The following is a 144,179-nucleotide window of genomic DNA, read 5'->3' as shown; positions in this document are numbered from 1 at the left end:
AAATAAAACAAACTAAATTTATATTATTAAAATTTTCTTTTAATAGATAATTTTTTTAAGATATAAAAATTTGTTAAATCTAAAGGTATATATTTTTTGTTCAACAAACATTTTGTAAATTTTCATAAATACTAAACATATATGTAGTTTATAAATAGTTTATTGAACAAAAAAAATAAAAAAAATTGTCCAAAAATATTTTAATTCAATGACCTGGATACGCAAAAAGACCTCTCTCGGTCATCGAGTTGCACACCCAAACTTAATCAAAATTGTAATCAGCTAAAAATGAAAAAGAAGAAAAAAATAAACTCTAAAACAAAAAACTCTATGAAAAATGAGACTATTAAACTTTATAACACTAAATGTTTTTCTAAAAAAAAAAAAAAAATAAATATCTAAAAAATTTAAGAATTTTTATACAACCATGCATCTAACATTATACACACATAAAATATATATCTAACTGTACCTTAAAAGTTTAAGCTTTTATCTGAAATTATAATTTTAGCAAATAAATAAACCTTTTATATGGTTTAAAAAAGAAAAAAAAATCAATTAAAATATTTGAAGTTTTTTTTTTTTTAAAGTATGTTTAAGAATTTTGACTCTCCTACCAACTTATTTTAACTTATTAAAAAATAAGTAACAGTAAATTACAGCTATAAAATTGAAAAAAAAAGGTAAAATAAAGCTGTATTTATAAAAAAAATGCTTAAACTAAATAAAAGTATAAAATAAATATATCCTTTTAATTAAAACTATCATTTTTTACAAACTTGAATAAATTTCTAAATATAGGAGTTTAACTATACCAAAGTAATAATGCAAACAACCACAAAAAACACTGAAAATTGTAAATAAGTTTTTTTATATTTGAAAAAAAGAAAAATAAAAGATAAAAAAACACTAATAATCATAAAATAAGTCAACCTTTTACAAGTTTTAAATTTTATCAGTGATTTCAGCTCATGGTTTAAAACTTTTAACTTTCTTTGTTTTCTGGCAAAAATATATTTAGAGACTAATAATTTTATTTACACTTATAATATGTAGACTATGAAATGTAGTTATTTACTAATACACTAACAAACTAAAAACAGAAAAAAATATATATTACAACTTTCTACAAACTAGACTGGACCAATGCTATTGAAACCCGGTTAATAAACCAGTTGATAAACATAAGTGTTCTGTGAATTTTGTTTTGTTTAAACTCAGTAAACTTTCCCAGAAAACGTTTATCATTGCAAGGAGTAGAGTTTAAGACTGATGTTTTTACCATAAAAAAAAAATTAAGAAATATTTAGCAGACTTTTAAGAGTTCTGATTTTTATTAAAAGTGAAAATTCTAAATACCAAAGTTGTAAAAAAAATATTAATACTCTTATCTTTATTTTTTTGTAGACTATTATTAGAACTAGAACTATTAAATAGTTGAAAATGCAAATTAAAAGTTCTGCTGCTAAAAAGGGTGATTCATGGCCCAAATATTTGGCTAGCCAGACCTTCAGATGGTCATGGATTCCAATTATTATTTATTTTGGAATAAAACAAGGTGGAGATCCAGGAATGCCTAAACCTACAATTCAAGGAGTTTTTTGGGGATAGATAGGAAGAAAAAAATTAAATGAAAACTTCATAAATTCTTTTGGTTTTTAGTTTGATTTTGAAATTATAGAAATTATTATTTATATGCAATTTTTTTAAAATAGTTGTATATGTGCTAAACTTAGTTTTTTATCAATTAACAGTTATAAAAAAAAATAGGAAAATGTGCCTACGGTTAACTTATTTAAAATGTTTAATATTAAGTTTGCTGTATATTGATAAGTTTTAAAGTGTTTAAAATAATTGACAACTTAACTGTATTTCACGTTTTAATATTGTTTTTTATAAATGAATTTTATTGTTTTTGAAGCAAAGTTACATACAAATAACTACTTACAAAAATTAAGTTGATATTAACAAAAATTTTTACAAAAATATGCTGTTGTTATACTATATACTCTGAAATTATTTTTAAACTTTTATGCGTCAAGTTTTCAAGCTTTAAAAAGAAATTATTCTTATTTACTAAAATTATCTTAAAAAAATCTTAATTTAAATTGAGAATAAATTTTGTTGTTAAATTATTTTAGTTAATTTGTTAGTTCTTGACAGTTAGTAATATAAAAGTTTTGTCAAAGAAAAATCATAACTTAATAGAGGTAGTTTACAAATAAGTTATGCAATCAAAACTTCTTGTGTTATTTTTTTAGTAACCAAACATGTATAACTTGTACAACTTTTGTTATTTTGTATCAAACATATTTTGTTATAGTGATAAGTTTTTATTTAGTAAAATTTGTTATTATTTAAATTAAATAAAGGTGTAAACTTAAAATAAGTTATTGGGTGACAAGACCATGTATAAAAGCCATGATAGGTATGTACGTACTTCTCAAGATGAAATTGACAGAAGTTACAATGCTAGTTATTTAGGCAAAAGTAGAAGTGTTAAACACGGTGTGAGTTTTTTTTGCTCTATGTTTAAAATATTATTAAAAAAAAACTATTTATTATTTTTTATCACTACAAAATAAGTTTAAAAATTTTTTAAATTTTGTAACCTATTCTAATTTACACATATTCTTTATTTGTAACTGGATTGCCACACACTCAGGATAATTCAAGATATCTCTAAATTCTAAAAAGTATCGGGATGATTCAGGATATTTTGACTTTTTTTTCAAACTCAAAATGACTAAAGACCGTTTTGATTTTTTATTAGAATCTCAGGATAGTTTTAAGATTTTAAGATTGAAATAACTTAAAGTTATTAGTGTTTTTTGTTTGCTCCAATTATTAAAATCATTTTATGATCTTAAAAACTAAACAAAACTAGATTTTGCTCTTATTAAAGCTTTATTCAGTTTAGTAATGACTTTTTTAAATCAAAATTGTGATAAAATAAATAATAGTAAATGACAAATAAGTACAAAAATTTGAACTAAGGTTAATTATAGGTTTCTCTACTAATTTTTTTTATATAAATATTTTTAAAATGTAAGATTAAGTAGAAAAGAACATCAAAGGTTGCATATTTTTGATTTACAGGCCACATTTGGCCTGCAAGTTGCATTTTTTTAACCGCTGATCTAGGTTCATAAATTACAACAGCTTTTAGTTGTTTAGCCTGTCTTTTTTTAATATCTTATAAAAGTATGGTTGCTACAAAGTCAGGAAAATCAGAAAAAATCAGCAAAAAGAAAAATCTGGAAAAAATGGGGTTCTCCAGAAAAAGTCAGGAAGTTTGACATAAACATGCTTTTAATAGAAAAGTTTATCATTAATAAAATATAAATTTTGCTTTCACTACTTATCTTTTTCAGGGTCTAATTGAACATAAGAATAAGTTAAAATATTTTAAGTCTTTAGTTATGTATTTTTAAATGGATTTTGTTAAGAATTTGATTTAGAAAAGTCAGGATTTTTTTTGTTCAATCTTTGGCAACCTTGAACCACAAAATTTGTAAAATTTTAGTCATGGAATGTAGAAGATACGGTTGGAATGGATGAACTTGAAAGAAACATGTAAGTAAATTTTAATTACTAAGCTGAAGTGCTTTTATTAAATATTACTGTTTTTAAAGGATTCATCATGAACAAAATCAGCCTGAAGTTAGAACAAAGCCTAAACTAATTGCTCAGTCCAGTGTAAGTTATTTAAATAAAAAACATAGCTTATTACATTTACATTATTAAAAGTTTATGAAATTTTAGTAAACATTGAAAAATTACAGTACACATTTGTATTTTATTTTATTTAAAAAATCACTTAGCTGTTGATATTATGTTATTTTTTATGCTTTCTGTATATGTAAACAAAGATCTTAATTTTACTTATATTAAATATAAACTCCTAGTTTAGTGTACTAACTATTTCTGTATATGTTATTTTTCAGCAGACTTTAGGTTTGTACTTTGTTAATAATATATTTTGGTTTACAAGTTTAATTGAATTAAAAAAAAAACTACTCAAGTTTCAATAAACTGTATTCAGGGTTCTTGCGCGTCAGGCTAAATCAGGCTAAGTCAGGCTAAATCAGTTTTTTTGAAAAAAGTTGAAAAACGTCAGGCTAAATCAGTTTTTATGTTTAAAAATTTGAGAATCTCAGTTTTTGTCAGTTCAAATGCATGAAAATTTTTTAATTAAGATCAAATTGAGATGTGAATTTATTTCTAAATAAAGATTTAGTTATTAAAGACAAAATCAGTCAGTATTTGTAAAAATAAGTGCTTAAAACATTTTGCTGAATCTCTAAAATAATTTTAAGAATCTTCATTATTTTGTTTTTAGTAGATTATATACGTCATAATTATAAAAATTCATAAAAAAGTACAGTTTAAACATTACAGTTTAGTTCAACAACTTAGCTGTTTGTCTGAATTTGTTTACATGAGCTTTGTTTTTCAGAGCTTAGTTGGTTAAACTGTTTTAATTTCTAATATAAAGGCTTTATACAAAATACTTTTTAGATTAATACTCTTAGCAGTTTGTTAAGTCACATTTCTGTTTTAATAAAAGCTTCTGGTCCAGTCATGTAACTTATAATTGACAAATTCAAGTACTAATTGACACGAACCCTGTATATGGGTGATAAGTGGTGGATGTAACTAAGCCGAAAAATTTAATAAAGGTATGAATTCATTGAAGCAGAAATTATAATGACCAGTTAAAAATATTCAAGTTGCTGGGCAAGCAATTGATAGATGTTGAAAAATAATTCATTTAAATTTTTATTTTTCTTAAAAGTAGTTTTGTGAATACTTTTATTGCGTTAGTTTGCTAATTAAGACTCCCCAATACCCAAAATGCCTTCTGAAGGTGATTTTTTCTACTTTGAAAAAATGTCAGGCTAAATAGGTCTCTGTCAGGCTAAATGAAAAGGAATTTCGCGCACGAACCCTGGTATTGAGTTTTTTAATGGTTAACTTATAGTTTAAATATTTTTTTTTGTCAAACTATTAGATTTTTTTTTGTAAACTAATACAATGTTGTTAATCACACTTCTTCATGTCATGTAATGTATACTTAGCAAATTGTAACATTTATTCTTGGATAGTGTTAAAATTAAAGGCCATAGTTTTTTTTTGTTGTTTTTATAACAGATAATAACAAAGTTTTGTTTTTGTTACCAAAAGTAACAATTGAAATTATAAGTTATGTAGTTTACCCTACAAATTCAGAATTATTATATTTCTTTACTTGATGGAATCCAATTAAACTTATATGTGATTTCGTTTCTTTTTTGTTTTTAAGCGTAATTCAGCTCATGACATAGTGTTATAAATGTAATCATGAAAAATTACAGAAAATATAGTTACTTGATTTTAGTTGTTTACTTTGCTTGTTTATATTGTAACTAATTTTGTTTTTATTATTGCCTTTATTTTATATAAAACTTCATTATAAACGTCTTTAAATATCTAAAAGTATTTAAAAGTTTTAGAGACTCATTTAAAATTAATAAACTAGTAAAAAGTTCGAACACTAAGTTATGATACTTTCAGACCTTGAAAACAATTTAAATTTTTACAAAAAAAATACAACTAATTTTTGACATATAACTAAGAGAATAATGATTTTGTTAAAGTTAATTTTTTTTTGAGCAGAAGAACAGAGGAGCATTATTTGGTGTTGTTTCTAAGTCCCAACCATCTAGTTTGTCACCCATTAAAGAAGTAAACTCTTCTCCTAAAATTAGTTACTATGTGAGTTACATTTTGTTTGATTAATAAACAATAAGTCAATAAGTTTTTTTTTTTTTTTTTTGTTTTAAAGTTTGTAGTACAAGTTTAACTTATTTTGGCTGTTATTAAAGGGACATTTTAGCAATTGCTGCCTTAAATATTTTAAAGTCTATATTTAATTTTTTTTTATTGTTGTTAAAACTTTAAAAGATTAAAGCTATTGTAGTAAATATTTGCATAACCTTAGAAAGAACTTATGCTCATACATTTAGTTATGTTAATATAAAAATAGATAATTTAAGATAATTTTTAAGTGTTATTTTAAACTAAGTATAATTCTTTTTACTAATAATTTGCAAACTTTTAGCATTATCATAGCATGTGAAAAAGATAAAGTAAAAAAAAATCATTGTATTAGCATTAATTAAAAAAAAACCCAAACTTCAAAATAAATTTAGTGCAATATTTTACAATTTGATTTAATTTGTAGAGTTTTGTCATAGTTGTCGGACACATTTTGCTGATTTATTTTGAAAGTAACTTTTGAATTAAAGGTGATTAAATTTCTGAGAGTTTTATAGATTTCTTATGGATGGGGCAAACTAAAAAGCAAAACAAAAAGTTTCACTATAAATCTTCATCACGGTATTAATCTGATATTTATTTATATAAATAAATAAAAATTATTTTAAATTAAGTGTATAAAATAACCAGTTTTAGAGTGCATTTTACAAAAATAAACATACATAATCTGAAGTTTATTTTGAAAAGAAAAAAAAAAGCCCTATGTATTTTTGAGTGGAGATTTGTAACTTACCCTAAATATCCTGGAGTTTATGATGTTAGCAAAAGAATAAAAAGGTTTCAGGCACTTTTAACAGTGTTTTGAAATTTACACTACATATCATAGGAAAAACTTGAAAAGAGCTACTGCACTTTTGGGGAGTAAAGAGCTTTAGGGGCACATATATTTTTTTAGTTTAGTGTGCACAAATTTTAATCCCTGTGAAAACCATTGATATAAAGTATGAATAAGTTTTTTTACAATATAAAAATTTAAGTTAATTATTGATGTATAGTCATTTTTGTAAAAATTTTCATTAAAGTGTATGGACCACAGTTTAATTATTATCAATTTTCCAGGAATTTTAGAAGTTCACTAAAAATCTATGTACTTTTTATTCTATGACCTAGAGACTTAAAATATTCTAAAATGTTCCCTAAATATTAAAGGTTTAATTAATTTATATGTTAGGTAGCAAAATAATTTGTATTATTAAAGTTGAAAATATTTAAAAACTAGTTTTATATAAAAAAGGAAAAAAAAAGCGGTCTTTCTTTGTTAACTTTGTCTCCAATTATTTAAATTGTCGAGACCTCTTGTGCCCAAGGAATAATCCTTGCATATATCAGTAAGCTCTTCATTAGCGAATTGAGCGCTCTTTATTCTAAAAGCACTGACGATGGACAATTTAGAGAAGATCACATTTGATTAAGAAAGATTTTAGTGAAGTAGTCAATTTTTGGCATTTTTGGTTAGTGCTTTTTATAAGGAATCTATTGAACTCATTAACTTTGATCTCTTACATCTCGAAAGTTACTTTAAAATCGTTATACAGTAAAATGTGTCTGATAACTAAGACACAACTCTAGAAATTAAATTTTTGTTTTCTAAATATAGGCGTCTTTATTGACTTTAATATAAACTAACTTGATATAAACTTTTAAACTAAATTTTGGTAAATGTATTTTTCCCTACTACTATTTTATTAAAAGATTTTTTTTAAACAGAACTTCTCTTTTGAAAGGTACTAATTGAATTTTATACAATTTTGAATACATTTAATTAGTTGACCAGGACTTAAAAAAAATCTTTTAATGCTACTAGTTTTAATGCTGACTAAACTCGTTAATAAGTTTTTAGTGATATTTTAAACAAACGAAAGAATTAAATACTTTTTCTTGATAATCTCTACAAATATTTTCTGATCTTTTCTTTCACTTTGAAATAAACATTAAATAATGCAATTAAAGTTATCAATTTATTTAATAAATTTAAAAAATACTTCTATTAAAATAGTAAATTTCTGAAACTGAATTCTATGATTATTTTGCTTAGATTTGTGTCTGATTATCTGATTTTTACATTAACTTATATACCCGTATATCTAATCTATTAAGGTTACTTTCTTATAGTATATCTTAAAAATAAACATAAATTAAACTTTATTAGTGTTTTTTATAATTTGATACAACTAAATGCTTGAAATTAAATTTGCGTTTTCTATTACTTAATTAAATTCAGAAACTTCCAGCTACATCTAGAGAAAATCTTGTTTCTGAAGAGTACAGAAATCCTTATAGTCAGAATGAAAGGTATGATAGTGATTGCTATTTATAAAATTGAAATCTATTTTCTCTTCAGTTTAAAATATTAAGTTTAATTTTTGTCTTTCTTGAGATTTTGTTATAAGTAAAATTTCATATTTAAGTTTTAACACATTGAATGCTTGTGTATATAAGGAGATAATTTATTAAAACTGACTACTAAGTAAAACTTGGTTAGTTGAATTAAAAGTTTATAAATTTTTTGTAGGTTAGAAGCTTAAGGAAGTTTTTTTCTAAATTAGCAGATTAAACTAATTACAAAATAAAAAAATTGATGAAGTAATCCTAAGTTCCAAATATTGTTAAGCATTGAGTTTTTTTTTCATAACATTATTAATCACTGGCTAACAAATTTATTAGATATGATAAAACAATTATTTGTAATATTAAGCTTGACTTAAGATTAAATTATGATATTGGGAATTACGTTTTTTATTGTAAAAACTGTACTAATGTGTGAAAAGAAAAAGTTAAGTATACTTATATTTGTTTTTTTAAAACGTTTATATTATATAGGAAATATAGGAGAGATTAGTTTAATTTCATATTTCATTTAGTTTTGTATGTAATTATTAGCTTATAATTTTTCTACTCTGTAGTACTGTTTTAAGAGTTTAACAATAAACGGTTGATTTTTTATTTAATTTGTTAGAAGTACGTACATAAATCTTTAACTAATTAACAACCTTTGATCATTATTAATGACATTTTGAGGCTGCGTATTCTGTAGTACTAGTAAATTTATAACTAGTAAGTTAAGTTTTGATTATTTCTTTAGTTTTTATGATATTAAAGTAGTATCAAAGTTTTACTATGCTTTAAAAATGTTCTAGTCTAAATTTTAAACTGTTTTATGTTGATTACATATTCTAGATAAGTAGTTAAAGTAAGAACTTCATATATAAGCAACTAGCGATATAATAGTATTATAAAACTAAACCACTGACTTTATCTTTAAATCCAACCTTGAGAATATAGTTATGACGTAACAATTAATACGTCATAATTAATTGCAAGTTTATGTTGCATGCTGCATAAAACTATTGTAAGTTTTTGATGAAGTTAGTTTACCCTTAATTTCAACTGTACTTGTTTTAAGTATTAAGCACTTAAAATATATAATTAAAAATATTTAATTCGGGAATACTAATAATTTTACGTGTTGCTGTATATCCCTGAAAAAAACAATTATTAATAACTATGAGTTGGAGAAAAAAAACCGCTAAAGGTTCTAATCTTTAGCATAACAATAGTTATGGACTTTTAGCACGTCAAATATATTTTGAAAGCTTTGAAAGCACACTTAAATAGAGTATTTTTGAAAAACTTGAGCCATTATAATCAATTACAAAACTACTTTAACACTGACATATAGTTTTATGTTAAATAATAAAACTAGCTCTTTTAATAAAAAACTATATCAAAAAATAGGTAATTCCTTCAAAAGCTTGTATAGTTTATAAGTCAAAGTTTCTAATGTTTTTAACAAAGTATATATTAATAGCTCACTTGAAGCTCACTGAACACTTACTAGAATATTCATGAACTGTACTGTGAAGTTGTTAATTTTATAGTCAATTTAAAGAAAAAGCAAAGTTTAATTGGATACAGTTTTGTTTTTATTTCAGAGAGCCCTCACCACACAGGTATGTAGAAGATAGGTACAACGAACCACAGGAACTAGCAAATCATGACTTCATACAGAATGATTCTCCAAGAAACAATTATCATCAAGAAGAAGTCTTTTACAGAAATAGACGTGAGGAAAACATAAGCCACAAAAACAAGTTTACACACCAAACAGACGAATCTAGTAGAAGTTACAGTAAGCAAGGCCAATACGAAGACTTGAGAAATCAGCCTAAAAATGAGTTTTTTCATCAAAAAAGAAATTCTAGAGACTACCCGTATAAAAATGAATTCAGAAAAAGCGACAATTACGTCCGACCTGACAGCAGTAATTATCATAAAGAAGAGTTTGAAAGCAGTGGGTATGGTTCTTCTGCTACCCAAGTATCATACGAACAAAAAAGATACATCGACAATAGGGCTGCTTTAACCAGGGATGGCTACAACAATAATACAAATCTGCAACGGGGGTACAGGTTAGTTTATTAACAGAACCTAAACTAAAGGTGTTAAAAAATGTACTTCCGTTTGAAAATAAATTTCACTGTTGAAGAATAAGTTGTTTTTGTTTCTCATTTTTAATTGCTTAAAAAAGCTTTTTATTGTTTTTAAACTGTTACATATTGAACTTATTGAAAGAAAAATTTAGTGACTTTTACAGCAATAACTTTCAACATTTTTCTTTGTTTTTTCAGATGGGTAAGACAGCCTCTATCCCCAAAGACTCCACCAACGGTTTCGCCAAGGCAATCTTTTAGAAACACGGAAAGGTTTAATTTTGATGATGAAAATGTTGAACCAAGAATTGACCAGAGTCATATTGAAGTTTTTATACTGTTTTAGTTATTTATATTTTACTGAAAAATTTTATAGAGTTTTAATTAGAAAAAACTTATATGTTTAAAACAAATAAAAGCTTATAAATACTGTAAGCTTCGTTTAACTTAATTGTGCTAGAATTTAACTAATCAATTTTAAGGGTTAGATAATTTTTTTAAAGTATTTGTTTAATACAATTTTTTTATAAAACTTTAAAATCAAAATATAATTGTTCTAACTACAGTGGCTGCATTGCCAGAAAAAAAAATTACAAAGATACTTTTTATTATTTGCTCATAGTTCTTTTAGAATTAAGTCGAAAAATAGTCATAAAACTCTATTTATTTTATTATATATATATATATATATATATAAGTTTATTTAAAGATGCAAAACTCAAAGGACTCGAGTTTCGTGCCTATGCACTCATCAGCTTCAAAACAAGTTTAAAATAAAGCACAAAACAAAACCACAAATGAAAGTTAAAAAGTTTTTGCATAAATAGATTATGACGTAATTTTGAAACTATCAAAATCATGCAAAACGGCTTGTGCAAAAATTAATTTACCAATCGACAATAGACTGGCAAAAATTCATACAACTTCAGTGAGTAACTATATATTAGGACAGATAATTGAAAGATATAAAGATAAAATTAAGATACATGTTTTGAAGCTGATGTTGATTTAAATGTTTTGAAGCTGATGAGTGCATAGGCACGAAACTCGAGTCCGTTGAGTTTTGCATCTTTAAATAAACTTTTTTATTAATAAAGCCCTCAAGGTGGGCTCAGTGTGAAAAAATTTAATTTATTAAGTTAAATAACTTAATTCTGTATATATATATATATATGTATATAATATATTTATATAAAATAAGTATTTTCGTTCTGAAGATACGTGTTAAACGTTGAAACTTAATAAACGATACGAAAATTAGGGTTTTTTGTATTATAAATATGTATGTATATATATAATTTGTTTAATAATTATTTAAATTCTATTATTTATATTTTTACAGGGTGTATCACGTGTGAAAGAAATGTTTGAAAGATCACCAGCTTCCGAAAATAAGTCAGTCTATGAACGTCATCAACAACGGCCAAAAAATGAATATGACAATGTTAATGTTTACAAGTATCAAAATTCAAAGAGACCTGCAAGTGCTTTACAAAGAAACAATAGATATAGTGTTAACGAGCAGAGACCTATGAGTTCTATAAATGATAGAAGTATATACTATGACGATTACAACCATCCTAATGAAGAAAGAAATACACAAAATAGTTTGTTTTACAGAAGGTCCCCTTCACCAAGAAGTAGAAATTATGTTCAACAAGACAGAATGACACCGGCGGACATGTATCATCCAAAAAGAGACAGAGGTAATCTTGATAGGCCAATAGAAATATTTGACAAGAGAAGGCAATACCCCGTAAATAAAAATAGACCTTCAAGTGCAGCCCATGAAAAAAGACACTATATGAGACCTCCTTCTACACCACCAGAAAGGAGAGGCGAGCCATACATGCGGAACAGAAATTATGATCAGAGATCCCAATCAAGCGAGCCCATGGGCAGAGTTCCAACTGATGATAATCATCAGCAACCAGCTGATTATAGAGCGCATATGCATCATGACTATGGAGACTTTACTGATAAACAGCCATACAGAGGAGATATAAAAAGAAGTGATGATTTTGTGAGACAACAACATCTTTCTTACGATGGTCATGATAGTCTCGGTAAATTTTTTTATGATTACTATTAATCGTTAATTATGATAATAAGTTTGCAAAACTCGAAGTTTAAACATTATGTATGTATACGTTTAAAGATGTTTAATCCTAAAAGTCTAGACAAGCAGGACCCGGTTTGAAAATTAAATAAACTTTTGTGTATGCTAAACTTCAATGTACTGACGCATTTCTATTTAAGTTTTTAATTGATAGCTTTCTACTGAAGTTTATAGAATTTAGAATATTAATTTTCATAGCAAGATTTTGTAAAACTGTTGGTTTGTTAACTTTACGGAGAAAGAAGCACGTTAAGTAAATTAAGCCACATACAGCAAAAATGATTGTTTATGTATTTATTTAATAGTATAGTTACACATATTGATTCGTAGTTTTCAATATTCGAAATAGAATTCAAAAATAGATTTTAAAATGTACTGTATTTTAACTATAAAGTATATTTTACTTATACTATTTGTAATACTTTGAATAAATATTTTAAACTAATCCATCTATTAAGAAAAAAACAATATATTTTAAATTGAATATTAACAAATAAAACTTTTAAATATCTTCATAATTTTTGTAATTTTTATTCAGAATATCAACGAGATGAAAGAATTCACAACAGAGAACAGTATAGAAGGTCTGCTCTAGATAATGGACAACCAGTTGATAGTTATTTTGAAAACGAGCGTCCTTATTCTTCATATGATGTTTCACAGAATCAATATTCACAGAATGATGATTGTCAACGACGTTTAAGTAAACCTTTCAACAATAACTTTCCACATCAGCCTAATAACGGTGAGTACTCAAAACCCTTCTCAAATCAAAGTTTACACCAACAAAATGGGGCAAGAAAACAGCCTGTTCTATACCAAAAACCACATCCGAACTTTGAAAGTGAACGAGCAGAAACAGTGCCTATTGAAACACAAGCTTACGAGAGTTACGACCTTCCTGACCAACCGGTTGAGGAGGAAAAACCGATGGTTGTTGGTGTGAAATTGGTAAAAAGTCGCTCGTCAAGTCCCCAAAATAAAGTATACTCTCCACAAAAAATAAGGTCGCCTAAAAGAGACAAAGTGAGAAAGCCACAACAGCAACAACGACTGTATAGTGAGTTTTTTACTAGTTAGTTTTTTTAATTTGAAACAATAAAAAAAGTTAAGCTTCGGAAGAAGATAGTGTATGTTTAAATATTTTTAAATATTTTAATCTTGTTTTAAGAAGGGTGAAGTAGAAATAGTCATGTTTTTAAAGTATATAAGTCTTAACTTTGATATATTTTGAGTTATAGAATAACTATTGTTATCATTTTCAAAAGTGTTTATTTTAGTTAAAAAAATTAAAAAATTAAAACCTATCTTAAAACGAAAATTATAGTTTTCTAATGATTTTTATACACCTAAACTTTACGTTTAAAAAACTGTTTATGTTTTTTTTTTACATTTTGATATTTTAAAAATTAGTACAAATTATATAATAAAAAAAAATCATAGCACAAAAATTACAAAATTAATATTTTGAACACTCGTAATGCTTAAGACCATTAATCAGTAAAGTAGTTATATTCTTTGATTTTTTTAAACTGAAAAGCTGTTTGTGTCTACTTTTTTAGCTCATTGTAACTAATATGTTTTTAGTGAATAATTTTACGCGTTGTTTACTTTTATGCCTAAATGTTAACTATCGTTTACTTTGTAAGTTTGTTAATGTATATATAAATAAAAAAAGTTATAAATAACTCATTTCTAACTAACTTAAAGCATATATCCAAACATGTTTAGTTAGATTTACTCAAGTTAAGACTCTTAAAGTTTGAAAGCATCATTTTGTTATTATACTTTAATAAACTAGCAATAATTGTTTTCATTTTATGTTGTTAATTTTATATGTATACCCTTGAAATGTCATTAAATAATTGCATTGTTTAATTTTTTTTGTGGTTTTATATTAAAATTTGTCTTTAGCATTGGTTGGTGAATATCGTTCGCTTATTTCATAAATCACTTGCACTTTATTATGTGATGGAATTAATTTTTTTGATAGTTTACTTAACTACATTTGAAATAGGAAACTCACAACACGACGTAACAAAAAGAAACATTCAAGTATTGCCTCAACAAACAAACGTGGAAGATGAACTGCCACCCAGGGAAACACTTCAACAGAATAGAAAAACTGCAAACATGAAGCCTTCATACCACAGACCTCCTACTAACAACTTCGCCTCACAAGACACTGCAACAAGTAGACAACGGATTTTAAAAGAGGTTTATATTGTCTTAGTTGATAAAAGTTGTTATGCTTAAATAAATTAGATGTTGAAAGTAAGTTAGTTTTGAAGATATGAAAGAGTTTTAACATAGTAAAATTTTAAGTTTAAGTCATTTAACAACCTTAGTATAATATTAGTTTTCTTTTCATCTTGCAGGCTAACCAAAGAGCTCAGCAATCTCTTGCTTATAGTGAGGAAAAACAATTGGAAATTAAAATAAATACCAATAATGATGCAGATGATCTTGCAATAAATGATGACACTTATTGTGATAACTTGACTAGAGAAGTTGAAGAAAAATTCGCACAGCTAGGTAAATATAACTCTAACAATTAAGTTATAATTTGATAGTGAACTTTATTGTAACTTAAACTTTGAAGAAAACTAAAATATTTGCGTAATTTAATTGCGTTTGTTGAATCTAGCAATTAAGTCGAACATTAGTACTTACAGAATTACGTTCTAAAGTATTTTCTTGTATAAACGAATAAAGTTTTATAACCCTGATGACAGTCGATAGCTTAGAAGGTGACTAAATTAAAATACTTCAATGTTTTTGTGCGAATTCTATGCAAAATTATTTAAAAAGATGTTTAGACTTAATCTCAAAATAAAGTTTTCAATAAATAAATTTTGTATATGTTATTTTCTACTTACTTTCAATAAGAATGATTACCTTTAAGTATGTTTGTAGCTAGTTGTTTTATGTTAAAAGCAAAGAGACTATGTTTAAACGTTTCGCTTACCAAGATAAATAAAACAATCTACTATCAATTTTAAAGACTGATTATATGTTAATGAAAAAATAACTTTTTTAGGACGGTCACAAATGAATTTACAAAAATTAAAAGCAGAATACAAAAAACCAACTGGTAACAATCACGACAGTGACAGTGATTCAAATTACGTGCCGTCAATAGTCTCTCGCAGTTATCAAAAGTATGTACTTTTTTTATTCTTTTTTATTATAGCAGTTTAAGTTATTAATTTAATATGAATTTTAACTCTGTGTACCCAAATAACAATAAAAACTCTAAAAAAATTACAAACAAAATTTTAATAAAACTTTTATTTTAAGAAGCTCTAAACATAGGTTTCAGCATCCCTTCGACCCACCGATTGACAGTGACACCTCGGAAGGCATCGATGTTGACGCGGTTCCGACTCCTCCCTCTAACAAGTTCTACTCACATATCAATCCTCCTCTAAAGTTTATTTAAAAAAAAATTGTTTGATGGTTACATTTGTTTTTAATACTCGATAAAAATGACGTGTTTTCTCGAGTTGTTGTTATATTTAAGTTAGAGTTTTTTTCCATTATGTTTATTTATAATAATTTTAAAAATATATTTTATTATCTTAGAAACTTACGAAGTCAAGACGGCAAACCATTCATTCAACCGAAAAAAGTAAAAGTTTACGAATTTTTAAATAATTTTAATTAATAATTTCTCCAAAGCAAATATTCTCAAGTTGTTCTAACTAAATTGCTGAAGTTAAGTTTTCTGTAAATTAAACAGTATAAGCCTTGTAAATTTCATTTACCAAGTTAGAAGCAAAACTTGATGTGTTTTGAAATTATTCTAAAGTTTTGTTTTAAGTTAATCAACTTTTTTCATGCGTAAAATTACCAAGTTAATGTAAAATTTAAAGTAACTGCTACTAAAAAACTGTTTATACTCACTACTGTGAATTAGGTCATTGTTGACGATTTAGTTTAACTACATTTCTTGTGTTCAGATAGTTCACAAAACATTGATAGTAAAAAAATTATTAAATAAAGCTTTACTAGCATATAAACAAGTACATTTTTCTAAAGCTTTTTAAATTTCAAATACTATGTAAATATACATTGAATTACAAGTTCTCATAATCTAAAAGCTAAATGCACAGTAGTAGTTAAAAAATATTTTTATCAGTTTTGTAAGTTTTATTTCTAAAGCAGTAGTTAGTTAAGTAGCTCTTAGCATTAGCTAGAAGTAGCAACTTAACTTTGAAATATTTACAGCTGCTTCCCACTTCTAAAAATACAAGAAAACTTAAGCATGACATGCAAAAAGACAAACTTCGGACTGCAGCTATGGGACCTGTTAGAAGGAGGCCTTCTAGAAGTAATAGTTTAGAAGATTTAGCTGATGGTTGGTAGTTTGGTGACAAATACTTGATTTATGTTCACACAATAAATCAATGGATTTCTTTTTAATATTAGCTAGTCATTATAATTTAGCTTGTATACGTATAACCTACTGTTCATACTTACATACTTGTTAGTTTACAGATTATTTAGCTTGCACTTATAGTTATACATATTTTTTTAAAATCCAAACCTAGTCAGGGTGGCCATTTTACCTGGAAACGTTTGAAAAACTGGAACAACATGGTTTATTTAATTTTAGGTAAAAAATCTTTGGATTTGATATATAAAAAAACCTGGAAAAATCCAGAAACTAAAACAAAAATCATTAACAAATTTTGGAAAATTTTTTACATGTTAATTAATAAAATTAAGTTAGATAAAAAATAACTGTTATGTATAATAAAAAGATACATTATTTAAAGTTTTATTTATTATAAAACACTTTTAAAGTACAGTATCACTTTAGTAATGTTATACTATTGAAAACATTTTTTACCCCTAAGGCCTAAAATTAATTTTCAACTCAAAACGAACAAGAAAACTTGTACTTTGAATAACCTGGAAGAAAATCAAATTACCGAAAATTTATCGAAACCAGTGGCCACTTTGTTTATACATTTATTTGCAGTTTTCAAACAAATAAATTACAAATTACGAATAGCAAATTAGTTTAGATGTGTAAATATTAAATTATTATATTTTTTGATAATAAACTAGATTTTTTACTGTTTACACCTAATTAAAGTAGTTTATAAATGTTCGAAGCGTTTGTAAGTTTATATTTTTAGAATTTTACCAGACTTTTTGTTAACATGTTAATTTTAAGATGTTGAACATTCTTTACTACGTTTAGTTATTACTTTTTAAACAGAAACTGTAATGCCTTTATAATCAGAGAACCAAAAATAATATATATAATATAATATGTATAAAAAAAAACATCTTAAATATTTTCAAAATTATATCCGAAACAAAAATATTTCATTAACGTACATAGAACATTCTAGTTATTTTTGCCGCTTTTCGCTGCTATTTTAAGTTTAAAAAGTGTTACACCAATGATATTTGTGTTTACCAATTAAATTTTACTTATTAGCTCCGCGGACAAGTTAGGGATTAAATTTTTATATTATGATATTTTTTTCGATCGTTGTTATTCTAGAATAAGTAAGTTTACCTATATGAAATAAGTTTAAGTAATATCGTTTAGTTTAAAAGCTATAATCACTATTTATTAGAAATGTACTGTATTATAATCAAACAAATATACATGCGTTATCAAATGGGACACGTTCAAAATCCACCCGTGTTCAAAATCCATCCGATCAAAATCCACCCTGTCAAATTCGAGAACCGGATACCGATCGAGGGTAAGGGTTAGGGGTAACAGTAATAGTGAAAAATAAATAAAACATAAATGAAAAAAATGAAAAATATATATAAAATAAATTAGGAATATATAAAGGAAAAAAAATCGGGTGAATTTTGAATGTGGGTGGATTTTGATAGTATACATATCAAATATACTGTTCACTTATAAAACGTTTACATATTGTTTTTAAAAGTATTCTGTATATAAAACTAAAATATTTTATCTAGATCTTATGATAAAAGCAGCAAATAGTTTTATGTATTTATAATAAATTTGTATATGTAGTACTTCTGAAATTTAAATATGTTATATATTTGATTTCGTTATTCAATGAATTATTTGATTTTTGAAGCTTAATAGTATTAAGTAGACTAGTTAGACTAATTTTATTTTAATAGAACACTTACATTCAGAAAAAAGAACGAAATCACCACTGGTTGTCTTAACAGCAGCTCCTAGTGAGCAAAATGTAAGTTTAAAAACGAATAAAGCCATTTTTTTGTCTTTAAAGTTTTGTAAGGTTTACAACGAACACAAACAAAATACCAATTTTCAGTAAAAAGTTCAATTTAGTATTGAAACAAAGTTTAAGTACCTTGGTTTACTGCTAGTATATAAATTTTACTTATTAAAAAAATAAATTAATAAACATAATAGAATTTAAAAAATCTGAATAAACAATTAATTTTTTTTTCAATTTTCTGGTTTCTAATTTTTGAATATCATAAACAAATAAGTCAGTACATATATTAGTTTGTACTTGCTGAAACTAATGAACAATTTTTTTATTTTGATATTTGCATCAGTTTTAGTTTAATTTAGATTTTCTTGATAAAATTTATTATGAACAAATAGTAATAAATACTATAAAATGTATTAAAAATAACAGTTAAAAGGGAAATGTTACCGTTTTAAAAGTTAAGTATAGGTTTTTAAACGCATTTGTATCTTCAAAAACCTTTAAATGTACTTATGACTTTAAATTCAACAGCTTGCAGAAAATAATGATGAAGATGGGATCACCATTTCCCAAGTCAACAGTATGTGTTTGTTTGATTACTAAATTTATTGGGACTAACAAATATTTTAATTATAATTTTGACAGTAGAAGTCCAAAGCAATCAAGCCAAAGAACAAGGTTCAAAAAGCAAAATTTATTTCAAGAAGGTTCAGTTGCCGCCAGCTGAGGATAAAAGCAGTAAAATTAAGTCCAAACCAGATTCGAAAAACGAACAAATAAAACAAAAATACGAAGAAAATCCCGTGTATAAGAGCTACAACGAGCGAAATAAAATTGCTTCGAACAAAAAAGCTGATCCTAACCAACTAAAAAATAAAGGCGTTGAGTATTCAGGTAGAGTTCTTTAAATAAATTTTTAAAAAAGTGTTCTTTATGTAAAACTTTATAAATATTTTTAGATAGGTGTAATTTGTTTTTTGATATAATGTTCACTATTAAAGATATCAGAAAATAAACACTGTTGGTACTTCCTAAGTACGGGTATACGTTTAAAACACTGAATTTCATACTATTCTTCTTTTATAATTTTCCTAATCATACGGAATAACTAATATGAAATGTGTTGTATAGTTCAAGTAAATATCTTTATTAGTATATACTTTCATTATTGCATAATAATTGCTTTAAGTACTGACTAAGTATTTTAATGACAAAGGATTTTTATCTGAAATGTGATCCTCTTGAAAGCTAGTATATTTTTATATATAAAAACTGTCTATATAAAACACAGTAAGTAAATTTCTAGGTCTGTAAACTAGGTACTAAAAAAACCTCACTAAAATAAAAATAGTTTTATAAATGTACCTTGTTTAATTTAAAGTAAACAAAAATCGATAAGAACATACTATAAGATAAAAACTTTAAAAAAAAGTAAAAATGGAATAGCAGTTTGAGTTGCAAAATACAAACTGATTTAACAATTTTTTAACCAATTATAATCTATTTAAATAAATACAGTGCTGTCTAGCTTAAACACATTTTATATAACAAAGTTGTTTTATCTAGAAATCATTGAAAAACGAATTTTTGTTTTATATAAATCGTGTAATTACGGGAGTTTGTTTTAATCATTTTATTTTTAAAATTAAGTTTAAAGTAAACTTATTTTTAAGTTTCGTTATCTATTGAGTATACGGAAAAACCTTTTAAATAAATTATTTTATAAAAAGCTATTTAAAAAAAAACTTATTGTTTGTAAGTCTAAAACGAAAGCTAACAGGCCATTTTTAACTTTTTTTTGGTAAGAAAATGGTAGTATGTTGACTGTATAGACTCAACAAATAGGAAAAAAAATTAACAGAATTACTGAAAAAATTCAAATCATCTGTAAAAAAAGAAGCAAAAAAACCACTCGAAATGATTGGTAATGCTGCAAAGAGAAGTCTTTCGCCTCACAAGCAACAAAAAGTAGCAAATAAAAATGGTGAAAAAGTTGTTAATTGTGTAAGAGAAGATGAAAACAGTCAAAAAGTCGACCCAGTTAATCCTAAGTAGTTTTTTTGTTTTATGAAATTTGTTGAATGACATTTAGTTCACTGGATTTACATTTGAAAACGTAAGAACGAATTAAACATACTTAAACACAAGTTTTTTGTATGTGTAATACGTTTGTAAATAAAATTAGTACCTTACTTCAAAATTGTGTTGTGATGTGAAAAAGTTATAAATTAAACTTTTATATTTAATGTTTACACAGAAATGTGAAAAAAATATATCAAAGTACTCGCAACAAAAACAATGGATCTCGCTCAAGATCGAAGGAAAGAGTCTTGAGTCCGGGAAAACGGAGAGGTAGGAGCAAGGAAAGAGGGCTGAGTAGAGACGAGTCTGTTGAAAGAAGCCCATATAGAAGAAAGTCAAGAGAACGTGTAATCGACAATAACCGGTTTGTTGATACTTTATAAATATTTAACTTTTGTTATGTTAAAATGCTTTTGTTATCGTTGTAAGTTTTTTGATTAAAGTTAAAGAGGATAGAATAAAACTGTATTTCAAAACGATACAAATATTCATTTGTAAAAATTTTCATTTAGGTATAAATTATTTTTATTCTTAAATATTTTATTAAAAAAAATAACCGGCCTCAAGTCAGCAAATATTAAACTTTGTTTGTAAATTAATTTAATAGTATTTTCTGTACAGTTGTTTCACATATATGTCAAATTTTAATTTAATTAATTATTTCAGTATTTATTACAATTTGAAATGTTTATTTTAAACTTGATAAAATCCATAAATTTATTAAATCCTACGCACAAACATATTTACAACTGACAGAAGAGGCCGATCAAAGGAAAGAGGTCTGAGAGATGAAAGTGATTACATAAAAAATGAAAGAGATAGAGATCGTGATAGAGATGAACATAGGTAAGCTATTTTTCAATGAATACAAAAGCAAAATAAAGGTAATAAAAACTTTTTAATTTTTGTAGTAATATTTTCCGTTCTGAAATGTATACTTAAATTGGTTAAATGTAGTTTATTTTACTAATTATTTAGAGCACTTTTAATACCGAATTCTAAGTTATTAATATTTAATAGTATATGAACTTATAAATTTCTAATGAATTTTATAACTATTCTAATGTTTTTTAATGTATGTATTTAATTAAAAGCTCTTGAAGTATAAAAAGTATTATTTAGTAAACTATTACAAAACTTATCTTTATAGCAGACTTTAAATTTTATTTGTGTAGATAACAATTGAATAACTAAGCTATATGATAAGTTAAATAACTTTTATTTAAATGTGATAGTGGTTTTAGTTTTGGCCGTAAAGTTTAAACAAGTTAAGTTAATAAGGTTTTTTTTATAATGCATATACAATGGACCCAGATCAATTGAAATGGAAATAGTAAATGAAATTTTGTATAAACTTGATACAGTAGACTACCGCTAAAGTACGCACTTATCCAGAAAGACAACATCGAGAATCCATTCTCATTTCAGCATAGAAAATCCTACGAAGTTCCCTCATATTATCACGGTAGACACATGTTGGCTTTGGTGGTGCAACTTTACCTTTATCCTTAGACTTGTTCCATAGAGTCATTTTCTGACGCTTTCCATCCATTTTTATAAATTTCTCTAAATTTTTATTTTTTTTTTATTCAAAAATTTTCAGAATATCTGCAAAAGAAAGGCTAATTTTAATGTGACATAGTATAAAACTAGTTACAAATTTTATAAAGTCAAAATAAACATATAAAAAGAAACAACAACAACAAAAAACTAAAGTTAAAAAAAAATAATGAGCATATTATCATTGTGCACTTATACTATAAATGTTTCTACTGATATAAACTTTCTTACAAAAACGGTCCTGAAACGTTTTTCTTTCAAATAAAAAAAAAATCAAACACTTTTTAGCTAATGGAAAATTACAATAAGTGTATTACTTTTTAAATTAAATGTTAGTAAAAATATCAGCTATAAAAAACAAAACTAGGTTTATAATAAAACTGAAACAATTTAGCAAATAACAGAAAAATGGTTTTAGTTAATAAATAAAACTAAAATTAGCTTGACTAGCTTTTTTATATCATTGACTGACATTGACTTTCTATATTAAATGCATGTATTAATTATGTAGAAACTTTTTATAGAAAAAATAAATCATTTTCAAATCTATTAAAAAATTTTGCAGATTAGAATTATGTATTAAATATTATTTAAAAAAAAGACTTGTTTATTTGGCTTAATTATTTGGAGGCTAGTTGTAAGAAAGAAAACAAACAACTAAATTTCATATTATACTATGTCGTCAAAAAGTATGCACTACTCGTGCTAAGTACGCACTTTTTGGTCGGGTTCAATTTGCGTACTTAAGCGGTAGTCTACTGTACTTGTAAAAATTAAAAGTTATATCAAAAAAGTTTTTTAAACGAAAAAAAAAACTTCTAGAACAAAAGTTGTAAGACTTTTAATAGTAGCTTTCTTTTTTTTTCGCTTTGTGCTTTTTTTTGTCGAAATAGGTTTATTTTAAACTTAGAAAAGAGGCACGCTAACTCATGTTTTAATAGGTTTTGTTTATGTTGTAATAGCTTGAAGTTGTGAAATATATATTTTTTTAAGTTAATCTATTAGATAAAAGTTAATTAATAAGTTGTATAGGGTATTTTGTACGATAATTGCAATTGAAATTGTCAAAAACCTTTACTTTCCGCAGTTCTCGGTAATTGTTGTTTAAAGTGTAAAAAATCTTAAGAAGTTTATAAGTATATACATATGTATTACCGAAGAAACAAAAATACATAATTTTTATGTCTTTTAATTTTTTTGTGAAAAAAAAAACTTTTTTTTTGCTAAAACTACTAGTTAAACTTATTAAACAAAAGTTTTTAATATGAATTCTAAGATGATATAAATATGATTAAAAAAAATTGTGAAAATGTTTGTAGAATGGTACTTCTTTCGCGGTAAAATTTCTTTTTTCTAAAGATATATATATATTTGATCTATGCAAAAACCCTTTAAATAATTCTCGCCAACTGGCATAAATTTTGTTACAGACAGATAATTTATACTTAAAAATCTAAATTTGTTAGAACATTGGCTTTTACTGTTTATCAACACAAATTTTAAGTGCAATACTTTGTACTACTGATTAAGGCATATAATGTAATAAAAAGTAAAACTGTTTAAGTTTATTAGAAAGCAGAAAAAGTTTGAAGAAAAATTAAATATAGCGTCATAAATAAACTAATGATTTGAGTGCTAAATAGTTCAACAAAATTTTATTAATAGTTACAAGTTTTAGTTTATTTGTCCGCTAAGTGGAGCTCTTTGAATGCTCTCTAAGTTTGTTTACTACAATTCAAATGAGAAAAGTCACATGCTTTACGCTATATTTTAACGCTATAATTTCATGTGCATTATCCTTTCTTAAATTATGATAATCAGTAAATTTTACATAACACTTTTGATAAAACTTTCCTTAAATCTTGTTTTTATAAAATAAATTGTTTAATGAAATATTTACAATGTTGGTAATCATTATTTTGAGTTTAATATGAATTTATAAATATTAATTGCTTTATGTTTTTAAATTTCTTTAGTTCAATCATAACACTACGCCTTTCTATATATCTCTAATTTCAAAAAAAGCTTGTGAAAGTGCATCTCAGTACAATTGTTAAAAGCTTATAAAATTTAGTACACCATGTTGAGTTATGTTTGGGCTATGAATAATTCATTTTTGCTTATGATTCATTTCAAAAAAAGTTATATTAGTCTCATTAAAAAAAAAAAAACTAAAACTTATGACCAGCTTAATGAGAATTTTATAAATAAAGCATTATATTTCTACGCAAAACACAATTAAAATAAAAGTGTTATTTAATATTCAAAAATAAGCAATTATTTGTGGTAGTTGTTATAAACCTTTATTTTAATTTTAAAAGAATGAAAAGTGTGCAAAAAAAAAAGAATTATATTTTATGTTAACGATTCAGAAGTGTTTAAAGTATCAAAAAGTTATCAACAACTTTTAAATTTTAATGATAATATCGGTTAATTTTTAAAGTTTATAGATATAAGAGGTATACTTTTAAGTTTTAAAAAAGATGCATGTAACAAATTGATTTTAAAATTAAGTTTGTCAAAAAAAAAGGTAACGAGTAGTTTGATGAAACTATACATAGTTTTCAACTGATTTATAGAAAAGTATTTGGAAAACAAATAGTTGTACAAAAAGTAAAAAAAAACGACTGTATTTTACAACCGTTTACCAAATTAAGGCCATAGGGGGGGGTCCAACATTTTTTTTTACAAAAATTAACTTTGGCTTTTATATGAAAGCTTTAAGTACAAACTACAAGCCAGTTTTTATAGAATTCAAAAATATCATTTAACTTTTGAGATATTTAATTTTTTGTAAAATTTTTCTCATATAAACGTATGGACCGCAAATTTTTTGGGGTCAATTTTCTCGGAAATTTAAAAATTTACTAAAAATCTATTTCCTCCTTCATTTTTTGACCTAGAGACTTCAAATTTTCAGGAAATGTTCCTTTTAATATTTTGAAAAATCTGAATGTTGGAATTTTTGAAATTTTGAAAAATAAAAATTTTATCCACAAAAAACTAAAAAAAAGGGTAGTATTTTGACAATAATTTTTTTTTACTCAAAATTAAAAAAATCCTACAATAGATCTCTTTAAAGTTTAATGATACACATTCTGTAAAAATTTGAGAAAGATTACTCAAAAAATGAAGGAGGAAATAGATTTTTAGTGGAATAGTCTTTTTTCGCATTTTTAGTTTTCGCCTTCCATAAGGAACCTATTGAACGCCCTTTCTTTGATCGCTTATATCTCAAAAGTTACTTTGAGTTTTTTTAAGCGGTTAAAAGTGTCTGATAGCTCAGATTAAATTCTACAAAATAAGATCAAGTTGTAAAAAACAAAGTGGACCCCCCCTTATGGCCTTAATTTTAAAGAACATTAAGTTTCAATGTTATTTTAGTATATCTTTAAACGATTTTTTTTTTCATAATTTTTTCTATTTTTCTTAAAAGATTTTTTTTGTAATGAAAACAAATATTGTTATACTTGTTTTCGATTATTAAAGTTAAAATAAGTTTATTTAAATGCAATTCATAAGCTTACTAAAAAAAAACCTTTATGACTAAAAACCACTTTAGCTAAACATATTTATTCATAAATATTTTTTTAAGGAATTCAAACTAATCTATTAATTTTTCACAAAACTCTTTAAACATTTAGTAATATATAGAAGTAAATAATTTGAAACTTACACTTTTATGATTTTGAAAGAAAAATAAAAGACTAATTAAAATAGATTAAAATCTTTAAGATACCATCGAGAAGTGGCTGCCTACAGAGATCCGGAAAGACTTTACAGAAATCCATACAACGATCCGTCTAGGAGGTACAGAGATGAGGCGTCTTACTTGGATGAGATGAGACGCCGTCGTCATCAGGAACACAACAACAGTGTTACGTCACAAACCAGTTCGCAAGTGGAGAGGGGATGGGTGAATGACCCTAGATACAAGCGCAAGTTTGTTTGGTTCAAGTTTATAACTGGCTTAGTTTAGAGTTCTAACTACTGATTTATTTAATGCTTCTTAAATAACAATAAATACCTGTATTGACTTCTAATAATTATTTAATAAGGTTTGTTCATTGCTATTTTACAACGTATGATCATTGATTTACTAATAAAATACTATCCATTTTTATTTTTAGTGTTGTAAAGGCTGTTACTTATAACGTAACAAACATTAATTAAATTTCACAGTAAGAACAAAGATTTGAGTTTTGATGAATTCAGGCGGGGAGTTACTGAGACTTCTAGCAATCGGGTAATTAAACTTTTATAAACACTTCTACTTTTACATTATGATAATCTAGATATTCTAAAGTAATAAAAAAATTAAGTTTTATATCTACTTATATTTTGCAAAAAAAAAATCAACATTCTTTTTAAATAAAAAATCTATACGAAGTGTAAATACAATTTTTAAAGTTGAAAATTTGAAACTATTTTAAAGTTCTATTGAATAAAACAAATAACTAATCATATATATATTTTTCAATTTGTGTTTTATAAATTAGGTTATAAACTATATAAAACAGAATAAGTATTGCTTTATTGTAAGCTTTTTTTTACCTTATGTTTATATGAACAACTAAAGTCATTTAAGTTAATTATTTTACAGTTAAAAGTTTAAATCAGAAAATATATTGTATTTAGACCAGTGAAGGCTTGAAAATAAACATTTTAGATCGAAATACCTTTGTGATTCCTTGCCCCAAGATCAAGTATTAGCTTTTCTAAGGACTCTTCTGACTTTAGTAAAATAATACTAAAGTGTATACATGTGTTTTAAAGATTTAAAAAGTTAGTTTATGCAGTTTGTAATCACATTGTAAATTTTACAGCCTCCTCAACAGCAGATGTTTCCAGCGAAACTAATGGTGAAAGCTCCAACTAGAAAATTCAGAAGGTATTTTGTTTTTTTATATAAAAAGCCTTATTTTACTTCTTACTTCTTACATAATATTTTACAAGAATTGAATAATATTATTCCATCAGCTTTTTGAAAATAAACATGCGTTGAATTTTTTTGTAAATAATTTGAGTGGTTTTACTTTGTTTATTTAGATAACAAAACTAAACCGATGTGTTTTAAATTATGCCCAAGTTTAACAAAATAAATTTAAGCTATTGTAGTTTTTATAATTAATTAATAAACAATGACTGAATTGTTTTTGTTTCACTTTTGTAAATAGAATACTAGCAAATGCTTGAAAGTGCTGCAAAGCTATAGTACTTGTCAAGTGTTGCCAAGCCAAGCTCTTGTACTTATTGTGATCAACTTAAATTTTCTTGTAAATTATTCAATGGGTGCAGTATTTGTTTCGTTTTTTATACTTAAGTATCGATTTTCCTATATTTTTCTTTTGAACAAAATTGTTAATATACCTTAAAAAATTAACAACATTCTCTTTTTTATAAAACTAATGAAAGCTAGATATAACTTTTACTTTTTCGTATTTAAATATAAAATATGTTAAAAATATAAAAATAATTAAGAACTAGTAAGTAGCTTCTTAAGTACACCTTATAATCTGGAACATCCTTTTATACTTAAATAAAATGTTAGTTGTTAAAGTATTTTTTCTTATACATAACTTTTTCGTAATAAAATGTTTAAAGTTTTAATTAAATAAAATTTTAAAGTTTGTTTACTTGAAAACATTTGAGATTTAAAACAAAGTTTTAAATAAATAAATTTATTATATAAACTTACATTTAAAACAATTGTTCTTATATACAAATATTTTTATAAACATTATGTCATAAATATATATATTTTTAAATATTAGTGCAAGGCTCTTTAATAAAAAAATTACCAGAAAATATTTATTTTTTACTTGATTGATTAACTAATTTATAAACAGTTACATATTTACCAAAAAATTGTTTTAGTTTTTAAATGTAAGTGTTTAGATGAATTTTCTGATAGCATTGATCTTTAAAATAAATTTTATGATTGTAATATTTTAACAAAAGTATACTTTGATTACATAAACATTTTATTAAAACAAGACAAACTATTGTAATACTCCTCTAAAAGTATGTGTAATTATAATAATATTAAACTAGTTTTTTACATGTTTAAATTTAGGATTAAAAAAGTACTTCTTTTCAGATAAAAGCAAGCGAAAAATCAAATACACAACAGTTTGTCTATACGTATTTTAGAATCTGTTTCAGTTTTTACAAGTTCATCATGGTACATTATTAGCGCTGCTTAACTAAATCAAGTGACTTTTTTAATATAAAGCATTGTTTTTACTTTTTCAATATGTATTTAAATATATTTATTTTTTAATTTATTGTAAAAATTTTTCAATCAATAAATGTTGAAATTGCATTTTAAAATTGAGTTGTACATATTTTAGAGGTGCTATTAGTTGTTTTAAATTTTGTAAAAAAGTGCCTTTTGTTTTAAACTTTTTCGCTATTTATATTACACTTAATAAATGATATTAAAAAATTGTAATTATATGTACTCTATAAATTTTGACCTGACTTGAAAATATTTTTATAGATTAAACATATTATAAATATGTAGATAAACTAAAAGTATTTATTTTCTTATTTACAACTATCTAAATAATTTAACGTATAAAATATTTGTTAGAAGTTGTCTTTTAAAAAAACTTGTCCTTTGAATATTGACTGTTGCGAAGTTTCTCAATAGTAAACTAATTCAAGCGTGTTAAAAGCAGTTGAACATGTGCTACAAAACCGTTACAAACTTTTCTTTATAAAAAATTGCTGTTGCAGTTGCCGAGTAGCGAAGCAAATTGTAAAACAGCTTATTAAACCTTAAATTATTTATGTAGTTCCGTACATGCTAAATATTAGGAAACAGTACAGTGTTTCGAAGAAAGTACTTTTAATTTATATAAAAAATATCATAAGCTTATGAGGACCAAAATACTTAACTTATTGCAAGCTGCTTTAACAAATACGACTATTTAAAACAGACTTCATACGTCATGATATTATGACATACTTATTACTTTTATAGTGTTACGTCAACGCCTAAGTTCAAGTGGAGAATTTTTAAGTATATATTTTTCGATGCAGCTATTTTTAATTGCAATATTACTGTTTTTATTTATAAATAACTTTCAAAATCATCAAAGTTTAGCTTATTTACATTTAAAATTAGAATTGTCATTAAAGTTTTTTTTTAAGTATGTCATAATTAATAATACTTAAAATATGTAATTAAAAAGTTTTTTAAGAGCTTTATATTAAAGGAGTACACAGCTTAGTTTCAGTTGAAATCAGTTACAAGTATAACGTTTAAATATAACTAAACTATATATAGATTAGTAACACGAAAATAAACTTTTGCCTTGGACAGCCATTTCAGCGTCTAAACGCTTTCTCAGCCAGGTGTATAATTTAACTGAAAGCAAAACAAGTATAACTATATATTTAAATATATATTTTAGATAGTAAAGCAAGAAATGCAATTAATATAGAAAAAATATTGCGTTTAATAAAGCTGGTGCAAACAAATAATAGATTACATGGCAATTCTATTTCTTGTGAGACTTTCAAAGAGCCATATGTCATAAAAAGTGAAACAGAAGGTCCAGTTAGTATAATTGTGATGTCAAAAATTATATTACAAAAAGTTTATACATAATTCCAAAAATCATCCACACTGTAGTAGTTTAGAAATTAATTTAGTCCATATTTCAAAAAGAAAAAACAAAAAAATATAACAGAAAGTCCAATTAATAAAGACTATGGTGCTTAAAGCTAACATATTAGGTAATTCACAACTACTGACAAATTTTTAAATGTAGTGCACAGTAATTGGTAACAGTTTAATGTAAAATGATGAGCTTCTGTGCAAACTTATTTTCAAATAAAAATTAAGTCTTTGTTTTATAATTGTGCTGCTTAGTTTGAAAGTTATTTGAAGAAAGTCTTTTATTTAACGGCAAAGAATAAATACACTTTGTTGAAGTTTTTAATTGAAAAAACTGTATCTTAACATACTGTTTTTTACTATTCTAAACTAAAAACTTTCTTTGAAATACTTTCACTAATCACGAGATTTAATGTGACAAAATATTTTCCACGTGCTACTTGGGAAATTCTCGTTTAGTTTACAAGCTATAATGTTTTGATAAACAAATTTTCAAGCTCTAATATATAGATTTAACAACTTATAATCACTATACCAAAATTTAGTAGCAAACGACTATTGATATATAACTTTTAGAAAATTTCGTTTTAAAAGTCTTTTTACTAAAGTCTTTTTTAATATTTTGACTAATGTTATATAACTTAAAGACTTAAATTAAATTTATTTTATAAGTTTTTTATTAAAAGACCTTATTTTGAAAAGAACAAATTGTTGTGTTTACCTATAAGAATTGGTCATTTACAGCTTTTTGTTTTCTTTCAACTATGTTTGATAAATTTATTTAAACACCTTAATTGTGAATCAAAACAATATAAAGTGTAGCTAATTTATTGTGTACAGAAACAGTTGTAAATATTTCTACTGTGCAAAATAAAAGAACAGTTAACAAAATTATATGTACTAAAATTTAAAGTGCTGTAGGTATATTTAGAACTAAAAGTAATATATAAGTAAAATAAGCTGCACAAACACCAACGTTTATATTAAATACATATTTTTTGACTAAAAATTAAAAATAGTCAAAAAGTAAAAAAAAAACTAAAGTCTTTTATACAGCTTAAAATAATTTATATTGCTAAGTTACATATTTTTCACTTGTTGAAAATTTAAAATCTATATATATGTTAAATTTATGTTAAAATAGATTGATTCGTTCAAAAATATGATATGAAAATTATCCACAAGTTTCTTTCAACTTTAAGAAAAAAAAAGTGTACACGAGACTACTGAAAGATTTTAAATAGTATTGGTCATAAATTGATTTGAAACTTTATCAAACAGTTATTTGCGTTGGGAAAATTTTTTTTAAATCACAGTAAAATTATTAAAAAGTTTAAAACAGTGGCATAACGTAAAAACACTCATAACAACTTATGTTACAAAAGATCAAAGTTTTAGATGAGGTTGATTTGTTAAAAGTTAAAACATAGATTACAAATTAAATTTGATTATGATAAATAAAAAAAAACAGAAATTCAGATAGGGCAGATTTGATTTTGGAATCACTAGAGTTTTTAAAATAAGTTTGATAAAAGGAACAAGTGAGTTAGAATTTTATAAAAGTCAATGTATGAATCTGAAATTAAGAAAAAAAAAACAATAATACACTAGTATTTACATCAAACAACTTCTAATATGCAAATTTATATCAGTAACATACTTTAGTACCAAAAATACCTTACTTATTTTTATTACCTTTTTTTTTTGTTTTTAGTTACCCTAAAATACTTTGGGATTTCAAAAGAAAAATACTTATGTAATACATTTATTATAAAAAATTAGTATACAGTCCATGTTAATTGTTTTGCATTTCTCATAAAGTTGTCTAAGATAGCTCTTGAGTTAGAAGTCATTTTTTTACAACCATGGAATATAAGTGTTGAAAGTTCATGACAACTAGATGTTAAAGTTTGCACTGAAGCATCTGTTAGGTTATTACATTCACTCATGTCCACATCAATTAGTGACCTATGACAATAACCTTTGACTAAGTCATCTACCCCATTGTCTGTAACAGACGTGCAAGCAAAATTAATGCTCTCAAGTTTATTAAGAGTAGAAAGATATTTCAAGCTGCTGTCAGTAATTTTACAACCACTGATGTTAAACTTTTTCAGCTGAAAGCAGTTTAAAGCAACAGCTTTTATTGATAAGTCTTCAACATTTATACAATTTTTAAGAAAGAGAGTTTCAAGCTCTTTGCAGTTTAAAGCAATATTTTTAATTCCGTTCGATGATACATCTATTCTCTTATGTCGTACAGCGTTGAAGTTAATATACTTCAGCCTGCGACAAGTTTTTGCAACAGTGCACAGAGTTATATCATCAACATTGCAGCTAGTTAGGTCAAGCACACAGATGTTAGGAGAAATGCACAAAATAAGAAGATTTTTGTTTAAATTCATTCTCCTTGTCATTAATTTTATTAACTGGTTCTTCAATAAAATAGGAAGTTTTTCCATTTGATCTACATATCTTAAAGGGTCTTTGGTAACTTCTTTTAAGGCTGAAGTTTGAAGAGAGAATATTCTTTTGTTCATTTAATTTTTTAACTTTATAAGAACTGTGAGTAATTTATTGCAACAACTTACAAAATTTTCAAATTTAAAATTGTTGCTAAAAGCTTTTTAAAACTTGTTACAGGTTTTCTGAGTTTCTTCCATGTTTTTGAAAATACAGTTATTTTGTCTCTTATTAGTAAAAAAAAATAAAGATCAAAAATTGCATTAGATAGCATAATACTACTAAAAAATACTGTAATGCTGTTTATGTTTTATAGTAAATACATTCTAAAAACTGTAGGTTTTTTTTCTGTATATTAGTTGTTTCTTATCTAATCTAAACTTTTTGTTTTACAAGTAAAATTGTTTTAACATTGACGGTTTTTTAACAATTTTTGCTCAAATTCTAGATTTTTTTCAAAGAGTTCACTTTAAAATGGCACCCTCATGTAAAGCTCTTTAAATTAGCTTATAATTATAATAAACTTTAAACACAATGTGATGCTAATTGACATAACAAAATTTTGAAAGCTTATTTAAATACCAATAATATATAACTATAACTCTTAAAATTAAAATAAAATATTTTTATAAAAAAAAAATATCTGATATGTTCAAGTTTAATCTATCTAAAGATCAATGGAAGGCATAATCTATTTAAACAATTATCATGGGATTATAGAAAAATTCTTTAGTTATGAACTATAAGTTACTTTTTATTTAGCATAAAATTTTCTTTAAACTTCTAAAACATGATCACTTAAGTTTTATAAAAACACAGCTTTTATTTATTAACTTCCCAAAAAACTAAGTAAAAATTTATCCTAACCTAGATTTTTAATACTAGAATAACTTTTAGGCAAAGCATGATTATAAAAACTTTAAAAATTGTTAAACATGAAACTAAACAAAAAGTCTGTTAAAATATTATTATATATATCTTTTTTAATTTACCAACATTTAACCAAAAATACTCTATAACTACTCCTTCAAATTTGTATCAAAATATAAGTTACTAGTAAAAATTTTGTTATTTTTATTTTCAAGTTTTTATAAGAAATCTTATGCTAAAAGCTCTTTGTAATAATATTAAAAACTAGATTTAAAAAAAAAAGAATTATATGTAGTTTGCACAACTATAAACTAACAAATAAAGTTTTTTTTTTTTTAATCAGCTTAAAGATAAAAAATAAGGTCTTATATTTAACTATAATAACTTTATGCTGCTAACTGATATAAAATAATATACAAAACTTCTATATTAAAAAAAAAAATTATAAACACAAAAAGTATGTGTAAGATACAAGTAATTTATTTTACTACAACTTCAAACTGCAAATATTCTGCATTCAACAATTTACATTGTTACTACAGGCAGCCTTATCAACAATTAGTAGCGCACACATGTGGATAAAATATTTAAAACTGCACTATAAAAAGCCTTATTTAAATAATTTCGTTAATTTCTTAACCATACTATATTAATTCTAAGTCTCGTTTTGATGTATCATCTATCAAAGTTTTAAAACCTTAATATTGTTATAGTTTAAGCTCAGTTTTCTATAGTAATATTTGTTAAGTTTTATCGAAAAAGTTTATACTAAACCAATAAATGATGCAAAGAAGTATTTATCGCTACTTTTATATAAAACTTCTTCCTAAATTGAATTAATAAAAAACATAGAATTTTAAATATATAAAATTTTTAACTGAAAAATTAACTATAGAGGTTATAAAACTATTGTATAAAATTAAAGAAAAGTATATTATAGGTTTTTATTTCTAAAGCTTAAGATAACTTTTTTATTTTTAATCTTTTCTGTAGTAGAAAAAGTTTAGTCTAATTTTCTGATACGGTATCAGTGATACCTATAAGGTTTACATGACTAATGAAATTCTTACAACTCAAAATTTTGTGAAATTTGTACAGGACCCAACTCAAAAACAAATTTTTATTTTAAAAAATTTAAAAAAAGTAAGTCTAGTAAATGTGATTATAAATTCAAAAACAAAGTGTTTATGAAAAAGAGAATATTTAAAACAACTAAAAATTATGATTTTTTAGTATCCTAAAAAACTAAACTTAAAAAATAATTTTAGCTTAAAAAGTTGTTTATAAAGGTTTATTTAAAAACTTTTGATGACAATTTTATTATGATTTTAGAATTTATTAAAAATAATAATACACCATGAACTAGTATTATAAAAGTTTGATCAGTTAAACCTGAAACGTAATAGTTTCAATTACTCTGTACCCCTTTTAGACGAGTTTAAAGTGTTATTGTAAGAATTTATATTATAATAAAGTTTTTGTAAAAAATTATTTATTAATTTTGCATTTATATTGCAACAGACCTTTAAATATTTTGCTATAGTCTACGCTACGGCTACGGTTACAACTATAAATAAAAATTATATCTTTAGATAACATATTGTTTTTGTAATATTAAAATAAATAGATTTATGAAAATTGTATATTTTGTTTGCGACCGGTTTCGGGGGCAAGAGATTGCGACCTTTTCAAACAAAAATTAGAATATTAAACTGCATATAACAATGTTAGTTATTTATACTGTAATTTTAATATTATAATATACATAATAATATTGGTAATACTATTATTAGTGATATTATTATTAATATCATTATTAATATTAGTAATATTACAATAAAAACTTTTTCTAAGGAATTTTGGCTACCACTTTAGTTTTATGTTATTATAAATTTACGGTTATTAACCTTTTTTTATGTTTTACCTCTTTTGGAAGATTACTACCAAATTTACCCCTTTTTAAAAAGTAATTACCTAATTTACCCCTAATGTACAAATTAGTGTTTAAATTTTAGAAAACATTTATTTTTTGAACTTTAAGCATATTAATTCTATAAAAATAATAAAACTTAAAGAGTTTATTTAACTTAAAAAAATTACAGTTAAATACTACCTTACAAATTTAACGACAATTAATAAAAATTATTTACATAACTTGAAATAAAGAGAATTTACCACCTAAAAGTAAATTTACCCCAGGTTAATAATCGCTGTTCTAAATTAAGTAGCATACCCAACAAGATACGCATACCCTATTTTTAAGTCAAAATCCTTTTTCACAACAAATAATAGGTAAAATATTATTTTAAAAAACAAGTTTAAGCATACTTAGAAAAGGTTATTTATATTACTTGATATCAAGAAGAAGTCCAACAAAAGTTGTACTAAAGTATTTTTTTACTATTGTTATATTTATTGTAGTAGTAATAAAAGCCTGTGCCTAATCTACAAAAATAGTTTAAATTGGAAATTTTTGACTAAATATTACTTGTTTATATATTACTTGTTAAATGTTATTGATTACTTTAAAAATTAAAAACTTCTAATCGAATTAAACAAATAAATCCTCATTGACAGCAGATTTTTTATCAGCTTTTTCAGCCTAAATCTAAACTAGCTGTAAGTTGTCTATTTAATTTTAATAACTTTTAAATTTTACCATGTTTTCTGGACATCCTTGCTAAATATTTTGACTTTGTATGAATCGACTACATAATTTTATTCCCTTATGAATACTTTGATAAATGATACATTTTAAAAAGTAATAAAAATACAAAACTAAGTTATAAAACATCATTATAAAAGTAAACACTTTTTCAAAGAAATAAAGTCTTAATTTTAATTTTTTTACTATCAAGTAGAAACTTTTAATTCAAAACTAGTTATTACGTTAGTTTAAAAAACCATAGTTATTTTCTCCAACTTGAACTAAAAGCTAGTTTGAACATCTAAAGTGAAAAACTAAAGTATATAGTTTATACTTAAAAAGATTTATTAAGTTATATAAATTTAACTTATAGAAGTTATTTTAATTTTTTTAACAAAAATAAATTTAAGATAGTTGTATGTAAATAATAAAAAAATATTAATTGACAAGGAAAGTTTAGCAGATATTTTTTCTTAAAAAACATAGATCAACAAAAAAACCAGCGAAAGTCTGCAGAGCAGAAGATTTTTCAAATACAGATATCCTATAATTATTCAATGTAGACGGTTTTAATAATGGTTATTGTTTTGGCAATTATTTTATTATATAATTGAAGAACTTCTGGTTTGTTCCTATAAGTTATATAACAGAATATAGGTTAAAGGATAGATTTCAGATTTTTCACTTTTTGGTAAAACTTCTTTATAATTTTTTGAAAAAGAAACTAATGCAATAATCATTTTTAATAAGTAAACAAGGAAATATTACTAGCTTAGGAAATATTACTGCATTCATAGTAAACCTTCGTTTAAATCTAAAAGAAAAGCTTAAACTTAAGTCTTAACTGTTAAGCAACTTTTAAACTTAAGCTGATAAAAGTGTAATACATCATAATTTCTTTAAATTAACTTCTTTTTACAGTTCCTATCCGTGTATATACTTATAAATTTAGAGACTTTTCTCTAAAAATAATTCATACGGTCTTGTTTGCTTCATTTTGAAAGAGTATTAAAATTTACTGCCTACTGAAGAGTTAAAAAAATTTTTTTCCACTTATGAACTGTTTAAGAAAAAAAGCTACTTGCGGTTTAAGGATTTTTTCTAAAGCTCTAGTAATTTCAACTTAACAAAATTAAGGTAAAAAGATCACTATCTTCATAACTAATAAATACAGTTACTGTTTTGTAGGGATAAAATATAAAATAAAAGTTATAGTTGTAAGGGTTGAAAATATGAACTTTATCAATAATTTCCGTGTAAAGACCTAATAAAATCAAAAAATGTATGGCTATTATTATACCTTACACAACATATTCGAAGAGATCTACAGAACCTAAGCCTGGACTTTGTATGCCGGAAGGCAGTCTCAAGTTAATAAAGCTATTATCATACCATTTCGATTATCAGGTCGAGCTTTAACGACAGCAATCTTTTTCGATTATTACTGGCTGACGAGTTTTAATATGAACCAAACCTCGGTCTCAGTTTACTAAAAGCTTGTGGTTTGAATGTCGAAATGGTATGATCAAACCTTTGTTATACAACAGCTTATCATACTTGTTATATACTTTATGATTATTTTCGAAATCGGGAACTTTAAAAGATTTAAATATTACACTATATAGTTTGATTTAAAATTTAAATATTAAATTATTTGTTTTAAAGCGCCTACTTGTACATAAACGCTATAAATTACATGAATATAGTGTTATAGTAATTTTGAGAAAAATAATGTTAACGCAGGCTCTTAAAAAAAACTTTTTAATCATTTTATAGCGTGTTGTTTATATAATTCAATTTTAAAATCAACTAATATAGGTTACAATAAAATCTTTTTTTTTAACCAAATAAACAAATCTGTTTATATATACTGTTTTCACTTAAAAAATCTTTAAAAGATTAAACATGTTATACACCTTCATATTTAGTAAGATTTTAGGTCATAGATTATTTTTGCAATCTTTAGTAGACATTTTGTTTTTAAACTTCCTTTTCACGTAATAAAATAACTTTAAAACGAATGCAATATCATTTTTTTTCGTTTTCTAAAACTCTGAAGGAGGAAATAAAAAGTAGTTTAAATTTTGGTTTTCTGATAAACTTTTCAGTTTGAATAACATTTACTTAGATTTAAGCTTTAATTTACACTTACATAGTTTTAGAGTTTTCAGTTTTCAAATTAAAGTATAGGTAATAATACTATTAAACTTAGAAAATTGTATACAGCTGAAAAAAAACTAATAACAAAGATTAGAATTTATAAAAATGAAATTGGTTGCAGCTTTTCTCATTGTTCTCATAGCATAAAGTGCATATTGTGACAAATTTGGACGCGAAAGCTCGTTTGTATAATTTAATTTGATCAATATAAGTTTTATTATGTTTGTAAACAACTCAAACTTAAAATTACATTGTTAATGTCATAAGTACAAATCTTTAAAAAATAAACAATAATTTCAATTTTTTTTAAGATAAAAAAAATTAATGATTGATGTACAAACTAGATACTTTTGTTAAACTTATTATAGATCATTGTCTGGTGATTTTTGGCACCACATAGTGCATGCAGTGGGGCATGTTTTAGGTTGGCTTGGACTTGGTGACGAGGTAAGAAAATAAAACGTAGTAGAGTGAAATAAATACTTATAAATTGCTTTATTTTAGGCTGAATTATTGGATAGGAAAGTTGCCGCTTTTGAAGCTTTAAATAAAATATTCGACTCTAATGGAAGTTATGCAACTTTCAAAATCATAAAAAACGTGAAAAAAATGTTAAACGAACAAGAAGGTAAATGAAAGTAATATATTATTAGTAAGGTTGTTAAAAAAAAATAATTGTCATTTTTACAGAAATATAGAATAAAATTAAAATTAAATTTAAATGGTTTTAGAATGTATTTAAGTAATTATTAGTTGCATTAAAACAAAAAAAAGATAGTGTCTTAAAATTATTTAACTCTTTGGTTTGAAATTATTAAATAGTTCTACCGAATAAATACTAAATTCTTAAAACACATAAAAACTCTACAGATTTACAATTACAAATATTTTACAAACTCAATGATTTTTTTTATATTTACTTTATTGCACGTTAATTTTTTTTTTTAATATTTAAAATAGTTTAAATGCATAAACATTGATTAAACTAAATTTACATTAACTTTAACCAATGTACTTGTATTACATGTTGTTAACGTAAATATGTTAAACAAATTTTATATTTTCATTATTTATTACGGTATTTTGTAACCTTATTTTTTTAAATGTAACATTTTTTGTCTTACTTATATATACATATTTTTTTTCTGAAGTTTCAAACTCTGCAGAACAGTATTAATAATCTAGCGCAGCGAATTGATTTCAATAGAACAACATTAAGTAATTATAAAAATTGTTTTCAAATCATTAACTTTTTTCTTTCAGATATTACACTTGATAATATTTTTTTACAAAGTTAAAAATACTTAAGTATAAACGTTCACATCTAAACAAAATAGCACAGCGAGATTTGTAAGTCTAAAAATTTAGCACTGTGATAAATTGTCAAGCATGAGCTGTTTAGTTAGAATTTAAGTATACATTATATTTTAAACCTATTTTTATTAGAACGAAGTATACTGTGATTTTGAGCAATAAATTACTATAATCGAAATTTTAAAGAAACCTTGGTTTTATGTTTTATTTTTTATCTAAACTAACCATTTAAAATATATGTACAAATTATTTCAAAACTATACAAAGTACACTTATATAAATAAACTAAATTAAATAAACTTAAAAACTTCGTAATTATAGTTTTATTTTTAGCTAAAAAATCTGACAATGGTTTTGTTGAAAGTATAGAAGATGTCAATAAAGCAGAAAGAGATACTAATTATGTCAATGACGAAAACAGTAACGGTAATAATAGAAGTAGTAAAATAGATGACAAAACTCTAAACATTTTTGAACTTTTGAAAAACAGCCTAAAAGACAATATGTAGCTCAAAATTTTATCATTATGAAGTATAAATATTTGTATTTATTGCATTAAATGAACTTTTTTGTTTATGATTTTTTTTGTTTCTATGTTTACTGTTATTAATAATAAACATTTTTTTATTTTTTATATATTTGCTTTGTGCAGTATGTTGATTTATTACATGATTATGTAAAACTTTAGATAAAAATTTTCAAAAAAAAAACTACCTCGGTTCTTTTGTATTATGTTCAAAGATTTTATAGGTGATACAATTATAAGTTTTGTTTTATTAGAATCAACAAAAATGATGTTATTATTGCGACAGTTTAAAACTATCTTTAAAAGTAAAATTTATAAGTATTTACCAGTTTAACATTAAATATTGAATGTTGTATATAAAAAATTAGACAAAGTAAATAAAGTGTTATTTTGTTGCCCTTACATTAGTTATAATTTTCTTAAACCACACCTAAGTTTCATTATTTCCAACTTATTTTACAGACATTTACTATACTAGAATCAAAATGATCTGCTTTTATAAATTTTTGTTGTAAACTGAAATTTTTAAAATATTTCAGATTAGAGTTTTGCAGTGTCTTTAGTTATACTTACTTTCTGCAATCAACTTAAAGTTTGAATATAAGCTTAACTAACAAAACATATTAGAATAAAATATTGTTACAGAATATAAATTTAGTAACATAAAACAATATTTCGAATCCTTTTAAGTATAAGGCATGTAGTCAATGTTGGATTAATTTTTGCTGCCGATTTTAAATTATGTAACTTTAATTGATTTTAAACTGCAATTTTCTAGCTGATAGCATTGTTTATATATTAAATATAACTTAAAAAACAGTAAGTATATTAGCTTATACCTGACTTCAGTATTTAGTTGTTTATCTTGATACAGTTGTCAAAAAAAAAGTACAATTCAACTTTCAAAAACACATAAAAAAACTAACTGTAAAACTTTCATACTACAGTAACCTCTCACATCTTTACGCACTTGTGACGTTACGCACTCTCGTTTAGTTACGCATTTTAGAATTCTAAAACCTTAATTTTTTTTTTTTAATATTGCACAAATTAGGTTTATCGTATATTTTTGATTAAAAGTATGTTTTTAAATGCTGGCTCTACTCCCTATATCTTTAGACTTTATAAACTTATGTTCCTAGACTAATTGAAAAACATTTAATTATTAGTATATAAACAATTTTGTTAACACTAAGAGATTAAGTTAAAATTCTAAAAGAAATATGACTGTGTTAAAAAATGAAAGTATAATGAAATAATGAAATTTTAAAACACAAATAAATAATACAGCACTCTTGCCCTGTATATGAATAAACATCTAAAAAAAAACTAATAAAATTTCCTAGCAAAAAGTAGCAGTGACACTTCAAAAATATAGAGTTTACACTTAAGACAAATCTCAATTATTTTTTTAGTAAAGATATCACTAGTTTTCATTTGACGCTTTTTTTTTTTAGTTTAAGTTCATTTTCTGTAACACTTGCTTTGCACAGCAAGCGTTGAAATTTTTCGCACGTTGCCTTCAATTCTTCGTAATGCTCACCAGCACCAGTTACTCAAACATTTTTCTTATATTTAATATACTTTTGTTTAAAAGAAGAAATCCATTATAGCACCAAATGCATATTTTTGTAAAAGGCTATAGAAACAAATTTTAATATTGACATCTCACCATTTCTTAATTGTAAACAAATGCTTAAATATAAATTGAATTTGCTAATTAGAATATAATGTAAATGTTAAATATCAAACAAGTCACATATAATTAAAGGAAAAGATAAAATCTACTCATTATTAAAATTAGTAAAATTTTTCTACAAGTATTATTATTTTATATAAATTTAAATTATTTTTTTTGTAATATATGTTTAGTTTTATCTTTTGTTTTTATATATATAAATAAAATAAACAAATTTTTAAAAGTGGGAAAGTCTCTAGTATAGTTTTAAATAGAAGCATTATTAAAAACAGCCATTATAGTAAGTATATTTGGTACCTCTCGTATCTTTACGATATCTCATATCTTTAAGCACTTTTTCTGTGGACACAATGTGCGTAAATAAGCGAGAGGTTACTGTATTTAATAAATTGAAATATTAAAATCATTACTTAAAAAAGTTAAATAATTTAAAAATTATAAAATAAGTATTACAGTTTAGATTTTATAGGAAACATTTCTAAATCACCAATAAGTTTAAGGTATATACTACCTATGTAAAACGTTACAGAAAGCTTCTTTGCTTTTCGAATTTATTTAAAGCTTTGACACTTTTTATTATTATTTAACTTGTTTATTTTTATCAAAGTAAAAATTAAAACATTTTAATGTCATTAGTACTAAATTGGAATTTTGTTATAAACTAAATAACTAAAAACGTTACAAAGATAATAACTCTTTTTATTTAAATTTTTACTTAATAGTTTGAGTTTTTATGTAAAAAAGTAAACACAACAAATGTAAACTTAAAAAATAAATAAAGCAAAATGTGTTTTATCGTACGAATTAAGTTTTTATTGATAAGTATATCTGTAAAAACTAAAGGTAGTTGAAATAATTATAGCACAGCAAAATGTTTTAAACAATAGATGGCTCTACGTACACGGTATTAATAGAAATCTCTCGTTTAAATACTTTTTTTAATATACCGTTCTTTGTGTGAAGTTCTATATAAGTAGAGTATTAATATTTATTAATCATTAGTAGCTGTAAGTAAATGTTCTAGCTACTCAAAAAACTAAATTTAAAACGCTTATGTTTTTGATTTTTATGGAAAATGTTATACATAATATATTACTTATGTTAATAAAAGCAATCAAGATATTTTCTAACATTACTTACAAACTGCAGGTTAACAACTAAACGACTAAAAAGTTAAAATGAAATTGTTAGTTTTACTGCTTTTTTTTTTCTTTGTCATTACTGTAATTGCTGAAAGTGGAGATTACGATTCTGAACTTGAAAATTCAGCTACAACAATGTTCATCGATGATAAAGGAAATGTTCTTACATCAGTTAATAAACTTCCTTTCCGCAAAGAATGTCATATTTCTTTTTTAAGTAAACTTTTGATAATTGTTTACTAATTTAATTGTTGTTTTTGTCACACTGCTATTTTAGATAATGTGATTGTAGGAGATACTAGAAAATAATAATAAAAACATATAATTTGAAAAGAAACCACTATACATCAAATTTAGTTTAATTTAATTAGTAACTAGTCTTTTATCGTTTGGTTTCAAAACTATAACTGTAAAAAAACTGTTTTTTAAACTATTAAAGACTTTTATACTTACCGTATATTATTTTCTCAATGTTTTATGTATTTATGCTGTAAGGTACTATGCTAAGTTAAATAAAAATTTTGAATAATTATATAAATACTTTTTCTAGCAGCTAATAAAGGAAATATCTGTAGTAATTTACTTATAAGTAAATCTTGGAAGAATGAAAAATGCGAAAAATGCACATGCGCAGGAGGAAGTATTGTTTGCTGTACCATGTACGTTAAAATTTTAAACCTTTTTTGTTTTTAAACAGTTATCGAGCATAAGCTTAATCTATTACACAATAAACATTTTTTACGAATCAAGTTAACGCTTTTTTAATATCAAAAGAGCAATTTATTGAATCAATTTCTTTAAAATCTTACCAAAAAATCGAAATATAAAAACTCATATAAATATTAAACAGTGTTCAGCGATCTATAGACCACCCTAGCCACTGTATTCCATTGTTTTTAAAAGACGAGTGTAAAATTGTGTACCGAAAAAAGAAAGACTACAACAAGAAGTGCAATTTCAATCGCAACCCTGTCAAACAAAAAGCTCGAAAAATGCGTTTGAACAGGCGACACAAACATCACAAAAAAGCTAGAAAATAATACGAAAGCTAACTTTAAGTAATGCCTTTTCATATTAATCATTTCTGCCAACTTAGAACTAATTTTGTAAGTTTTTATAGGTCTTTTGTATGTTGAAGTAGGAGCTTGCTTATAGCTGCTCAATAAGTTTAAGTTGCTTAATTGTTATCACTGTTACAAAAAGTTTTACAATTTCAAAGTATTTCCGATTATATGAACAATTTCAAAAAAAAACATTTTTTTAGGGTTTTTGATAGAGTAGAAAAAAAAATTTAAGACTACTACTAAAAGTAAAACTTATGGTTGTTCTAACTTTTAACAAAATACTTGTGACTTTTCAATTTTACAAGTTTTACATGCTTTAAAGTATACTCTAAAATCATCATAGGGTACATTTCATAAGCCAGTTATTGTTTTCTTGTTTGTTTATACATATTTTTGACTTAAGATTGTTTTAAATGCAAAAAATATTTAGAATTACAATAAAAAATTATTTAATAAAAGTAAAATTTATTACGTGAAATTAGAATAAAAGATTGTTTTAAGTAAGTATATTTAAAAGTATAGATTTATATTTTTTTTTAAATTTTTTTTTAAACTAATGGAATAGCTTAAGTATAAATAAATTTATGATGTTAAAAACAGTAAACCTAAATTTATTTTAAAGTTACTCTATGTATTTGTGCGATTGAATTATTTTTGTGGAAAATAAATAAATTGTGTGTAATAAATTTTAGAAATTTTTTATGACCATCTTTGTTACTAAAACATTGAAATGCAGTTCAAAGTATTTTTTAATTGAAGTATAAAAAATAAATAAACTAAGTCGTTTAATTTCACTTATATAAGTAATGTATATATTATAACTGATAACTACAAGAATAACTTTTAAGAGTACATACTTATTTTTTGTAACCTTTATCAAATGTTTTTTAAACTTTTGAATTAATAACATTTTAGTCTAACCATTTGATCTCAATACTTTATTCATCTTTTTACTTAAGCATTATTTGTAACAAAAAAAAAGGTTTAGTTCGGTAACAGTGTCATAAGAACACAATAGTATTACAACAAAAATACTTTTAATTAAAAGACTTCTTCTACGTCAACAAAAGCTAAGACTAACTGCTACAAACAGTATACTACTTTAATCTTATAAAACAGACATAACAACGATTAAAAATAATCAAAATTATAAGCTTACACAGATTTTTAAATAAAAAAACAGCTAATTAGTTTAAATTGTCTTTCGTTTTTGAATCAATCAGACGAGTTATAAGTTTAAAAGTTTAAAGTCTAATTAAAAAAATTCCTCTCAGCTCTGTTAGAAGTTTAAACGGAAAAATCAAAAAGAGCTTATGAAGTAATTAATGTTTTCATTTGATGTTTAAAATTAAGTCTATAAAACTAGATCTAAATCAGCTTTGTAAATACTAAAAAAGTATCATTTTGAAGTACTAAATAACTATAGATTATTTAAGAATAATACATTAAGAATAAACGGAAAATTAAGAAGTAAACAAGTTCTTTCATGTTCTGGGTTAATCTTCTATAAACATGATAACTTTTTATTTTTAGTTTTAATTTACTACTTTTAAGCGTTAAAACTAGCTAAAATAAATACTTAACGTTAATGTTAATGCTGAAAGTTTTTTGTACGAGCGGTTCATAAACTGTTAAAAATGGTGTAATCATTTAGATAGAAATAGTGGGCACACCGTATTTCTATGTATAGTTTTTTATAGAAAAAGTGCTGTTTTTATGACTTATTTTAGTCATAAAATAGATAAAACACCTACTAAAATAATAAAAGTATTCTAGGTACAGTAAATCAAGTTTTAAACTGTACACAACGTAAAAATACTTCCCTACATCTCCCTGTAAAAGTATTGATTCTTTTTATCAACTTTAAAAAAAGAATTGTGTCAAATTTCAAACTTCCTAATATTTTTTACTTTCAACATTCAAGTTAGTTTTTACTAAATGTTTATGCTTTTTTAAAAGTAATCTTACAAAAATTTTTGTTTAAACAATATGCTCGTTTTTGTGCACTAAGTTTTTGTTTTAATTTAAATGCAATAACAACCTATGCTTGTGATTTCTTTGAGTGTTTTGTGTGGTTTATTTTAAACTATATTTACGATTTGTTTTTCTTCATGTGCTTTCTTTTTAAGTGACTCGCGTTTTTATTCCTGATTACTAAGTTGCACAAAAAACAATAATAATATCACTTGTGGTAAATATATTAATGAAAATAACATAGTTTGTATGTATAATACAGTACACCGGTCCCGTTTTTATAGATATTAGTTTATTTAAACAAACTCAATTTTAAAAAAGGTTTAAACGTCTTTTAGTTATAAACAACGAGTTTATTATAGTTTCACAAAAACATGTTTTATAAAGATAAGTTTAAATATATATGACTTTAAAAGATATAAGAAATGATTTTTTTATTTTAAATTAAAACAAGTAGTTGTTATTCCATTGTATAAATAACTTTAAAAGGTCATTCTTAAATTACTTAAACAGGTATTTTTAAATAGATTAATTTAAATAACAATCCTTGTAAACCCTATTAAACTTTATTTTTAGCTGTTCAAAAACTATAACAAAGGTTATAAGTATTTATTGCCTTTACAATTTCTATTTAGTTTGTTTGAGAATTAAGGATTTATTTTAGGTCAAAAACCTAAAAAATGATACTATACATACAGCCAAAAAATAATAACTTTTTATTTCAAACATATAAAAGACATCAAAAAAATTAATTTTAAAAGATATTAAGATGACTTAAATGTATCAAAATTTTAACAGTTTAGTTTTTTTTCTTTTTAAACTATAAAAAATTTCTTAAAACCTTGAAAATTCTTAACGAATTCATACATCTGATTCCAAAATAAGTTATTTGCCCTTTGATAAAGTATATGTTGGTTCACTAAACCTTCATTAGTTTTTTATATGCAGTTTTCTTTTTGTTAATAAACCAAATATTAAATTAATCTATTTATCAAAACTTAACTAATGCTTTTAATTTAATCAATAAGTTTTTTTTATATCCTAAAGATCTGTTTTCTACAGTTAAACGTTGTAGATTGAATGAAAAGCATTAGTTAACAATAAAGTTTTCTTATTTTATTGTATTGTGCTCCATAATTTATCAAAATTACATTTTATTAAAAATAGTAAATTTTAATGAGAGCTATAATAAAAGTTTAAACAGTTTTTTTTTAAATTAATGCTTATGCTATTAAGAAAATAATAGTATATACTATTTAAAACCTCAACAGACAAACAAAGAAATAACCTAATTGATTAAAAATAAATTAGTTTTTATTAGCTATGTACATTTAAATTCTTAAAAAACAGTTCTGTAAAAGAACAAGCTCATAAAATTTACCACATTGAATTATGAAAATGTTATATAAAAATATGTTAATATTTTGGTCTACAAATCTAAAGAATTTATTACTGAACTTTATACTTGGAATTTGAGTTATTTTAGTAATTTTAAACATTTTTAAACATTTACGAAATAAAAACATTTTAATTAACAAACAAAAAACAGAAGGAAACCAATAAAACAAATTGTTATCAAAAACATTTTGATTCAAAAGCTCAACTCTAGCTAAAATAAAAACTAACTGTTTTACATTCTTAATTGTTTTTTTTTATTTAAACAAATTTAAAATTTGATTATCCTAAAATTGCTAGTTTTTGTACAAAGTAAAAAAAAACAAAATTTTTATAGTATTAAAGTGAAAATTTTGTTTAAAATGAAAACTTTCGTTTTAATATTAGTATAGATTGTTTTAGAGTAACAAAAAAATTATGAGTTAAAATTAATTGAATTTTGTTCGAATACTTAGACAGCTAGTAAGTTTTAATGGCTGATTTTCATAGATAGCCGCAAGTATGTACCGGTTCGGGAAATAATTAATTCATTGACCTTAATTTTCAAGAAATTTGTGGTTAAAATTTTTTAATGTGTGTTCTGGGAACATCGTCGGGTATTAGACTAAAATATCTGTACAGCTCCTGAACCTATATTTTAATTAAAATATTCTAAATTCAATAGTTTTACATTGTAGTGTGTTTTACCAAATATAGAAACTTCAAATAAATTCTTTAAACTCAAAAAATAAAAATAAAAAACCTTATGATGACACCAAACTTAGATGTTTTTAAAAATAAAATTTTAAGAAATAGTTTAGAGATCAATTAAGGTTTTCTTTAAAAAATATTTAAATATTTACTAAGTTTTATGAAATTTTTGCTCTGTTAAAACTTAGAAAAAGTATTATTTTTATTGAAAAATATAATTGAACAACAAAAATTTCTAGTTGAACGTAGAAAACATCTAAAAATTCGATAAGTTAAACACTTAAATTATTAATAAATTGACTCACTGCTTGAAATTTAATTAAAGTTTAAAACAGTTATGGACTTTTATGTGCGTTTTTTCATTATAATAAGTTAGAGAAAAAAAATTGTTAAAATATATATTACAAAATTAGACGAAACTCAAGTCTAGGACAAGACGTTAAAAGGTATCCGTGATGTGCGACTCGATAACTGAAAAGTTTTTTCGTAAACCAGGTCTTAGAACAAAATATTTTAAGCGCTTTTTTTGTCGTTCAATAAACAGTATATGACTCAGTTTTTAAGTCGGAGTAAATCTAAAAATATTTTGAATTATTCTTATGTTCACTTATATTAAATGTACTTTTTTTTAAATTAATTTTTTGAAAAATATGTTGTTGCATAACTGTCATCTCTTGTATAAGAAAGCATAACTAATAATAATATAGTCTCTTGTTCTATAATCAGCAAAATAAAACTTCAAAAAATACAATTACAACTCTTTAAAATTGTATTTTCACGGTATTTTATTATTCTGTATCAAAATAAACTATACTATTAAACACACTTTACAAAAAGTTTAAATAAAAGTTCCAACAAAATTTATATACTTAATTATATAAGTTGAATTACGTAAAAAACTATTGTTAAAAATTAATACAAAAAAGGTTTCACTTAAGTAATGTTTACGTTTTTAACAAAACTACTAAAGCAATATAGAACAGATAACATTTATTTTATTTAAAAATAAAATTTTAGTTGAGAGATAACTGGTAAATAAAATTGATAAATAACTATCATATAAAAAGTACCAAAATTGTTGGATACATATTTTTTCAATTAAGATTTAAAAACTTTAAAGTTTTAGTTTAAACATTAATGTTTTCATGATCATTTAACTATATAAATGATAATTTGACCAAAATAAATATTTCAAAACTTATCTACCGACTACAAAACTTTTAAAGCTTTTAAAACTATTCAGTTTAGCTATTAATAAACTTTTCTTTTTTACTAAGTATAAATAATAACGCATTTAGATTTTTGTACCGAAGCTAAAATGTTTAAACAAGCTACTTGTTGCCAAGAGCACACCTTTTCTTACTAAGAATAAGCCAGATGTACTTGAACCTGCAGACACCAGGTGCTTAGCTCACCTCAAGCTTATAACCTTACTGAACCTAAAGTTTATACAAAATATCTGTCATTTCAGAACTCAAGGAGATAACAAGCAATAAAGTTTTGAAAACTAAGTCACAGAAAAGACTTAGTAGCTTTAGAATCATGGTGTTTAAAGTTTGCCGTCTATAACTAATAACCTAAACTTTAAAGCAACTTATAAGTTGTTTTAGTAGCATGTCAATGAAACAGTTTTTTTTATAATTTTATAAATAGAGCTTAGCTCTAAGAGCTATACGAATGAATATTAATTTTTCTAAAAAAATTACTTAACATTTTTAATTGTAGTGAATAAAATTTTTGTAAAACAAAACTTTGACATATTTTAGCTCAAATGTTATTAATAAACATACTTTTGGTTGCTAAAAAGTACCTAGTACAAATTTGCATTCTTCAAAAAGTCAAAAGATTTTCAAACTCAGCAATTTTTTAAAGTTCATAAATTAAACATATAAATTCAAAACAGTTTTATTTTAGTGCTTTTTAATAAAATATTATATAGTAGTTTAAAACTATGTTTCAAACTGTTCTTAAGGTTATGTATGAAGGTTATGAATGTATACTTAAAAAAGTTAAGTCTGATTTGCATATTTGCTAAGTTTGCAAAAAAAAGCTTTTTTGCACAACTTATTTTTAATTTCAATTATTAAGACTTAGTTTTTTGATTTTTTTTACTATGTTTGGGTAATGTGAGTTAGGAAACGGGTTTTATTAAAATCAATAAATGATTTTTTTTATAAATGCTGACTCAGCAAATATGCAAATCAGACTGACCTTTAAGTATACTTTACATAAGCAATTCATTTAATAGAAATTTTACTTGCAAATTCGCAAATGATTATTCTTACCTCGTTTGTTACTCTAAAAGTTTGAGTAGTAAACAAAATATAAATTTAAACATGAACAATTATTATTTCTAAAGTTTTGTTTAGTAGTCTTGTATCCAATAAAATATTTTTCTAAAGTACTTAGAGTAGTTTATACTAATATTTAAATTCATATTGTTTAGTTATTACATTACTGCATCTTATAAAAAAGTAAAAAAAAAACTTTTTATCATTTGTTTTTACACAGATTTAGTGAAAAATTTTTACTTTAAACTTTATTTAAGAAATACAAGTAAAAAGTATTTGTACTTAAAGTTTTTTTACTCAACCAGCAGTTTAACGTTTTTGTTGCAATCTGTTATTTTAATCTATAATTAAGAGTGATGAAAAACGTTATTACAACTTTTAAGTCTTTAGAGCAGTTTCTTGCGGATGAAGTTTTCTAATTTGTGCATTTTTTAGTTGAGTTAACAAAGTGTAAGTTTTAATCTGTAAAACATCAAACTAAGATTTTTTGTTTGTAAACTCTGTAAAAAAATAAAGTTATAACAAACAACATAGACTTTAAAAAAGTATTAAATACTGAGTTAGTCACACTAAAGATACTGCTGTGCACAGTATGATTATTATAATTATTGTTTTGAACTTTTTTTAACGTTTGTTAAAAAAATAACTATTGCTATAAATTTTGTAAATGAAGTTATTTCCCATAGCGGGTAATATTTAAATACAATAGTTAGCCGGTCAGTTCAAACATTTGAGCAAAAATATATTGTTTTCAAATGTAAATTAGAAAAAATATAAAGTTTAAAAAACTAAAACAAAACAAAGAGCGATAAAAATACAATTTGTTTAACAAAACTTAATTATGTCTCAAGTAATTAAATAAAAACCTATAAAAAATAGTAGAGTTAATAATGATTATAAAAAGTACTTTTTCATATTATGTCAAATACTCCATTATTGAATATGAGTACGTCCACATTGAACATCACACTTTTGAAGCTAAAGCTGAATATCGTACAAGTTACTGTTTTATAGCACAACAATTATCAGTTATTTACATATACAATTTAATGTTTTGACGCAAAGCAGAAGAAAAATCATAACAAAATTACAAATACGTTTTTTCAACTTCAAAGAGCTGATATGATGTTCTAAGTTATTTATTACAAAGTTTACTTTATTTATAAACGTAAAATGTTTAAGTTAGAAAAAGATCTGAAATACCATTAACCCAAATTGTACGTGCTAACAAAGAAAATTTTGTGAATTTTGGAAGATTAAAGCAAGTTGACCAGCATAAAAAACAATTTATAACAAACAAAGATTCCTTAATGACTACATATAAGAAGTACTTCTTTCAACAACTTATTGTTAATATACGACGAAGTATATTCATAAAACAAACTTATAATCAGAGATGGAATACATTTATGTATTTTTATTTAAATAAAGTTTTTCAATAAGTTTAACTAAAATACCAGTCTTCTCTATTCTGTATCTTATACTTTAGGAAATATGAAAACCACAAAATAAATAAATATTTTTATACTTACAAAATAACTTAGTATTTATTTACTTTTATCATTTATTTTAGTCTAACTTTTTGCTACTTAAAATCAGAATGTAGTATTATCAGAGAAGGATCTAAACTGACTTTGAAGAACCTGTGCTACTACTAAAAAAGGTGAAAAACGTTTTAGATTATATATTAGAAACGTTTTAAATCAAAAACTTTACATATGTTTATATTTGCTGGTTTTTTCTTACTAGTTTTTAAAAGGTTTAACTTACAAACTGAAACCTAAGGTGTAAACTTATTTCTATATTTAGATAAAGAAGAGCGCACACATGAAATTATTATGTTAAAAACAGCTATCTCTAGTTTTAAATTTCAAATTCATAACAACTTCATTATATATTCCATCCAAAAAAGTTTACTTATAAAGATATCCTTCGCTAAATGGAGAAGATTTTAGTTTATAACGCAAGTAATAAAGATAATTAACAATGATGCACTACTTCTAAACTGTACTTGAAATATGTTCAATACTTTGTTGTTATGTTAAACTATAAGTTATACTAAAGCAATTTTCCGCTATCTTTTTAGCATCATGTTTATTTTAAAAATTTCAACTTCTGGTTTTTATTTTCCATTGAAAACTAACTATGTAATCTCAATTAGTATACAACAAAATTAATGTAGTGAAATTACAACACTTTCTCTAAATTTTACATCTTACTAAATTTTTATGTCTCTTTATTTGTTAAAACTACTTCAAAGTCTAATACAACAAGGTATAAATTAAGAATATTTATCAAAGTGAAAATTTAACTTTATTCAACTAAGGTAATGCTTAAACCTAAACTAATATAATTTCGTTTATTAAATAGCTCTAAACGTAATAAAAGTTAAAACTCCAAGTTTTAAGAAAAGTTAAAATATTACTATACTAATGTCTATATTGTATTAAAAGTTGAAACGACATGATCAGTTGTTTGTAAACTCTAAGAATGAGATTTGAATTAAAAAAATATATGAAAACTTTTATTAGTATTCTGTTAAAGTTACACATTAAACAAAAAAATTTTCTAGCTAAAATGAAAATGAATAATAATTTAATACAAGTTTTTTAGTTCTTAGCAACTTTTATATTATATTCAATAAGTGCTATAAGAGATCAGTAAACAGATACTTCATTTTATTGGTTTTTGCTATATTAAATGCTCAATTACAAGTTAAGTCGATTCTAACCCACTTAAGATAGTCAAGAGCCGTCCCTGCTTAGATAAAGTTTAATCTATAGGACTTTCTACGAAATCTTTTTTCTTTCGTTAATGTTTTTTTAAATAGCTAGAACATGGATTTTTATCTATAGAAAATTTTAAATGCCACGTAAACAAAAATTTACTAACAGTACAATATTTAAAAAAAATGAAAAGATCATTGTACATTTAAACAACATATTAAACAAACAGTTTATTAAAAAAGAAAATATAAAAAACTAACACCGGAATTAACAGCCTGCGAATGGTAAAAGTATTGACGACGAGCATGTTTTTATTTAAATTAGGATGCGGGCCATCAAAAGTAAAATTTCGACCCGCAAACATATAAACTTGGGCTGCAAAATACAATTTTGAAGTTAACACTAAATTTTTGAAAAAAAGAGCAAAAAAACGGTCTTATATACATTTCACAAAAGTTATAAATTTACACTTGATATTTAGGGTTTGCTATGAAAAGTAAATTTCAAAACTACAACTGCGACCAAGGACTTTGACCCGCGATCACTAAATGCCTGTCGAGCCCTGAACTAACACATGATACAATAAAAAAAAACTAGAAAAATTAGTTGTCAAATTTTTTTTTTCTATAAACAGTTTTGATTAGTTGTATTTTCCAACGCTGGTTGTTTGTTTACTTTTATTAATTTTGTACAAATGTGTTATGCTTTATAAACAATGCTTCCAAATAATCAACCTATTCGTTCTATTTTTCATATAAATATATAGTTACTCTAAAACTTTTTTTGTGTACATTAAGTTATCGCTTTTTAATTGAACATATATTACTAAATGTTTTTAAACTTATTATTTTATATATTTAGTTTTGTTAAGTATTTTAAATTAATTTGTTGAATACGAGTTTAGTTGTTTTTTTTTTGATCTTTTTAAGTGGTTCAGGTTTTGATACTTGATTCCAACGTTGCACCATAACCAATATAATAATAAAGCACTAAAAAATTAAACATAATTTTTCTTACTTTTAAAATAACTTTATTGTAGAATTATCTAAAAACTTGTTTTATTTACATGTTTAACCCATTAGTACTTTTTTCACTTGATAATAATTTGATAATTATTTAAATTCATACAAATAAAAATTAAACACTAATTAAAAATAAATTTTAGTTTTTCGTCTATTTAATTATGCAGAAAAAAAAAACAATAAAAAACACAAATGCAAATAAAGTTTCCTATACTAATCAAATTTAAAGCTGACCTTACTAATAACGATTGTGAATTATAACAAGAAACTATCTAATTATTGAAAACTTATTGGTAACAAAAAGTTTTCATCAGTAATGATTTTATCTTAAAAATAAAACATATTTAAGTTATCTAAAGATTAATTAAAGTTTTTGAATTTATAAAAAATTTAAAGTTTGTTAATTTACTGTCGGACAAAAATTTAGATAAACTACGTTTTTAAATTAATTATTTTATACTAATCAAAATTAAATCGGCTGTTTTATTAGTATCAAAAATAATGTAATATGTAATTAATAATGAAACCAAATAGTCATAATTATTTTTTTTATAGTTTAGCTAATAAATATAGACTGCTTAGACTGTTTAAATTACACAAAAATGTTTATAAGTTTAAGTGCCTTTTTAAAGCTTGTTAACTCTTAAATTTAGTTGATTCAGTAAAAAGTAAGGTTGTTTTAATAAAAAATGTTTATTTAATTAAGTACTTGTTTTAAAAAACCGCTAATGGTATAAAAGTGTAGTAACACCATTTTATAATAACTGATTTAAGTTGTTTGATAGTAAGTATTAATATAGCTCGAGTTAAAAAAACAAAATAAGCTTTTAACTTTATAGTTTTGAAAAAATCTTTCAAAACATTGTTTTATTTTATCTTTATTAAATCTAATTTGTTTAGAGTGGTTCACATTATTAATTAGTATACCTGTTAATTAACTATACAATGTAATAAAAGATATCCATAAAACAATTAGTTGATACTTCAAAACCAAACAAGCAGTTATTATCACTTTAATAAGAAGCCTAATTTTATTAGAAGTGGGCAGTTCTTCTAGTTGACAGGCTATATTAACCAGAAATAATCTTTTTCGGGTCGGAGTAGAAAAAAAGTTTTTACGGTCCAGGTATCATTTAAAAAATTTTTAATGAAATATTAAACTTTACCTCAAAGTTAATTTTTTTCGAAGAAAGACTTTCACTGTCACATACATTAATTTACTTAAACAAAGTTATTAAAACTTTAAAAGCCTTAAAAAATAAATTAGATTCAAAACTTGTCGAATAATTACAGACGTTAATTAAGATCATAAGATTCTAAATGTATCACTAAATAAATAATTCCAAATATAGTGCTGCTTTTAGATATATCTCGATATATATTTTTTTAATGGTTATCACTAATAAATTTTTTTTATTACGTTTCAGTTTACATCAATAGCATAGAAATAGTATTAAACTATATAATGTTTAATGTGAGCATTCAAAAAAAGGTTTTCTAAAAGAAGGTAAGACACAAAGTATACCTTTTTAAAAGCTTGTTTTTATATCTTTAAACAGTAAAAACAAATAAGTTTCGCTTTTATTTATATAAGTATAATTTTAGATTAATTCAAACCTAGGACAAACTCCTAACAAAAAAGAATAAAAAAGTTATTTTTGCGAACTATTTTTTAATTATTAAATCTTACAATCTTTTAATCTCTTTTAAACAAATGCATTCACAAAACTATTAAGTTTAATAAAATATAACCGTATGCAAGCTACAAAGAGCTAAAATACAAGTGAAACGAGAGAATGGCAGGAAGTAAGTTAAAAGAGACACCGGCGCTGAGGTGCGGTTGTCTCTCAAAATGTCATCAGATTGCACCTGCTTCATTTCATTATTTTTTTGCTTTTAGAACTTTGCATAAACGAGCAAACTTTGGTATATTCTAAAGTAGGATTTTGTTAATTATTATTGTTTTTTTATTATTAAACACTTTACAAAATTACTAATTTAGTTACTAAATTAGAGTTAGTTATAAGATTTTATTAGTCTACAAGTGTTTATATACTCAGTACGTTTACAGGTATATTAAAATGTTTGTTTAAGCCTTATAGTTTTAAACCTTGCTATGTTTTAAAATCGATAAAGTTTTGCGTGTGAACCTAATCACATTTTTAGTTTCTTATCTACTAACGAATATATATATATACATATATGTAAGTTTTTAGTGGTAGTATAAACTTTGATTTCGTTTAGTTACATCTTTATATTAAAGTACTAATGAATTTGAACAAAAAAAAAACAAAAGCTAGTGTTTATAACTGTGTTGTTATAAACATAATTAACAGTCACTTTAAACACATAATTATGTTTAATTAAGTTTATTACTTTCTTTATAGAAAGTTGTTTGTTTCATAAGTTTATGTTTTAGTTTATGAACACAATTTTCTTAAATTAGTATAAATTTGAAAAAATATTGATATATTTCTTGTAGACATAGATTATAGATATTGTGCAAACGTCTAATTTAGTTTTTGTTTTTATAGAATAGTAGTTTGAGTACTAAAGCAAAGCGTTAAACTTTACACAGTGTATATAATGAATGTCTAACCAGTTTTTAAAACAAGTTATTCACAGTTACACTACTTTATATGAAAACATAAAACTTAACGCATAGTGGATGTTTAAATTGGAATATATGAAATAAGTTTGAGCCAACTTTAGTGTGTTAAGTACATTGTTTATTCTTATAGTATAGTTTTAAAAAGTTATTAAAAGTGTTTTAAATTGCTTTTAATTTTAAAAACAACTTTTGTTTTACTTTAGGCTGTTTTAATGATTAAATTTCATTTTTAAGGTTAATAAACAAAAAAAAAAATTTCGACAGTTAATTAAAAAAAGAAGTCTGATTTTAATATTTTTTCTAAACTAACCTTTTAGGAATTATAATTTTTAAAAGTATTATTAGATAAATACAAAGCTTATGTGTGTACAGAATATTTTAGTTTTTTTTATATACAACAGAACTAATTTTAAGTTAAAATATTAGTTTTGTTTATTAGAAATAAAAAATATACAAAGTTATTGAATTTATAAAACAATTAAAAGAACCACTACAAGTTTCTTTTTGCAAATAATAAAAACGTATTGCCTTTAATGGCTTTTGTATGAATTTAAAAGTTTTGTTTATCTATTAACATAGAGTTTTTGCTTTTTTATTGGCATTGAAATTACCTCGCGGTTAAAAAGATTATAATAATAACTACTAACTATTGCTACTTTATTTTCATTGAATACTATTAAACTTAACGCTAAAAGAAATTGAATAAATTTTTCTTCGTTTAATTATCCTTTAGAATTAAGTTATCAATAGGAAAGTCTCCAAATTGAAATATTTTTAAAGTAAGAGTAAACATTTTGTTCGAAAGACGGAAAAAACTATTAAATTTTGTGAGGTTTTAATTTGTAAACCTTTTTGTAAAATAAAAGGTTGTTTTATCAAAAAACAACATTTTGTAAACAATTAATTTAGTTAAATAACGACGTTTCTCTGCTAAAAATAATAACGTTTCTTCGAAGTCTATAAATGTTATAGCGTACGTAAAAAAGCATGCAAAAATTGTGTATCGTATGTAATTATTCATTTAGTATTTGTTTTTATTAACATATATTTTGTTGTTAATTACAAAGTTATTAAATTTGATAACCTGAAGTAAAACTAAACTAGAACAGTATTGATGTGAAGTTGAATAAAAAACAATTATTTAATGCTATGAGTGTACAACAATACAAAAGAATGATGTTCTAATTTAGTTTTACTTTAGATAATAACTATTTTTAAAATTATAATTCAATTATATATACATAAACAGATATATACATTATATTAATAAATATCACTTAGATTTATTTTTATTTATCCTTTTACTGTTATAGTTATTATAGACTCCGTAGAACTGTTTATATTTTTAGGGAGAAAAGCTTCGTTAAGTTATATTTTTTTGTATAAAAAAACGGGTTTGCATATAGAGCAATTTGCATGTTTTAAACTTTTGGTTTGCTTTAGTTTAAATTTTCTGGATCTTTACAAGTTAACGTCCTGTTACGTTTTTTCTTAAATTTATATGAATATACATTTTATTTAGTTTCGCTCAAATTAAATGAACAAACTGATATAAAGCTTATCTTATCTTTAAAAATTTCGTAAAATGTTTAACACTATTGAACAACTTTTTTATTGTAACATACTAATATACACACATTAAATTAGATATTCGATTTATAACTAACTTTACTGTTTTCATAACTTGATCGTATTTCGATACTAAAACAGTTTTTTTAGAAACAACTTAGTCAACACTTAAACTAAAACTTCTAACAAACAAAAATTCTAGTAGTCCAGTAATATTAATTCTAATTCACACGCTGACAATTTTTTTTAAATATAACATTTTCAAAAATCACTTGCCATAATTGTAAAAGTATAGCTGTTTAACTAAAAGTTTAAAAACAGAATAACTCTTAGTTTTAACTAAAGGTGTAAAAACTATTAAAAAAACATGCTAAGTTTTCTTGATTGTTGTGGATTATGTTCAGACAAGTCAGCAAATTCCACATCGGGAGAACTCCAACCGAGTCAGGGAAGAACAAATCAGACGTTTCCAACACACCATACAACCCAACCAAGTAATCAGGTACAGTTCAGACCTGAACCGGTACCGCCTGCCCAATCTGGTATGTCTAAAATCAAAATCGCTTAAGAGTTATAGCTTAATATTTATTTTAAAAAAATAGAGAAAAAACTTTGTTTTTGTTTTTTTATTATCGCTTAGAATTTTACTTGAAAAAAAATTTATTTACTCTAGAACCATAATTTTTAATAAGAAACTACAACGTTGTTTAATTGTTTCTTTTACTGATGTTATTTTTTAATTGTTTAAGATAACTTATTAAGGTGGGACTTAAAAAGAGGTAGATTAAGAATAGTACAATTGTACATGTATAAACATAAAACTAAAATAAAGCTAGATAATATAAACTATTAATTAAAAACAAAGAAACAGTAATTGAAAAAGACTACTAAGATTAATATAAGCATGGTGCATTTCAATTATTCAAATTAAAATTTTTGAAACATAAATATACTTTTATCAAACAACCAAATATAAAACGTTTAGAAATCTATATACGCCTATGTATTATGTTATCTTTTATTAATAATAACGTTACATGCTATGAAAATATTTACTATAAGGTGTTTTACCATTTTCTTAATTCAGTATCCAATAGCTTTTTTTAATAAACTCAACTAGGTTCGAATATTAAATTAAATAAATATAATCTTATTAAACATAGATATAAAAAATACTTTTTGATTAAAGTTTTTCAATTTTAAAAATAATAAAGTTTTTATATATTCCTGGTAGTACCTTTAATATCTACACTTTATAAAATTACATTTCTATAAAACAGTTAAAACTTAAAATCACGAAATAGTGATTTTTAATGTTATTGAAATGAGATATACACAAATAAAGGTATAGTATGCGAGCTAAAAAAGCAATACCAAACAAGCAATAAACCTTAAATTAAGAAATCTAAAACTAATAATCAATAGTTTTTTTTTGTCTATTTGAGAAATAAATTTTATAGATTCCAATTTTGTTTTAAAATGTTTTCATATTTTCTGTATGTATACTAAATCTAAAATACCAAACAACAAATAAATAATGTTAAAACTATTCAAAAGGAGGAAAAAAGTATATAGCAATGTATGATTATGATGCCAGAACAGATGAAGATCTGAGTTTTAGAAAAGGAGACCAGCTATTCATTTTGAATACGTTAGTTTTGTAGTTTTTCTTTTTTAAAACCAAACAGTATTAAAGAAAATCATCAACTTAAAAAGATTAACTTAATTATAAAAATTATTTCAGTAAATCCTAGCTTAACTTTAATATATTTTTAAAAGCTATTTAAACGAAAAAATCTGACAGCAACAATAAAAAGCACGGTTTTCTATAGAGTACATTTAAATTAGGATTTTTCAATGAACTGAAAGAAAAATTCTTGCTTCAAAGTATATACCAAATATATAAAGCTTTAGATTAACATGATGTTTTATTTTTTAACTTTAACATTTGGACAATAATTGAAATAAAAATATACTTATAATTTTGTTAACATTTAATCTTTTTATGTATTAGTTTCACAAAATAGCTAAAAAACACAATCCTCATGTAGCAATACATTTTTAAATAAGTTTATTATTAAAATATTTACCAAAATTCATTAGCTATCATTTTTTAATTTAGACGTATTTTTATAGACAGTTCTGTTAATAAGTATACTACTGTAAATAGTTTAATTACAACAAAACTGAGCTTTTTTATTTAGAAGTTTTGTGATTAAAAAAAAATATATATATCTGTTCATTTATTTATTTCTATAGTGTGTTTTATACAAAATAGTTATTGTACGAATAACATTCAAAAAACATCTTTGAACATAAACATATCTCAATAAGATAGACATGAGAAACACAAACTTTTACTACTTAAAACGTTTTCAAAGTTTTTTAGAGTGTATAAAAACGTGACATAAAAATGTTTAGTATACTGTGCCATGCTAAAACAGTAAATAAAACTTTATTAAATGTTTCAAATGATTTAGTTCAAGTGCAAATATGCTGAATAAAGGTCACTTTATTAAAGAATCCGTATTAAAAAAATCGTTATATGACATAACTAAAACTGATATATTTATTGTATTTAAAAATTTTACAAACATTCTAAACGTTTAATTAATGAAATTTTAAATGTTATTGCATATGATGTTATATTTTTTTGAGTCACAAAACTAACTTTTGTTTAAACTTAACTTTATCTTTGTGTTATTTTTAATCTTTGAATAACGGTCTTATTAAAAATTTAAGAAATACTTTTCAACTTTTTATTTTTTCATGTATATTTAAAAAATATTAACTATGTACCATTTAAACTTTCGAAGATTGATATATATTTTTTTTATATTATTCATAAGACTATGATGGTGGCTTAACTCTAAAACTTAAAATAAAAATTCAGTTTTCAATACAAATAGGCTTTCTTATTGGAAGCTCAAATGTATACTTAAAGTTTTTTAGTACTCATATTAAATCAAGGTTTCTTAAGCTAATTTTCAGTTTTTAGAAATAATCTCCTCTTTTGCTATTTATTTAACGAATAACTTTTTTGCAGATTTACTAGTTATTGCCTGATAGTAAAAATCGCTTACTTTGACAAAACCTTGTTTAAGTAGTATAATAATCTGATACTATATATTTTAAATTTTATGGTTATTTGTTGTTATAGTTTTATAAATTTCTAAAACATTATAAAGCATAAATTCTGTACTAAAACCATCCACTGTTAAAATATTTTAAACCTGTTTTTAATATTTATCAAAAGTTAATAACCATTTAATCAGATTTTACAACTGGTTGTTTTATATTAGTTTTTTTACATTTTAAGTCACTAAGGCTAATCTTTGGTATACTGACAAATCCCACCCGCGATCATTTCCCACCCGCGCATAATTCCTACTAATTTTTTTTTAAATATTTTTGTTTTATTTATACTAATTATTTTTTTTACTATCACTGTTACCCCTAACCGTTACCCTTGCTCGGTAAACAGTTCTCGGATTTTACCGGGTGGGGTTTGATCGCAGGTGGAAAATGATTGCGGGTTGGAAATAGCGGCTCCCTAACTGTATCACACTAAATTTAAACATTCTAATTTGTCTCATCAAACAAAAGCAATTTATTTCGTGCTGCATATAAAATTTTTATTGTTACCTGAAAGTACGTACAAAAATAACGTTTTAAATAAAGATTTTGTTAATCTACTACAGCTATTTAAAACAAAAGTTATCAACTAGTATATCTTTAATACAAAGTTAAAAATAACTGGCGCGTTAATTGTGTAAAGTAAATGGCTAAAAAATTTAAATCAAATAACAGGGATGGTGATTGGTGGCAAGCGAGGTCTGTGAGGACGGGACAGGAAGGTTACGTTCCAAGTAACTATGTGGCGCCCTCTGGTGGGCTAGAGTGTGAAGAGTTAGTTTTTGTTAAAAGTTTACCTTCTGAATACCTTGTCATATTTTTTCAAAAGTTAACTGTAAAAGCTATACTTTAAAAAAAAATTTAAACTTAGTAAAATAGTTAGTTATTTTTAAGCCAGTTTATAGAGGCAATAAGCAAAATTACAATATTATGATTATACAACAGTGAATTTTATAACAAATTAACCGGTCGGCTAGTATTTAGAATAAAAAAATATACTGAAAAATTTTAAGTTTAATTTATTCTGTATAAAAAATAAACGTTTTTACTTTTTGTTCAGTTGAATTTAAATTAAGTTTTCTTTGAATAAAAAACTCTTGATTTAAAAAAAACTCATTTTATATTTATTTATAAAATCTTGGTTATAGTTTTATTTAAAAAAAAATAAATTCAAACTTGAAAAATTCAGTTTAAAGAGTTTTTTTCATCTTATTAATTATATTTAAGTGTTACTGTTTTGGCAAAACATTATATAGCATTTTATCGACTTTTGATTCTAAATGTAGCTAGCATTTCATTTTTGATGACAAAAGTTTCATTATTTTTTTGAAGTTTGACAAAGTTTTTAAACTTATAGTTTTTTACAGCACTAGATATATTTCAGTATTTTTTTAAAATCTATTTTGTGTATAATTAACTTTAATTAATATACATAAAGAAGTACAAGTTTTTTGAAAGTTAAAACTTTTAATAAAAATATATTATACTTCCAAAATCATTCATTAGTAGTGTAACTTACTAAAAAATATAATTTTAAAGTCAAGATTAGAAGTTTAATCAAGTTTTAACTAGAGCTGTTTTAAAAGAGCATTGTTTTCTAATTGGTGCATAAAAAGTGTTAGTATCATTTTATTGAAAATTGTTAGTTACAGAAAACCCCAGCTACTATTTTCTAGACATAGAATATGTTTATACATTCAGATCAAAATTATTAAACGTTATAACTTTAAACTTGTTTTTAAGTGATAAGAGATGAAATGTTAATTATTCAGTTTATAATAAAAATGTAGATTATATAAATTTATAAATGTAGACTTAATAGACTATTTTCTCCTGCGGTTAATATGTGCACTTTTATCAATAATCAAAGAACAATGAAAGATAATGTATATTCTCCTAAGTTAAGTTGATTAAGTTTTATAGTAACTTTTTTTATGTTCGTTTAATTTAGTTTTAAACTAAACTAAATGAAGTATACATGGATGATTAGCCGTTTTAAATTAACATTCTAAATGTTTAGTTAACCTATTTGATTTTTCAAATCTAATTTTTTTTTTATTCTTGCCTAGCTAAGTTATTTTTTGACGATTTCAACCAGTAACTATTCAAACAGGTGGTTTTTTGGTAAGATAAGCAGAAAAGATTGTGAGCGACAACTTCTCCAATCAGGGAACCAAAGAGGGACTTTCATGATTAGAGAAAGCGAAACAGCAGTAGGTTAGTGGTCTAGTAGAAAATATTATAAGAAATATGTTTTTTTTTTGCTAGTTTATAGTTATTCTAAACAGTTAAACTTGTTTTTGGTTGATTTGTATGCAAAGATATAAAAAAAAATTTGACAAGTTTTATGAGTCTGTGCCAATTTGGAATATAAGCTTTAACTATAAAAAATTTTATGAAAAGTAAATTTTCACACCCTTAAAACTTTGAAGCTTTTACTGTGTTTTCTATCTGTAATAGTTTTGAAAATGTTAGTAAACATAGAAAATTTGTAAATTAGTTTTAAACACAAACTGTTCTAAATATCATACATTTAGTAACTTTTAGTAAAAATTACTAAAACTTATTAGTAACTTCGAAGAGTTTTTTTGTTTTTTCTTTCTTTAAAACATTAATAAAAAGTTTTAACAAAATTGTTAAGGATCAAGTATTAACGATAACATTTTAAATAGGTTCTTTTTCACTATCTATCAACGACATTGACCCTAACAAGGGTAATACAGTGAAGCATTACAGGATAAGGGGTCTTGATAATGGAGGCTACTACATTACAACAAGAACCCAGTTTCAAGAGCTGTCACATCTAATTGAACACTATATGAGTAAGTAAATTGTTTTTAGTAGTAAATTATAAATGTTACAATATATATTTAATACCGTCTACAACTGTTTTTAATGTGTATTTTGTTAATTTTTAAGCTTTTTTAGTGCATTATGCAGGTACTAACTATCTTTTGATATGTTAATATAGAAAACATTTTAGTTTTAATGGTAGTGCTAAACATAAAAATCATTCCAAACTTTTCATAATTATAAATCATAAACGTCTTCTCAATAGTTTTTGATAGCTCGATGACCGAAAATTCTTTCTATCAACCTTTATTTTACCAATATTTTTGAGCAACATTTTATCATATTTTGTTGAAACTAACTCTTACTTAAACAAAAAGAAATCAATCAAAACTATAATACTAAACTACCCGTTTTCAAAGTCAAAATTGTTATTTTATTAAATAAAACTCTAATTCTAATAATTTTATACAATGTTTCAGAAACATAACAATTCATAAATAACTTTACTTAATATAGACTTTTATCGAATAATATAAATTTGCTTAAAATTATACTTCTCTATGATATTCAATAGAAAAACAAAGAGATAAATAAAAATATATATATATTAAAGATAATTGTTATAACTATTTAGATTTTTGTTTTTTATTTGTTTTTAATATCGAATAAAAATCAAAAAAGTTTAATAAAACACTTTAATACATTGAACACTCTTATTAATTCTATAAATTTCATAAAAAAAAAATGAATAAACGTATTATTTTAATGAATCATATGATTATTTTTTTTACTTTTCAAGGCAAAATTTAATTATCTTCTATACAATATCTATTATTTTAATAAATCTCAACTTGTTCAAAAAACAAAATAACTTTTAAAAATAAGTGGGGTATAACAAGTATGTTTGAAAAAAGTCTTAGTTTAGTGAATTTCAAGACAAAAGTCTCAACAAAAAAAGTTTCAAACTTTTTTTTTAGTGAGACGACTTTTTGAACTACTTTGTTTAAAAACATTTTAGATTCTTTCATTATTTACTAAAAACCAATAATAATATTTTTTTAATAAATGAAATAGTAAATATTAATGTTTTCAATTTTTTCTTCAAAAAAACCTTTGATAAGAATAGCTGATTTTTTTAATAGCTATGACAGTATTATATTCATTTTAGAAGGAAGTATTCGAAAGTTAATTGGCCTTAAAAAAGAGAAAATATGGTAGCTTAAAAATTTTATTTGTCTACAATTCATTTTTGCAAAAAAACGATTTTGGTTTAATTTTTAGAAAAAATTGTATTATTTCAAAGTTTTGTTCGAAACTTCCATAACACTATTAATAAAGTTTATTACAGTTATTATAAAGCAAAGCAATAAATTTTGAAGCTACAAATGTTTTAATATTAATCTATAAATGTACTGAAGTAACTTAATAGTTACTGAGTAAGGTTTATTATTATTTTCTATTGAAATCTCTGATTATAAAGATTGTTTTACTTTATATTTAGCATTACCAAAAGTTTTAAAAACAAAATTAATAATTAAAACAAGTTGCTTGAAGTATATATATTAGTTTTATCTATTATAAAATTATTTAAGATAAGCTAAAGTATATTTATACTACAAACCTAGTTTAAAAATAGCGCTGTAATAAGTTTTCTCATTTTCGACACATAAATCTAATAATAAGTTTTCATCGATTTAACAAAATTATTTAATAATTCAAGTCTTTGTCTAAATCGATAAAATTCCATCAGAAGCCATTACCTATAAAAAGATCTTTCCATACTAGATTCTTTTTTTTAGTTTTTCCTTCTATAAATAGAAGTTTCTTTGAACTCAACTCAAGATTTACTTTAATTTTCTACCTGCGTAACTTTTTTTTGTCGCCACGCCCGGAACATCACTCTTTTTATTGACTAGTGAAAAGTCATCGAGGCATAATTTAAGCTGATTTTACCTGTTTGTTTCACTGATTTTAGAAGAGAAATATTATGCTAATTAGGTCAAATTTTAAAATGGTTATACTATTTATGTGCAAGTGCATTAGTGTTTTAAGTAACAACTAGTTATATTATTCATATAATTATAAAAGCGTATACTTTAGAGTATAAAAAATAATACCTTTGATAACTTCTTTGGGATCAAACAAGTTTTTAAATTACCCAAAAAGTAACATAACTTTCTTAGTAACTTTTAGAATTCTAGACTACTAGTCGTACGATGTTTACATACTTTTTAAATATACAATAGAATCGAATCCATAATACTGATAATTAGTAACAGTATTTTTTAAGACAAAAAATTTTAAAAATACTTTTATAGTTTAAAAAGCTTACAAGCATTACAAATTTATAATTATAAATAGTTCAACAATCAATTAGGATTTGACTTGAGACTTATTTTTATCAGAGATTTATGTTGAACTTATCTACTAAACAATTTTTTTATAATTATAATTGTCTTGCTAAGTTATTTTAAACTTTACTTTAATTTTGGAAGCAGATCTTAATAGTTAAACTAAAAAGAAAAACAGTTTTTCAAACCAATGATTTTTATTTTGTATTAGAAACTTAACAAAAACTCTTTTTATTTCTACTCATTTTTGTTATATTAGTACATATAATATTAATAGTTGTTCATTAATTTTTACAGCATGTAAACTAACTATATTTTTACAAACTTAAACTTCGGTTTAAAGACGAAAATAACTATATAGCTGTTATTATACTTTGCACCTTTATCGGTTTTTAACAGATTTCAGTTGGTAATTAATGAAAATAATATCATGATACTTCTAAAGACCAACTTTATTTTCGACAGGATCGGCAGACGGATTGTGCTGCAGGTTGACAACAGCTTGTCCTAACAGCGAAACACCTGCCACTGCCTCCATTGCTAAAGATGTGTGGGAAATCGGGAGAGAATCCCTTCAGCTTCAGAAAAAACTTGGTGCCGGAATGTTTGGAGAAGTATGGAAAGGTTTGTGTTGAGTAGTTTTATTTTTGAATAAGTTGTGATATGATTTTTAAAAACAAGTAATGTTTACAATCATAACTAATTTATGCGTTTGTATGAGTCTGAAAAGTTTATTCTAAAAGATTTTATATTTTACTACCAAACATTTTTAAATATTTTTGTCTCCTTTGTTTTATATTATTGCGTTTAATTTTAACTGGTTTCCTGTATTATTTTACACAGTATTGAGTTAGGAAAGTTTACTAAGTCAATTTTTGTATTAAAACTTTAATTTTTATACATAAAGCTTTTATTACATTTACATTCTTTTTTATCGGAAAAATGTTACTCTTTTTTATAATTTTAACTTACACTTTTGAATATGTTTTTTTTTGCTAAAAATAACAATAAAAACTTTTATAAACTTTTACCAACTAGTTCAAAAAAAAAACATAAGTTTATTACAAATTTTTAAGTGAATACTATTAAAAGAAACAGTAAAGTAACTAAAATGGAAGACAAAATTTGCGTTTAGTTTACATTTCATAAAAAATACTCGCTAAAAAAAAATACGCAAACCTCTCTTTGATGCTGCAAAAACTCTGCAACTATAATAAAAAGTTCTGAATAAATTTCAGCTACAGTAACGGTGTGATAAATTTTCTGCGTAAGCGCAAATTTTTTAAATATTTATATCTTTTATTTATAAGCAATCGATTTTCCTGTTGCGTAAATATACTGTGCGCGTCTCAACACCCAAGTAATATCTAATTTTTAACTTGATGGCATTACTATTGATTTGTTTGAGATTATTGGAGTACAAACTTTTATGTGTCTTAATGAATGTTTTACATGTATATATGTTATGATTTTTAAATGAATTTAATTTAGCTTTGGTAAGTAGTTAGAAATCAAATATTTATATAAGATTTTTTTTTTTCAGGTTAAAACATTTTTTTGAAATTAGTGAAGTTGTTAGCAATGTTCATAGTTTATAATTTTTAATATTTATATTTACTATCAAGCATAAATCTTTAAAAAGTACGTTGACTTCAAAATCTATACATTGTTTGTAACTTGAAAAAAGGTTAAATCTATAAAGTATGTTATAACATATACTTTTTTAAAGACTTTTTGTTTTGTTCAGATATAATTTAGACTAGTAAATGATTTTGCAAAAAACTGAATTAGTAAAACCATTATTAAATAGAGCTTGTTTATTTACTAAAAGAAAAAGCTTAAAATTAAGTGTTTAAATTTTAATTAAAAAAGTTCTTTTATTGTTGTTTATTAAAAAGGAAAGCACTTATAAATTTTGGTCTAAGTTATTATTTACAAAAGAATATTTCGGTTATCGAGTCATACAGCACAGTTAAAAACATCTTTTTACATAAATAAAAAATGAAGTAAAACCATAGAAAATTATATTTAATACTTAATATCTCTAAATTAATTTATAGTAAAATTGTTTTTGTACGTAATACAACGAAAATTTAAGAAAAGCTTTAATGTATTTGTAAGTTTAAAGCAAATACCAAGACTTCATTTGGTTGATAAAAAATTGCTGTGAAGCAATTTAAGATATTTTTACTTTTGTTTTTTACTTTTTGTAAAATAACTATGAGAAAACTAACAAATTCGATACAATAATTGCAACATTAAAATTCTATCTTGGTGAGTTTTTACCACCATACATTTTAAAACAAATTTGTAGTAATGTAAACAAATAAATTGCATCAAATTCACGCTAAAAAGTTTGTGTTATAAAGATAAAAAGTTGTTGTATTTACAGTAAGTCAAAATCTTTTAAAAAACTTTAACGATTTTTTTATAGGAATAGCTCGTAACTTTACTTATGCTACAAAAAGGAACTTTGTTTAAGTAGTTTTATAAGTTGTTGTTTTGGCATATAAAAAAGATTTTATTTTATAAACTATTCATTGCAGAAAAAAAAACTAAATACTATTGTATATATAGCATTAAATATAAAAAATACTTGAATAAACTTTGTCTCATTCTTATAGCTATCATTTTTTTTGTAGTGTTTAAAGTACTTGTATTTTAACAAATATTAATAGAAAGTAACAATAAAAATAAAACTACTTTTTAGGTAACCAATTTCAAAAACAAATAAGGTTGTATATCAAACTAGACTTTTTTAAATAATTTTTATAATATAAATTAAGTAGTTTTGATGTAATTGGTTCCTTAATGTGTAGTTTTATTTTTATTGTTACTTTTTATCGCTGGTTTATTTTAGTTAGGTTTTATTCTATCAAGTTATATTAGTAATTTTTCACTTGATTATTACGTCATTTTATATTTTTAAACTTTAATATTATAGCTAAATTTTAGTTTTTATTCAATTTCAATTCAGTTTAATTTAGTAAGATACATTTTTTGAAATGACTTACTTGAAAGTACTCAAATAAATTCAAGAAAAAATGAAATGTGTTTTGTCATACTTTTTGAAAAAGTACTTATACTAAAATATGAAACCTACTGATTCTATCTAAACTTTTATTTGTGAAAGTATTTTTGAAAACAAATTAAACGCGTGTTTTGAAAAAAAAGTGCATTTAAGTATAATAACTTAAACTTTCAACATACTGTTATACTTACTATATACGTAAGAAAAAGTTATGACTAACTTAAACAACGTCAACAAAACTTTATGACTACATTATTTAAAAGAATTTACATTATTTCCTACATGATTATAAGATTTTTTAGGCATATAACTTTTGTGTACACTTTAAAAAACACTTTGTATCTTCTTAAAACTGGCTAGTTTTGTACCGTCACAACATTATACTAAAAAATCTGCATTAATAAAAGGACAATAATAAAAACTGATCATTTACTTTCATTTAAATTAATTTTAGTATTAAATAACAAAGTCATGTAACTACTAACAATAAAATAAATGGCTGATATTCTGCAAAAAAAAAGTTTACTTTTAATGCCGCTCGACAACAGTGAATAGAAAAAAAAAAGTTTAAAAAATAATTTTACCCAATGATTTTATTTTCAATCTAAAATATTTTACAAATTAACACAGGTTTGTGGAACGGCACCACTGAGGTGGCTATCAAAACTCTGAAACCTGGCACGATGTCCACTGAGGCCTTCCTCGCCGAAGCGAAAATAATGAAGCTGTTGAGGCACGAAAAACTAGTAAATTTGTACGCTGTAGTTTCATCGGAGCCAATCTACATTGTTACGGAATTCATGTGCCACGGTTCGCTGCTTGATTACTTGAAAGAAGGAGCCGGCAGAAACAGCAACTTGATCGAACAACTCGATATGGCCGCTCAGGTTTGCACAGAACAAAGTTTATTGTAAGAGCTGTTTTTTAGCGAGTAGTAATCTAGCCATTGTTATAAACAGTACCTAAATTTATAGTTATGCAAAAAAAAAAACTTTTTTGTTTTTTTGATTACATAGAAATTTAAAAAAATATTAAATGTTATACTAATTACTGTTATTTTTAAATTTTAACATGCATAATATTTTTAAGTTAAATATTGATATGTCCTATTGTAAAGTTTAAATATAACACTATATATATATATATTATTTATAGTAGGGTTAGATTTCTTTAACTAAATCAACTTTCACTGAGGCCGCAATGAAAGGGCTTTTGATTAGTTGATTTAAAATAAAATTTTAAAAAACAACTGTTTCCTGTAACTAACTGCTACATTCATCAGATATTTGAATTATAGTTTATTTGTTTATTCCTGAACTGTAAACTTTAATCTTTATTTGTAATTCAATAACTGGTGATTGTAAATTTAAGTTATATAAAACATTTTTATTTATTTATTTCTAATTTTTAACAAAATATTTATTTATATACTTAATTTTTGTATTCAATACTTCATTGTAGCCATGGTATATTTCAAACTAAGTAAATATGTTATTGACATATTTGTATACACATTAGTTAGTAAAAACTTCAAATAAAATATTTAAATACAAATGCACGATTGCATTAATTGCAAACAAAGCTATGTATTTACTTTGAGATGTTTATATTTGCACTAAAATAATTACTCACAAAAGCTATTAGTTTGATCACGCTTATTTAATTTGTAAATTTATTTACAAAAAATAAATTTTAGCTCAAAAACTTACATACAACGTTTATGTGATTTTTGATGATTTTTTTAGTATATTATATAGTAGTAGTGTTTATATTTATAAAAAAAGTAATAAAACATTTTTTATTTTTGCTTTTATTCGAAATTAGATATGTAAACAATAGAGATTTTCTATGTAAAACAAAGAATTATAATCTTTTCAGATAGTCATACAATAAGTATTAATATTATGTAACAAATATATCAAATATAATTACCAAAGAAGTACAAAGCTTTTAAAGTAATCAAAAAGCACAGAAAATTAACTTATTTGCAAGCAAAATTTACAACACTTCCTTATGACGTACTTCTTCCGTTTGTAACGTCATTTAGCACAGAAACATTATTGTGAAATTTGCAAAAAAAAAAACAGCTAATTATTGATTTTTATTACAATTTTCAAATTATTTTTTTATACGTAGCTAACTAAAAAAATTGACCTATAATTTTTTTTGCTAAATCTAAAACAAGTGTTAACTTTTGAGAAATGTTAATCATTAACCTGATAACTGAAAGATATTTATGCTTAACAACTGTAGTTATCACATTTATTTGTTTCGAGATATAAATTAACAGTTACAATATAAAATTTGAGTATTAAATTAACAGTCTTGTATATCTACATATATAGAAGTACAAAAAACTGAACACAATGACTCAAACAAGCATATAACAAATATTTTTCAGTACCTTTTTTTGATAACAGTCTAAAAGTTTTTAAATACTTGTTTTACTATAAGTTACTTAAAAAATACTTAACTTCTTTGTTAAAATACATATTTTTCATTATATTAAAAAACTTTTCCAAATCACTTAATTCTTAGTTAGTAGTTTCATAACGATATTAGAAACCTCTTGTTTCTTGTAAAAATGATTTAGCTGAAAATTATGTTTTTTTATATTTATTTTTTATTAGAAAAGTAAAAATTTAAAAGTTATTGTTTGTTTGATCCCTTTTTAAAGCTAAAAAACTTGTGGATTTTGAAAGTCTTAGATTTTATAAATAAGATTAAAAGTACTATTTCCATTTTTTCTATTTATACTAAAGTATTATTTATATAGCTCTTGCTTTTTATGACTCTAGTGTAAAATTTTAAACTTTTGTAGTAATTATTCACTTACTTTAAAACATTCAATTAAGAACGTTTTTACTTGACTTGATTAGTAAATAAAACATCCTTAATTTTTTCATGTGCTTTAGATATATTTTAGTTATTAAACTACGATGTAAAATTTACTACTTAAATTAACTATATATCAATAATACTTAGTGATAAAACTTATTTTTAAAGTTTAAAGTACTCTAAACTTTTATGAAAATATTGATCATAAAAAAACTTTATTTTATTGTTTTCGTTTACTATCGATATTTTCAGACATTTTTTTCTACACGTTGCTAGAATTTATAGTACCTTTACTTAAATCATTTATTTTATTAAAATTTAATAAAACATTTTATTTCATATTTAAAACTTAACATATCCTATCTAAACAGATAGCTGCAGGAATGGCTTACATTGAAAAGATGAACTACATACATAGAGATGTGAGAGCAGCAAATATTTTAGTCGGCAAAAATCAGGTGTGCAAAGTGGCAGATTTCGGATTGGCTAGGCTGATAGAGGATGATGAGTACAATGCGCATCAGGGTAAAGTTTAAAAAAATATCTTCAAATTAAGACATTCTATACCTATATTAGTTTTAAATTAAAACTTATTAAAACTAATTAAAATTTGAAGTTTTGTTTATTGAGTAAGTTTTGGTATTTCTATAAAGGTATTAAAACTTCGCTTTTGTAAACTATATCTGTCTTTCTAAACTAAATAGAAACAATTCAAAGAGTCAGTTGTACAAATATTTTTTGTGTTATGTCCGTTACCTTAAAATTGCAATGCATTTTAATAGTTTTGATCTGTTTTTGTTCATCGAACGACATATTGTACGTATTTTATCTTAAAACAAAACCGTGATCGATCAATCGATTTTCGAAAAGTGTGTTTTCAAACTTGACGTTTAACAAATTGTTTTAGTAACGAAAATTTCAAAAAAAAATAAAAATAAAGACATGCTACACTTATTTCAAAACAGTTTAAAATCAATCTTTAAATTAATTTAAAATAATATTAACAAAATTTATAAAAACAAGTTTGTATTTTTTTCTGAACTAACTTGTATTGATTTAGTAATTTTTCAGTTGAAAAATTTTTTTCAATCCTTGCCTTAAAGTAAACGAAAAATTTATAAATTCCCTATACTTAAAAAAATCCTAATAAATGATACATAATTTTCATTTACTTAGCTTTTTATATGAACAAACTATATAGGAGCAAAGTTCCCGATAAAATGGACTGCACCAGAAGCTGCAACTCACGGAAGATTTACTATAAAATCGGATGTTTGGAGTTTTGGAGTTCTAATGACTGAAATTATTACCAAGGGAAGAATTCCATATGCTAGTTAGTTTTTTTTTGTTGAGAACAATAGAATTAAAAGCAGTAAAATCTAGTATAATGAAAGGGTTTATATTAATGAATACATTAATTTGTGTTGGATTAATTAAAAACAAATAAACTATTGTTTATTTTATAACTATATAAAGTATTTTCGAGGTATATTTTATTTCCGTATAAATACACATAATAAAAGTCCTATTAACGACATATACTTTACTATATTATGAGAGATATAAGATATTTATTTACTTTTTTTTAGAAATACCTATAAAATAAAAACTAAATTTCTTAGAAAATTTTATTTCTTGTTATCAACTCATTATTTTAGATTATTAAAAACTACAAAAAAAAACTTTTTTAAATACTCATTACCTTAAAAAAAAGAATTAAAAACCTTTTTTACCTTTTTAAAAAAACTAATTGACTATTTTAATACATCAAACAAACTAGAGTTTTTTATTTATTTTTTCTTATTTTTATACATATAATTTTTTTATACATATAGTTTTTTTAGTTTACAGGTTTTTTCATCAATAATATGTTAACTATAAAAAATGCTATATTTTAATACAACTAACGTATTAGTGTTTTAATTTTAGTTTGCACAGTTTTCAAAAAGTTTTCATTTCATTTTATTGCTGTAAAACCTGATGGTACAATTATTTTATCGCACACAAAAAACAATTTTTTTATTTAGACAATACTTTTCATACCAGTTTATAAACTTTAAAACATGTTTTTATCTTGATCAGCATTTAAACCCTTAATTTTAAAATAATTAGTAAGTAACTTATTAATTAGAAAATGACAAAAAACAAAAGATATACTTTTCATTTACATGTACATCAAAAAATATCTAAAATGTATCTTAAAAAACTATTTGTTTGTGTTTTTGTAAACTAAAGTTGTCTTAATTCTACATACTTTTTTTTTTACAGCTATGACAAACAGAGAAGTATTAGAAAGACTGGAGTCTAACTACAGAATGCCCAAACCAAACACCACTCCTGAATGTCCCGATTCCTTGTACGAGTTGATGCTCCAATGCTGGCACAGAGATGAATACCAACGACCTACTTTCGAATACATACAAGTAAATATTTTATATAGTTTGCTTACACCTTTAGTTTCAAAAATTCATGAAAAAATCTCCTATAAAGCTTGAATTTAGAGCTTGATTTTGCACTAGGCAGTTCTGATTTTTGTATTATTATACAAAACATCATCATTAGGTGTATAGAGTTTTTAGTTATGTAACTTTGAACTTGTAGAATTTTTTAGATAAAGATTTACATTAGTCCAGTGAAAACTTAATGACTACTGTATTTTGAACAGACAAAATTTATATGTATACAAGTTAAAATCCGTTTTAGTTTTTAAAAAACATTGCTGTTACAAATTAGAAAAACTTGAAACAAACCTTCATTAAGATCCGAACGTTTTTACAAAAATAAAATTAAACTAACTGAAATAGTATGATAAAAATCATCATTACCGGTTATAACTATATAAAGTAATTTCGAGGTATATTTTATTTCCGTATAAATACACATAATAAAAGTCCTATTAACGACATATACTTTACTATATTATGAGAGATATAAGATATTTATTTACTTTTTTTTAGAAATACCTATAAAATAAAAACTAAATTTCTTAGAAAAGTTTACAATATCAACAACTTTGATGGCTCGTATATTCTAATATCTTTAAAAAAATTAAAAAATCACTCTGACAAAACAAGTAAAATAAAGCTGTAATTGAACCTTAAACTATTTAAGCTTATGAACTAATCAAACTTATTGACTGTATTTAAATTCAACTAGTTCTCAAAAGTATAAGTTTGCACCTGGTCAACAAGTTTTAATTTATAATTTGCTTTTATAGTATGAAGGCAATTTTCCTCTAACAACCTAATTATAGCTTTACAAAGCACTCTGGCCTCACAATAAAAGAAAATTAACTTCGTGTATATCTATTATTTTTACGGTGGCACAGTATATAAACTAGTTTGTTTTTAATTACTTCAAAAATTTATATAATTTATAAACGTCAAAATAAAAACTAAACATAGCGTTTCCTTGAATACGACGGTGGAAAAAAACCTAATTACAATAAACACATTGATTATAACTCTAAAGTAAATGAAGCATTTGATGACAGTGACACTGAAGACAGTGACCCTGATTTTTAATATTTCAACCGAGGTATAACGAATAATTACAAAGATGTAATTGAGACCTGATCATTGTTATTAATTCGAGTATCTGAATCATTAAACTAAAAAACGGATAAATTAATTTGGTTTTATGAAAACTTAAACTACGACAATTAAAGTTTCTTTGGAAAATTTTAATGGGCCACATAAAAAAAGTAGCTTGATATTAAAAAAAAACCTTAAGATTTAATAAACAATATTATGATGGAATTTTTTTTTAAAGTTAATATTGTCAGAGATAATTTACAAGTACTATAAACAGCCATAATTTAACAAATTTTTAATACTTTTTTTCTATATCCCAAAATTAATTAAAGTTTAAAAAAAAAAGTTCCCGAATGTCTAATAATTAAAGTTATGATGCTAAAAAAATTTCAGTAAAATACTTAATGAAAAGATATAATTTACAATAACTCAAAAACATCAGAACTTTAAATGTCGTAGTTTGAACTGTCAAAGTTTTAATCGTGGTGCACCCCATTAGTTTAGTTAAACCTATATCAAACAATTCAGCATTGTAAATAGTATGTTGTTTGTTGTTTTAAATTACAAAACGTAAAAGTTTAAGATTTTTGTTTAAAATAGTTTTTGTAACAAAAACACTTTATGGTCTTTAGAATAGAGATAAAACTTTAGGAAAATGTATTACAATTATTCTTTACCTCATTCAAAATTGTTAACTTATAATTTTTTTTAAATAAAACAAATTGAAAAAACTAAGTTATTTAAAAATTTTGCATTCAAATGACTGTTAAATTAGGTGTAAGAAAACTTTATACTGTAAAAATAATTCTAACTTGCTACGTTTCTAATTATTTTTCGTTGTAAAATCACGAAAAGATTGTTTAAATCAGTAAGAAGTATAATATTAATCATATTTGTTCAATCATATATGTTTTTAATCATGTAGTTCATAATTGCTAAGTTTATATATAAAAAAATTATAATGTCAGTTAACTATTAATAAACTTATATATAAATATATAACTTTACTTCTGATTTTTTACTGCAGTAACTTATTTAGTTGTTAAAAAAGTTAATTCATACGTTTAAAAATATTACTTTAACAGTCTTTCTTGGAAGATTACTTCACAGCAACTGAACCTCAATACCACGAGTCTATACAGTGAATATGACGTCAGGTCATTCGAAATTTTTTTTGATGTATACAAGCCAATTATTTCATAATTTATTCTTCTTTCACTTGCGCAGTATAAAAACTATTAGTTTTGACGTATAAGCCTTCCAAAACGGGTAAAGTTTTTGCCTAAGAACAAAAACAAAACCCTTATAATAGATACGTTTGTTATTCTAGTAAAACATTCCGTATATACAATTTAATCCCGATGTTTCTAGTTTAGGGAGTTGTTAAAAATTATTAATTGTTATTTTAGAGTACTTTAAAAACGTTATGAGTAATGATTTAGAAGTTTCACGATTACTCGTCTTACAAACAATACTCAAACATTTTTTAAGTTATAATAAAATTTTAGGTATCAACTAAAAGTTTAGCTAGATATCGTATTTAGCTAAAACGTATAAACTTTAAAACTGAACTTAAAACAGCAATATCTCAGTATATGGTTTTATTCAAACAGTTTTTTAATTAATAAAATATTTTGTAAGAGTTTTTTACATGTTATTTAAGAATATAATTTTACTACTGTAACTGTTTTTTATAATTTTTTCTTGTTATATTAAAAAATCATTTCACTATTTTCTATCTATACTTACGTCATAATCAACTGAAAAAAACTTAATTATGGACCCGCCTTCTAATAAAACTGTTCTGTACTGTTATTTACTTTCCGAAGGTTTACTTATTGGTAAAAAATATTTGTTACTTAACACAAAACTGTTGTTTTAATTTCTTACTAAAAATGTAGTATCCACGTTAAGATTTTTGCAATCGTTAAAATGTTTTTTTATTTTATTATGAAATTAAATTAAAACACAATTGATTTTGTTTAATCTTTTTGTTAGTTTATAAGGCTTAATTAAGTCTAAAACTATTTAATTAAACAAGTAAAATTTACAAAGAAAATAATAATTTCTAACTAGTTAGAGATACTTAGTGTTTAAACTGAACAAACGTTCTTACATAAATGTATAATGTTTCTAGCTTCAATTTATATTTTGAGCAACTTAATAAAAGATTAGCTCTCGTTAGAGTACGCTTTTATTACTTTAAGATAATCTTACAAAGGCAACACAATCAAAATATAGTACATTGAAAGTTGAAGTTTTCACATTAAAAGTTACTATTTTAGTTCGTCTATTTGTTTTGTGTATTTATTTACTTTTTGTATTTCATATTTTTAGTTGCTATTTTATGAGCATGATTATGACAGTTTGTTTTTCTTAAAACTTGCTAATATTTCTGTATTTAAAATTCAGATTTTGATACCTGAAATCTTACAATTGTAGAACATTATAATAAATTTTTCAACCAACTTTTTAATATTTTAATTTTAAAAGTGTAATATAGTTAATAGAGCCTGTTTTACTTTTTTAAGTTTTTAGCTGATTAAATGTGTGTTACAATTTTTACAAGTTAATAAACCCTGTAAAAGTATTTGAGAAACTTTTATAAACCTAAGTAAACAAATGGAAACTTTCTAACTTACTGTTATCAAATCGAAAGTTTATAGAGGCTTATTACTTAATTTCACACCCTCTAAAAATAAATATCACTTTTAATTTTAATTACTTTCCCAGCGGCTTACGTTAGTTTCTTTTGTTATTTTAAAACCTTTTTTTATGTAAATTTTTACTCTTTATAAGGCATAAATTATCTCCCTTGCCTCTTTTAAGGTAATAAATTTTTCTGTTAAAATTTCTAATCATTTGTTTGGCTATCCCTTTGCCTTTTTTTTTAATGCAGTAAATTATTTTATGCATACAGTTTTATGCTTATAATTGAATAGTTTTTACGAAGAGTTGTAATTTAAAACATCGTACTTTTTGTCTTTTTAAGAGAGTTCTTTTGTTTTATTTTTGTTTTTTATGATCTTAAGTTGGTTTATTTTTTGTTTATAGTTTTATAAGTAAATATTTTTAAATGCATAATATTTTACTGTAAAAACTTAGTATAAATGCAATAAAAGTATTGAATTTTTAGTTGTCATCCATAAGTCTTAATTCCATAGACTTTAAAAATTTATTCTTTAAACCTATTTAAAGTAAGACCTATTTTTATTATTAGTTTTTTTTAGTAATGATCTTTAAGTATATGAAAAAAAAAGTTTAATAAAAGTTTTTTTTTTTTCTGTAGTTATTATTATATTTTAAGCAAAGATCTTTAAGTATATGAAATTAAAATTTAATAAAAGTATATGTAATTAATTTTATTTTTAGTTATTTATAGGTTATGCATATTTAAAACTGTTCTAATTAAAGAAACTCAGTAACTTAGATAAACAATTAATCAGAGTAAAAAATTCAAACTAACAATAAAGGTTAAAGTATACTTTTATTTTTCATAGTATAGTATATTAGTTATTATTCATATTTATGAAGAAAATACTCCGTTTAACTTTTGAATTTACACTTAATTGATAATTTAAAATTTTATTCCGAAAACCACTTTAAAAATCGTGATATTTTTTTAGCATTTCTTTATGATATTGTTTGTATTATAAAAGCTTAAGTTTGAATAAACTTTAATTAAAACATGTAAAGGTAAACTAAAAAATTCTTTTATTTACATCTACTATAAAAAATTAACAGATTTCTATTTTAACTTAAAAGTTAAAAAAAAAACCAATGGGGACGGTAACTTTTTGTTAAAAATAAAAAGTTAGTTAAAATATAACTATTCAAAATATAAATCTAGGCGTTTGTTAACAAAAGATCCTAGCGAAACAAGTTCAGTGGAACATATAATAATAAAAAATTATACAGTATCCTTCTTCTATTACACTGACATATGTTTCTGTGAGTTAAACGAGTCAACACACTTCAACTGAGCTGTGTAAAAAATAAATACTGTACGGAAAGAATAGAAGCTAAAGTAGGTCCATGTTTCCATTAAAAATAAAAATAATTGCTATAGATTATTATCGATTAATAGTAGATAAAATACTTAGTATTAAATCCGACTGTTATAATACTATATAAAATTTGTAATTATCAAGTCTGTATTAAATAAATTAAAGTATAAATACAAAATAAGATAACAAATCATAATATAAACTACTTACATGAAAATGAAGGAAGTACTAATTTTAAATATTTACTGGTTTCTAATCATTGAAAAAAATGTATCTAATAATTACGTCACAATATTATTATTATTGTTATACTGTTTATTGTGCAATGTTTGACTCAGGCATCAAAACCTGAGCCACTTAAACAAGACACGCAATGAGAATAATGAAAACAAAAAACATTTATACCCAACAAAACATAAACATAAACAAAATATCAAACATTAACAAGTCTAGACTTATTTGATTGATATAAAAGTCGATATTTAAGACTTAAAAAATTAGTTGTACAAAAGTAATAAATTTAAATTAGTATTCTGTCAGGAGAAAGGCGTAGGGAAGTATTAATAGTTAATATTATAAATAGAAAAATAAAGAAATCAGTAGCTAATTTAAATGAGATAAATATTAAACAAATATATATTTATTTGTTTTTCTGTACTGTTTTTTTGAAAATTACTGAGTTTTACTGATATTTATACTACTTAAATTAAATATTTTTAGTTTTAGTCGAAAATGATCTACCTTTTAACACGATACTACATCTTGTGGTAATTTGTTTCACATAGTCTCTGCTCTTTTAAAAAATGAACTTTGCCACTGACTGTTTTTAAAACTATTTTTATATTTTATTTTTTTATACCCTAGAGACCTCAATTCAAGTTTAATCAATCTATCATTATATGATGAATGGGAAATGTTACAACGACTACAAATCAACCGGGTGAATTTTCTCTGCACAGACTCAATTTTGTTAATGTTCTGTTTTAAAAAGGGTGACCAAATTTGTGTATTGTATTCAAGCTTGGGACGGACATATATTTTAAATAGTTTTGTTATAATAGTAGTTAAACTAGTTTTAAAACTTTTTAATATTTGATAGGATGAAACTTGTGCAACATTATATAAATAGTTTATGTGTTCGTTCCATTTTAAGTTTTCGGAGATATATATTACTAAATCCTTAAAAACTTTAACTGTTAATATCTTAGTTTTATTGATAAATCGGTCAATCGGGTCAAACTATTTATTTTTTTAATTGTTAGAATCTTACATTTAGTAGGATTCAAATCGAGTTTTCTTGTTTTCAACCATTTGTAAATATTATCTAGAGTAGATTGTAAAGAGATATTTGACTCACTAAAATTTTTTGTACCATCTGCAAATAAACTCACACCTATTTTAATATCAATGTTTGAACTAATGTCATTAATGTAAATTAAAAAAGGAGGGTGCCAATTACACCACATTGTGGTACTCCACTGTATATTGATCAAAGGTCTGACAGCGTATCATTACAGACCTTTATTTGTGATCTCCCAATTAAAAAATTTTTGAACCACTTCACTAAGGATTGATGTAGTCCATACTGACTCAATATTTTCAATAATCGTTTGTGTGATACTGAATCAAAAGCTTTTTGGATATTAGTGTAAACTAGTTCAATATATTCGTTTTTGAGATAAGGAACTATCGATGAATGTATGGATGTTAATATTTTAATGTTTGAAGAGCGGTTAGGGACAAAACCAAGTTGTTTATCGGATAGTAAATTATAGTCAAAAAGGTGATTTAAAATTTTTACAGATATAATGCGCTCAAAAGTTCGAGAAAACCCACTAGTTAAAGGTATTGGCCTATAGTTTAACGCGTTGTGTTTGTTACCTTTCTTATGAACTGGAATGACAAGAGACATTTTCCATAGTTTTAGTACTTCAGCTAATTCTATTGCTCAATTAAAAATCAATGAAAGTGGAAAAATTGTTGATGGAATTGCATGCTTAATGAAATATGGCGGGATATTTTCTGGGGTTCTAATTATTTTATGTTTTCGGTGGTAAGTTGAATTTTTAATGTCTTCATAAGTTATAAAAAAGCTTTGCATTTTACTAAAAATTTTTGAGCTAGTTTAAAACTTTGGTGGTTATCATCTATTTTATATACTTTTTGAAAACTTCTGTTAAAAAGTAAGGCTAATATAAAATTTAAAGTTATAGTTTTCTCTAAATTATTGTCATATAAAAGGGGTATTGCAGTACTTAATCTAAGTTTAGACTTAACGTAACTATACAACATTTTTAAATTAGGGTTTTTGCAGAACTTTTCTTAATTATTAAGTTGCATTTTTTACGGCTGACTGATATTCTGTTGACTTATTTTTATAATCTTTAGAAAACGATTTAATTGTCTTACTTATTTTGTACAGATTAAGTTTTTCCTTTAATATTTTTTTAGTGTGAGATGGATATTTCTTGCTTTTGTTAGTTTTAGAATAAAGTAGTATAAAGATATAATTTAATTGAGGTTTGAATTGAGCTGATAATTTGGTCATAAAAATGTTGGAGGTTTTTTGTCGTGTTAAATACTGAAGTCCAATCATATTTTGACAAGTAATTATTGATGTTTTCAAAATCTGCCTCCTTAAAATCATTTGTATCTTTTTAAACATTGATAATATTTTGACTTTGAATTATAACTTTAAATGAAATAAAGTTATGGTCACACGTACTTGTCAATGGAAAAGTTACTAAATGAGATATGATTCTATGTAGACCGAAATTATAGTAAATTATATACATGAACATTAGAAGTTAACACACAGAAAAATATGTCAGTGTAATAAAAGAAGAATACTGTATAATTTGTTATTATAAATTAAAATATATTAATTTTATTAAAAAAATTTGAGTCATTTCAAATTTCTTTTAGAAACTACTACCATCGTGCACCAGGTCTTAGGATCAAATATATTGAGCGCTTTTTTTGTCGCTAAATAACCTATCGTAAATTGTTTTCTGATCCTTTCAGTGATATACTTATTAATTTTTTAATCTTATGGTATATTAATTTATTTAACGAAAAAAAGCTTTAATATTGGGTTCTAGGACCTGTTGCACGAGGAACTTTTTGGTTACACTACGTCGTACACCGACCGACGTTTTAACGTCTTGTCGAAAACAAAGACAATGCTTTATAAATTTTAACACTTACTTTTGATAGTTAAATAAAAGTTGTAGCTACCATAATTTCAAAAAAAAATTAACTTTCTAAGAACAGTTTCATTTACTTGTTTTATATAATCGTTGGTCTTTTAAGTGTTATTTTTTAGTACCGCTTTCCATTATAATCAAAAATAGCTTTATGAAACAGAACAAGATGTTTTTTTTGCTTTAGCGTGCTTAATAACAAATATAACAATTTCTTTAGAAGTTAAAAAACGCAAGTAAATGCTATTTTCCTATCTTTTAATTCAAAAACTATATATTCTAACTACCCATATAATTATGGCTATCTATACTATTAGTTACATGTAATGCTCATATAAGTAAGTATAAATAAATAATTGTACAGCTATTATCCAAATATTTAGTATAACAACTTTCATATTTATACATTTTGTTTTAGAGCTCGATTTTATGGGAGCCGATCATTTCTAACCCGATCACTTCAAACCCTATTATTTCTAACCCGATCACTTCTAACCCGCTATCATTTCTAACCCGATCACTTCTAACCCGCTATCATTTCTAACCCGATCACTTCTAACCCAATCACTTCAGCCGATCATTTCTAACTAGTGATGTACCGGACTGTATTGCCATTTTTGTCTGATATCCGGATCCGGCCAGATCTTGATATGAAAAAAAAATCCGGATCCGGTTCCGGCCGAATTCTAATCTGAAAAAAAAGTCCGGATCCGGTTCCGGCCGGATCCTAACAGAGATCCGGCCGATTCGAATCTAGTAAGTAAAAAAAGTATACAGAAAAGTATTTTTTCAAAAACAAACCCTGTTAAAATTAAAAAGAGTCATTTTCGTCAGAAAATACGTTCGAAAATTAAACACCTACCGTGATTGGCTCACTTTGTACACGTGACTAATTTACATTCGTTTACATTTAAACTATGAAACAAAAATTTCAGAAATGCAACATTTAATCTATCTGGTAAAATTAAAAACTTTACTACCAAATTGTCAACCTTATAGCAAGCTGTTCTACTGATTATTAGATTAAAAAAATTTTAGACTCAGGCTAGTTTATACTCACTCTAGCTAGTTTTTTTTTTGACTTAAACAGTGGCAACCCTGTTAGTTTGAAAATTTTTGGGAATTTTCGAAAATCTAGTGCTAGTTTAGTTTTTTATAAAAACTCAGACTAGTTTTAAGATTTTTTGAAAAATTTAGGCTAGTTTTCTTTTAGATTTCGAATGAGTTTGAGATGATCCAGTTTTAAATATTTTGTGATTTTCTAGTTAGTTTTGTTCAAGAACTTGATTTTAATTAATATTAGATGGGTAAGGCTATAGGGGGCTCCACCTTGATTTTTACAAGTTGATCTTATTTGATAGATTTTAATCTTAGCCACCAGGTATTTTTACAGCTTAACAAAATTCAAAATAGTTTTCGAGATACAAGGGGTCAAAGCCGGCCAGCTCAATAGCTTCTTTATAGAAGGTGCAAACTAAAAAGGCGAAAAAAACCATTTCATTAAAAATCTATCTCCTCCTACAGTTTTAAGCAAACTTATTAAAATTTTCACAGTTTACTCTTTACTAAATTTTGAATCATTTGAGTGTAGAAAATTTTTTTTATTTTGATAAAAAGTCCCCTTTTTTAGTCCCCTTTTAGACCTTAAATTTGTAAATTTCAATTATTTAAAATTCCAACACTCAAAAGCTTTTAAACTGTGTAAGGAATATTTTTTTGAAAATTTGAGGTACCTAGCTTAAAAAACCTAGGAGGACTTAGACTTTAGTAAAATGGATATTTACTCGTTTTTAGCTTGCACCTTCGATTAGGTCCCTATGGAACTCTCCGGTTTTGACCGCTTATATGTCAAAAACTACTTTCAATTTTGTAAAGCTATGAAAAGCATCTGGTAGCTAAGATAGTATTCTATTAAATAAGATCAACTTGTAAAAAAGTGTTTAACCCCCTATAGCCTTAATTGTAAACATTACTTAAAATGTTCAACCTTGTGGCTAGCTGTTCTACTAATTATTAGCTTAAAGTAATTATTTTTTTGGTTTTTCAAAACCTCATTCTGACTCAGGAAAGTTTATAATCACTCAGGTTAGCTTTTTTGAATCAAAGAGTGGCAACCCTGATATTATCTAAAATTAGCTGATATTCTGGTTGCAAAAAATCATGGAAAGTTTATAAGTTTAGCAAAAAAAAAACTTTAGTGTTTTTTATCGTTCTTTCAATTTGAAGTTTTTTTTACACTTCTTTCAATTTAAAGTTTTTCTTTTGTTCTTTCAATTTTATAAAATTTAAATGTAAATATTGTTCAGAAAATTAGCAAACATAACAGCTACTATTTTTAACTGTTAATCTTAACTAGACCTTAATAACATATCATAAACTTTTTTATTATTTAATTATTGTAGCAGCACTTTAATACTTTTAGTCTAAAATTTTTTTAACTATAATTTTTAAAATTCAAAAGTATATAGTTAGATATAACATATAAAAGATAAACTTCAAACAATTATACTTAGTTAGTAGTTAGTTATATAAAATTGCATTATCGTACATAGTATTTTTTATACTAATTACATTACAGTTAACTTAGAGTATTAAGAATCTGGTTCCGGATCCGGCCGAAATTTAATTTAAAAAAAAATCCGGTTTCTTCCGGATTCTAATTTGAGAAAAAAGTCCGGGTCCGGTACATCACTATTTCTAACCCGATTTAACTTCTAACGCGATCACTTTTAACCTGATCGTTTCTAACCTATTTTACTTGTTAGTTATTTTTTTTATCTGGATTTCATGCAAAAACAGACTAGTCTTTGTAGAATTTTTAAAATAGTATAAAAATTTAAATTTTTAGATACTTTAAAACATATTGTTTTTAATGCGTTACGTAAAAAATATTTTTAGTATAAGTTTTAACTTAAACGTTAATTTAACATAAATTTTATTTATTTTTATTTCCTCAATTTTTGATTTTTAATCCTACACATAATTTCAATTTTTTTTTCTTTATTTCATAGTTTTTTGTTTTTTCTATCTACTTTTAATCTAGTTTTTCGTTAATCATATACAATTCACTAAATCGTTTACTTTACAATATTTAAAACTCTTTATTGTAGGACTTTAAAGTAAGCAGTTATTACTATATTTATATTGGATCTTATTGTAATTCACGTGACTATAAAAAATTCAACATAAGCAAAGTTTGAAAAGTAAACATTCACAATCGAAATATTCAGAAACAAAAACCTTTATATTACGGTCTTAAAACTACATTGTAAGTTCTGACTAATGTATTAACGTTTAATAGAAGTTAGTTTTCAGTTTCATTTTAATAACTTATACAAATTATTCTACAACTTGCTTAGGCCTATTAAGATAATGGAAATATAACAAACATTAAGAAAAATTAAATACTTTTGTTATATTAAGTGGAAAAGCGAGATTTTTATATATAACCTAGCTATTAAAACAGTTATGTCATATAACAAACCGCAAAAGTATGTTCCGTCTATTGACCGTCTTGATTTCACATCATTAATAAATTCCTACTTAGTTCTAGTCTAGAGCAAAAAAGTCATTAATAATTCAACAGACATATTTGTTTGTATAACAAGTCCGAGGGTAATTAAATCTCGCCTAGGTAGTCTTCTTTAAAACCTTCACATAAATTTATAAAACATATGAAATGTTTTAATTGCGACTTAAATTAGTACTTTAGTTAACAAAAATTTCTTTGAAATATAGTTTATTATTTACAGTTGAAATAACGTAATTAAAAACGAAATAAGTACTATAAAAAACATTTTGAAATAAAATAATAAACTAATTATAGTAAAGTTAAGCATAACTAGGAGCAGAAGTTTATAATAACTCCATTAAGTTCTTTGATTCCTTTAATCAACTATTTATTCAGACAATTATTACATGCTACATCTTTACTTTTTATTCATTACAGTAAAGCCAACTTGAAGTCTATTGACTTTATTCTCGGTATTTTTTTTGCACCTATAAATTTCTATAAATGTCATGAGTTTTTTCTTTATTTAAAATTTAAACCTATATAATACGTTTCACAAAACAAACTATTTTTTTTTTTTTTATCATAAGTTTTTTAAGTTAGATAAATAAATCAAATAGCTTAAACTTATATTTCATATTTAATGATCGCTAAATAATTTAAAGTTTTTGTGTTTTTGGAAACCTGTGAAACAATAAGTGAGATATCAAGAAAATTATTAAAGTAGTTTCTACTATTTATTGTGAGAAATTTTTTTTGCAGTTTTAAATTATAAAAACTTTTAAATTTTTAAGAAAAATTTATTTTTTGCTTTATATAGATCATATCATCTATTTAAAACAAAAATAAATAAAAGCAAAATAATAAGTTTTCGACACTTACATTTTATAGTTAATTTTATTATGTTATGTTTCTTATTAATCTTTAGATATAGTTTACCATTGGCTAAGGAAATAAAATAAATTGAAGTTATAGTAAATGACAGGTTCTAAATATTAAAAAAGTCTACCTCTACTTTTGACTTTGTATTAAACAGTATAAGCTTTCGTTTTAAGAGCATAGAATTTAATGATGATAATTTTAAATTAAATCACAATACTAATTACGATTACTAAATTCTATTAACTGTTTTATTTCAAGTTTCATATATACTGATATTAATATTCTTAGAAAGTTGCATTTCATATAAACTCGCCCTAAATTTGAATGCAACTTGCCAACCTGGTCTCCATACTTAAAAAATATATATTAACAATATGTGATTCTCTTTAAAGAAGAGTACAGAATAGTCTTTAACCGCTGCAATACTCATTATATTTTTTACATTGAAGACTATCAAAACTTAATATTTAATCTTTAGAATACAGAAGAATTATACTTTTCCTAATGCTTTTTAAAACTAATTAACTATAGTTTATTTATAATCCATTTTTGAACATTTTTAAAATAATTAATTACAACAAAAATAAATCGAAAATGCATGCAGTCATAATTATCTTTCAGTTTAAATGTGGAAATATTTTTCAAACAAAAATAATCTTTGCAAAAAAAAAATTGAACAACTTTGGTTTAAGTTTACTTGATTAAGATAAGATACTTAGTACTAGAAACTATCAGTAATTTAACAAGTTTTAAGGCTTATAAACCAATAATTTAATATGTAGGAATTTGTTCATTCTATAATTTGATTTTATTAGCAGCGCCTTTCCTCAGTAAATAATAAAACATTTTTAAATATTTTCGATAGATGACCTGTATTCTTAACCTGCTTTAGACTTTAGATTTTAAATTTAGTGGTTAGTCAATGCACTTAAACTTTTGATTTTTTCTCAATTGTCTGTACCTTAATTCTAATAATGTTTAATTTAATTGTATCGATTACGCTTTGTCAAAGCGACAAAAATAATTGATATAAAAACAATAAAATATCAAACGGTTGCACAATAAAAACAGAACCCAACTCTAAAAGTCATGATGTGTATATCCGGTTTATGTTTGAACAAGAGTAAAAAAAATTATTCATGAATTTTTGTAGTTTGTTTGAATTCTGACATTCTAGTATGTTCTAAATAAATTTTATAAACGTAAACCTGAACTTTATTTTAATGTAGAAGTGCAGGGTTCTTTATTATTTTAATAACTTTATTAAGACTAGTTTGTTTTTTCATGAAATCCAGATTAAAAACTAAAAATTAAATAAACAAGTAAAATAGGTTAGAAGTTATCGGATTAGAAGTGATCGGGTTAGAAATGATTGGGTAAAATCAGGTTAGAAATGATCGGGTTAGAAGTTTTAAATGTTTCGGAATTAATCAAAAGTATGGCTAATTTGAAATTAGTTGAGCAAACAAATTGACGCCAATAATAATGGTCAAAGAGCTTGGTCCGGTCATCGAGTCAAACAACACTAATTTGAAACTTTTGAACTGTAAAAACTATCACCAACTTAAAAAACTATTAGTAAAAGAAAGAACATAATAAAACATAGAAATAAAAACACAACATTTAACTCATCAATATTTCTTAATGATAAACAATGTTATAAAAAATTCATAGAAAAATTAATTGAATGTTTGCTTAAACTATAAAATTGAGTAAAAGACGAACCTAGACAATAAACTGTCTCTAAGTATTAAATAAGATACTAACTAAAACTAAGTGAAACTAAATGTTTTCGATAAGTCAACATTTAAAAAAAAATATTTTTAAAAAGTACGTTAACAAGTTCATATTTTTTATCAGAGACTTTAATGTCATCAGACTAAAGTTAATATTTATTTTTACAGTATAAAAACAGCTAAATGTATCTTAAAACATAAAGTAAAATATTTTTTGAATATAACAGTGACTTGTTTGATAAAAGAATATTCATTGGCTAAGTCTCAAAACAAAAGTTCTAAAATTTAGCTTTCTAGCTGCAGTTGTTAAAATACATGACCTATAGAAAAGCAGAGCAATGGTTTATTCTAATTAAAATAATTAATTAGCTACAACTAATAAACCCGTTTAGTTACAAAACTACTAACACTTATAAAAAAATATATATTTATACTTTATGCAGTATAAAAGAATAGAGTATAGACGTTTTCAGCATTTACGCTTAGCTTGGAGTAAGCGTTTTTAATACTAATACTATTTACTTTATCGCTAAGTAATAATTGATAACTAGTTTTATCATAAAAAACGTGTGAAACTTATGGTTTTTCATGGTAAAAGTATTATAAAAATCTTCAGATCTAATTTTTTATTTTAAAAATGAGCGGTAATTGTAGAATATATACAGTTAAGAAAAAAATAGCAATGTAGTTAAATACATTCTGTCCTGCACAAGACGTTAAAAGTTATCCAAGTGGTTTGCATCTAGATATTTAAAAGGTTTTTTTAGTGCACCAGGTCTTAGGACCTAATATTTTAATCGTTTTTTTATTGTCGTTCAATAAACGATTACAATACAAACTATAATTAGAATAAATTATAATGGATGCATATTAAAAACTAAATCTGAACATAGAAAATAAAAATTAAATATAGAAGCATATATTTAGTGATCAAAATAAAAGTAGATACTTATGAGATTAAACACAATGTTCCTTTAAATTTTGATTATTTATTGTTTTGTTTACCATAAAGTATTTTTATGATAAATTATTGTATTTTTTTAAAAAAACTAAAGTTCAAGTAATAGCTAAAATCTATATTTTTTTAAAAGTGAAAATACATTTTTTTTAAAGTATGTACTAATTTGTTTTTTTAATATAATTTGTTAAAATATTACTTTTTTAATAACACATAAAGACTTGGCTATTTTAAAAATAGTTTAAGAGTATGTATATTTTTTCATTGTCACATATTATTTCAAATATAATGATTGACATTTATATAAATATTAATAAACAATAATTTGTAAACGTATTACAACTACACAGTACACACTTATCAAGTTTAATTTGGTAAATCCAACACTATTTATCATTAGTTGTATTGTATTAATTTGTTCAGCATTAGACTGCACGTCACGACAATAAACATCAGTACCGATAAAAAATTTCAATCTTGGTTTTGGTATTCTTTACACTTATCAGGTTAAAAAAATATTTTTTTGTTTATCTAATATTTAGTACAATTTATTGCAAAGGAAAATTGAGTTGAAGTTTAAAAACAGTCATATTCTAAAAATACGTAAAAAATCAATTTAGCAAAACATTTTCTCGCTTGATTTTTTTTAATGATGTGTTTATGACTATTTAATTGAAGTAAAGTTTTTGTTCAAAATAAGCTAATTTATTATAAAAAGATAATGGTTGGATTCTAGAACTACATTAAGCATATAAAATTAAAGATTAAAAGATGCCTTTAATGTTATAGCATGTAGTTAACAAACTTTTGCAGTTTTTTTAATGTTCTTTTAAACTATATTGAATTAATTAAAACAATATTATTAGTAGTAATGAACAGTTAGTGCTAACACAAAACCATGTGCAAAAAGCGAACATTTATTTAAATTTCTGAAAAAGTAGATTAGTTAAAAAAACCTTAAATTTTGTGTTAATACTTATTGACGAATGATACAACTACGAGTTTTAAACATTTTATGTTTTTCAAAAAAGTTGAAGATAGGAATATTTGTTAGTATTTTTATTTAAGCAACGTTTTAAAACTTACTAAGTTTAAAAGGAATATTGCGATATTTAATTTAGTTTTTGAATATAGATGATCTTTGCCGAAAAACTGATAACTTTTATGTTTTTGTTATATTTTTTTTACTGTGCAATAAGCTAAGTAAATACTTTTTATTTTTTAAGTTATAGGCTTTTCCGTTTTAGTTGAGTTTTATTCAATAAATTTATAGTTAGTTTTGTTCTAGCATACTTTTTTTATTATAAAATTATTTTTTAGTGTTATAGTTAAAATATTTCATTTTTTGTTTTTTACCTTTTAAAAATTTTATTTGTGTACTGGTTTTTAGCGAAATTGTATGCTTTAAATTTTATCAATTTTTAACGAATCAGAAAAGTATAATTAATACACATTCAAGAAACTTTTGTTGGCGGCCATGTTTAAATGCTCAATTTATGCTGAAGTTTGACTGCATGAAAACTGTTGCCATGTTAATGAACTTCTAACATGGGATCTTTATATATGTATATGCAAAAACATATAAAATATTTCAATAAAAATACAGTTGCTATCTTTAATATAATATCAAATAAATACTTTAAATGTAAAAAATATGATTAAGATATAATCTTTTATGAATAAAATGAGTGGGCATGTAGTTGAGAAACTAGAATTACACATCATGTAACTTACTTGCTTGACCTTCAATATTTTATTGTTGTGGAGGGAAGAGTAAGACTGATGTTTTTCAACCATACAATAAACTGTTAGCTTACAATTTTTTTGAATTTTTTTTGTTTTATTTAAAAAAAATTTTAAGAATACATCAAAAAGCTTAAAAGAATTAAAAGCAAACAGAAAAAGTTCCAAAGTTTTAAAGCATACAGTTTTTTTGTAATTGAAAAAATCAGTATTACTCTTCCCTTTACAACAATAAACGTGTTTTGAAGGTCAAGCAAGTAAGATTGCATAGGGACCCCCATGGAAATTTTGAAAATTCTCGAGTTGAATGTTGCAAGATCTAAACCCAGTGGTTGACACATATACAAATAAAAATATTTTATTGCTAGCAATTTTATAACAGCTTCTTTTTAGAGAACAGTTCTGGTTAAAAACTAGAACCTTATTTTTGGAAAAGTAACTGCACATGTTTGAAGTGATGGTGAAGGGGTCCTATGACTAAATTTTAATTTCTCTGAATTGAATGTTCCAAAATAAAAACTGGTTGGTTAACACATGTACAAATTAAAACATAGTATTTTAAAGTAAACTGATTATTCATAGGAGTTACTTAAGATTAAGGTCTTATTAAGATATTTAACAGCATGTATAAAGTTTTCAAAACTAGATGTTCAGTAATACTAACAATTTAAAATTTATTGCTAAAAACAAGTAATTATTGTTATTTATAGTTACTGTATAGATCAACAAAAATAAGGAAGATGTTATAAAAATGTCTTCAATAGTACAATTATAAAAATTTAGTAATGATATCACACCAATATCAAGCTGAAATTATATGATATTCGATTTCTTTTTTACCCATAATTTTAGGCTAAATATCTATACTATATAAATACATAAATAGATTAAACCTATTTATTATAAACTAATAAAACTTAAATATTTAATTGCTTTTATTTTAGAATGTAAAGCAACTATCAATACAATAATTAATATCAATTATGATATTGTTAAATCAAATCAATTAAATATTTTAGTTTATTTTATAACAATTAAATTTTATACTTACTATGTATTTATATAGCTTTTTTATAACAAATTGGTTTTTTAGATTAATCATATAAGGCTTAAAACATTGAATTTTAGCCAAAAATTATTGTTAGAAAAGACATTGAATATAATTTAGTTTCAGCTTGATATTGGTGCAACATCATCCTAGGTAATTACCAAATAACTTTAAAAATAACAGTTTTGGTATGTTATGCTAGTGTTTTATAAAATAATTTATAAGTTATAACATCTTTTATAATACTTATCATAAATACATATATTCTAAAAGACAAACAAACAACAGTTTTTAATTTAAAATTTGTGTTATATAGTCATTTTATAAGTTTTTAAACTATGCATTGATCAGATTGAAAAAAGGTTAATTTCTTTTTTTCAACAAAATACAATAAAAAGTTTTAATTTTAATTTTTTTATATACTAATCAAGTCATCAAATTATATTTTGATGGTTTTGTCAATTTTTTTAAAAACTAATAAGTTTCTGATAGTGTCATAAGTTTTTTATTATTTTTAAAAGTATCCACAATTTGAACTATATATTACTATAAATAAAATGTAATGTAAAAGGCGTTAAATCCTGGAGATCCTGATAAGCTAAGCTTATTGGAAATTGGAATATATACCACAGATGTTTTTGTGTTAAAAATTTATTCTGACTAAAGGCGTTTCACTGCTCTCAAATAAATTTAAGAACAGATCTATGGAGTCTCAAAAAAAGCTCTAAGAATTCTTAGAGCTTTTTTGAGACTATGTAGATCTGTTCTTAAATTTATTTGAGAGCAGTGAAATGCCGTTAGTCGGAATAAAGTTTTGACACAAAAACATCTGTGGTATTACTATAAATAAATATTTTTTTAGTGTTTCTTTTTTAGATTTAATTTAAATATGTTTAGAAATGAGATTTAACCTCACTAAACAATTTCTAAATAAATTAAAAAATTAAAAGTTGTAATCTAAAGTTTACACTGCAATTTTTCACTTAAATTGCTTTATTTTAAAAGTTATTATTATTTAGTATAATATAACATTTAAAAAGTTTAAAAAATGACAAATTTTTAAGTTTTTTAAAAGATAAATTGACATTTTTATTAAAATTTTCAATTGTTAATTGTTTAAAAGTGTTTCTACAAACTTACTGATTTAAGATGTTTATGGATATAATTGTTAAATTATAATTCTATTTCTTTTAAGTACAACTATTTTGAAAGATAGTTTTAGTGATAATACTAATAGTAAATATGTCAAGTAGTACATTAGTTTTTATATGTGCAAGCTTTTTTTGTGTTATAATTATATTTAAACGTAAAGTTATACTGTATTTTAAATGACATTATTTTCTAAGGGTGTTAAATAGTTAAAAAATAAACAAATGAATGATTCTGAAAAACGAATACCACTGTCACCACTTTCTGCAAACAACACACCTAAAAGCAAAGACTCAAGAAAATTATGGGAGCAGTCTAAACCATACACACCTGAATCTCAAGTATGTACATTTCTGAAAATATAATTTTTATTAGTTTTAAGACATTTATTCAATCTCAATAGTCAATATTCTGTAAACTAATAAGCTTATATATGATTTTAAACTATTTTTTTATAATAACTACTTTTATTTTCTATTAAGGCCATAAGGTGGTCCAAGAAATGTTTCAAATAAATTAACATTGCCCTTTATTTAAGTTGCAATACAAACAATTAGTTACCTAATTTAGATTATGGCCATAGGGGGGTCCAACAGATTTTTTTTACAAAAATTAACTTTGGCTTTTATATGAAAGCTACAAACTACAAACCAATTTTTATAGAATTCAAAAATGTCATTAAACTTTTGAGAAATTTTATTTTTTGTAAAAAGTTCCGTTATAAACGTATGAACCACAAATTTTTCAGGGTCAATTTTCTTTGAAATTAAAAAACCACAAAAAATCTGTTTCCTCCTTCATTTTTTAAGCAATCTTCTTCAAATTATTAGTAGATGTTCCTTATATTAAAACAAAAAAATGTTACTTATGAATTTTATTAATTAAAATCTAAACAATTTTATGACCAAAAAAAAAAAGTCTTTTTTTTTTAAATAAAATTTTTACTTAAAATTTTTTAAAGTCCAAAGTAATGTTTTTTTGTTGTTGTATAAAGTTTAGACTGTAAAAGTTTGAAGAAGATTGCTTGAAAAACGTAGGAGATAGATTTTAAATAAAATAGTCTTTTTTTATTGTTTTAATTTTCCCCTACCCATAGGGAACCTATTATGCGACCCGACTTTGGCTGATTATATCTCAAAAAATAATTTGAATTTTTTAAAACCATCAAAAGCATCTCAAAGCTTAGAAAAAACTCTATAAAATAAGATCAACTTGTAAAAAACATGGCTTATCCCCCTATGGCCTTATAAAACTTTTAATAAATTTTTTAAAAAGTGAGTTTTCTAAATAGTTTTTCCAATACAAGCTTGTAAAGAAAAATGCATGTTCAATATTGTTTGTACATTTAAAAGTTATTTAAATTAAAAGTAATTTTTTAATCTATCCTGGCTGAGACTTTTAAAACAAGGGTTCTTAAAATTTAAGGAAATATTTCTGCATGACCAAAAGCAAATTGTTGTAAAGAGCTGTAAAATTTTTTACAAAATTATTCAAAATCCATAAAAAGTAATTTAAGGCATTGGTATGGTAAATCATTTTCTAAATTTTCTTTTTATTTATAAGTAAGCCACTAGTTCTTATTTGAATATTTTTTAGATTTAAGTTAAAGTTTTAGATATAAGAAAATAAAGTTAAAATTGTTTAAAAGGTGCCTTATAAAATGCGCAAACTAAAACAGCAAAAAAAAAGATCTTTTCAGAAAAATTTTGTCTATTATTCAAATCTTTTATAAATATAAACAACTCATAAAATTATTTTTATACTTATTTTGTTAATCAAAGTAAACCAAAAAAAAGTTTTGATTGTTAAATTGACATTTTTTCACACAACTTCTACAAGTTGTTTTCAAAATTAAAATAAAAGTTTACTGAGAAATTGAAGTTAGTTTATATAATTTATAGTTTAGACTTATAGTTAATTACAAAAATTGTGAGAAAATCAGCCACCAAAGGTTTATACTTTTCACATTTGTACTATAAACTTTTTGCAAAACTGACTATATCTAAAAAGTTGTGTGAAGTTTTTTGTTCTATAAAAAGTAGTTTATAAAATAACTGTTAAGCTTTTAAATGAAAGTCAATATTATTTCTAAATGATACTTTATAAATGTTGGACCTCTCCTATGCCCCTATGAATTAGTATTTGAAAAGTAAACTGAAAAAGTTAAAAAGCAATTAGTAAAAATATATTTTAAGAAATATATTTTTAATGAAATAGTGTTCTTTCTTTGCACTAGTTTGCATCTTCTATAACACACTTCTTTTTGAGAACATTTAGAATAAAGCATTGATTAAAACCTTAATTCGACAAAGGTACTGTACACTATGTGCAGTAAAGAAAAGTTGTGTATGAACTATTTCCTTTTTGAAAACATGTTTTATGTTGATCCAGTAATTATGATATAAAAATAGAAAATAATTTTTAACTAAAAACTAGTGTTTCACCAAATACACGAAACATAGCTTGCCAAGATCTTGATCCAAACAAAATATTAGTTTGAATAATAGTTCTAGATTTAAAAAAATGGTCTATATAGTGTTGGTTGGACCCAATTTTAGATTTTGGATTGGACCAAGCTAATTTTAATTGAGTTTTGGGGGATGCCAGTTTTGAGCTCATATCAGATCCAACCAGAACAAGACAGACCGTTTTTCAAATCAAGATTTAGCCCCTACCAAAATCAAGTAAATTTTCAAATAAAAATCTAGCTTGATCAGGATCTGGGCAAGCTATGGCCAGACACTGCTGGATCTAGCAATTAGTTCCACTATTAAGAACAGTATTTTTCTTTTTGAGCATATAATTGTATGAAACTTTGTATATGTACTATTGAAGAGCTTTATAGTTTATCTTTCTTATTTTAAGTCAATCTTTAAATTTTTCAACCAAATTTGTTTAAATTAGAATAAGTTTATAAAGGTCTTCAATAAAGCATGTACAATAGGGTGCATTTGATATCCCTCAAAAATAAAAATTTAGAATTTGGTTAGTAAAATTTTTTTAAGTTGCAAAATCACATAAATAGACAGCACAAAAAAATTGCTTCCTAGCTTTAAGTCTGCTGAAGCAAATTACTGTTGAAAATTTTGCTTTATATTGGTATATTTAAAAAGGGGAAAAAAGACTACTTCACTAAAAACTTATTTTCTCCTAAATTTTTTGAGATAGTTACCTGAAACGGTAAGAAAATGTTCCTTGCTATGTTTAGAAAATTCTGTATAAACAAAATTAAAAAAAGTAAAAATAAATAAAAATGTTATGCAAAAATAACAAAAAAAAGTTAGTTTTTTTTCTTAATAATTCTTTATTTTTTAATAATTTTAAATTTTTGGTTATACAGAATTTTCTAAATATGGCAAGGAACATTTCCTAACATTCAGGTAATTTTCTCAAAAAACGTAAGAGAAAAAAAGTTTTTAGTGAAATAGTCTTTTTTCCTTTTTTTAAATATACCAATATAAAGCAAAATTTTCAAAAGTAATTTGCTTCAGCAGGCTTAAAGCTAAGTATCTAATGTTTTTTGTGCTGTCTATTTATGTGATTCCGCAACGTCAGAAAAATTTACTAAGCAAAATTCCAAGGAGCAACAGATGCACCCTAATGTACAATGAGATCTAAACAATTTTCATAGTCATATGTTTAGTAACTTTTCCAAAATTAAGGTTTTGATTCTCAGCTAAGAAGTGTATTTTTCCATGGTGAATCTATTGCACTTTAAGTTTGATACTTCATGCCTTGAAAGTTACTTAATTTTTTTTGATATAAAGAGCACTTCAAAAATATCTTCAATATCTACAAAATGTTTTCTCATAAAGTATAAATTAGAAATACAAGGTTTTACTCCTTATGCTTTTTATAATTAAAAAAAAAAGTATGTCTATTTAGAATTTGTTTAGTAATTTGTGGAATAGTTTTTGTAAAAAAGAAGTTTTCAAATATTGAGCTTAAATTTTACTATTGTGGATATAAATTTGATGAAGTTACTTTGTGTTAAATCTATATTTAGAAGTTTTTCTAGTTAACTTACTACACTAGTTCCAAAACCAAGAGGGCAATATTGCCGACTTTGGAAAACCATTGGTTTTATATGAGTGTTTTGTCATGTATTGATGACTTTTACTTAATAAAGAGAACTTTTACCCCTTTTAAGAAAAATAATTTATTTGTTATATCTTGTTTAAAGTTAGAAAACTAAAAATTAAAAATTGGTTGTTACTTTTGAAAAACTATTAAGTTTTAAAATAAGATAGTTGATTAAGGCCATAGGAGGGTAAGCCATGTTTTTTACAAGTTGATCTTATTTTATAGAGTTTTTTCTAAGCTTCAAGATGCTTTTAATGGTTTTAAAAAAATCAAATTGTTTTTTGAGATATGACCAGCAAAAGTCGGGCCACATAATAGGTTCCCAATGGGAAGGGAAAACTAAAACAGCAAAAAAAGTTGCATTGTAAAAACTATTTAAAAACTGTCACAATCCTATACAAAACTAAAATAAAGCCTTGTTATATTTTAATTTTTAAACTTTTAGTGTATATGCAATACGTTGAATCTACTTTACTAAGTTTAGTAAAGTTCATACAAATAATTTCTTTTGTATAAAAACTTACCAATGAAAATGTATCAAAGTTTTTTAATGAGTTTATATAATTGTTTCATACAGAAGTCCCCTAAAGTTATACCTACAGTTTTAAAGCTGATATACTTCAGCAAAAAGCCAATAATCGAGTTTGGAAGGGTTGAAGTGGGGAATGAAAAAACCAGAGAACTTGTTGTAAGTAATGTGAATGATTATGACACCAACGTTGTCGTTGAAAGAGTTCCTGAAAAAAAGGGTTTTCGTGTTCTGTGTGTTAGTTTATATTTTTTATGATTAGTTTAGTTTTCATGATTTCAAATATTAATGACCTACTAATAATTAGTACCAACAAGTATTTTCAATGTCTTTTATTAAACCTTTTTTATAAGATAAAATTCATCATTAAACTATAATACTAACTAAAAGATAAATTCTTAATTTTTACAAGACCGTTAACTTATTAAAACGTTCGTATTAAATTCATAGGATTAATAAAATCTTTTATAAAAAGTACAACAATCATAGCAAATGTTCCTATTTTTAAAACTTTTTGATTAAGTTTGTTATTTTCATCAATTTTAAATTTAAATATAGTTCTTCTGATTATATTTTTATAAAATATTTTTTTAAATTTTTCCTAAATCTCTATAATTTTTAAATATTTAATGTTTAAATCAAGTTATTTTCAATCAATTAAAATTAATGAAACTTTAAAACAGAAAGAATTTTCAGTATTAAGTCAAGAAAAACACTTGTTACCTATTACATGGAAACCTGATACATGTGGAAATGTCAGGGAATCTATGTTGTTCAAATTTCAGGGCTTCAGGTGTTATGTAACTGTGATTGGAGAAGCATATAAAAAAGTAAAAAATAATGTCAAGAGAAAAAGAAAGGTTTAATTTTTTATTTACTTGATCTTGTAGGCTACAAATCATATTGTAGCTCCTAATGCTATGACTAGGATTTTTTTACAAAAAATAACATTCTTTTATTTAAAGCTTAATGTATGTATCATGAAATTCTATAGAGTATGAAAATTTCAATTAACACTATTAACTATTTTATTTTCTTCTTTATAGTGGGTAGTAACTTAGTTTTCAAAATATTGTATTTTAACTTAGAAAATCAGTTAAATTACATTTTTGTGTTAGTCATTTGTTAACATCTAATTGAAAGAAAATTTTAGTTCAACCCAAACTTAGCTTTCACTGGTCAAACGAGAAAAACTTTGATCGCCTCAACAAATAAAGAAACAAAGAAAAAAGTTGCTAAAACAAATGTTAAAGTAATTGACAAGAGACCAGCTTGGCGAGATTTACTTGAAGATGATTTGATGTAAGCCGAATGTATTTTTCTAAGTTTCATTAAGAATACTTTTGGTTTTAATGAAGATCAATTTTACATTAGTGCAGTTTTTATTATAATGTACTTTTTTACATTTTTTTAGTAATTTTTTTAATTTTCATTTAAACTACATTATTTTTTTAGAGAGCCAAAACAAAAAGAAAACGAAGAAAATGTTCAGCCGAGTAAGCTTTTATTAATACTCACATTTAAACAAACATTTAGAATAGTACTAGCTAAAAATGTATTTAAAAGTAGTTCCGTATATATGTAATACTTTAAGTTAAAATTTCTTTTGGATAATTAAGGGGTCCAATATATTTCTTTACAAAAACTAATTTTGGTCTTTTTATTAAAGCTCTATACTATAAGATAATTTTTGTAGTGTATAAAAATTTTCAACTTTAGAGTTTTAGTCCGTCTTAAAAGTTTTTTATACGGTTGTATTACGGAGAATTTTTTCATTGTAATTCAGTTGAAATTTTGAAAACTTTACTGAAAATATATATCCTAAGTTGTAACAGAAATCTGCTTTAGTTTATTAAGAAATGCTTTTTGAAATACTGCAAAAAACTTGTAGCGAGTATATATTTAAGAAAGAAATGTTGATTAAAAATATTTTAGCTGAAAATTGGAAAATCCCTTTCTCTAAATGTTTGAAAACGGTTACAAAACTCTAGAAAACCTAAAATTTTCAGTAAAAAATCTTTTAAGCTTTTTCAGTTTCTGTTTTCCAAAAGGAACTTAATAAACTTTTAAACTTTAGACGCTTATACTTCCAAAGTTATTTTGAATTTAAATATAAAGAGCAACTAATAGCATACTTAAAATATAATATTAATCTACTTCTGCAGTAGTTTTGTTTTCATTAGCTAAAAAGGTTATTTTTCATAGATTTTAAAGTTATTTACGTTACAAATACTCTTAAATTAAGTTAATAAAATATTAAGGCCATAGGGGGGGGGGGGTAGAAGCCATTTTTTGACCAAAAATAACATATAGACTTATATTATAGTAAATTTCATAATCTTTCAGATGCTTTTTTTAGATTTTAAAATTATTAAGTAACTTTTTTTTTATGACCGGTTTTATAAAGGGTTGTCTTTATAAAGGGTATATAAAGAGTAACTTTAAAGCCGTTTTTCTCGAGTTTTTAAAAACGGGCTTTAAAATCTATCTTCTCCTTCATTTTTCAAGCAATCTTCTTCAAATTTTCAGGAAATGTTCCTTACATTATGAGAAAAAAACGTTATTTGTGAATTTTAATAATTTAAAAAAATAAAAATTTTATGACAAAAAAAAAAAAAAAAAGTGATTTTTTATCAAAAATTTTTTTTTTTTGTTTAAAAAAAGGTATTTTTACTTGAAATTTTTTTAAGTCACAAATAAGGTTTTTTTGTTATTGTATAAATAATAGACTGTGAAAGTTTGAAGAAGATTGCTTAAAAAATGAAGGAGGAGATAGATTTTGAATGCATTAGTCTTTTTTCGCCGTTTTAGTTTTTCCTTCCCCATAAGGAACCTGTTATGCGGCCCGACTTTGGCCGGTCATATCTCAAAAACTAATTCGAATTTTTTAAAAAGGTAAAAAGCAACTTGAAGCTTAGTAAAAACTCTATAAAATAAGATCAACTTGTAAAAAACATGGCCTACCCCCCCCCCCCCCCTATGGCCTTAAATAAAAATTATGTTCATGGAAAGTTTACAAAATCTGAACTTTAATAAAATTACAGTGTCCTCAATGTATGCAGACATTATTGACAATGACAAAACTATGGTACTTTCAAATGATACCCCTACAAAAGTTTCCCCTGTAAAATCTGACTCTGCCGCAGGAAAGTTTGATAGCACGAATGAAAATACTTTGACAGAAGCTATGAATACGACTTTAAAAGAAACACTTGAAAACAAAAGTATATCTTATTTACAATTGAAAGACGAAGTCTTCAAAGTAAGTCTTTTTTCGTTATGATTATTTCAATTTACAGTGGTCAACGTTTTACGAACAAAATTTAGTTTTATACTATTTTAGTAATATTTTTGTCATGTTTTCAACTTTTCAATTATTAAGTGTGTATTTTGTACCAATTAGTTTAATATTTATTTTTCAACAGTCACCAAAGATGGTTAGGACACCGGGGAAAAAAGGTAATTTTGTTTCAGTTTTTTGTTGCACAATTCAATTTTTTTAGTCTAGTTTGCACTTACAAATAAAACAAAATTATATGTATAACAAACAATTTTATTTTGAAAAATGCTTATTTTATCTTTTTTTAGTCAACATACAAAAAAAAAAATTTTTCTAAAATGTTTGTGCTTTAGAATTAAAACAGAGGTTCAGTTTAATTTTACAAGTATGTAGTACATTAATAAATTAAAAGTTTCAAGGAATAACTTTACTTAACTTTTTTTTTTAATTTAAACTTTTTTTAAGTTCGTTTAATTAAGTATATAAAACTTGTATAACTTGTTTGTAAGTTTTTATGAGAAATAAAAAAGACTATGATATAAGCAAGTTGTACAAAAAGTATTAAAGTTATACTTAGTTAATTTTTGAAAATACTAAGGTTTTTTAAAAGTTTTTGATATAAGTTCATATTAAGTACTTTTTGTTTAGCAGTTAATAAATCTTAATTTTTGCTATTTTTCCAACCTATAACTAATGATTTAATAGTTTAAGAAATTTTTTTGTGCATTAAACAAACTTCTAAGTGTTATAACTTTTTGAAATTATAAAGTTATTTTTTTAGCTTAAAAATAAGTATATTTTAAGACACTTATAAATTTTTTTGATGATTTATTAAATAAAAATTTGCTTTATTTTCAATACTCTTGTAAGCCAAAAATTGAAAAAAATTATTGGGTACTATATTTAATTTTTTACTATTAAAAGCTATAAGGAACCTAACTATAAAGTTCCTGAGCTTTTAAAGTAATTTGAAAATTATTAGTACAGTAATGTAGATTTTTTTGAAAAATAAGTCTATGCAAAATAATATTAGGTTATAAATACAGCTTTGTATACTTGACTATGACATCTTTGTCATCTAATAATTTTTCTCAATAATTGAAGTTAGTACTTTTAAATTGAAATGTTTAAATAATTTTAATAAGCTACTTAATTGTTTTTCAATCTTTAGTGTTACTAACAAGCTTTTTGAAACTAGATGTATGTGAGAATATTGACGAGTTGTTTCCTGCTTTGTGCCAAAGCAACAGTTGCGCTTCCAAGTCGAGTAGGGATACTTATGTTGTCAAAAATCAGGTTCACACAGAAAATGTTGTCAACACTAAAAGAGGCAAACCCTCAATAAACAGCAGAGAGACCTTTTTTGTTTCTCAGAAAACTCAAAGCAACCAAAAAGAGTCATACAAAAATTTACCAGACGACAAAGAGAACGTGAGGCAGCACAGAAAGATGAAAAACAGGGAGTTGATAACCAAAGTGCAAAAAAACCTGTTTGCAAGATCACAGCAGATGGAAGCGACGTTCAATTTACCTTCTTATAATTCAAACAACGAAGACAGCACTAAACGTGTACAAACACTCAAGAGTCATATCAATATTCAAGACGAAACTGTCCTTTTACAACCGGATTGCGAAAAAAGTGAAGAGCCAAAAAGTACTGCCACTCTGAATGTTAGTGACACCACAATAGTTTTACCTGAGAGAGATAAAAATGTTAACTCAGTTAAATTTACTAAAACGTTTTCAATTGACAAGCAAGCAACAAACGTGCAAGATGATCGTCGTGATTACAAAGTTAATGATGAAACAGCCGCATCAAAAGAAATAAGGGATGAGACTATAGTTTTTAAGCATTATAAGGCACTTGATGATACAGTTGTACTTGGCAAGGAAAACAGCTTACAGTTTGATGAAACACTTTCGTTAAATCCTGTTAAGCCATCTGATGATTCAGTTGTACTTAAGAAAGGCGAGAGCTTGCATATAAATGATGAAACAATTTTATTAAGTCATAACAAACATATTATGAATTCTACTCCCACGATGAAAAATACTGCAAGGTTTTCTACTTGGGGTTAGCAAATATTTTTCATTTAGTTTTATACTCAAGTTTTTTAAATTTCGAGGTAGGTAATTTAAATTTAAATCATATCTATTATCATATTAATATAATCATAAAATTTTTAAAGGTTTAAACAAATTTTCAAAAGTACAATTTTAACAAATATATTTAATAACACTAAATAAATCAAAATAACAAGTATATAATTATTTTTTAGGTAGGAGACATGATAATACCAGTAACTTGTTAAAATGGGGAGACACAAAGTGGAGTGACGTTAGTTGCATTCAAAATACACAAAATTCTAATAGTACCCATCATTTCAAAACTCCCGGTGCGCCAAAAGATGCGCCTAAATTTATTGAAGAGTTTAAACCGCCTTCTCAAGCCTCTTTTATGATTAACGAACCTACAGTGAGTTTTTATGTGATTTAAAAAATATTCAATTACTTAAATACAGTTATAGACAAATCAGCTTTTAAAAAATGTAGTTGCGTATCATTTTAGCATGTAGCTCTTTAGTTTTTTTATATCTGCAGTTTAGATTATTGGACTATGTAAATCGAAATTAGTTTGTATAAAACTTTATTAAAGAATTTTTTTTAGGTAAGCAAATATTATCCCTGTTAAAATTGGTAGGAGTAAACAGAAGGTTTTAATTAGATTTGTAAAATTACTTTGCTATATACAATAATAAAAAAATAACTAGTGTAATATTTTTGTTCAAATAGGAATCACTTGTCTTACCATATAGACTAAAGTGTGAAGTATTCATAATATATAAATAAATTACTGATTTAAGGGCATAGGGGGGAGGGGGGGGTCCGACTTTTTTTAATTCAAAATAGCATTGAATCTTATATGAAAGCTTAAAGAACAAACTACAAGCCAGTTTTTATAGAATTAAAAATCTTATTTAACTTTTGAGATATTGTAATTTTTATAAAAAGTTTCGGATACAAACGTATTGACCGCAAGTTTTTCGGGGTCAATTTTCTCGGAAATTTAAAAAATCTCTAAAAACTATCTTCTCCTTCATTTTTTGAGATAGAGACCTCAAACTTTCAGAAACGTTCCTTTTATAGTTTAAAAGACTTTGAATGCTGGAATTTTAAAAATAAAAATTTTAGATAAAAAAACAAAAAAGAATACGTGGTTTTTTTTAATAAAAATTCTATTTTTGAAATTAAGAAAATTCTTGCGTTCAATCTTTTTAAAACTTAATAATACACTTTCTGTGACAATTTGAAGAAGATTGCTTAAAAAGTGAAGGAGGAGATAGATTTTTAGTGAAATGGTCTATTTTCGCGTTTTTAGTTTGCGCCTTCCATTAGGAACCTATTGAGTTCACCGACTTAGACCCTTCATATCTCAAAAAATACTTTGAATTTTTTCAAGTGGTTAAAAACGTCTGATAGCTCAGTTAAAACTCTATAAGATAAGATCAACTTGTAAAAATCTAGGTGAACCCCCCTATGCCCTTAATTTTTTTTTTACTATAACTGAATTCCTTGAATTGTTTTGATAAATTGAAAAGATCAAAAATCTCAAAAGACAGAAAGAATGAGCTCCACACCCAAGCAACCTAACATTCAGTTTCGAAAGAAAAAAATGCGAAGGTCCATTAATAATCCAGGAGTCAACAACAGTTAGTTTTACCTAAAAGATTAGTTCTATTATTGCGTAGTTTCTTATTTAACTCAATCTCCATTAAAACAATAAAATGTTTTGCAGGATAAATTATATTAAAGTCCTTTTTTATAATGTTTCTTTTTATTACATAACCTACAAGTCTTAGGTTTTCTTGTAACTTTAAATATTTAATTTGAAATAACTTCTATCTATTTTAAGTATTAATTAAACACTAGTTATCAAGAGAGATTAAGTAAATTATAACATGAATAACAATGTATCAAAAATCAGTAATACAAGTATCAGTAATCAAAAAGTTTTGAATTATTTTGTATAATCGAATGAAGCTCATGTAGGCTGTAAATAAATTCACTGTATGATTTTAAGCAGCTTGCTCAAAGCCGGTTTTACAAGATTAAAGAAAATAATTCGTAATGATAAGTTAAAAAATGTTCAAAAATGTAAATAAAATTATTTGTTTTTACTAAAACTAACTATATTTTATTCTAGTGGTTCAAACGCATGAGGTTTAAAATTAGCTTGTTGTCAATTTCATGTATAAAAAAAAACATAACTATTATTTTCTGTAAATCTAAAACTTATGAATTTATAAGTTGTGAATAATTTAACTAAATAAAAAAATTTTTATCTTAAAAGTGTTTTTAAGCACAAATAAATTTAAGATATTAAGAAAAATAAAATTTTTAAATTGTGTATGTGTTTGTAAATAGTCTTATAGGAACAAGTAAACTACTTTAATAAAAAACAATTTATAGACTAAACTTTAGAAATAGTTTCAATCGAAAAAAAAACTTGCTATTTGTGAATTAAAATTTCTTAACTTAAGTGCATAGAGAGGTCCGACATTTTTTTTACTAAAAACAATATTGGATCTTATATGAAAGCTTAAATTACAAACTACAAGCCAGTTTTTATAGAATTAAAAGTTTTTTTTTAACTTTTGAGATACTTTAATTTAAAAAAAAATTTGATACTAAGGTATGGACCGCAACTTTTTCAGAGTCAATTTTCTCGGAAATTTAAAAAATCACTAAAAATCTATTATATTCTTCATTTTTTAAGCTAGTGACCTCAAACTTTCAGGAAACGTTCCTTATATAGTTTAAAAGACTTTGAATGTTAAAATTTTAAAAATAAAAATTTTAGATTAAAAAGCAAAATAAAAATAGATGGTTTTTTTTAATAAAGATTTTATTTTTCAAAGTTAAAAAAAATCCTGCATTCAATATTTTTAAAATTTAATAATACACTTTCTGTAAAGTTTGAAGAAGATTGCTTAAAAAATGAAGGAGGAAATAGATTTTTAGTGAAATGGTCTTTTTTCGCGTTTTTAGTTTGCGCCTTCGGTTAGGAACCTGTTGAGGTCACCGACTTTGATTGCTCATATCTTAAAAATTACTTTGGATTTTTTCAAGCGTTTAAAAATGTCTGAAAGCTCATAAAGCTATAAAATAAGATCAACTTGTAAAAATCAAGGTAGACCCCCCTCCTATGCCCTTAACAAATAACAGTATTGTAAGTATAATCTACTGTTTAAGTTTCATTTTATCAAAAACACTATTTTTCTGCCTATTTTTGAATATTTTTTGATGTCTCTGTATATCTTTTTTAATAATAAAAACTGATGTCGGTAAAACATTAAAATATGTCTTTTGTATTATCTTAACGAGAATCTTTTTCGTGAAACAAATATCATTTATAATTTCAGCATTCAAGATCGATAAAAGTCCATTAAAGAAAGTTCGAAAGTCTACATTGATAAGAAAATCGACTTATCAAGCTCCTATGCCGAGAAAACTTAAAAAACCAAGCAAAGGTATTAAAAAAATATTAAAGAATTTTTTTCCAATCGTAATTATCTTAGAATAAAGTACTTATGGTGATTTTGTACAGTATGTTTTTTAACTTTTTGTCCATTCGTTGGTAATTTAATTTTACTTAAATATAATCAATACTTGGTTGCTGCTTCCATTTTAAAATATATCTAAGTTAATATTTTAGAACTTGAATACTACAACATATAATTTTGTACTTATAAATGTTTACTAGACAAAAAATTTCTAACCACATTATAATTCTTAATGTTGTAAAATAAAATTTAACTTTTAGGTATACCTTTGTCCCAACTAATATTGCAATCTGAATTATCCGACGAAGAAAATCAGGTGCAACAAAAACAACCACAAGAAAAACTTGTTATATGCAATGAAAAACTCCCACTTCTATTCCTTACATCAAGCAGAAATCACCATTATGACATCGCCTGGAAAGATAAGGAGGAGCGTTTTATGACGTCATACTTAAATTACGTGTTGACTCCTGACGATTTTAAGCAGGCTGAAAAACTAAGCTCTGGTTAGTTTTTGTATAATTAAACTTTTTGATGTGTTTTATTAAACAATGTAGGAAATTATGTTTTTAAATCTTATCGTCCGTTTACATAATGATAGATTTATATATATTAAATAAAATACCGTTAATTAATATAACATCTTGTATTTAGCACGTTAATCAAGAAGCTAAGAAAATTCATTTTTACATTTAAAAAATTTATCAAATGCTACATTTGATTTTTTTATCCTTAAAGCAATAAAATATTTTGTATTTGATTAAGATTCGTATTTTTGTCTTAATAAATAAAACATACATTGGGGTCTATTTTTAAATCAGGCCTTGTTTTAAAATCAGGTAATATTAAACGGTTATAGATTTAATATAAAAGCTAATTATATTTCTAATCAACCCTATTGTCGTTTATTTACAATGTGATGTCTGTTTTATTTATCTTGATTTAGTTTAAATCCAATTTAAAAAACGTTAGGTAAAGCAATGAATAAAGAGCAAGCAAGTAGAAGAACTTATATGCAATTAAGAAAATTAAATCAACTAAGATATAATGCACATAAACTGCTTTGTAAAGAAGTTATTAACACCAAGTTTATGTCTAAATTGGAGCAACGTATTGATGATGGACTAATACTGGTATTAATTTTAATTGTGCTTGCGTTTAAAGTTTTTATTTTATCCAATGGTACTTTTTAACCAAAGAGAATAGTAAAAAAAACTTTTGTGTATCACAAATGAAATTTTTCAATAAATTTAGCGTATGGAAATTAAGTTTAATTGTATAAAAAGATTAAAGTAGTTTTACTTATCAATCATTGCTTTTTATAAAACTCGAATTATTCATTCAAATTATATTTTTAATAGATTTTTTGTTGTTTTAATTTTTATTATGCTTTTTCTTGATAACTAGTTTCACTATTAGGTACGCGACCCAGACCAAGTTTGTAGAGACTTAGGAAGAAAGGAAGCTATGATGTCATTAATTTTGATGTATAACCCATTGTGGCTTCGCATTGCATTAGAAGTCTGCTTTGGTGAAACAGTCCCTATTATGGCTTCACAAAACGAAGTTTCATCTATAAGAAACTTTGTACAGACGAGGTTGCTAGACTGCCCCGATATTAGAAAGAAATACAGACATGCTACAGTGCCAAATATGTACAAACCTGGGTAAGATAATTTTCTTAAGATGTAAAGTTGCAATAACTTCTTTAAACCTTAGACTGATTTAATCAATACTTTGTACATTATCAAGTTAGTTTAAATGTGTTTTGAAAAACTGTTTTGACTACTTATTGTAGCTACATTTTAAAATGTTTTATATTTTTGAAAAATAAACATATTATATACGCTTTTGTGTTGGTACCTTGGTTGCCACTTTACCTGGAAAACCTGGAATTTGACAATTTAGGCAAAACAAAAACCTTGAATTTGAGAAATTTTGAAAAAAATCTGGAAAAACCTGGATCTGTAGCAATTTTCACATGTTCAGTAATAAAATTTCGATTTGACTCAAAAAATCTATCATATAAACAAAAAACTTTTGTCATCATCAAATTTTTTATTAATTTAAAAACATATTTAAAGTAGGTTTACAGTATCTTTTTAATGTTTTTATACTATTTAACACAGTTTCTTACCTTAATCTTAACTTTAAACTAAAGATAGACCCAAAAATGTGTTCTTTTAAAAACCTGGAAGAAATTTGGAAAACATAGAAATAGTTTTGAAAAAAACGAGTAGCAACCCTGTGGTACGCTAAACATTAAAACCAAGTTTTTTGTATAAAACTGTTTAACTTTTATATTTTCATTAATAACTACTAACATTGAAAAAAAGGAATTTGTGCTATATTTGTTATAGGCATGTTATATTTATCAGGTTTGAAAAAGAGATGTGTAGACATATACTAAAGAAGATTTTCACTATTGTAATATTTTTGGATAAGGCAAAGACAAACAAATTGCTAAGACATGACCCTTGCTTGTTTGTTCGGTAAGTAATAAATTATGTTAGAAACATCTTGATTATCTTAATTAAGAACTATATAAAAATTAGTAGACCAATATATAATAACACTAAACTAGAAAGCAGCGTGAAATTAAGTCGTCCAAAAGTGTGTTGATAACACTTCAACGAACATTGTTGAAAGCTGAAGGCGATATTATCAGACATCTTGGTAACTTTGGGTACAAGGTCGAATATAAGCAAGGATATCTGGATGAGTTCCAGTATGGTATAACGAACATTTCTGGCCAGTTGAGGTTTGTTTATTTTATTATACGATGAACAAAAGCATTCCTTCCAACATGTGAATACACTTTTTCCAAATGATACATAAGTTTTATTTTATCGTTGAAAAATTTTTAGTAATTTAAGTTATCTCTTCATAGTTAAAAATTTTTATACCGACAGAGATGGAGTGATTTTGAGTAGAATATGCGAAATAATGTTTGACAAATTTGATATTTCAAAACAACTGAGGGTTCCGGCTAACAGCAGATTACAAAAAGTTTACAACTCACAGGTTTTTTTTCTTAATTTTTGGTGTAATATTTGCGTGTTAACATCTTAGTAACAGTTGTAGAGTCTGATGTCAATGAAAATTTAAGTAAATCAAGTCAGTACTTTATAAAGTTATTATAATTCATATGCAGAAAGCATTAGAAAAGTTTGCTTCGAACGGAGTTTCAATTATGACGTCAAAAGGTAAAAAGATAACCTCGGAACACGTAGTAGGTGGCAACAGGGAAGTCACTCTCGATCTTTTGTGGAACATAAGTGCGCATCATGAAATCCTAAGTAAGATACAACCCGAACAGCTACAGGAAGAAATTGATTTTTTGAAGAAAAATCTTAAAATAAAAAAAGAAATAGAGAAAGTTCAAAACAAAAAAGAGTACAAGGTACAAATATTATTATTTTTTATTTATTTTGTATTAATAGAAAAGTGCGTAATTTGAATCTATTTGTAGTAAAAGTAGTTTATTTTCATTTTGTAGTGCTTAAAACCTATTTTTAGATGTTCATGTACAGGGTGAATATAAATTTCTGAGACCATTTTTAGCTTTTAAATTAATCAATATTAAAATAAAGTCCAACTTTTTATCTTACTTCTTTTGGAGAAAATATAAAAATAATTTTTTGTATTAAAAAAAACTATCAAAAGGAAGGCAACAACTCAATTTTATTCATAGTTCTAAGATTAATCATAGTTAATTAATATTTTGTTTAGTTTTTATTAATAACTACAAGGACTTTTGAAATGAAATAAAAATATATTATAATTTCATGATGTCTTTTTTAGATTATGTTAAGGTTTATGATTTAGAACTGTATTTTAGAGCACGAGGATAATATGTATTATGGTATTTGTTTGGTTTTAAGCTACATGATTTTTACTTATGATTGGGAGTAATGATAAAAAGACTTGTAATATGAATTCAGGGATGTCATGGTATCTGAAATCATGGAAAAACCTGAAAGTTTGAAAAAATTTATTATAAATCTGATACTTTTTACAGTTTTTACATTAAAAATAATCAAATTTTGGTATAGGTACAAAATATCTATCAAATGCAATATTTTTATTTCGAATTTTATTTAATTCAAAAGGGTTGATCATGCCAATTCGATTTTTAGACCACAAATTTTGTTAAACTTGAGCTTGTCTCACGGCAAATGAAAGTCCAGGCTTCTGCTCTGCAGACTTTCGCCGATGTTTTTTGTTATTTAATTCAATGCACATATAAAGTAACATTACAGTATCTTTTCAATCTTTTTATACTATGTAAAACAGTTTTTTACCTTAAATTTATTTTTATACTATAATAGACAAAAAACTTGGAAGAAGTTTACAAAATACGGAAAATTTTTTTTAAAAACCTATGACAAAGTTAATTTCATGTAAGTAATTGTACGTAAGGCAAAAAAAATGTTTTGTTTAAGTTTATACACCTAGGTAATTTAATTTGAACTTAAGTTAGTTGTTCTTACCAGTTTAACTTTTTGTACAGGAAATAGAAGAAGCACTATTTGAAACTGAAGAAGAAAAAGATGAAAGTAAATTAGGAGTCATTACTTCACTATTGCTTGAATGGTGCAGGTTGAAATTTTGAAACGTTTAATAGAATTAAAAACAAGTTTAAAGCTAAGTTTATGTATTTAAAAAAAAGTTAAGTTTTTTTAAAGCCCCATTGAATAGTTTTTTTTTTTTTGAAATTAAATTTGAGTAACTTATTTGGTATACGTTAAATGAATTTAGTAAAACTAAAATGAAAATTTAAAATAAGCTTGTTTTTTATACTTAAATATATAGCATAACTAACTACTATTTACCAAAATTTTAAAAGCTTATTATCAGTATTGAATTTTACTTTCAGTTCAACATGTCTCTAATGAGGTTCATCAAAATATTTTATCACTAATACTTTAATAGAGCTGTGTGTGCTTATCATTTCTGTAATGATGTGTCGATGCAAGTTTCAAACTGGGTTGGCAGTTTCAGCGACGGCAGAGTTCTTGCCACTCTAGTAAGCCATTACCAACCTCACCTCATTAACAAGGTATGCAAAGACACCAGGGTCGCGTTTGTCATGAAAAACATGAGTGTTGGTGTTGATGGAATGAAGCAGTTAAAAATTAATGAAAAAGTTTGTTACAATTAGTAGTGTTTCTTTGTTTTAAACGTTTAAGAAAAGTCAAGTCCACTTATATATATTTAGCTCCTTATAATAACTTGATTTAATGTATAGATTTTGATGAATTAAAGTTTTAAATCATACTTGAAAAATTAAGTTCATCCTTGTTTACTGTTTTTGTTTTCCTTTTTTTAATATAGTTTTTCAGAGTTTATAACATCTAAAGTTTTTATTGATTTATTGAGTTAACTGATTTACTTTAATTTTAAACATTTAAGTACAAATCAGAGTTTGTTTTTTAAAATGTTAACATTTTTTACTAAAATTTCAATGTATCATACTATAACTTTAAATATGTACATTTATTATCCACATATTCCGTAAAAACATTTTACGTGCGTTTTAAACATATTTCACATAGTTTTTACAAAGTATTTTCTATATTACAGAAAAATTTTGAGATGGTTCGATCTTCTTTGTATGAGTTGGGAATTCCTCATGAAATGTTGGTTGTAAATGACTTTTGTGATGTCATAATAAATGCTAGAGTGTGTAAAATGATTGTAGCTTCTTTGTTTAACACCTTATTCGAAGCTAGACTTGAACACAGGTTTGTATAATTTAGAATGAATCTAAAGTAAAAGTATTATAAAAGCAAGTTAGTTGCATGAAAATCCTATTTGTACTTAAGCTTACGACTAATACTCAGTTTGATAGATTATGACAACTATATTTTTTTGTACGAGTTACTCTAATAAAAATTTTAAGATTAATTTTTATTACACAGGTCAGCGCGCATCATACAAAACGCTTGGAGAAGTCTTAAAATAAGAAGAGAAAAGTTGAGGTTATTGAAAGAACTCAAAAAAAAACAAGAAAAAGCTGCTATTAAAATTCAAAACTTCATGAAAATGTGGTTGCAGAGAACAAGGTTTATAAAGTTTTAAAGTTTAAACTTGTTTATACTTTTAAAATTTTTTAAACCCTTTAAGTAAGTAGTATATTTTATTGAGGATGTTAGTTTTATATGTACCTGTACATTTAAGTCTCTTTTATTTTTCTATTAGAGGTTATTTAATTCAATCACAAACTCTTTTGCATAAAAACCATGATATATCTCAAACTAAAAATAAACTAATTAATTTAAAAGAAAAATTGTGTAGACCTAACATATATCGCAGCTTAATAATTTTATATCAAAGTTTTTATCGACTAAAAAATTATAACATTTTTATTTATTGAAACAATATTTTTATCAAACTTGAATTGTATATATATTTTTATTATTTAGTAATTATGTGTTTATCCTTAATTTGGTTTCTAACTTTAAATCCATCTGTCTTGCTTAAAGAGCTATACTCTATATCAATATAAGTTTTTTTTAAAACTTTGGTTCCTTTTGAATACACTTTTTATACTATTGAAAATTTTATAATTGTTATATAATATTGTGATTTCTATTTTTCCTAGAAAATTTTATAAACTTTATTTAATCACCAAGTACTTTTACTTGATTTACTAAGTTTAAATTTAAATTAACATATTTGGGTAAGCGACAGTTAATTTTTAACAAATCATATACCGACATTTCAATTTCTAGTATTTCTTAGTTTTTCTAAATTATCTTATTTAATATTTTTTTGCTTTCAAAATTATTTTACCTCGATATTCTTATTATTTAGACCTTTATGGATATTTTTTTCAAATTCAGGTTATCTTTAGACATATGGCTAAAAGCTTTTTGTTAAAACTTATTAGAGTATGACTTTTTAAGTAATTACGAATCTTACCTTTTGTTTTTTACCATCACAACTGATTAGGTTTTCAGAAAGTTTTTTCGAATATCAGTTAAGTTTTTGAGATGTAGCCCCTTGAATTTTTTATAAGAGTTTGAGTTGTCAGCATTTCAATTTTCATGTAATCAGCCAATTAACTCAATGGTTTATTCTCAAAATTGTTTTAGGTACGTGAAGCTAGTGAAAGCTAGTAATTTTGTACAAACCAAGTATCGGGCAAACAAGTCGTGCAACATTCAACGGCAAAGGTATTTGAAGTTTCGTACTGATGTTATATTAGTTCAAAGTCAAATAAGAAGATTTTTAGCTTTTAAAAGATTATGTTCGTTGCGAGAACAAAGAGAACTGGCCCAAAAGCAGTTGAGAGCAGCCTTGTTAATACAAGTTAGTACTAGTATATTTCTGAATATAATGTTTGTTTACTTAGTATGTACATTTTGTTCGTTTTCACTAGCATTTATTACTAACAAGCTTGGCCTAAAACCTGGAATTTGACAATTTCGACAAAAAAACAGGAAAACATATTTTTTTAACAACTTTGATATATTTATTCTTTAAGACTTTATTATGCAAACTAAATTTCGGTCAAAGACCTCGTCAGTGCTTAAATAAAAAATCTTATTTAAATAGAATGAATACATTTTTACAAATACAATTTTGATATAATAAATACTAAATTTTAAGAGTAAAAGTAGTGTATTTAGAAACATTCTCATTTTTTAAGCATTATTTTTTTGTTGATTTTGTATGTTAATGGAAAAGTACTAGAGAAATCAAGAGAATCAAATTTTTATGACTTATTTGGTTTTATGGTATTTTACCACTTCAAAAAAAGAGATTATTTCATAATATTTATGTAAAAAGAAATAAATCTATTAACTTGTACTTGTAATATCTAACTTAAATACTTTAAACCAAATGATAAACACAGAATTCTACACAGTTTTAACACAATAACCACTTATTAAAAGACACAACAATCTCAATTTTCTTTTGTTATATAGTTGTAACACTAGTTTTTAAAGTTTGTATAAATTATGAGGTAGTAAACTGTTGTTTTACTGCTTGCACAACTAATCACCACAAGGCTGCGGAAAGACCAGCTTTGTGTAGAGGGTTGCTTTTTTAAGTAGAAACTAAACTTACATGTTACACAAAGGTCTTTAAAACCACTAATACATAGTCAACACACAAAATATAAAAAAATTAAGCTCAATTATAAGCTTAAAATATAACTTTAAATAATTGACTTTAATTTAACTTTCTTATATATATTGCAAAATTTTGAATACTATTTATTTAATTAGCTTGATAGTTACTAATAAAAAATAACGAGTAACAACTAACAACGAATTCTAACTAGATTTTAAGGCTAGTTATATTGGAGACGGGTGAAATATGCACGCAGGGTGATTTTTGCACGAGATAAAAATAATAGTAATAAAATAAAAATTGATAATAAAATATTACCGACCAAGGGTTAGGGGTAACACTGATAGTAAAATAAAAATTATAAAAACATTTTAACCCGTACAAAAATGTCTTCATGCAAAAGTAACCTCTCGTGCATATTTGACACCTACTCATTTATGTTATATCAACATAAAGGCTTTTCAAGAACCATATGAGAAAAACATTAAAGAATTTGATTCAAAATCTTAGTACAGGTTGCAATAGAATAAAACTAGATTTGGATAGCAAATATTTCAAGCAATTTAAATTTATCAAAAAAATACTTACTTTAAAAATATTTATTAAAAGAACTTAAAAAAAACCTGAATTAAAATTAGAAAAGCCTTAAAAAATCAAAATCCTATGGCAACCCTGCATCAAATCTTCGTTTTGTTAAGTCTATACCAAAAAAGATTTATATGGTTATAAATTGTTTGCAATTTATAACCATACTAGCACGAACATAAACTAGCACGAACTGACTTAAGTTATTACAATTCTTTTTGACTGTTTTTAAAATTAACTTAATAGTAATGTTTTTATAACAGGCACATTGGAGATCCTTCTTGAAATGTCGTCGCGAAAATAAAAACGCAGCAATCATACAAAGATGGTGGCGTAATACCGTGGCTTGCAGAAACGATAAAGTACAACTAAAAAGTACACTAACTGCAGTTTACACGGTACAAAAGTATTTCAGGTCTTATCTGTACAAAAAATACAAAAAAGAAAACGAGTCTGCTGTGATAATTCAAAGCTTTTTTAAAATGGCTGCAATGAGGTGTAAGTTTTTGAAGCAAAAACATTCTGCAATCAGGTTGCAAAGTTTTTTCAGAATGGCGGTCTCGAGGAAAAGGTTTGTAAAGATAAAAATTTCAGTAATAAAAATTCAGAGTGCATTTAGAATGATGAAAAACAGACGACATTTCTTGGATACAAAAAAAGTAACAATAAAAGTACAAAGCCTTTTTAGAATGAATGCACAGAAATCTGCGTACAAAAAGAAGCGAGAATCAGTTATAGCTATACAAAGTTTTTGGCGAATGAATCAATGTCGAAAAAAATATTCAAAAGTTAAACTAGCTGTTGTAACAATCCAAAGTTTTTACAGGGCTTACAAAACTAGGCGTTTGCTTTCTAGAAATAAAAGTGCTGCTTTAAAGATTCAAAACTTTTTAAGAATGTGTATCGAACGTAAAAAGTTTGTTTGTAAAAAAGAAGCTAGCATTAAAATTCAATCTTTTTATCGAATGATAACGATTCGCAAACTGTTTTTGTTGCAAAGAAATGCAGCTATTATAATTCAAAAAAACTTTAGGATGTATAAGCAGTCCAAAGCGTTTAAAACTTATCAGAGTGCAGCAACCATCTTTCAAAGCAATTATAGAATGGTAAGAGAAAGAAAAATATTTCTGTGTCAAAAATCAAGCGCTGTTAGAATTCAAAGTTTCTACAGAATGACATTACAAAGGCAGCTTAACTTAAAGAAGAAATTTTCAGCTGCGTTCATACAAAGTTATTACCGCATGTTCAAGCAAAGGCAAATGTTTAAAACAAAAAGAGACGCTGCTCTAAAACTGCAGAGTTTGTTCAGGATGGTATTGCAAAGAAAAAATTATTTGCGTCAAAAAGAAGCTGCGTTGAAAATACAGAGTTGTTTTCGAATGTATCAATGCAGGCAAGGTATTCTGAAGAAAAAATCAGCGTGCTGCAAAGTACAAGCGTTTTACAGAATGTACCGTCAACAGAAGCGTTATCGACTTCAAAAAGAAGCTGCTATGAAAATACAACGCGGATTCAGAATGAATAAAGCAAGAAAGAAATATCTTGCATTACGAAATGCAACAATAAATTTACAGAAACAGTTTAGAATGTACAAATGTCGAAAGCATTATTTAAACACGTTGAACTCTGTTATAAAAATTCAAAGTTTCTTCAGAATGCTCATAGAGAGAAGAAAATTCTTAAGTAAAAAACATGCTTGCATACAAATACAGTCGTATTACAGGATGAAACGTGAAAAATGTACATATGATAAGATCAAAGCCAGTACGATAAAGATTCAGTCTTTCTTCAAAATGTTTTTACAGCGGCAAATATATCTTAAGCAAAAGTTGTCAGCTATTAGAATCCAAAGCTACTTCAAAATGCAGCGATGTAAAGTTGAGTTCAAAGCACAAAAGAAATCAGCTATAAAAGTACAAAGTTTTTATAGAATGTTTCGAATTAGAATGCTCTACAAAAATAAAATAAATTCAGCCATCAAAATACAGTGCATTTTTAGAATGCATATCCACAGAAAAAGGTATAATGAGTTAAGAGCTGCTGTTGTAAAGCTTCAAAGCTTTGCAAAGATGCTTAAGGTAAGAAAAAGTTATAGAACAAAAAGTAAGGCTTCTACAACAATAAAAAGATTTATTAAAACGAGCATACAGCGTAGAAAGTACTTAAAAGTACTAGAATCTACAATAAAAGTTCAAAGTTTTTTTAGAATGTATGTCGAAAAAAGAAAGTACCTGTTGCTTAAAAGTTCTGCAACAAAAATACAGGCTTTTTACAAAATGTTCAAGGAACGGCAAAATTATATAAAGTATCAAAAATCGACAATCATTATACAATCTTACTTTAAAATGATAAATAAAAGACAAGCGTACCAGAAAAAGAAAACTTCTGCAATAAGAATTCAAAGTTTTGTAAAAATGTACCAGCAGAAAAAAATATTTGATAGTCAAAGAAGGGCTACAATCACTATCCAAAAGTGGTTCAAAATGTATGTTCAAAGAAAAAATTATTTAGAAAAAATAAAGTCGGCTGTTTTAATACAAAACTACTATAGGATGCATTTAGCAAGGAGTTTATATTTGAACAAGGTTAACGCTGTAATAAAAATTCAAAGTTATGTTAGAATGTCACAAAAGCGTCAAAACTTTCTAATTAAAAGAAACGCAGCAATTTGCATTCAAAGTTATTTCAAGATGTTTGTTTCTAATAAAAATTACCAACTGCAAAAGAACGCTGCTATTAAAATACAGAAAATGTTCAGAATGACCATGGCAAGGAAAGTATACATGAGCAGAATCGGGTCGGTTGTGAAAATACAAAGTTTTCTGAGAATGTGCAAACAACGTCGTGATTTTAATGAGATGAAAGCAGCCGCCATCAAGATTCAGAATTATTTCAGGATGCATAGAGAAAATAAGCGTTACCTAAAACAGAAGATTTGTGCACTGAAAATTCAAAGTTGGTATAGAATGACCAAAATAAAAAGGCTGTACCAAAACCAGAAGCAGTATGCAGTTAGAATACAGTCGTGGTACCGAATGGTAAAAATGAAACAGAAATTCAAAGGAACTTCTGAAGCAACTCTGAGAATTCAAAGCTGGTTTAGAGCTCAGAAAGCAAGAATAGTGTATCTAAAGAAAAAACGAGCAGCCATTAAAATTCAAAGCTGGTATAAAATGGTAGCAGCGAAAAAATCATACCACAATGAACAGAAAAACATTGTGAAAATGCAATCTTACATAAGAATGAAACTTATCAGGCGTAAATATATGCAGAAAAAACTGTGTGCTATCAAAATACAAGCATGGTTTAAGATGAAATTACAAATGATAAGCTATGGTAAACAAAAAATAGCTGTAGTAGCTATTGAACGCTGGTACGAGTCAGTTAAAGTTAGACAAACTTTCATAAAACACAAACAATCAGCAGTTAAAATACAGTCGTTTTGTAGGATGCATTTACAAAAGCAGCGTTATAGAAATACAGTCAAGTCCGTAACAAAGATACAATCTTGGTGTAGAATGAATATTTGCAGGAAGAAGTATTTAAAACTTGTTAACTCTACTATCTCCATACAAATTTGGTACAAAACGCTGAGTCAGCGTAAATGTTACTTAGAAAAAGTACGAGCAATTGTTACTATTCAGTCCTTTGCAAGAATGGCGAGCGTTAGATCTCGATTCTTAAAGCAAAAACAGCTGGCTGTAAAACTTAAATCAACTTACAAAATGCGTGTTGAAAGGCGTAAGTATGTGAAAATTATCAATGCTGCAGTCACAATTCAGCGCTGTTACAAAAGTTATAAGATAAAAAAGCAGATTGATCTTGAAAATAGTTGCGCTTTGAAAATACAAACATGGTACAGAGGTTTAATGGCTCTTAGTCAAGTAGAAAAGCGTAAGGCTGCTGTAAGCACGATACAAAACCTTGCAAGGTTTATTTACGCGAGGAAGAAGTACCTTTTTCTGAAGCTAGAGAAAGACATAAACTACCAGTTCTGCGACCTTTCAGCCTGGGAACGTTACATCGTTCACACGAAAAGATCTGTCATGAATGAAGAAAGGGAACTGAAAGAAGCGAAAGCAAAAATAATACAAAAATGGTGGTCAAGTTTTTTGAGCGGCAGAAAAGCTAACAAAGCTGCAATTGTCGTTCAAAGATGGTGGAGAACAAAGCTTGTTAGAAGGCAGTTTTTACTAAAAAAGAAATCTGTAGAAACAATACAAAAATGGTTTGTTTTTGTATTTATTAATTTCTTTATAAAGTCATTGTTATTCATATTACTTAAAATACTGTCTAGTCTATAGCCTTAATAATTTTCTGTCGTACGTTGTTTTTAATTAATTTTTTCATTATGTACCTTAAAATTAAAACAAACTGATAAATGATAATTTTAATTTGATTCATTGGATACAGGTGATCAAGACAAGGCTTTTAGGATTTTTTTTAACTTATTAACTTCAAAAAAATAACAATCTTTGTTTATGGGTCTTTGATTTTCAAAAAGAAATATACTTTTTAAATTACAGAACTTTTTATAAGATTTTTAGTCACAAATCATTTATTTAACATAAATATTTTGAAACTCTATAAAGTTAAATCCTGAAAAAACTTTTTAAATTGTATAAGTTAAAATTTTTAATTTATGAGAATATTAAAGATGAAAAAGCTGCCTTTCATACGTTCCTAAATAAAAATGTTTAGAAAGCGACTATATATCAAAAGTAAAATTAAACTTTTAATTTACCAAGTTAAAAAGTAGTTTTTTTTTAACTTTGTAGGTATTCAAATATTTTACTCGAACGAAGAAAAGAAAGGTATTTCATATCACTGTTGTGGTCTTACTGTAATAAAACAAGGCTAGGAGCAAAAGATGCCCGAATTAATATTAGAAGATCCGCAGTTTTAATTCAAAGCGCATGGCGACGCTACCGAGAAGTAAATAAATTTATTTTAAAAAGAAACGCTTGTTTAAAGATACAGCGGTGGTGGCGAGAAAGGAAATACCAACAGAAATATTTAAGAAGGATCGTTAGGATACAAGCTCTTTTTAGAGGGTTTGTTTTTAACTTTGTATAACTTTTTTTATGATATTAGTTTATCAGCATTTAAAGAAAAAACAACTTAATTTATTAAAGTTTCTGTCATAAAACAAAACTTTTAATTGAAATAGTATTTAAAAAATATATACATTATAATATTTTTAAATATAAGTATGGTTAAGTAATTAAAAGTATTTAATTTAAAATAAATAAAAAGTTTGAGCATTATTAAAACTTACTATTAACAATTTAAGTGGTGCCGGTTTCAATTTACTATTTGTATTTACGAAGGAATTTTAAACTAAAATTTATTACTGTTATTAGATAAAAAAATGAAATAGACGTTACCACAATAAAACTACCAAATATAAATATTAGTTTTTTATATCTTGTACCGAATAAAAGAAACATGTTTCTGTCTACTTTTAACAGTAACCGAGTCCGCAAAAAGCTATCAAAGAAGCAGCTGAAGCTTCTTAACAACATTGAGCAATGCAATCGAAGAGCAACACTGAGCGGTTCCGTATCTGTAAACAAAAAGTTCAACTCTGCATTAGCTAATCTACTGAAACCAGGGTATTTTTCCAAAATAAAGAATACTCTTGTGTATATTGGTTAGTTGTATCAAAGCTTATTGTGATTATATTTCATAATATTGTAGTATTAACTTATTTGTATTATAACTTTTTAATAAACAAAGAGTTTTAAATTTTAATTTATGTCTAGTTATTTTCTAAGCATTTATTCGTTGACTCTAGTCTTCCATTTTGATATTAATAAGTAAATAAAAATACTAAATTGTAAATGCTTAATATACACATTTTTACAGACACATATGCGAAGTTACTAAACGAGTGTTGCGTAGCGATGATATATGACGACAGTTGTGAGGTCATAATAAACTTAATACGTATGAGTGGTAGGGACTATGAGTGGTCTGGAGTCATCCAATTGTGTGTCAGTATTCTGCACACGCTAGCCAAAGTAATTCAATTGTTAATTTATTTTGTATTTTGTGGGTATGCATAAAAGGTTGTAATAATGACTTTAAAACCATACTAAATATTGATTATAACAAATTTTTGAAAAACAAAAAATCTCTTTTAGATAGTGTAGTAACTTTATCTTTGAAACATCTAGTAAATTTCAATTTGTTTTTGTTACAGTATGATAATAAACAATGTCTAGCTTATGAATTATGTAATAAAAAGTATATTTGAGTCATTCGAACAAGATTTTTTCAAATGTTTTATCAAACTAATTTTTTCATATTTAATTTTTTAAAGCTTTTGTAGTTTGTTCATCTAAATGTTGTTTATTAATAACTAACTTTGTTTTTGTTATTGTATATAAAAAAATCGTTTTAGTTATATATAGAAACTTTCATACTTTTAACCTTTCTTTTTATTGACAGTCTTAACTTAAAAATATTTTTCATGTTAAAGTCATAATAAAAATCCATGTCAAAATTATCTAAAACCAATCAAACAACAGAATCCAGTATCACGTGACGTAACTTTGAAAGTGTTGGAACGAGACGTAACGGTAATTGGAGCAAAGCTGCTAGTGAAATTCCAGGACAAATCTTCAAGAGAAAAGTTGTCAAGGCAAATATTTGTTGCTATCTGTCAGCTGTTGAGCTTGTATTTCAAATCAGATCAACACAAAATTGAGGTAACATTAAATTAATATAAGTTTTAAAATTATTGAATTAAAACCATTTCTAAGATTAAAATTCCCTTTTTATTTTTAATCGATGTAATTAAATTTCAAACGTGATTTGTGCGTCATTAAAGAACTTTTGCCCTTTAAATAAAGTTAAATTTTAACTTCCTACTTTTTGAGCTTTACTTATTTGCATCAGTAAAATTTAAAAGAAAACTTAAATGTAGTCTGCAGGGTTGCTAAAACATCTGGAAAAACCTGGAATTTGAGAATTTTTGAAAAAAAAACCTGGAATTTTAAAGAATTTCTACATGTAAAGTAATGAAATTTCTGCTAGATACGAAAAGTTTATCATATAAAAAAATAAACTTGTATCGTTAGAATAAAATTTAAAAATACATTTTAAGTAGCTTTATGTATCTCTTCAATGTTGTTATACTGTTTAAAACAAATTTTAGCTTAAATTTAATTCTAAACCAAAAATAAACCAAAAAAACTTGTATTTAAAAAAAAAACTGCAAGAAATTGAAAAAATTTGGTGAAAATTTCATAATACAGCAACTATAAGTATGGTTTATATAATATATAGACTTTTAATAACTTTGTTGTTAATTTCTTGGTGGTTTCTAAACTTTTTTGTTTTATTTTGTTAGTACTATTTTTATAAAACAAAATATTTCAATAAACGAGGTCACTTTTTTTTTAGTAATGTTTGTTTATTTAAGTAAAATAACGTTACCTCAATTTTTTTTATTAGCTCGATAATTAACACAATAAGTATTTAACGTATGAAATAAACATTTTTCATAGAGCTATCTAAATCAAAAAGATGAAACTACACGTCTTCTAAGAATACGCAAAGAATTAGAAGAAAAATATAAAAAGCAGGTTTGTCTAATATACGTGCTAATCAATTTAAATTGAGGTTTGTTATTAAAGTTATTATTAAAACTTAACTCTAAAATAAAGCAATTATAAGTTAAGAAATAATTTTTATATAAAGTTTTGCTTAGGTACATCAAGGGTTTTGTAGCTTAATTATAATTCTCATTATAGAATACTTATGTTTAACACATCAAGTAAATAACACTGATAAATGTAATAGAGTTATCTAAGTTATGTTTAATGAAGATGTGCATGCATATAATTTTAAATTGTTTTGATAGTTTAAACAAAACCTGTTAATCTCTTTCATTTTTTATACCAAATTATTGTTATGTAAAACATTATAAAACTTACCTAAGACTTTTTTTTGTTCTTATAACGTAGAATTTTTTTTTTCAAATTTAATCTAAGTGTTCATATAATATATTCATATAATATATTTAAAGGTAGAATAGCTTAATTTCTTAAATACTGTTTACTAATTGTAGTAATATTTTTTTCATGTTAAAGTAAAATAAAAAATTTTACATTGTTGTTAAATTATTTTTAGCTTTTGAAGTTTCTATTTGTATATAAACATTTTTGATCTTTTCAAACTTTATATACGTTGATAAAAATGCTTAATGTTTATTTTGCATTAAAGGTACTGACTTCAAGGGCAACCTCGCGAAGATCCGCCATAAACTTCAGGCAGCCCACGCCGAGAAAATCTATTAACAGCAAAGACGACAAAATCTTACGAGCTAAAAAGCCCTCTTCTAAGCACTCTGTGAGAGAGGCAGATTTGGAGACTCAGTTCAGGAGTATAACCGAAATATTAAAACTTTTGAAGCTCAAGTATAAATGAGAGGACATATTGTTTTTGAATTCTACTTATAAAATTTTAATTCTTGTTTTAAACTCAAAGTTTTTTACGAATTTAATTTTATTACAACAATTAAGTATAATAAATTAATTTGAGTTAGTTATTAGATGCCTTAAAGTTATAATGCTTGACTAAACTACTTTTAAGTTTACTTTTAATATTTTCATACTTTACTTTCGCTCTTTTTTCAGCAATTATATATTAGTTGTTTGATGTGTTTGTCATTTCATTGATGTTGTTTGCCAGTTTGGTGTTTCAAAAACTGTTGTGTGTTCTCAATTTTTTGTCAAAGTTGTAATATAATTACTAGTCTTAAAACATTATAACTATTTACATTAAAAAAATATTAACACAGTTTGAAATTAAAAATTATTTTATTGACTTAATGCATTAAGTATCTGTTTACTTAAACTTCAACTAAAGTTATACAATAAACTTATTATTTGCTTATTTTAATATGACTGTTTTTTTTAAAGTCAGTATTAACTTTAGTTACTTGTAGAACCGTAAAGGTTTCAAAAATAAAATGTTACAGTTGTAATGTGGTAAGTTACTATACTAAAAATTGTTTAGAACTATCTTATTCTAATGAATGTTATGTTTTAAGCTAAATTTAAATCATTACAATGAGTTATACACTTGTAAATTGTATTTAATGTTGTGAGTGTTTATAAGGTTTTCACTACCGTAGATAATCGTAACTTCGCGATAAAAAACTAGATTATACTTTTTTTGCTGGACAAATTTAAATTATATAGTCAAGTTTTTAAAATAAAATTTATTTTGTAATAGCTTATACTAATAGTAAAGTTAATGATTTAAAGGCAAAAGAATAATGTGATTATATAAGAGAAGATAAAGTATAAAACAGGGTTCATGTGCATCAGGCCAAATTAGTTTTTTTGAAAAAAGTGAAAAGTATCAGTTTTTTTTCTGTTTTTGTGCTTAAAAATTTTAGATTTTCATTAAATGTCATTTTAAATGCTTGAAAACTTCTGAATTAAAAAAAATGAGAGTAAATTTTATTAAGGTGTGAACGTATTTCTAAATATGAATTTAATTATAAAGACGAAATCAGTCAGTATTTGTAAAAATAAATGCTTAAAACCTTTTGTTAAATCTCTAAGAAAAATTTTTATTATTTTGTTTTGAGTAGACTATATACTTCATATATATGAAAATTCAAAAAAAAAACAGTTTAATTCAATAACTTAGCTGTTTGTTTGAATTAGTTTTCACCAGCTATGTTTTTCAAAGCTTAGTTGGTTTAACTGTTTTAATTTCTAATTTAAAAGTTTTATACCAAATACTTTTTAGATTAAAACTCTTAGCATTTTATTCATATACTTTAATGTTTGTTTATGTAAAGTTATTAGAGATATTCACAACACTGAAACTTAGATTTAAGGTATAAGTTTTTATCCATATATTTATAGTACAGTTATATTTTTCAAGTTATTGACGTGATAGCGATTTTTATTTCATTTTTTTTAAAGTATTTTAGTTTATTATAAGACTTCGACAATTTTAATTAGCAAAATGAAGCTTTTTTTATTCAAGAAATTCAAAACAAGTGATACAAGCGTGTACTTCAAATAACAGGTATATAATAAACTTCTTTTTTACAGTTAAAACTTTTAAGATTTAGATAATTGATCATAATTAGTTAAGTAAAGCATTATCTCAAAAGTCATGGAAAAAACTTATTTCAGTGATAGTTGGTTTATAAATAAAGAGTATTCTGCCTGGATAAAACGTCGTTGAAAGAATTGGATCTAAGCAAAATGATCCAACTTTCCCTGGATGCACCACACGTTAACTAGTCACTTTATTAGACAATTTCTTCCAGTATAAAAGAAAGATATGTGACTGCTCTCATAAATATCGGCAGTTGTAGCCTCCATTTTTTCATGGAACTTTTTAAAATTTGCGTCCACTTTTTTTAATGCAATATCATGCAGAAGTGATTATATTACACAAACTAAAACAACCAAATTTTACTAATTAATACCCCCGATACCCAAAATGACTTCTAAGGGGGATTTTCCTTACTTTGAAAAAATATCAGGCTAAATTTTTAAAAAATCGCGCAAAAACCCTGATAAATAAAGTTACCCTATTAAATAAGTTCATTAGTAATACAAATTGTAAAAGAGGTTTTAAGTTTAAGTATGAAAAAACTATCTTTTTAAACTACATCTATTTTAGAACACTTTGTATGATATATCATTTTATAACATAGGAAGGAGCAATAAAAAAAAATTTGTTTAGAAATAATAATTAAATGTAATGCTACTTTGTGAATACATTTTTAACTTAAATAAGTTATTGTTATGGACTAGAGTTTTCATTGTAGATATGTTGTACATATTCATTTAGTTTGCTTATGAAGTTAAAATCAGTTTAAAGTGTTAAATGAATTGAATATAGTTTCCAAAATGTATTCTAACTTAACAAAAACTAAAATACGCTTTCTTACTAGAAAAATTAGGGTTAACTTTTGTGTTTGACTAATAACCTTTAAACTTTCACTTAAGTCTTTTGAGACACGGTCCTTTCTTTTAAGAAGATTATATTTAACATGTAGTAGTTATACGCCTTGTTCTTTAACTCTTCCAAAAGTAGAAAAATGATTAAAGGAAATTTTATTAAAAATAAATAACTTACGGATCAATTATAACTTAAAAAACAAATCACAAGTTTTACACAAATACAACTAAACCCAAACACTTTCTTTTCAGTGCTAGTCTAGTCAAAGTAAGTGTAATCTACATTTTATCATTCGAATGCATCTTCTTACTTAAATTAAAAATTTTATCGAGAACTTTGTAAATTTTATGAATTCTTTTATGATTTATTTCTTTAAAATTAGAATAGTTCAACTTTTTTCATGTTGAACTTTGTACACGAGCTTGTTAAATAAGTTGTAGTAAAAAATTCAAGTAATAAAAAAGTTATTGAACTAAAAGGGTTAGTAGCTTAAAAAAATTGTGATTAAACTTTTACTTAAGATGTACCGCGCTCGACCAACTGAAAGCATATATGTTTTTTTTAAACTCTAAATTTATTAAAATAGCTAATATCTCTTAAGTAATTTTTTTTTTACGGCATTTTTTTCTAGATTAGAAAATTAAAAAAGTTATAAATTCTAATTTAATTGTTAAGTAAACTCAGTTGTGATTCTCATTCAACCTTATAAAAAAAAAACAGTTTATTAATTATGCTAATTTTTTAACATAATTTTGCATACTGTATTAGCGTAGAAATCAACCAGATTTTTTGTAGAAATCAATAATAAAATGCGTATTTTTTAGTAATGCATCACATTAAAATTAAAAACTTTGGTCTCTTATAGTAAGTGAATCTTTAAAAATACTGTATGTTATTAAAAAAATTTTAGTTTTTGAATTTTGCTTTAATTGTATTAGAGCAGGGGTCGGCAGGCAGTTGGTGGTCGCGGGCCAAATTTAAAGTTTTCAAAGTCTTTGCGGGCCGCAGTTTTAGTTTTAGTGACATTTGAATAATCTTATGGTTTTAGTTTTAGTCACACTAGAGAAAAGTTTTACTTTTATTCACCTTATTATTTAAAATGACTTTTAGCTATACATAGAATGCCTATTCAAATTAATATTCATTAGATTATGATTTAAATTGACTAATATACTTTAATAAAATGTACTAATAATGTTAATAAAATATGTACTTTCATAAGCACTTAATAAGTTAAACTTAATACATTTTTAATTTTACTTACAACCTAACTCTCTATAAAAACCTAACTTGAAAGACAATTTATGGGTTACTTTTATACATTTGTTATATCATCAACATTTTTTCATATTTTTAAGAATATTTACTTCGAAAAAATTTTTTGCGAGTTAAATAATTTACACTCATTAAGAAATTTAGTAATTAGTTAACATAATAAAATTAATACCTGTTTGTATTCCAGAAAGCTAAAACAAATGGTTTAACATAATTAATTCTCAAATACTTTAATAAAATAATTTATTAGTAATTAGACTTTTACATGGTTTCCATTTAAAAAGCAAAAATGTCTGATATGTATCAAACCAGCTTTAATTTATTAAAATTTGAAAAATCTAATAAATAGTTGTTAATCAAGCTTAATTAACTAGTTAAAATATCATCATTATCAAAAAGTACACAAAGTGTATGAAAACAAGAAAAAAATGCAATTAGTAAACTACACATCAGTCATAAAAACTATTCTGAGAATTGGAAGACTTCTTTAAAGTGTTTGAAATAAAAGCTTCACACACACCTGAGTTTTCAAGCTATTAAAATAGCCTGTTTGTCTAGCAACCCAGTTAATATAAAGTTCACTACATAAAGAAATAACAAAGGTTATAAATAAATTACGTGCCAAAAATATATAACTCAGCTGGAATGGACAATTAAGTTTCTTAAACAAGTTTAACAAAAGTATAAAATTTTATTGAGTCATTAACAAAGTAGAATTTTTTTTTTATTATGCATGATAGCAATTCTTTATTTGCAATAAGAATATTGCATTTGAAAACGTTAATTGTAAAATAGAAGACGAGCTACAAGAATAAAAAAAGCGTTAGTTAGGAGTTATTGCGAGAAACAATAAAAAAAAATCACCAAAGTCATTTCCGACAAAGCACATTATTATCTTCAGTAACTACAGAATAAACAGAAAATTTGTTAAGACAAGTAATAAAGTAGCAAAGTTTATTACCTAAAATGAGATATCGTTTATAATTGAAAACTTTTATAAAGAATTGATGTTGGCGGTAATGAAAAACTTTTGTTTATTTCTTCAATGACAACATGAAGTCGTGTTTAGGAAATGCATTAAGGTTATAAAGTCGCATAAATCAAATTAGGACTTTAATCAAACTGTTAACATGAGAGCAGTGATAGAAAAGCTATTGCTCATCTGAGAATTTTTATTAGAGGTTTTTTTACTAACTTTGACATTTTAGTAGAATTGCTTGGTTTAGTCCCAACGCAAAACACAACAACCGGTGAAATTTTTCAAGTAACGGTGAAATTTACCAATACGGAGTTTTTAGAAGTACAATTCCTTCTTTTATTTTTAGTATAAAGTTTAATTAAAGTTTAAAAAAATGTCTTAAAACATTTATCAATATTAAAAAGAACTGTTAGGCTACTATAATATATTTTTTAATAAAAAAACATTTATTTGGTAATTTTTTTTTGAGTCAAATCGAAATTTTATTACTTTAAATGTAAAAATTGTTTGAAATCTCAAATTTAAGCTTTTTTTCTAGAATTTTTAACCGTAAATTCACAAATTCAAAGCTTTTCTGGGATTCAACTTTTTTGGCAACACTGATTGTTCATTCTTTAATGTACACAATAATATAAATTTGAATTATATCAGCTGAAAGACTTAAAATTTAACATATATTAAAACTCAAACTAACACTGTGGATTGAGTAAAACATACATCATAAGTTTAATTTGCCACTCTTTCAAGCAAAAAAGCCAGCCTGAGTCTACAAAAACATTCCTGATATTTTTGTATACAAAAATAAATTCTAGCCAAAAACTTAAAAAATGGCTTAAATGGCCTGAGATTTGAAGTCTTCAAATAGTGATAGTCTGAGTGTGTGTCAATGTTTAGTTGTTTATTTGCTTGAATTTCAACTATTTTGATTAACAATGTACAAACTTTATAAATTTACCATCCCTATATCTAGTTTATATTAAATAGGTAGCTCCAAAAAACAGCAATTGTGTGTATTGATATGTAAGGCATAAAAATTAACTTAGCTTGAAAAAAAAAATGTTTGAAAAATGGAATGTATACCTAACAAAAACTATATTAACTTATGTCATATATATTGTTTTAAATGTGTCTGTACAAATTTAGATATGACATGTATAAATAACAATGTTAGAAAAGTATGCGTTAACTAAACTTAAACTAACTAAAGTATTAAATAAAAAGTAGTTTAAAATATGAGCATTTTTTTAAGTTGGTGTGCATAGAAAACTTATAAAAAATTAAAATGTATCAACACAAAAATCAAATGAACCTTATTTCTTATTACTATGCTATTTTAAATGTTTTCACACTAAAATATAACATTTACAAATAAAAAAATTACAAAAGAAACTGAGGTATAAAAAAATTTATGTAAAAATATTGAAAACGAATATCTAAGCTATAAAGAAATGACAGTTTAGTTAATTACTGTGCATTATTTTTGTACAAAATGGAAAATATTTGCATTTATTTTATTTAATAAATAGGTATTATATAACCAACTTATTAAATCCAAGCACTCTTGACACTCTTTTTTCAGATAATTACTTAACGAAGTAATTATGAAACTGAGAAACATATCCTGTTAGAAGGCTAATCTGTCTTTTTTACGTTTTTAAACTAAAGCAGTAATTTCTTGAAATTATTTTAAAATGTTATAGAGAGACTTAAAATCAAACTAATCAAATTAAGTCGAGTTACCGAAAAATTTTAACTAGAAATATAACTTTGCTCAGCGGGCCACATTTACATGCTCGCGGGCCACAAAGTTTTCTTTCGCGGGCCGCATTCCATTCAAAAAAATAACATGCTCGCGGGCCGCAGATTTACCATTCGCGGGCCGCAATTGGCCCGCGGGCCGCAGTTTGCCGACCCCTGTATTAGAGTAAAGGTACCTTTTTTACAATTTTTCTTTTCTTTACCAAAGTTATATCAGGGTTGCCACTTTTTTTTTCAAAATTTTTTCCAGGTTTTTAAAAGTACACATTTTTGGGTCTATTTTTAGTTTAAAGTTAAGTCTAAGGTAAGAAACTGTGTTAAATAGTACAAAAACATTGAAAAGATAATGTAAAGCTACTTTAAATATGTTTTTTTTATAAAAAAATGTTTGATGATGACAAAAATTTTTTATTTAAATGAATAGACTTTTTGAGTCAAATCGAAATTTTACTACTGAACATGTGAAAATTGTTAAAATTCCAGGTTTTTTCAGGTTTTTTTAGTGATTTTGTTCAAAACTCCAGATTTTTTCAAAATTTCTCAAACTCCAGGCTTCCAGGTAAAGTGGCAACCCTTTTATTTCTTATAAATTTTTCCTACATAGATTATTTGTTACCTTTATCAATTCTTACGTACGTTAAGCAGTTGTAATGCTCTTTTTTTTTATTCTAATTTCAAACACTATGATGTTAACGTAACCATTTTTTTAATAGGCTAGTAAGAACTATTTATGATAAAATACGACTACAATGTACTTAACAGTTTTTGATAAAAATCATATAAAAAGTTTTATAATTAACAAGTAGAACTACCTACTATAATGTTAAGTCTAGATTACATAAGTTTATTTTCGTTTTTTAAATCTTAGGTTTCTGTTAGAGAAATTCATTTAGTATTTATTTTGTATAAGTTATTTTTCTTGGAAACAAACTTATATACTACATGGCATAAATACATTTGTTTCTGTTTACATTATTCATTACTTTATATTAAAACTACAAGAAGTATACATATAATTACAGTTTTAATCATTTATAGTTTCTCTGGTTCACATAGTTGTACTGGATCATAATTTTTAGGTTTCATCTAAAGAATTTTATTTTTTTCTTTAATTTTTAGTTGCCAGAAAGTAAAAATTCTTGTGCATTTAGAGCATTAAACTAAATTTTATATTCTGTTTACAAAATTTACACCATTTGAGTCGAAACGATTTAAAAGGCTTTTGCTTAGTTAATTAGTTTATCGAACAATATACAAAATCAACGCTCAAGTATTTCGGTCAATGGACCTAGTGTATAGAAAGACTTTTCAGTCATCGAGCTACAGACCAACTGTTCAATTTATCTTTTTCCTATTATAAATAAAACAGCATATTTACCTTTAAGAGTCCGTAGTTTAAGATAAATAAAATATCTAAGAACAACAAAAATCATGTTAAATGAAACAAAACACAATATAACATTTTACTCAGAATAGCTAAACATAAAAAAAAATAAGTGTATGGTATTTTAGTTGTAAAATAAGTTTTCCTTAAAACAATAACTTATGCTTATTGACATGTTTTAAATTGTTTATAACTGCAACTATATAAATCTATATTAGACCAGGATTTCTTAAAGTTGGTCATAAGCTGCAGAGGGGGGCTTGAGTAGCAAAGGGGCCATAAAGCCTTAATTTGAAATTTACACTAGATATTTTTGAGTTGATGCTGAGGAGCAAAAAAGTCTTAAACGTATTTAAGGGTAGTTTTGAAACTTACAATATGGGAAAGTTTCAGAAATTTAAGGGGTGTAAATTGTAAAAGGAGGGCCATAAGGTAAGACAACAGTAAATAAACTTATACTAGATATTCTTGAGTTGATGATGAAGAGTAAAAATTAAAAGGTCTTCTGCGTATAAAAGGGTAGTTTTTTGAGAAATCTTATTAGAGAGGGTCATAGTTTTTTTTATATTTCTTCAAAAGAGTCTTATGAAAAAAACTTTGGAAACCCTGTATTAGACTGCAACAGGGTAACCTACCTAGGAAAACAGCAACAATTTACATTAAATTCGTTTACTGCAATTAGATTTTATTATTAAAAAAAGTACAAAACTAGCTGTCATACTTCCTTTTTTTTAACAGTAATTTTATTTTTTAACTTTTTTAGACTTATTAAATCGAAGAATTTGTAAGTTTACCTATATAGAATAACTAATAATTTTTTTAAACTGGTTACAATTAAGATAAAAAAATACTTGCTACAGTCTAGACTAAATCAACGTCATCAGGACCCAATTAACATACTTAGCAGAAACTATTCCTAGGTGTAGTAATTATCGGTATAATTCTAAACTTATGGTAATATTATCTTAATGTAATCTATCTATACTTTAACCATTCAGTTTTTCTTTTAGTTTGCTCGTTTCTCTTAGAATGGCTTGGTACCTTAAAAAATAAGCCTGATCTTTTAAGTCATTTGGCATACTAGTCCACAGTTTACTATCCTGATGTGCTAGAGACCTATGCCCATGTCTATTACCGCTTGGTAAGATAAAAAAAAATTGCTGAAACCTTGTTGAATGACTATGTAGTTCATCTATATTTTTAAATAACACTTTAAGTTATATGGTAAAAAGTCATGAGCAAACTTATAAATAAAAACACCGAGCTCATATTTGAAAAGTTTTTCATAATTTTTATTTTTGTTTTGTTATTTTTCAATTCTTTTAACTTTCATCACACTTTTTTAATAAATACATCCAAGAACTTTAAATATAAATATATTGACGTCATTGAATCTAGTTTTTTTTGCTCTGCCACAGCATAAAAGACCGTTTTTTATGTGACGAAAAATGAGTAACAAAACATTAATTACATAGTTTTTTCTTTCAAAAAGTATCTCGTTTTATATGAACACCAATTTTCTAAATTTTTAAATATTTTTTTGTGTACAGTCCATTAGAGATTATGGTCCATAAAAACACTTAAGTATTATTTGGTATTTGCTTTTTTTATAATTTTTTTACCTCTTTTTGTAATAACATTAAAAAAATTCTAAATATTCTTCTTTTTGAATGAAAAGCTTGCAAACTGTTTATTTCAACATTTATCTCTAGTTAGCTTACAATAAGCTAGTCTGAAAATATGTTAAGTTCTAAACTAAGGTTGGCACTGTCTTGTACAATGTATACATGTGCTTTTTTTAATGTCCTATATAGTAATGTGTCATCTATAAAACTTAATAAGTAAGAACTGATGCTGTTATGTAAGTCATTAATATATATAAGAAACAATGTAGGTCCTAAAGCTCAGAAGGGTGGCACTTTTACATCAATGTTTTCACAAGTTGAAACAAATGTTCCAAAACTCACAAACTGTTTTCTTTAAGTTAGTTATGGACATCACAACAAACTTATTTTTACCTTTATAACATCACATTCTAGTTTGTTGAACAAAGTTTATCTATTCACACTATCAAAGGCTTTACTTAGTTAGAGATAGTAAAACTTCACATACACAATATAATTATAACAAGTTTTGATGTATTTAAAAGTAGAAAACCAAACTTCAAAGAAAAAAAAAACGTTGAAAAACTACTTTTAAATGATTCTTTTTTTTGTAGTTTAAAAAATATATTTCAAAACTTTGTTTAAACAGTTTATGATTCTTTTTAACGACGTTGTTTCAGTTTATTTATTTCAGAAAAGTATTTTTTTCATTTTTTTTTATGTTTACATAGTAAACCTGCAAAGATAAAAGTACTTTGAGCACAGTTTAGAGCACGGTTTCCCAAAGTGGGCCAAGTGTTCCCTTAGGGAGTCATGACAGATACTCAGGGATCCATTAGCAGCAAAGCGGCCAAAAGGGGAGTCATGTGCAGCTAAGGAACCATAGGGGGGTCATGAGGTCATGATTTGAAACTTACACTAGATATTTTGGAGTCTTACATCTGGAGTTGTTGATAAAAAGCAAAAAAAAGTCTTAGGTGCTGTTAATGGTAGTTTTTTTGAATAATCTTGTTGAAAGGGGCCATAGCTTTTTTAATTTCTTTAAAGGGGACCATTTAAAAAAAGTTTAGGGACACTTGCATTTGTGTAATAATAAAGTCCCAACACTTAGCAGATTTTAAAAACGAAATTGCAATATTTTTATAATTAAGTTTTATTTTGATTTTTTTTAGCCAAAATATTCTTAGAGAAACATCCTATTGATCCTTTCATTAAACGTTTTAATTAGAATCTTTTTTTTATTGTTTAAACTTAATTTTAAATATACTAAACATTTGAAATTTAGTAACTTTAATAACAATACAAACTTGATTTTAACTTACTATATTTCAAAGTTTAAAACAAATCTACTTGTCAAAATAAGAATTCAGCATAAATCAAAACAATTTTTAAAGCTTCTACTTAAAGTCTGATAACTACTGTTCTGATAGATTTTTTTTAGATTATGAAGTTCAGTAGATATATTCTTAAGCAACATTTAAACCTTGTTTCTTAAAACATTTAAAGTATTGCTGTTCTACAAAACTTTATTCCTTATTTCTAGTTGAACGCAATTTAGGTTAAGTAAATAACAGCCCAAGATTATGTCAATTAAATTTTACAACCTAAAAAAATCCTATCCGAACGAAAATTAACAGACTACGGCTTTGAACGCTTAATTTAGTCTGTAATATTTTTCTAGCACTGTAAATCAAATATATTTTGCTAGTTTACTTAATTACCTGAAGACCTACGCCCTGCGATCCTGATCCGACTCGCGAAGCAGAATGCTTTGTACCGTGACTCGTATTTTCGTTTGAAAACAATTTTTGAAAACAGATAAACTTAAGATTTTTTCTAACAATCTTTTTTGATGTGCTCTTAACTTAATTTTTATAACACTTACAAGGTTTTCTAAACGTTTTTTGCACATTTTCTCCCAAGTTTTTAAAAGTACACATTTTTTGGTCTATTTTTAATTAAAAGTTAAGTTTAAGGTAAGAGACTGTGTTAAATAGTATAAAACCATTGAAAAAGCTACTTTAAATGTGTTTTTAAATAATTAAAAATTTTGATGACGACAAAAAAAATTATCTATAGGATAGACTTTTTGTTTCAAATCGAAATTTTACTACTTAAGATGTTAAAATTGTTAACAAAATTCCAGATTTTTTTCAAAATTTCTCAAATTCCAGGTTTTTCGGTTTTTTTAGCCTAAATTCAGGTTTCAGGTTTTTTGGCAACAATTTTTGTACTTAGAACAAATATTTCATTACAACTATGCTTTGTAGTTTAGGTAGTATTATTTTTCAAACTTTTACAGTCAACGAAGAATATTTTGAACAAGTTCGGTTTGTGAAATACTTCCGTTTGTACGAAGCCCCATCAGACAAAAAAGTTAATTGTCCTTCTATATAGTAATCAGCATTAAGCTTTTAAACTAGTGAATTATCTTACTTTATCTTCTATTTAATTAAATGTAAATTCTTTTCTACATTTTGCTGTTGGTTTTTAGACTTATTTTGATAACATTTTTCTTAAATAGTTACTAAATGCTACAGATAAGAAACAGTTTTAGATCTATTTATTTATTACTTTTAAGATACTTTTTGTTAGTTACCATAAAATTTAGTAATCATTCTTAGGGTTGCCAAAGGTTTTTGAGAAATTTCTTCCAGATGTTTTAACATGTAAGATTTTAAAGTACAAGTTTTTAGGTCTTTTTTTATATATCAAATTAAGTTTTAGGTAAATAACTGACTTAAATAGAATTGAAACATTTATAAGAAACTGTAAAACTATCTAAAATATGTTTTTTGTTTAAAAAATATTTGTGTCATATTGAGGTTTCATATCTTTAAATGTAAAATTTGTTCTAATTCTGGGTTTTTTAATAATTTTTGTTCAAAATTTACCAAATTTGAAATTTTCCAAAAACATTGTCATATGGCATTTCATATTACTTCAACGAAATGATTGATTTTATATTTTACAACAGAGACAAAACTTATAGCTTAGTTATTTAGGACTTTATAAAATAAGCAATTTCTTTTCTAAATGTTTTTATAAAAAATGTTACAAACTCAGATATATTAAGCTATTCAAAATATATTTCTAGCTATTGTTATTTATTTTTTAGCAAGCTGAAAAAACACTTGTTCTTTCGTTTAATTAAATACTTTTAAACTCTACGGATGCATTTGGAGACATCTTTTTCTACTAAAAACTAACAATTTAAAGTTATAATGATGATAGAAACGTCTAGAATATTACTGGAAGTTATCAAAATAAGAAACTAATATAAAATAAATTTCTTTAAAAACATTTACTTCAAAACATTGCACACCATAATTTTGGAAAAAATCTATTAAGATATTTTTTTATATTACTTAATCAATCTTTATATAATTTTCTCGTTCAAAAAATAAATCACTAAACTAGATGTATTTTACATTAATTAAATAAAAAAATAATACTTTTATTAGTGGGAAACAGTTCAATGTATTTTTCACATTTGATGTAGCACTAATATTCTACATATTTAGTAAATTATATGATAAAAATGATTGGTCTATTCTTGTTTAGGATCGTAATACATTATTTATAATGGATCGATTTAATATATTTGTTAAAGATAGTATTACATTATTTGAGTAGCTGTCTAAATTGCATGAGCTTACAAAATTGCACGAGATGATAAAATTGCACTAAGACACTTTTGCACGGTTTTTTTTTTTACTATCATTGTTACCCCTAACCCTCGGTCGGTAAGTTTTTTTCTTTTATTATCACGGTTACCTCTAACCCTTACCCTCGGTCAGTAGTTTTTTTTAATTTTTTTTTTTACTATCACTGTTACCCTTACCCCTCGGTCAGTAACTTTTTTTTAACTAAACTATTTTTGAGCTTTTTTTTCTCTACTTTTTTTACTCTCGTGCAAAATCGTTTTCGTGCCTTTGTCTTCGTGCAATTTAGACCCGTTCTCACATTATTAATTTATCATTTATAATAGATTGATTTAACATGTTCAACCTATGAGAAATTTACTGTTTAAGTACCTGAGAGTTTATTTTATAGCTTTTGGTGTTTATCTATGCTTAAATGTTTGTTATAAAGTTGCTCTTATCACATTGACAAACTTAAAATCAAAAATGGACTGAGAGACAGTAAATTATTCGGAGTTTAAAAATTAAGCTTAATATTAAAACTAGTATAATATCTACTTGAATAGTTGAAGCAAAAATCAGTAAATATATGAGCTAAAATGCAAAACTAAAATATACCCCGTTTAGTAATTGAGATAGATAGATCACAATTTAAGACACAATCATATTTGCCAGAAAATTCCTTGCAACTATACGCGAAATTTTATAGAATTAAAAAGAAAAAAACCTTCATTTTAATTATGTAGATTAGCCTTGGATTTTTAAAAAGCTCCAAAAAACCTTGCTTTAGTTACCTTCAAGTGAAAGTAAAAATACTGATGTATTTTACTTAAGCTCACTTTTATTTTTGTAAAAAACGAAGTAATTTATTCACCTTATAAACATTAAGTTTTTTTTGTTTAGTTGACTTAAAGTACTTTTATTAAAAGTTTTCAGACAAATTTATTGAAGAACAGTAATTTCAAAAAGTAATTGTATTATATTTATAGAAAATAACTACAAGTACTCAGTTTTAAAATACTTTGGAACGAATAAAGTATCTTAAATAGTTCATTAAAATTCTTTAAATTTTCGAACCGAAGTCCTTTTAATTTAAGTTTAAAAAGAGTTCATAAATCTTTATTATAAATACACTGAATACTGCAGATCTAAAAACGTTCTTTTCTAAAAGCATCAAATAGAGTTGTATAATAAAAAAGTATAAAAGTAAATTATCTAAGATGAAATAAAATCCAACTCGATTAAAATATTATGGTACGCGCATGCTTTTCTATCTTCATCAAGTTGCATCGATCTGAAACAATATATAATTTAAACAAAATTACTAGTTTTAAGATTATGAATTTACACATTAAAACTAAATTTATTAAACTTAACATATTTTAGCAAAATATTATTATAAATTAAACGTATTAACCACAAAATAATACACTAATAATAGTAATCCTACTTAATTAGTTGGAGCAACAGTGTTTCCAGTGCCCTCACCACCTTCAGCCTTCTTCGTACCAGACACAATATCGTCAATTCTCAGAAGCTGCATTGCGGTCTAATAATACAAAGGTGTTAGTAAAGTTTTTATAAATAATAAACAAATTTAGACTAATAAATTTGCTTATACTACTTAGTGATTTTATTAGCATAGCAGAGTTGTATATTTTTATTAGTATACTTATTAGCATTTGAAAATCTTAATTATATGTTTATATACAATAAAAATCCGATTTCTAGAATAAAAACTTCTATCTTTACTGAGAATAGAACTAACAATTTAGCTATTAATATTAATAATGTATCATATACTTCAAGCTAAACTTAGTTTTAAATTAAGTATTTTTTAAGTGTTAGTTTTAAACAATTGTCAAGTTAAGTTATTATATTTACTAAAAACTAAAGCTGCGTTGATGAAGTTTACAAACATACATACTTTTGTTCCATGAACAAGTTACTAATTAATAATTGAAACTGAAAAATAAGTAAAACCAGTATTGTTAAAATAAGTAGCATATTAGATCTATTTAAAAATTACAAATATAAGATAAAGTAAAACTGTTCCTAGTATTAAGACAACTAAACTTTTTAACTGACATAAAGGGTAAATGGAAATACAGTTTATGTAAAAACAAGAATTGAAAAAGCAAACCTCCATGGCGGTCTTATAAACTTGCAATTTGACACTCAAAGGTTCCCAAACATTGGTGATGTTCATATCAACGACATTGCCATTTGTTCCGTCAACACCGTAGTTTACACGCTGATCTTGTGTGTGTTCTGCCTGTTATTATTTGTATAAAGTAATAATAAAAAGTCATATACTAAATAAAGTTAATTATTTTTTGCAAAATCGTTTTTTAAAGATAGCTAACGATTTATTTTCACTTAATTAAAAACATTTATCAGCCAAGCATTAAAAAAGTCAAACTTTACGCCTAATGATTATAAAACTTACACGAAGTTTAGTGATGACACGGATAGTTTGAGCCCCGCAGTTTTGAAGCAAAGTTCTGGGAATAACTTCTAATGCTTGTGCCACAGCTCTGTACGGATGTTGTTCGACTCCCGTCATCTTCTTTGATCGGTCCTTCATTCTCTGTTATTTAACAAGAGGAAGTCGTTACTTTTATGCAATAAGGTTTTTATAATTAACTAAAATAAACTTACGCAAAGAAAAAGTTATAAAACAAGAATTTTATTAATATGAACATATACACTAGACTTTAAAATTAAAATATAAACTAATGTTTAATTAAGTTTTTTGTTTTTTAAATTTACACCACTCTTTTATCTAAAACTTTATGAGTTGCTTTTATGAAATAAATATGGATGTTAGGAAACTTTTGACTTAAAACAACTATGACAGTGGAATTAGAATAAGAATATTTTTTAAAGGTGCAAACTAATCTGTTAAACAATATAGACAGACACATAACGTATGATGTACAACTTTTTTTAAACTTTAAAAGGTAAAAAAATTATTAAGTAATCAATAAACCAACCCTAGCAACGGCCATTTCAACAGCGCCACCACCTGGTAGAAGTTTTGGGTTGACCATGACATTTCTCGCCACCTGCATAGCATCCTGGAGGTTTCTTTCAACTTCCATCAATATGTCCTTCGATGCTCCACGAAGAAGAATTGTGCACGCCTGGAAAAACATGGATGTATAAGTGAAAATCATCGAATGTTTAATTTTAATAAAAACTTGTTAAAAATTTAAACGTAAAAATACAAAGGAGTAAATATCAAACTAATCTGAACATATTTATTCCTTAAATCAAAAGCTTTCTTTAATAATTATCAAACTGTTTCAGTTTTATACAATCAATCAACATATAAAAACTGACCTTAGGATCTTTGCACTTGGTTATGAAAGTGAAGTACTCGTCACCGAACTTTTTAACTTCGAACAAACCGGCGTGTGTGCCCACATCGCTTTCTTTGACTTCCTCAGTTCTGCTGCAGACGGTGCCTCCGCAAGCTCTTGCAATTCTGTTGTTGTCAGACTTGCGCACTCTCCTGATGGCGGTGATACCGGCCTTCAATAGGAAGTGCTGGGCAAGATCTGAATATTTAAAATTAATATATTTTGAAAATTAAATTTTTCCAGGTAAGTAATATCATTAAAAATTATATTAAAGTTAAATGACTTTTCTATGTCATATTATGAAAATGGCTAGAGATTTAAAGAGATTATTAAGTTTTAAAATTCCGTGATATACTCTTGATAAATAAATGATTTAAAATAGCTAAAGTGACAAAATTTTGATTTAACTGAATTAGATTGAAAAAAACTAAATGTCAGTTAAATAAGTGAAGTTCTTGATATGCTTTTACTGGATAATCATAGCACTAGTATTTCTAATGCATAATTGTACGAGAATCTAATATATATTAAACATCATGTAATTTTTAAGCTCAGTAATTATTTTTGATCGAAGTTTTTGAGCCAACATAAAACAATAACGAGCACCACTATGTATGTAGTATATGATTGATTATTGAAAATGTGGTGAATGATGAAAGTTTTTTTTAAACAGGCATGCTATATCTTATTTTTGCAAAAAAAAATTCAATTGATAAGTTCCTAAAAAGTTTTACATGTAGAAATAACAAAAACAAATAAACACTAATAAAAAGTTTTGCTTTTATAAAATAAATCAGTTATTCAATACTTTATGTGCACTTTTTCATTGATAAAACAGTACACAACTTTTAAAAAATCGAAAATTTGATGTGTAATAATTTTTAAAACTGACCAGAAATTCCTTTTTCGGTAAATACAAGGTCTGGCTTCAGTGCAATAATTTCACTTGTGACTCTTTTGATGTGGTCCTCCTCCATTTGTAAAATTCTCTCGAAATCAGCTTCTTGAGTCAATTCCAAATCCGTCTGTAGACAAAGTTACTGTTGAGACATATTGAAAAATTTGCAACATTTTTAACTTTTTTATCAAATATTACTGGAATATCTAATTTACTCAAATTTATTGTAAAAACAAGTATTAACGAAAAAACGCCAGTTACAAAAAAAAATTTATTAATATAGAATAAATAAATAGCGTGGCATAAAAAACAGAGTTTATTGAACTTTGAAAAACTTTGAAATTTTATACTTTCAATCATAACTGTTTTTGTAAAATTAAATCTAACTGAAAGTAAATTAGTTAGCCAAAATTATAAAATAAAAAGGATAAAAGTTTAAGAGACAAACCTTACTTAAAGCAGCAATTTAATTTATTTGTGTGATGTTTAAACAAACTAACAAAATCAAAAAAACCTGTGATTCACCCTTTTGATACTCGAGTGAACAGTCAAGAAGCAAGATTCTTGGGTTTTCAATCCTTCTTCTCATATTAGCATGAGTAACATCCTTGTTCACCATAACACCATCGAGTACACAAGATTCCTCTATAGTGCCTCCGGGTACCTGATTTTTTTTAGGTTTGTTGTGATAATTTACCCAGCTTATCTTATTAAAATACTTTTTAAGAGCTAAAATTACCTTTTTCGCATATTTAAAGATTAAAAAATTCTCACTTATAGAATAGCTTTAACTTTGAATGTATCATCTAATATATTTTATAAAAATGTAATTTATTATGTTTTAATTCCCATATATTTGTAAGTAAACTTACATCTTTGTATCAAAATCTATATAGTAAAAAAAACAACATTATAAAAGGAAAAAATTTGTTCGCAGCTTGTTTTGATAACATTATTTTGAATAACTAGATTGAATAATGACTGCTAATACTTAAATATTCATTCTACTAATTAATCTAGTTCAGTGGTTCCCAACCTTTTTGATGCCCCGCACCCCTAAAGTCTCTTAATTTGATCTCGCACCCCTAACACTATATGCTATTATTACTTATTAATAATTTGATTATAAAATCATTGTTTTTATTAATTAATAATTTGTATTTTAATTTTTATGATAGTGTACTACAATAACAAAAACAAAATACTTGGAAATTTAGAAATATAATAAACTATATTCGAACAAGTTTTATCTATTTTTTAATTTATACAAAAACAATGATTTAGCCTAGTTTTTCATTTAGTTTTTTAAGACTTAAAAAGATATTAGAAGTGAGGAAAAAGCACTAGAAATTAATAAATATTAAGCTTAAAATTAAAAATAAACTTTTTATACATTTTGTTATGAATATGTGTACTTGAAAAATAAAAATCATCTGTTTTAAGTTAAGCTTATGTGATGTTTTATTTTCAAAACTATTAGCAGCTAGGAGGTTTCAAAATAATAAGGTTTGAGTTAAGATTTTTTAAAGTTAAAAGATTTAAAAGTCTTAAATTGAAAAATATATGTATAAAAGCAAATACAAAAAAATGTTTGTATGCTTACAACAGTGGCGTAGCATCGTATTTTGGTCAAAAAAATTCCCTAAATTAAAACTTTTGTAATTAGCTATAAAAAGATCTTTTTATAAGTAATATAATTGAAATTAATTCATTAAGTAAAATAAGTTCGAAGTAACTGTTTTAAAAAATACTTAGAATTATTAGAAGTTACTTAAATAGAAGATTACATTATAAATGTAATAGACTTAACAGAACCTGTTCTTAACAGCTAATAAAAAACCTGCTTAAGATACTAATTTTTATTTAAGTATTTCAATTAAAATAGATGCTAGCTCATAAACTGTTTTAACAACTAATGGCCAGTTGAGAAAATAAAATATTTAAAGAATAGATGATTAAAATTCACAGGTGAAAAACTCTAAGAAAGCTTTACTGAAATGTTAAATCTAAACTAACAGCTATTATATGAAATTAATAAAATGAATTTGCTTATAGAAAGCGCTCTTGCTCTATGATGTATAACTAAAATTAATTTATTCAGAAGTTTAGCGCCAACTTCTTTTTATAACAAAATGTACTTTTTAACTTTGTAAACTTTATTAGAGAGTGAAAATCTCCTTATTTATCATACAAAAATGAAAAGCCATCTCGCACCCCCTGGAATGCTGCCTCGCACCCCTGGTTGGGAACCCCTGATCTAGTTATACTATTACAATTACTGTACAAGACAAT

The 144,179-nt window shown here is 24.7% G+C and overlaps 5 protein-coding genes across 11 annotated transcripts in view; 3 read left to right on the top strand and 2 right to left on the bottom strand.

Moving 5' to 3' along the window:
• The first annotated feature begins 2,373 nt into the window (after nt 1–2,373).
• LOC145833846 (uncharacterized) lies at nt 2,374–28,436 on the top strand. Of its 7 annotated transcripts, none has more exons than XM_082941060.1 (25): nt 2,374–2,510; nt 3,527–3,576; nt 3,636–3,699; nt 5,659–5,757; nt 8,042–8,112; nt 9,753–10,229; nt 10,449–10,578; nt 11,593–12,316; nt 12,908–13,429; nt 14,387–14,586; nt 14,748–14,904; nt 15,410–15,530; nt 15,685–15,801; nt 15,955–16,000; nt 16,600–16,702; nt 18,514–18,569; nt 19,092–19,140; nt 19,206–19,454; nt 20,422–20,611; nt 20,818–21,006; nt 21,399–21,488; nt 25,938–26,144; nt 26,385–26,448; nt 27,029–27,093; nt 28,303–28,436. In XM_082941060.1, the coding sequence occupies exons 1-25, from the start codon at nt 2,409–2,411 to the stop codon at nt 28,304–28,306; spliced, it is 4,146 nt and encodes a 1,381-aa protein (XP_082797186.1). In that variant the 5' UTR covers nt 2,374–2,408; the 3' UTR covers nt 28,307–28,436. The 7 variants fall into 7 exon arrangements, with proteins under 7 accessions (XP_082797186.1, XP_082797182.1, XP_082797185.1 ...); XM_082941056.1 differs by having other exon boundaries at nt 16,600–16,729; nt 18,499–18,569; nt 19,209–19,454; XM_082941059.1 differs by having other exon boundaries at nt 15,955–16,006.
• Nucleotides 28,437–30,990: 2,554 nt separating this feature from the next.
• On the bottom strand, nt 30,991–32,388 carry LOC145834355 (protein AMN1 homolog). Its single transcript, XM_082941768.1, has one exon. The coding sequence runs from the start codon at nt 32,367–32,369 to the stop codon at nt 31,608–31,610; it is 762 nt and encodes a 253-aa protein (XP_082797894.1). The 5' UTR covers nt 32,370–32,388; the 3' UTR covers nt 30,991–31,607.
• A 25,931-nt stretch (nt 32,389–58,319) lies between these two features.
• Nucleotides 58,320–78,619, top strand: LOC145835210 (tyrosine-protein kinase Yes-like). Its single transcript, XM_082942772.1, has 11 exons — nt 58,320–58,534; nt 59,550–59,643; nt 61,803–61,901; nt 63,241–63,344; nt 63,800–63,949; nt 66,737–66,895; nt 69,933–70,189; nt 72,512–72,665; nt 73,342–73,473; nt 74,409–74,563; nt 76,759–78,619. Exons 1-11 carry the CDS (start codon nt 58,360–58,362, stop codon nt 76,816–76,818), a joined length of 1,539 nt encoding a protein of 512 aa, XP_082798898.1. The 5' UTR covers nt 58,320–58,359; the 3' UTR covers nt 76,819–78,619.
• A 15,515-nt stretch (nt 78,620–94,134) lies between these two features.
• Nucleotides 94,135–124,472, top strand: LOC145833353 (uncharacterized). The gene is given in 31 exon segments (XM_082940534.1): nt 94,135–94,251; nt 96,469–96,594; nt 98,571–98,759; nt 99,206–99,382; nt 99,676–99,824; nt 99,978–100,018; nt 101,567–101,784; nt 101,948–101,981; nt 103,001–103,876; nt 104,082–104,278; nt 105,419–105,512; nt 107,627–107,872; nt 108,438–108,499; nt 108,786–109,033; nt 109,745–109,862; nt 109,958–110,127; nt 110,279–110,390; nt 110,521–110,733; nt 111,880–111,968; nt 112,302–112,515; nt 112,953–113,113; nt 113,291–113,434; nt 114,467–114,683; nt 116,300–116,607; nt 117,223–120,244; nt 121,011–121,090; nt 121,508–121,689; nt 121,905–122,059; nt 122,570–122,749; nt 123,551–123,628; nt 124,269–124,472. Coding segments are annotated over 31 exon segments (8,421 nt in total).
• Nucleotides 124,473–138,543: 14,071 nt separating this feature from the next.
• The window catches only part of LOC145834747 (T-complex protein 1 subunit gamma-like), an 11,839-nt gene continuing 6,203 nt past the window's right edge, over nt 138,544–144,179 (bottom strand). Inside the window, exons 7-14 of the mRNA XM_082942254.1 lie at nt 142,402–142,551; nt 141,882–142,014; nt 140,970–141,187; nt 140,621–140,770; nt 140,074–140,214; nt 139,768–139,899; nt 139,075–139,173; nt 138,544–138,918 (exon numbers count right to left, since the gene is read on the bottom strand). Coding sequence (XP_082798380.1) covers nt 139,075–139,173; nt 139,768–139,899; nt 140,074–140,214; nt 140,621–140,770; nt 140,970–141,187; nt 141,882–142,014; nt 142,402–142,551 — 1,023 coding nt within the window. The 3' untranslated portion in view covers nt 138,544–138,918. The remainder of the gene's footprint in view (nt 138,919–139,074; nt 139,174–139,767; nt 139,900–140,073; nt 140,215–140,620; nt 140,771–140,969; nt 141,188–141,881; nt 142,015–142,401; nt 142,552–144,179) is intronic.

The sequence above is a fragment of the Thalia democratica genome, chromosome 4 (assembly GCF_965202585.1).
Source record: "Thalia democratica chromosome 4, ktThaDemo2.hap1.1, whole genome shotgun sequence".
Taxonomy (NCBI): domain Eukaryota; kingdom Metazoa; phylum Chordata; class Thaliacea; order Salpida; family Salpidae; genus Thalia; species Thalia democratica.
The sequence above is the reverse complement of the archived record's forward strand: the minus strand, read 5'-3'. Positions and strand labels throughout refer to the sequence as shown.

Bases quoted from the DNA above. Each gene is read 5' to 3' on its own strand.
- LOC145835210 (XM_082942772.1), top strand. From the start codon at position 58,360: ATGCTAAGTTTTCTTGATTGTTGTGGATTATGTTCAGACAAGTCAGCA. The intron at 59,644-61,802 runs GTTAGTTTTGTA...ATCAAATAACAG, and splicing joins CAGCTATTCATTTTGAATAC to GGATGGTGATTGGTGGCAAG. The intron at 63,950-66,736 runs GTAAGTAAATTG...TATTTTCGACAG, and splicing joins TCTAATTGAACACTATATGA to GATCGGCAGACGGATTGTGC.
- LOC145834355 (XM_082941768.1), bottom strand. From the start codon at position 32,369: ATGAACAAAAGAATATTCTCTCTTCAAACTTCAGCCTTAAAAGAAGTT.
- LOC145833846 (XM_082941055.1), top strand. From the start codon at position 2,409: ATGTATAAAAGCCATGATAGGTATGTACGTACTTCTCAAGATGAAATT. The intron at 2,511-3,526 runs GTGAGTTTTTTT...GTAAAATTTTAG, and splicing joins GTAGAAGTGTTAAACACGGT to TCATGGAATGTAGAAGATAC. The intron at 16,730-18,498 runs GTTGGTAGTTTG...TTATTTTAATAG, and splicing joins TTTAGAAGATTTAGCTGATG to AACACTTACATTCAGAAAAA.